This window comes from Marmota monax, unplaced genomic scaffold (assembly GCF_021218885.2).
Source record: "Marmota monax isolate L192 unplaced genomic scaffold, Marmota_monax_Labrador192_F-V1.1 WCK01_AAM20220418_F8-fsc00028, whole genome shotgun sequence".
NCBI classification, from domain to species: Eukaryota; Metazoa; Chordata; class Mammalia; order Rodentia; family Sciuridae; genus Marmota; species Marmota monax.
Genome location: NW_026694779.1, coordinates 6,557,286 through 6,701,464, shown reverse-complemented (window position 1 = coordinate 6,701,464; position 144,179 = coordinate 6,557,286). Strand labels below are relative to the sequence as shown.

General features: G+C 36.3%; 1 long non-coding RNA gene across 1 annotated transcript; it reads left to right on the top strand.

Annotated features, from left to right (window-relative positions):
- The first annotated feature begins 25,231 nt into the window (after positions 1-25,231).
- On the top strand, positions 25,232-115,169 carry LOC131423439 (uncharacterized). Its single transcript, XR_009225032.1, has 3 exons — positions 25,232-25,400; positions 108,442-108,595; positions 114,989-115,169. It is a non-coding gene; the product is annotated as an uncharacterized LOC131423439 (long non-coding RNA).
- The last annotated feature ends 29,010 nt before the right edge of the window (positions 115,170-144,179 follow it).

Genomic DNA, 144,179 nt, shown 5'->3' with positions numbered 1-144,179 from the left:
AAGCAGATGGGCCCATGAGATTTGCTTGCTAGCCATCTCCTAATCCTTTCCTTTTCTTCTTTCACATTTCTGCTATTGCTCCTGTTCTATAAGCCATTTCAAGTGTAGAAGGCAAATCATGATACAGAGGTTAACCTAACTGAGGTCCTCCCCTCAGCCTTTTCTGGAACAATGTTTCTTGGAAAGGGAAGAGGCAATAAAACATAGGTTAGGATCTGAGTTTCAGCACCAGTTGAAACACTATTACCTCTAAAAGCAGAAGCACCAACACTTTGTTGTCTTGACATTTATGAACTAATATTCAAAGCTAGACTTAGTTGGTAATGTACAAAGAACTTGGACTATGGCAAGGGGCAGAGCACAGATGGAGAGGAATTATTATGGGAGATTTTCCTTCCTAAATCAGATTTTTTTCTGATGTAATTAATAGGTCAAATAAGAATAATTAGAGGGGGAAAAGTTTTTTTGGAGCTCAGGGTTTCAGTGTTCTTAGTCCATAGATGACTGGCTCCATTCTTCAGGGCCTGAGGTGGGGCAGAACAACAAGACAGAAGGGAGTGGCAGAGGAAGGCAGCTGGGGACATGGTGATTAGGAAGCACAGAAAGACTCTACTCACAGGGAACAAAAATGTATACCCCCAAGGCATGCCCCCAGGGATCTACTTCCTTCAGCCACACCCTACCTTTATACAGTTAATCCCCATCAGGGGAATCCTGCAGTGATTAAGTTCAGACTCTCATAACCCAATAATTTCAGCTCTAAACTCACTGTTTCACATAAGAGCTTTTGGAGGACACTTAGTATCTAAACCATAACAATCAATTACTTATAAAGAATATAAGTAAATGGATCTGCAGTAGACTTTCAGTTATTTCTGGGAATAGTATTTTGTCATAATAATTAAAAGGATTTCCTTTTATTCAGGATCAACTCCTAAGGTATGGATACCAGTGCAAAATGAAAATTCAAATCCTATTGTTCAAAAAAGCAAGTAAAAAGTGCATTAAAGTCACCAGGATCTAAAGCCCTTTCCTTTCTTTTGTAGTCTCTCTTTAAGCTTGTCATGGTTATTCTTTATTTAAGATCTTTCTAAGTAAAGAAAAATTTTAAATTTAAATTATGAACATGGCTTATACCATTCTTCTTTATCTTGTGCAATGCCTGTTTTAAATGCAAACCTAGAAACATTTAACTCATAGGTGGAGTCATGAAAATTATACAGTCCTGTTTTCTGGCTCATATATGCATTTCCATTTCATTCTTAACATAAGAAAGAATAGAAACAGTGCACAAAACCATCTCAACTGTTCCTACTTCACTTGAGAGGTACACGTTCTGCAAATACTCTCCATAGCTTAGGAATGCTTAAAGAAGGAAAGGAAGAAAAAGAATCTGTGTCGCCCTGTATTTCCCTTTCCTCTGGGGCATCATTTTTGCTGATAGAAGTAATCCTTAGCTGTGTGTGTTTCTTAGAATGTTGTTGTCTTCTTTCTTCCTGTGAAAAGCATGTTCTGGTTTCACCAGAAAGGCTGATCTTCTGGAACTGATAACACCTCTACTTAAAAAGTCATAAGATAACATGCTTACCTTAGTCTCCCTGAAATCCCATGTGTGGTGGTACCAATGAAACTGCACTTTTACGGCACTCTTACCACTACTTGCAAATAGGATAACATGCAGATAATGCATATTGCATTTGTCTCCCTTGCTCAAGTTCTTACTCTGTTATGCTTGAATTCGGGAACCCCAAAGACCACCAGAGACCCAAGATCGATGTAAGCAGCAAAGAGGTGTTTATTGCGAGCTAGCTCGGTCCTCCGCTCACACACACAGCAACTGGTGATGCTGAGAGGCCCCGAGCCCAGGGTTTGCAGCAGTTTTATACATTCTTTGGAGAAGGCAGGGACTTCACATACATCATAGCATCCCTTAGCAAATCATCACACACCACGGGAAAATCAAATAACAACTCTAAAATGTGATTAGCACATTCACTGGCAGGAACAAGTTGGGTAGGGGTGATTGGTCAGTACAAAAGGGGTATTCATTTGAACTGATTGGTTTAAGCCAAGAGGGGTGTACGTGCTGAACTACATGGTTTCCCAATATGTTATCAACCACCATAAACTGGGAGGGTCATCTGGCATCCCAGGTATTTCCCTGTCTCATGCTGATTGGTGGCTGCTAGGAGGTTGCTATGGATTTCCACCTAGCCTGACTGAGTCAGGGACACCTGGCGCAGCAGATCTCTCCTGTTATTTGTAGATAAACAACTTAGCAGGGTGGGAATGTGCTTAGGAGTGCTCTGTGGGTTTTTCCAAGGACTAAGGTCATGTCCCTTCCTTGGACAGGCTTTGCTCTGAGATAGAGGCTGCTTTTTCAACTCCACTCTCCCATTAGACATCATTCATAAAACAGAAGTGTAAAGATACAATTACTAACAATTCCAAGATGGATCCTTAAATCAAGATTGAGGTCCTTCTGTGTGTGATGTGCTCAGTTTGCATACTCATGAAGTCAGCTCTCCCTACATGTTATTCTTGTTTTCTGAAACTATTATAATTTAAGAGTGAGCAGGGGAGAGAGGGAAAAAAAAATACTTGACTCCAGTCCTAGGTTGAGACCTAAATCACAAATACTGACATGAGTATCATTATTTTTTAATAATCTGAATACATTATAATCTGGATTCTACTGCCAGTGATAATTTCATATTTAACTAAAATGCTATTTGGGGGAAAATCTGCCTATTCTTGAGAGGAATAAATAAACAGCAAGAGATACTTGGAAAATACATGGTACATAAACAGATGTTTGCCTAAGTGGGAAGCTTGAAAAAAATCATCACAGAAGGACACCAGGCAGTTTCTAAGTTGTAAACTTGAATTCACATGGCGTTTAATAATTTCATTTCCCTTTCCTCTCTATTAAATTTATGTTTTCTTAAAAATAATAATTATGCATCATAGATCCTGAATCCCACAGCTCCTCCTACCCTAGATGGAAATCATGTTTTCCTTACAGAGATTCACCCATCAAATCAGGAGATGTGGCGCAGATGTCAGAGCAAGCCTGGCTCGTGAAATTGCACCTGCTTATTTGGGACGTCTTTGAGCTAGGATTCTAAAGACGGATAGCAAGGCAGGAGTGGATTTGGACCTTTTACACGTCATTAGCTGACATTCTCCTTGCCTGTCGGGCAAGGCAAAGATTTATGCTTCAGGAAGGCTCTTCCTCACTGCTTCTCTTTCCCACCTTGGGATAGTATATTTATATTCATCTTCCACCTCTGACTGTTGAATTTCACTCAGGGAAGGAGACAGTGACTCTTAGCACTACGTTCGTGTAGCGCTTTGCCTATGTACACTGTTTAAGGGGGTCAGAGGGCAATCTTAAAATCAAATGGCACAGAGCACAACCAGTTCAATGAATCTGAGAGTTTTCTGTTCTTGGTAGTGGTGCATTTTAGAGAATTTGTCTTGCCCATGACATCAGAGCTACTGAAATGGAGGTGCCTAGATGGATAATGGGTTAGGTCTTAAATTTTCAAACATTCAGGAAACTTCCTCATATTTCACTTCAGGGGAAACTGGTTTTCTTAGCTTACTGAAAATGATAAACCGTTCTAAATAACTTCACTTCCTCAATTTTTAAGTGTAACTCAAGGTAAGGGAATTTTTTAAAAAAAATCAAATTTCCATATGAAAAATGCATTAAATGCAGCAAAATTCCTTCTTGTTTTGGCACTGGTTGAATAGTCAAAGGAGTTTGACCCTGATCATTGCTAAACACCTTTTTTTTTTTTTTAGCTGTTATGTAATTGATTATTATACTATGGCCAGCTTTTGGTACCTCAAAGGCTGTGTCTGAAAAATGTCTATAATCTAGACCTTGATTGGAAAAAGCATTGATGAACTTTCAACATTGAAAGAGAAAGAGGCCCTGGCATGTGCAAGGTGTCATTAACATGCAGTTGGAGGTGAGTTAATATAGATGGATCATTAATGCACTTATTAAGTTCCTGTGAGTGGTGAGCACTTTGACACTGTGGAGAATGTAGAGAGTAAGTCTCTGTTTTGAAGGTGGGAGCCCAGTGATGGACATGAAGCAAAAATAAACAGGACAAAGATCAGTGTGTACTATGTTGAACTGTCCTCATGCACTAAGTGTGTCATGTGTATAGACACATTTGGTCCCTACTGAAAGTTAGGCTCAGGGTAAACTTCCATTTTCAATAAATTCTAAAGTACTAAGATGTTTAGAACATTTCTGAAGTTCACACAAATGGGACATTTTGAGTTTGGGTATAACAGATTGACTATTTGACTCCAGAGTCTCCATTCTGCCCTTCATCAAATTTAAAGGTGAACTTTTGTCCTTAATTTTAAATCAGTAATTTGGGATTTAGCCAAATGAAAGAGTACATGGGGATTTGATGTCATTTGCAAAAAAAAAAAAAAAAGATATATATATATATTCTTTCAATAAATGACAGTAAATTAGTTTATGTGCTAAAAATCCACAGATATGATGTTAGAACAATATAAGAAATTAGAATTCCAAATATCACAAAATGCTAATTACAAATAATGTTGGTAGCTGGGAGTGGTGGCACACTTCTATAATCCCATGGCTCAGGAAGCTGAGGCAAGAGGATACAAGTTCAAAGTCATCCTCAGCAGTTTAGCAAGACCCTAAGCAACTTAGTGAGACCCTGTCTCAAAAAAAAAAAAGAAAGAAAGAAAGAAAGAAAAAAGGCTGGGGATGTGACTCAGTGGTTAAGTGCCCCTGGATTCGTTTCCTGGTACAAACACAAAGCAAAACAAATAATGTCAGTAGTAATTATACAATACACAATTATACACTATACAATTATATACTATCTAATGTCAGTAGAAATTGTACATTGAAGATTCTATATACTTCTATGAACAAAATTTTGGTATTTTTATATATATGGTAATATTTTAAAACAACCCTCTCCCTTATACAGACATTCTTGAAAATACACAGACTTAATATTCCAAAATATTTCTCAAATTTAAGTCATTTCATTCACATAGGTGCAAGCCCTCTGAAGACTGTATGAGATAAAAATTTGGCTTTTTCTTTCTTTTTTTTTTTAAATCAGGACTTGGAGTTAGATGGTTAGAAAGGATTGACTTGGTTTGAAAATAGATTTCAGTGAACAGTGTGGTAAAATATCATTTAACTCAAACTAATGTCAAGTAAGATCTGATTTGCCAAATAAGTAACATAAAAACCTTCAGGGGAATTTTCAGTTGTGTTTTATTGAAAGTAAAAGTGTTTACTCATGTTTTGGCATACTTATTTTAGCATAGAAGTACATCAGGCTGCAAGAGAGAGATTGAAAATAAGAAGATTCACTTGATTCTTTACTGTGCTTCTCTATCAGTGTGAATGGAAGAGCATTCACTTAGCAAATTTATAAATATTTGGGGAGTCGTGAGTGTGTCAGACACTATAGTAGACCCTATATTAGAGAAAGACAGGCAGACATGGTCTCAGTCAGTTGGATTCTAGAATAAGCCCCTGGGTGGGCAGCAGTAATAGCTCCCTCAGGTACAAGCAATGATTGAGACATCAATTTCTGTCTGCAGTGTTCTATAGTTTTCATAAAGAGAAACTTTAACAATAGGAACAGGCAGAGGATGGTAGCACTTGCTTGTAATCCTAGAGACTTGGGAGACTGAGACAGGAGGAACATAAATTGGAGGCCAGCCTGGCAACTAAGTGAGACTTTGTCTCAAAATTAAAAAATAAAAAGCACTGAGGGCCAATCATAGTGGTACATGCCTGTAATCCCAGCAGCTCGGGAGGCTGAGGCAGGAGAGTCGTAAATTCACAGACAGCCTCAGCAATGTCAAGGCGCTAAGCAACTCAGTGAGACCCTATCTCTAAATAAAATACAAAATAGGGCTGGGGATGTGTCTTAGTGACAGAGTACCTCTGAGTTCATTCCCTGGTACAAAAAAAAAAAAAAGCACTGGGGAGGTAGATCAGTTATAGAGTACCCTGGCTTCAATCCTTAGTATCAGAAAAAGAAGAAAAGTATGAACAAATATATGAATAAATCTTTTTGTAACTCTGCTCTAGCAATTATAAACAATTTTGTTAAAATAACTCCCCCTCGATGCGGAAAACTTTTCTATGAATCCCTTTCCCTCTTGTAAATAATAATAATAATTTATTAAAAAAACCCATCCAAGTATCAAACAACAGGTAGCTGGATAAACCAACTGTGATACTTTCATACATGGGATACTACTAAGCAATATAAAAGAACAGATATGGTTGTAGCCAACAATATGGATGGACATGAAAAATATAACTAGAAGAAATCTTATGCTATAGTACATTCTTTATGATTCCATTTATGTCATGTTCAATAAGAGAAAACCAGGGTATAGTGGAAAATAGTGAGAACCATGGTTGCTTCTAGAGCAGCATGGAAGGATTTTACTGACCATGGGTGGTAATACTTTCTAGAATGGATCATGTAAATATTTTGGATTGTTTTTGTGACAGAGAAATATGCATTTATCAGTAGGCAATACATAGGTACATGAGCTTTGCACATTTCATTATGTGCAAATTTTATATCAAAAGAAGACTATAAGCCATGTACATGTACGGTGGCGCATGTTTGTAATCTCAGTGGCAGGCTGAGGCAGGAGGATCGTGAGTTCAAAGCCAGCCTCAGAAAATTAGCAAGGCCCTAAGCAACTAAGTGAGAACCAGTCTCTAAATAAAATAGAAAATAGGGCTGTGGATGTGGCTCAGTGGTCAAGTGCCCCTGAGTTCAACCCCCAGCATTCCTCCCCCATCCAAAAAAAAAAAAGACAACTATAGTTGGGCACAATAGTGAATGCCTGTAATCCCAGTGGCTCAGGAGGCTGATGCAAAAGGATCATGATTTCAAACTCAACCTCAGCACCTTAGTGAAGCCCTAAGCAACTTAGTGAGACCCTGGCTCAAAAATTAAAAAATTAAAAGGGCTTGGGGTGTGGCTCAATGGTTAAATGCCCTTTGGTTCAATCCTAGTACTCTCCCCTCCCCAAAAAATTAAAAAAAAAAAAGAAGATTAAAGTACTTAGTTCAATCATATAAATGTGTATTTCTCATATTGAAGTCCATTGAGTTTTAAAATTTACTTTGAAATGCGTCAAAAATAAGATGAATTAATAGATGGCAGAATGGATGCATGAAAAAATTAAATAAATTAAGAAATCAATAGTAGAATCTAGGTAGTAGGTAGACAAGTGTTTGCTTTAAAAACTCTTTCAATTCTGTTGGATGTTTGATAATTTTCATCATTCAGTGAAATGGAATGAGGGCAGGTAAATTGATAAATAGACAAATTAAACATACCTGGCATTCTGACCAGGTGAATGCCCTGTGTGGATAGTGTCAATGACCTTGAATAAGTCACTAGGATGATTTACGCTGAGCTAATTATCACCCATTCCAAAGCTGTGGGTGTTGTTCTGCCTATATCCATTATAGTCCAATTAATTGTTAAAAATATTTTTCATAGTTTGCTTGTAGCAGATTAATGCCTTTGGTAGTAATTCCCACCTCTCTCTACACCCAGGAGAGCTGAAAGGTGGTGCGCTTAGTTATCTTCTAAAGCCAGGAGCTCCACAGGTCTTTAGGTCAGGGTCACAATGTAAGTGAACTCATTCCTATAGTGCTACTTTTCTCTGTCTTGCCTTTAAACTCATTGGAATCAGACAGCTGCTAGGCATGAGAGAAAGAAGCCTTTCTATTTTTTTCCCTGAGTTGTGTGGGTGCCTTCAGAGAGGTACCAGTCAATGATTCTTGATCTTCGCATCTTTTCCTTGCAGCATTTATTGTATGTAGTTCAAGGTCTGAAATGGAAATTCAGCAATCTCCGACTCTCTAATGACCCCTTCCTGGGTTTTGTTAGTTTATAGAAATAAGTTCTGTCATTCAACAAATCACATCTAGCTGGCTGAGCCGGGCAGACCTCAGGATAAATAGGTCTATTTGTTTCCTTGGGATGTCTTTTTGGTAGCACAAATTCTGAAATATATGCCTCAGTTTGTTCTCAGCACCTGAAAGCCAGAACTGCCTTTTGCCAGTTCACAGCAATATTTTAGACTGTTTGTGACATATTTGTTCCACATGTGAAAGCCTTAACTTTACTAAATATAAACTACTTACCAAGAATATACTTTTACTTAGAGAAGACCTTTGGGAAAAATCAAAAGATGAAAGAAAGAAAAATCTAGGTTTTCTATTTTTTTCTTAACCAGAAAGTACTCTCTTCTGTTTGAAGAATCGTCTCCTAATGTAATGAAAATGGAAACATAGTTAAGCTCAAATACTTGTGATAGGCTATGTGTGTATATACACTAGAATCCTACACTCAGCCACATCCTTCCGTGGGCAGGAATGTGGAAACCAGGACAGATGGAAAATCTGACTTGCTATTTGCTTTGGGCACCAAAAGAATTTCAGGGCAGCAAGGTTTCTTTTTTTTTTTTTAATTTTTTTTTTTAGTTGTCAATGGACCTTTATTTTATTTATTTATATGTGGTGCTGAGAATTGAACTCAGGGCCTCATACGTGCTAGGCAAATGCTTTACCACAACCCCAGCCCACAAAGTTTAATTTTCATTCACTTATTTTTGGGGGGTGGGTACCGGGAATTAAACTCAGGGACACTTGACCACTGAGCCACATCTCCAGCCCTATTTTTGTATTTTATTTAGAGACACGGTCTCACTGAGTTGCTTAGCACCTCACCTTTGCTGAGGCTGGCTTTGAACTTTCAATCCTCCTGTCTCAGCCTCCTGGGATTACTGGCCTGTGCCACTGTGCCCAACTCACTTATTTTTTTAACTGGGTAAATCTTGGGAACCTTTGTCATTTTATTACAGACCACTAGGGCGATCTCTACTAGGCTTCCTGGGACAAGAATTTTAAGTAGAGGACCCTGGGGATGAAACAAATGCCCCACTGAGTCTAGAAGACAATCAAACTAAGGAAGATCTTTCTCAAGCCTTAAGTCTAATGGAGACTTTGCTGGGTTTGGGACCTACTTGTAACCCATAAACCCTTTTTTGCTTCTCATTTCTCCATTTTGCAGGTGGAATCCTCTGCTTTTCCCATTGTAATTTGGAAGCCTACCACTTAACTTTTTTAACAGGTTCACAGCTGGAGAGGAATTTTTATCTTGAATTTCATACTTATCTCATTTAGATGATATTTAGATAAGACTCTGGACTTAAGACTTGAGAATTGATAATGGAACTAATTAAGACTTTAGGGCCCATTGGATTGGAATGTTGCACGTGGGAAAGACATGAATTTGGGGAACTCTGGGGCAGAATATTATGAATTGAGTATCTATGTTCACCCCCAAACTCCATATATTTAAAACCTAATCTCCCAGGTGATGAAATTTGGAGGTGGAGCTTTTGGGGGGTAGGTAATTGGATTTACATAAAGTCATGGGGAGGAGTCTACAGAGCTTTTCCTTTCACTGTGTGATGACACAGTGAGAATATGGCCATCTACAAGCCAGGAAGAGGGCCCTTACCAGTCACAAAATCTCCTGGATCTGATCTTGGATTTCCAGGCTCCATAACTGTGAGAAATAAGTATTTATTCTTTAGGTTTGAATAGTAGTATATGGTATTTTTGTTAGATTCACCCAAAATGACTAAGACAGGTGTGTGCAGTAGAATATGATAACAAAGGCAGGGACACTTAGCAGAAGATTCATCTGGACAATTTATTAAAAATGCAAAATTTCAGGTCTCAAAGCCCCATGGGTTTTTGCTTCAGCAGGGCTAAATATGGGTCCTGAATATGAATTTTTAATGAAGAGCTCAGGTTATTTTGATGCAAGTGATTTTAAGGCTCTATTTTGAGGAATGCTGCCTGAGTTCCAGTTCAAACTTAGTGTGACATAAGAATCCATACAAACCTAGGGCACAGTTAGAGGTAGAGAGAGCTAAGCCCAAATTCCAACTTTCTCAGTTATTTTCTGGAACAATGGACAAATTCTAACCCTTCTAAGCCTCAGCTTCTGCAGCTTTATTAAATAAATAATGCTGATAGTTGTCCCACAGGGTTTCTGAAATGACTTCATGGGATTAAACATGTAAAATATAATGCCAGCAAATTTGTACTGTTATTCTGGGGCACAGTGGTTTAAATGGGGGGACACTTGTCTTCAAATTGGGAAAATCTTACCTTCCAGGGCATGGGGGTTGACTTGGGAATGGGCATGGGAAAGAAAGAGAAAGAAAACTATTGGTTATTGGGTACAAAATCACATCTGAGTCATGGTGTGAACACTCCATATAGTTCATTTCATCATCACCATGTGGTCACCAGGTGAGGGAAAAAAGATTCAGAGAAGTTAACTGGTTTGTTCAGGATCTCATATATAGTGAGCAGCAGGGTCTGTTTCTCCCTGTTTATTTGACTTCCAAAACACTTTCAATAATGGGAAGTATTTTCTCTTTTAAGAATGTTCATAATTTTGGAGAGATTATCCTAAGATTGGAATCCTCATGAAGCTGAGGCAGCAATACAGTATAGGAGAATAGAGAAACCCCCACAAAGACAAAGAAGGGGTTGAAAAAACCATTATAATGGAACTCTGTAGAATATTGTGACATTGTGTTTATAGTGATGGTTTGTCCCATCTTTCTTTTTTTCTGGAATTTCCATTTTGTCTAGCCACAGTCACAGAGAGCTTGCACAACGGTAGACTTCATGGATTGATACAGTTCATCAAGGGGGCCCTCGGCAGCTCCCATAAAGCCTGTCTGGGTCTCATTGGAAATCATGAGACTAAATCTAGCAGGACTAAATAGAATAAAGTGCCATATTAAATATGCTTTCTTTAAGTCCATTCTCAACCCATGTTGTTATGAGTGGTAAGGTGAAAGTTAATCATGATTCATTCGGGAGACAAATAGTGAAATTTTCATGTTTCTGAGCTTTCCTTTGGAGCCAATATATTTTGTATACCCACACAAATTGGTGGAAAGTAAAATGTTTGGGTACTTGGCTACTAGGCATTTTTTGTTCAACCTGTGTTTTGTACTGCTAAAGAATATGAAAATACATGGGGCAGTCCCAAACTTTTTTTTTAATGTCAATTTTGCTTGAAGATTTGGAAGATATTATCTTTACGGTCCAACAAGTAGAGAATAAGTATCATGAAGTTGAATATAAAATTGACCTGACTGGTCATATAGTTCAGAAGGCTAACAGAGGGCTCCGTATTAGGTGCTCAGGGCTAGATTAGTTTATTTGAGCACCTAACTTTTGCCCAGCGATGTGACCAGTGCTCCATTTGTCCCATCTCATTTTGCCTTCATAAAACAAGGAGGTGGCTTTTATAATAAAGGATTACTATTTGTAGATGAGAAAACTGAAGTTTGTAGACAAAATTATTGTTCCACAGTTGCTTAGTAAACTACATAGCGTGACCTAAGCTCAGACCTGAGATTGGTGAATTTTGTGTCCTTAACTCCTGAGTGAATATTGATCTTTTCAGTTACCTTTAGAGCTGTGAATAGGCTTCACTGGACATATTTAATAGTGACTAAATTAGGAAATTTTGCTCTAGGAAAGTCTGTGTGGAGCTAATCTTTTAATTTCTAGTTTTAAGCTGATTCATTTCTTCATTTAGGCTTAGTAGATTTTAGGGGGAATGTTAAAAATAAAGAGAAAGAGGTACATTTCTTACCCTTGCTTAAAAATAAACAACCTATTCTTTAAGAGGAAAGATAAATCGTGATTGCTCCATAGAGCCATCTTCTTTTGCAGAAATTGGTACTTACAATGGTTTTTTGTTGATAGTCAATGCATTACCTGTGCACAGAGAATTCTCTGGTATTCATGCAGCATGGGAATTCAGGGTTAAAATGATTCTACTCTTAGCAGTAGAAACTAGTATTTCTGCATTTTTTTCCAAGCTAATTCTTTTTGCCTTTTTGGTTTTGCATTTCATCCCAAATCCTCGAAAGTCAAAGACAAGTAGCTAGCTCCCCTCTGAACTGGACTTACACTATAATTTTCCAAATTATACACATGAGATCAAGGTGGTCAAACTCTCAATTGTCTCTGGAAAGTTCTTTTAGTCTTAATTATCTCTGGGCAACAAAATCACCTCGTTGCACTGTGAGTGCTTCATCATTCATTAGGAAATTTCAGGTAAATTATCTCATTCAGTACTCACAACCACGCAGCAGGTCTGTTATGATTATGCATATTTTATAGATTCAGAGAAATTAGCAGCCAGCTGGGATGTGGTGGAAGCAGTCCCAAACCCAAGCCTTCCAATGCCAAGTCTGATCTTCCTCCTAAATCATCTCTGTCTCCTGTTGCTCCTTCCTGCCTCACAGAAGCAGGCAGGGTGTGCTGTGTGATAAATGTTGTGAATGAATATACCACTTCCTAGTGTAACATTTATAAATGGGCCCGATAGGAGGAAGAGTTTTCCGTGATTTTTCTTTTGTGCTTTTGTGATCTGTCAACCCCTCTTTCCCTTTGACATTCATCCTTACCCTGGAGATCTCATAGAGGACTCTGTGGTACAAAAGTCTCTGGATTGGAGCCTTCTGGTAATGTCTGTCCTTTCTCCTGCTCTAGTCTCTCTTATCGAGAGCTCTGCTTTCTGGTTCTGTTGTACTCAGAGTTGTCAGTACTAAAAAGTCAGATAAAAAATTCCCCAGTAAAATCTTTGCAACTAATGATCTAATCACTAACACTTTTCTGGATTTATTTTAGTTTTGGTCAGAAGATGTTCAAAGACTATATTGACCTGTCCAAAAGGCGTAAATCATTCTGCCTTCCTTCCTTCCTTCCTTCCTTCCTTCCTTCCTTCCTTCCTTCCTTCTTTGAATCTGTTATCCAAGGGAATGGATGTGACCATCTCTATTGAGTCTTAACTAAACAAGAAAATTTTGCTAAATGTATATAGCTGAAGCCCTGTAGAAGAAAGAGAGAGATCTGTATTCATGAGTGCAGAATATAAACACCAATTCTGTATTAGTTTCCATGGCGTGATGATGCAAGAGGGAATGGGAAGGACTAAATGAATTGAAATTCTGAGAGCTCTATTGCATAGCAGTCAGATCTGAGTTTAGCAGTGAAGAAGTGAGATCATCTTCCCTCAGAGAATCAGATGATCTCTGTGAACTTCAAGTCAGTGGATTGCTAACTTACTACTGCACTGCACTCTCTCCGGCTACATAAAACCCTTAAGTGACACAGAGCTCATGCAGCAGGAAAAACCATGGCCATTGAGCACTAAAATGAAAGCCAGGGTTATTCCTTGTTGAGGTAAGAGGACCAATTCAAACCTATTGGAGGCTATATAGTTTAAGATAGCACAAAAAAACCTGTAAAGGTTATAATGAACTCCCCACTGAGAGAAGTTCATTATATAGAGAATTGTGACTACCAAGATTAGTAGCATAATGTTACTGGGTTTTTTTAAAAAAACCGATTTGTGGATTAGTTCAGACAACTATTCTAGTTCTATTTGTGGAGTAGATTTGGGGCCCACCTCATACTTTATATCTCCATGCCAATTATGTCCATCATGGTAACCAGTGACTGTGACCATGGAGGGCAGCAACTGACCTGGGAAGATGTGGAATAGGTGTTCACATTTTCTAACTTGAAATTTTGCAAGGGAAAAATTACATTTCTTTTTACACAAATTGATCCTCTGAAAGGGTGGCATGTATCATGCAGCTAAGGTCTGAAAAGAGCCTAAGGAGTTGAGAACACCTAATCAACCAATTATGATCTATAGCAATTACTTTTAAATGTAAATTCCTATATAAGTGGCTATGACTGGAGATATTCATCTCTGCCATTAGCCCTAATAATATGCGGTAATGAGAAGAAATGTGTGTGCCTACTTTGCTTTCTGACAGGCATTATTTGATTGCCTCATTTCTGGTTTTTATCGGTTTAGGGCATTCAGTCCCAAGATGGATGAAAATGTGCAGTGCCAAAAGGTTCAGAGTGAGAGCTGGACTTGTAATATGCAGGAAGGAATTTAGGCAGTCATCATTCACGATAAATACAAAACGCCTTTCATGTTGGATTTGTCAGATTTCCAAAGAGCAAGTTTTATGCAAAAACAAAACTATAAACTGTTTACCCCCTTCTGATGAAATGGGAAGTGGAAGTGGTTATATTCCCATCAAAGTGTTTGAGAAGAGTGTATCTGATGAAACTGGAGTGTACCAATGTATAACAGAATTGTTAACCATCTCTGAACTGCTGACCCTACCGGAGGGGCATTGGAATAGATGGTATAACCCACCTAATTCGGCATGGTTATAATGGATATGACAATAATGATTTGTTTTGGTATGGATGTTATGTTACCCCCAAACTCACTTTGAAACACTCATCCCCAAGGAAATGGTATTAGGAGGTAGGGTCTCTTGAGAGGGGGTTAGGTTATGAGGATGAGGTCTTCTTGCATAGCATTAGTACCCTTATGAAAGAAGTCTGGTAAACCTGTCTGGTCCTTGTACATAGCAAGAATTCAGCATGATGCCACTCAGAAGAGATCCCTTACCAGAACCCAAGCATGATTGTACCTTGATGTTGGATTTCCCAGACTCCGCAACTGTGAGAAACAAATTTCCATTGCTTACAAACCACTCAGTGTAGGGTGTTTTATTTATTGTAGCTGTCAAAACAGACTATCACCATTAATATATGGATTTGTGCAAATTTCTCTAAACTATTAAGGAAACTTTGTTACTTTGCTAGTTCATTTTTAATTTTTTTTTAGTTGTAGAAGGACACAATACTTTTATTGTACTTATTTATTTATTTTTATGTGGTGCTGAGGACCGAACCCAGTGCTTCACCTGTTCTAGGCAAGTGCTCTACTGCTAAGCTACAGCCACAGCCCTGCTAGCACATTTTCCTCTCATTCATTCTTCAAAAAGAGTCCTTCTTTAATGGACTTGTTCTTTTGAGTTAATGGAAAATTGATGCATATAGGTAGAAAACCAGACCAACTGGATAGTAAGGAAATGGGAAAACTTAGCAAAATAAGTTATTTATTAAGAGTGGGAAGAGAAGATAGGGTATTTAAACCATGAGTGCAGGGGACAGAGAAGGAATGTATCAGTAATCTGAAGATGAAGATGTGTTAGAGCACCTGCAACATGCAAAGTGTAAGGGAGAGAAACTGGGAAATTGTTATGACATAAATCTTATTTTTATACTATTAATTTTTCAAGTTACAAATTCTTTTGAATTTACCTTGTCGTTTCTGAATGGCCTCAATGAATGCAGCATGGCTCTAGGATTGGACCAGGTGCGTGATGTTTTGGGAAAGTTACATGTAATGTATTTTCTTAGGATTGTTAAATTGAAGACAGAACTCTGTAAACTCTAGGGTATAAGACAAACCCTATTGCTTCCTGTTGAGGTAAATGATGTTTTATTGAAATACAGCCATGTTCATGGACTTCCTGTTTTTTTCTTATTGATTTCACGCTGCGTGGACAGAAGGGAGTAGGTTGCAACAGAGACAAAACCTGAAAAGCCAACCATATCTTTGATCTTTTTCTCCTTTAAATTTAACTCTTTAATTAGAAATAATTTTATTTTCACATTCATTTTTAAGGAATGATATAACTCAGCTTTGGTACCATATTTTGACATTGATTTTTTAATATTATCTATTTCAATAAAAGCTTGTGACAGTTGCTTCTTTTGAATAAAGAGACATGTGTATATATCTTTGAGTTCTACATGCACTAAAACATAATGCCATATACAAGGTCTAAGAAAAGAATAAAATACCTATGGGTGAAATAGGGAAAGAGTAAAACTAATGACAGTTTATGTTTCAACTGTTGTGATATCATATTAATATTGACAGGTATTATCAGTGGGGAAAACTGGGTACAGCCTGAATAAGGTAAATATCTCTGAATATAATTTAGAAGACAAGTATGAACTTACACTGGTTTTACATTTTCCTTCTTTATTTACATACATGTACTATACTGTCTTCTTAGGGCTTGCCTCCGGCATTATTTCTTAAAGCATGCAGAACTTAAGGGTAGATATACAATCCCCTTATTATTCAGAAGAAACTCTTGTCACTTCCTTTTTTTAAAAAAGAGAGAGAGAGGAGAGAGAGAGAGAGAGAGAGAGAGAGAGAGAGAGAGAGAGAGAGAGAGTTTTAATATATATATATATTTTTAATTTTCGGCGGACACAACATCTTTGTATGTGGTGCTGAGGATCAAACCCGGGCCGCACGCGTGCCAGGCTAGCGCGCTACCGCTTGAGCCACATCCCCAGCCCTCTTGTCACTTCCTTTATTGAGATAGATAATATTGCAAAAATTAATAAATGCCAAAATGTGGTTACTAAAGCTGACATAATTTAAATGTTTGCAATTAAATTTGTTAATTGCAAAAAGTATAATTTAACAAAAGTATGATTCATGATGACTACGTAATTTGCATGATAGTGATGTAAGTGTTAAGAATAGTTATTAATGTATTACTGAGGCATGGTCCAATATTGAAACACATATTTAAAGACATATGAGGAGAATCTTATACTCTGTCCTGCTAATGTTCCATTCCTCAGGTGTATCTCCAGTGTTTGGAGATAATTTCAGAATTATACCTTTGATACTCTTCATGAAGGCAAGGCCCAAGCAAGACAGCTCTCTCTTCACATATTAAGTGGTTTATCTTGGGTCAGTTCAGCCTCTACAAAGCTGAGGTTTCAAGATGCAATATAAAGTCTATAAGCAACTAAACCTACCAGGATTCTAAGATTAATTGGGGAAATCAAACCCAGTCATAGGTAGGATGCAAAGGTAGGCCCAGAATTCCCAGGAAAATAGACATGAAACTCTTGAATGTATGAGTTTAGTACATTAGCTAGAAGATGCCCAAGCATAAGGGGAGATCGGATGCCTTAGGTATGCTCTCCCTGGATGCTGCATATACATCTGGGAGTAGGTAGATTCTCCATAAGGACCAATTTAGATATTCTAGAAACCTAAATATGTGACTCCTGGGGGATAGCCTGACACGGACCTGTATATCAGCTTGCTCAGTAAGTTCAAAATCAAACTGAGATGGTGTGACTGACCCATGTAGACTATAAGTAGGGTTAGAAGGATGACTTTAGACTTAGATAGACTTGGTTTCATATTCTAGTTGTGAACTAACTCCAAATGTATTTGATATTTTTATGGAAACAAACATTGCCTCTTATGTAAAATGGAGATATTAATATTGCATCATACCTCATAAGGTTTTAGTACAAATTGAATTTGATTCTTTATGGGAAGCACTTAGCACCCGCATGACACAAAATAAATTTCTGACATGTAAATAACAATTATTATTATTACTATTTCACTTGGGGTATTAAAACTTAATAAGATGGTTTTCCCTAAGACACAGATAGGTGTTAAACAGTGGATGATTAAAGCTTGGTAGAAATTTGTAATTCATTGATTGATGAGTGAATTCATATAACAAATACCTGTTTAATATTTATTATATTCAGAAGCTTTATCTATATAAAAGAATAAGTTAAGGTCTTTAAAAGTAATTCTTGATTTTTTTTAGTTTCTTTGCTTTATTTTCTGCAATTTTTATTTTCCTATAAATCTCTATCTTTGCACTTCTGTTAGGTTATAAAAAGCTCACGAATTTAAAATAGTTCAATTTTACTTAAAATGAGTAAGACCTTTTAAAGATCTCCTTTCTAGTGGTCTGTAGAAGTATTTATTGAAGGTAATGTACCATTTCTCCATATTGTAATGCTTCAATTGTGATAATATAATCATGACACAGGTGCTAAAATCAGTTTGTGCCTAGTCACATTCTAGGCACATAGCCAAGCCCCGGCTTTGAGTTACAGGCAGTTTCTGTCTAGTGGAGCACTCTGCTGATGCCTTCGAATCACTCTCATTTTGTTCTGCCAGCCACACGCACCTTGGAGCTGTAGTCTCAGAGGAGGAGGTGAGAATCCATGTGGAAATGTCTCGCCCTGATGAAGCCTAAAGGGTCCTCTCCTAGAAATGCAGGCCTGCCTTCTGCTACTGTTCCTCAAATAGCAGAGGCACAGTGCTGGGCAATTTCCAAATGTGGCACTGCAGAAAATCAGGATGCCTGGAGTTTTCCAAGGACTTGCGTAACATGTATTTGCATGCGGAATTAATTTTCTCAGAGCAACTATGCAAATAGAGCAAGCGGTCCCCAAGAGGACAGGGAGTTCAAGTTTATCTTCTGAGTAGAAAATACCAAGATGTGAAAGAAACTCCTCAGAATGGGTATTGATTGAGTTCTAATGATAAGACAGTCAACATTTAAAAAAAATATTTTTAGTTGTTAATGGACCTTTATTTTATTTATTTGTATGTGGTGCTGAGAATCAAACCCAGTACCTCATGCATGCTAGGCAAGCACTTTACCACTGAGCCACAACCCCAGCCCAAGACAGTCAACATTTTAATGGGTTGAACAATGGTTTTGACAGGTTGTTGCAGGAATTCAGTGTTTAAAGAAACCCTGAAAACAAGAATCTTAAGTGGGAAGCTAGGAGGAAAAAGAGAGCTAGATACAGTCTAGATGGTATGCACAATGATATGTTCATAAATCTGGCAATGATCATATAACTAAACCTGTTTTAAAAATTAGAAGAAACTAATGTTTCTCAACCTCAGCACTGCTGACATTTTGCATCAGATGGTTCTCTGTTGAGAGACTGTTCTGAGCATTGTGGGATGTTTGGTAGTATCCCAGGCCCCTTCCCACTAGGTGCCAGTAGCAACCCCTAGCCCCAAGTCATGACAACCCAAGGATCTTCAGACATTTCCACCTGCTCCTGAGTGACATACAAAAGATATTAAGATATTGTTTAAATATTGTTAAAGACATTATTTAAAACTATTTAAACGAGAGTATTAAAGACATTTAAAAATATTGAAAGAAGGTCTTTTGTTAAAGCCAAGAGTATCTGATAACTTAGGATTTACCTAGATACCAGGCCTGGCTTGGCCTCTTTTCAAATATCTAAGATGTTACATATTTATTTTATAAGAGGGATATAATATATCCCTAGTACATGTTTTTGACAAACTAAATGAGGCAATGTATTACATGGAAAGAATTCTATTTTGCTTGGAATATTTATGTGTGTGCGCATGTGTGTGTTAGTTACCTTTGTATATCCATTTCTTCTTTTATTTCCTTTTTTTTTTTTGGGGGGGGGGGTTACCAGGGATTGAATCCAAGGGCTCTTAACCACTTGAGCCACATCTCAGCCATTTTTTTTTTTGTATTTTATTTAGAGACAGGGTCTCACTGAATTGCTTAGAGCCTCATTAAGTTTCTCTCAGCCTCCCAAACTGATAGGATTACAGGCATGTGGGATCATGCCTTGGGTAAAACCATTTCTTGATTTTGTATTTTATTTTTAAGAATGCCATTTGACTCCAAATCTGCCACCCTACAATGTTCACCCACTTAAACTATATTAGAGTTGACATTGGAAAGTTTCCTTCTTGTCTTGTTGTTAGGTTTTGATTCACATAGGCATTTCACAGACCAACGTGTACTGCTCACATACTTTGTTATATTTAGAAATTGTTCAAAATAGCATGGAGTATATATCATTATGAAAAATAATTTTAAAAAAGACTTAATAATATGTGTGTATCGGATAATGTGTATCCAATATAGGTAGAGTGAGTTTCTTTGTAGATGCTGCTGTATAGTCTGATGTTGTATAGATATTACCACAATTTGATTAGCCTTTCCTCTTAGATGAATATTAATATTTTTTTCAAACTTTTTCTGTTACAAATATTATTGCAGACAATATGTTTCTTTGCATATGTCTCCATATATATTTTTGGAAGAATTTTTCTGCAACAGATAGCAAAATGTAAAGTGGATATTGCCACCATTCACAATGGTGTATTCCTATAATTCCAGACTTGGGGAGGCTGAGATAACCTCACAGATTTTAGGTCAGGCTCAGCATCATAGTGAGACCCTCAGCAACTTAGCAAGACTGTGGCTCAAAATTAAAAAAAATAAAAAGGACGGGGGATATAGCTCAGTGGTAAAGTCTCCCTGGATTCAATGTCTAATACAAAAAAAAAATAAAATAAAAGAAGATGTTGTCAACATGTTCTCTAAAGGATTAATTTTGTAAAGACCTATGTGAGCAGTATTCCCTCATCTTATTCAGCAATTGCTATTATCAGTTTCCTTAAACTTTTTGCCAATCTACTGGGAAGAAAATGTTACCCTTTAAAGTCTGTATTTTCCCTGATTACTACTGAGGTTTAATTAATTAATTTATACTCCTGAGATTTAATTTCTTTGTATATTATGCAAATAGTGTTCTTCATCTTGAAAATGCTTGTTGTTTGCTTATTTGTCTATTAGATTCTTAGTCTTTTTAAAATTAATTTTGAGTTCTTTCACCATAACAGACAATAATCACTCTTCTGAGGCACGGATTATAGATACCTTCTTCCAGGCTGCTACTTGCTTTGGAAGTAGCAATGTTGTCCATTGCTCCACAGAGAAATATTTAATGCATGGAGTTAAAGTTACCAGTCTTTTTGTGTGTGTGTGTGCTGTATTGGCTGCTTTAAAAAAATCTTCTCTAGAGTAATATTATCAGCAATATTTTTCTATATCTCATACCAAGTGTTTTAGAGGATTTTTAAAACATTTCAATGTAAAATCCACTTGGACTTTATTTTTGTTCTTTTTCCCATATTCCATTTTGTTGACTATCTTTCCATAACACTTCATTTCTATTCTTCTGTATTTGGAGGTCAGAACTGTTCAACAATGTCTGTCTGTTAAGATACTGGATCTGCCATGTTTACCTAGATTTTAAAAATTTCTCCAAAATGATGTTGTTTATGGCTCCTGATTTTCATATTTGAGTTCTTTCTTATATTCTTAGTGCCTGTTGCTTCTTGGAATTGCCAGGCTTGGCCATCCCTGTGCAGAGTGGAAATGTAAAAGAGAAAATGTCATGCAAATTTAGTATTGAAGCAATTTCTCCTTCCTTTTCTCTTATTAGCAAGAATACCATAGATCCTATTTTTTTTTTCTCATGGGCAGATGACTAAATGGAAGAATATACATTTATTACCCTCTCACTAAATTGATTCTTGTAACAATCCTCTGAAAGACCTATCACTATTCTCATTGTTTGGTCCATATTTTAAGCCCAATTCCCCATGAATTAGTTGTTAGCATTTTTCTTTTTGTCAAACTCAAGAAAGCAAACCCATGAATAAGAAAAGTACAAAATGCAGTGGATTCCATTTAAAATGAGTTAGAAAAGAAGATGCCTATTTTACTCTTGGGTAAAATCTTTAATGTTCTAAAATATTTGACATCCGTGATAATGCACAGCACTTAAAATTAAAACTCAAAAGAAACTCATTTTTTCCATAAATTATATGAAAATATTAATTTCAAAGACTGGTTTTACAACATAATGAGCAACACAAATGGCTCTGATCTTTAGAAGTTGATAAATATAAACAAATTTCCAAGGAATCAAACATTGAGTAATTGGTTACTCAGTAAATTCATTGTATGAGACAGTCTTTGAAGAAATAGTCGCTGTGGTATTGGTTTTCTTGTGGAGGTTGACTTTGGATAATTGCTTCTGAGGCATTGATGGTGTGACCCATGGGTCAGGTTTCCTCTGCAGGAGACCAGTACTCTCCTATTCCTCTGATCTGCCCGGAGCCACGGTACTCCATTCTCTTACACGCCTTTTCCCTGCTCATGCTTGAATTTGTATTTCTTGTCTTTACGCTATTTGAGATAGTATTGACAAGTCTGGATCTTAAAAAATAGCATGGCCATAATGCATCATTTTGATTCCAGAGCCCTAGCAAAAGGCAGTTAGAGATCCTTCTCTAGTTAAGCCCATTTCATAGTAACACCCAGTCAGTCCAGTGCTTAGCAACCTTCTCTCTGATATAAAAGATACATTGCTCTTTTGTTAGATGTTCCTAAAGAACTCTCCGATTTTTAAATAAAACATACTTTATTGTTGTACAATCTTCAATTCCTAGCCAATTAAGACCAGGGTTTTTTGGTTTGTTTTCTTAGATTGTTACCAAACCACAGGTCTCCTTTACCTTTGATGTTTTACAATAAAATCTATTTCATTTTTACTTCCTTCCTTCCTTCTTCTTCTTTTTTTTTTTTTTTTGGTACTGGGGCTTGAACACAGTGTGCTTGACCACACATCCTAAACCCTTTTTATTTTTTATTTTGAGATAAGTTCTCACTAAGTTGCTGAGGCTGGCTTTGAATTTGTGATCCTCCTGTCTCAGCATCCCCAGTTGCTGGGATTACAGGTATAGGCCACTGTGCCCAGCCTACTTCATTCTGTCTTAAATCACTTATCTGATTAAGATTGTGTCAGTGCTACTATCATGTATAACTAAAAAGAAACAATTCTTTTAAAAAAAAGATTGTGTCAGTGTACTTAAGCTTATCTGTGATTCACTGGAATACAATATTGACAATTTATAATGTATAAAATATTTTATTCATGTACCCAATAATAGAACATTAGGATTCGAAAAAATCTTTTGAGACTGTTTTTCTCAAATTCTTTTTATTTATTTTATTTTTTTTAGAGAGAGAGAGAGAGAGAGAGAGAGAGAGAGAGAGAGAGAGAATTTTTTAATATTTATTTTTTAGTTTTTGGCGGACACAACATCTTTGTTTGTATGTGGTGCTGAGCATCGAACCTGGGCCGCACACATGCCAGGCGAGTGCGCTACCGCTTGAGCCACATCCCCAGGCCCTCAAATTCTTTTTATATAAATATTACCTATAAATTCCTGACAAGTGGTCAGTATCACTTCACTTCATTTAAATTTAGTATCAAAAAAACCCAAAACAAAACAAAAGTTACTTGTTTTAGGGGAATGGCATGGGTTTGGAAATGGGGTAGCCAGCCTAGGTTGAGTGATTCCATTGAGCCTCTTGGCCTAGTTTCTTTATATTTGTAAATGAAAACAATAAAACATACCCAGAGTATTAACGTGACAATTACACCAGATAAGCATACAAATATCGTGCATGTTAATTAGAGATCAATTCATTTTAGATCCTACCTTTATTTCTTGGCCATTTCTGTTTGTGGGATGTGAAAGATCAGCACATGTAGGAGTTGGTGAGCCGGCTCAGATGAAAGGATTCCCCTTAAAAACTGTGTAAGTGTGGGCGTCAGCAATTTCAGATGTTAAAAAAGCACAGCAAAGGAGATTAAGAACAAATGCAAAAATTGCAGGCCCCCTTGTTATCCCCAGTGATGTTCACACAGGAGGCTGTCTTTTAAGGCGCACATTAACTTTGTTGATGGATAATCCGTGATGAAAAGCTGAGAATCGCTGTTGAGAAGCCAACTTGCCCTTGATCACTGTCTAGAAAGGCTTATTGACAGTTTTTTCCCCACTTTGTTGTGATGGGAAGAGAGGTGATACAGGCAGTGCCTGATGAGCATTGCCAAGGAAATAAATTGGGCATCAAAGAGACCTCAGGTGCGTGATGCCTCCCTGGGCTTTCTATGTGTGATGTATTAAGCAGGTAAACTGAAAAGTCATTTTCAAATTGTAAAAATGATGATACTGCTTTTTAAGCCCTTTTCTAATGAGCTCTATTAGCTGAGGCATTCCCCGCTGTGTAGTTTCTCCGTGCTATGGTAGGAAGCTAGTTAGTACTACAGTGGAGCTGTTGGGAGGAATCTGCCAATGGCAGAGTACTTATTCTAGATTATGTAGTAGTGTGCAGACTTTGGAATCTGGTTCCTTCAAGTATGGTCTATGGACCAGAAGCATGCCATCATGTGGGAGCTTTGGGAAGACATAACTCATGCACAATCCCATGCCTCATAAAATGTATTCTTTTTTAGTACCCAGGATTGAACCCAGGGGTGCTTAACCACTGAGCAACTTCCCCAACATTTTTTTTTTTTGGTGCTGGGGATTGAACCCAGGGACACTTGACCACTGAGCCATATCCCCAGCCCTATTTTGTATCTCATTTAGAGACAGGATCTCACTGAGTTGCTTAGCGCCTTGCTTTTGCTAAGGCAGGCTTTGAACTCACAATCCTCCTGCCTCAGCCTCCTGAGCTGCTGTGATTACAGCCATGTGCCACTGCACCCAGCTTCCCCAACCCTTTTTTAAAAACTAATTTTATTTTGAGACAGCGTCTTACTGTGTTGCTTTTGCTTAGGGCCTAGCTAAGCTGCTGAGGCTGGCTTTGAACTTGAGATCTTCCTGTCTCAGCCTCCCTAGCTGTTGGGATTACAGGCTTGCATAAAGATGCATTTTAAACAAGATCCTCAGATGAGTCCTATACATATAAAACATTGAGAGTCTTGCACCTGGCCCCAGCTCTGGAGACTCTGATTCAGTGATTCTGCCATGGTGCTCAGGAATCTATATTTTTATAAGGCATCAATTCTTTTTTTTTTTTTTGTAAGGAATTAACACCTTCCTTTGAATTTAAGATATAGGGCTTCCTTTCAGTCCTATCAACATGTGCTAACACAATGAAAATGTCTATTCTTAATCCACACAGTGTCCTTTTATAACATGAGCATTTCCTCTGGGAAAATCCAGAAGACTGAAACTTAAGGTGTTTATATTCAGTGGTCAGCCCCTCTCTTCTGAGGCTGGACTACCTCAACAGCACCACTGTATGTTTTATATGTGCACTTTAATATCAAACCTTGAAAAACAGTGGAATTTATATACTTGTTTATGTATATGTGTACAAAAAATACATCCCCTTATGTTTTACTTTGTGAATTCTCAAGGTACTAGACAAGAATACACCAGAGAAATAAGAACATGTTTTTTTTTTGTTGTTGTTGTTTGTTTGTTTGTTTGTTTTTGCAGGGAATAGATTTCTGTTAAATGAATGGACACATTTCTCTATGTTTTGGGAGCTCTTCCGGTATCTTTGAGTGCCAATAGAAGCAATGCTTGTCTCTGCAAAGTAAATCAAATGTGCTTTATCAAATTAGTCCAAGGAGATTAACCAGCAGTAGAATGAGTGGGAGGTGACCTTAGGCTGAGTTGTAGTTTGCAAGCTAACACTTTCTTTCTGTTATTTTTTACAGGGGTAAATGGCCAATTGATTTTGGAATATTTATGACAATCTTCATTCCCAACTATGCAGAGCCCTATCAAGTCTGAAAGGGGAAAGAAGTAAGATTGGAGTTAAGGGGGAAGGAGAAGAAATGCATCACCCCAGAGAGAAACCTGAAGGAATTACACTGAGAAAATTACAGAAAGGTATGTTTGCTTGTTGAGAAAAAAATGTTTTATTTTCTCCTTGGAAGGGACAAATGTGTGAGAAGGGATATACTCCAATCCATATGAAGTAAATGCTTACAGATGCAATTTAGAAGTACAGAATGTTAAAAGTGGCAGGGTGCTTAGACATGGTATGGTTTATCTATGCTTAGTAGACAAGGTAACCGAGGTCCTCAGAGAAGTGATCTCAAGAGATAGAGAGAGACAAAAATTGAATCGTCATTTCCTGGATTTATTTTAGAAACCTGGAAATCATCCTTGTTTCCTTTTTCTCCATCAGCAGTATTTTAGTTCATTGGTAAGCTCTGCAATTTGTATTTCCCAACCTACTTGTGGCTCCCACATTCTATCCTAAAGCCTCTCAAGTTCAGAATGCCACCCTACACTCCTCTTTCTCTGTACTCCAGCCATACCAGCCTCTTTTCAATTCCTTAAACCTGCCTGTCTCTGTCTCACCACAGGTCCTTTGCATATGCTGTTTCCTCCACTTCCTTGCTCACTGGCCATACATTCTCTGCTGATTCTCGCACCCAGTGCATCTTAAACGTCTCTTCTCCATAGAGGCTAGCCCTAAAACATTTTATATTTACTTTCCTTATTGGTCCTATCAACATATACTTAATGTTTTTAACTTATTATAACATCCAAGTGTTTCAGTCTGCTCTTCTACAATAGTTTGCTAAATAGCAAAATAATTATTATGACCATATAATTTGTTGTGCAAACCCAGATATGTCAGAGGTAGAAAATGGTACTATTAATAATTATGCCATGACTATAGACTTAAGCTAAAACAAGCTGGTTCTGTAGCTAGGTAGCTGTAATGATACTTTGGTATGGAAGTAGGTTTTTTTCATATTTGATTTGTTTTCTTAGGCAAAGAGAGACAGAATAATCGCAATGGAATTTAAAACTTCATTATAAAGGGAAAAAATTACAAGCTTCTCTGTTGCATAGAAATGCTTCAGTTCTATTTTAGGGCTAAAAGGCTTTAGGGAAAGGTAAAGGCACTAAAAAAAAAATGCCTGCATCTGGTTCTCTTACTGCAAACTGCCAGGTTTGGTGGTGCATACCTGTAATCCTAGCAGGCTGAGGAAGGAGTATCAAGAGGTCAAAGATGGTCTAAGCAAAAGTCTCTAAATAAAAATATAAAATAGGGCTGGAGATGTGGCTTAGTGGTCAGGTGTCCCGAGTTTATTCCCTGGTACCCCCCCCCCCCGCAAATAAAAAAATACTCCAAAGTACCTTGTTTAGGACACCCAAGTTATCAACAAAGTACAAATTATGATTGCTCTTGTTACAAATTTATATAGGGTTTGAGTGATATGCACTAATTTTTTTTATTTTTCTTATAATTCTTGCTATTGTGCTGTCCAGTTTTGTAGGATAAAAGGTTCTTTAGGAAGCAATAAATTGAGCCATAGCAACAATGTGCAAATCATACATAAATACATAATACAGTGCTATAATTTGTATCTGGAATGTCTTGCAAAGGCCCATATGTTAAAGACACGTTCCCTACCCTGGTGCTGTTGAGAAGTAGTGAAAAACTTACGAGGTGAGGCCTAGTGGGTGGCCTGACAATCATGAACTGGAATCACTGTAACTATGAGCCAAATAAACCTTTTCTCTTTATAAGCTGATTATCTTAAGTATTTGTTATATTAACAGAAAGCTTACAAACCCAACATGTAAGATAATTTTACCTATATTTGTTTATCTTTCTGTGAGATTAAGGAATTTTAAAACATTTTTAAGTTCTTAGAATTTGGAGCTCATCTAGTCTAGATTTTTGAGTATTTGGGGGTCACATCTCATAGTAGAAAATGCATTTGTTCATATATATAAACATACATATATATAGTTAGACAGACATGCACATATACAAAATCATATCAATTGGAATCGTTTGACCCCCAAGTTTACCCATTCTATGTATGAGGGCTCTCTAAAGGAGACAAGATGAGCTTTTATTATGTATGTTGAGCTTGATGTTACCAGAGACTATGCTAATGAACATTTCTTGCAGGCAATCAAAGGATTTGAGTTAGGACAATATGCATTACTATCCAATCTAGGAATTAATGAGATCTGAGTGGGGGTGGATCAGAGAAGGGAAAGAGCAGACACATAAGGACTGGTACTAGGGGAATACAACCGTCTAGAGTAGAGGTAGACAGTGAAGCCAGCAAAGAGGCAAGAAGACACAAAGAGGTGGCAGGAAGCCAGGGCAACGTGGCCCATGAGGAAAATATTCTGGATAGGAGAAATGGGCCATATCCAGTGTCTCTTCATCTAGTACCTATGAGTATAGCAGCTTCAGAAAAGCAGGGTCTTTTTTTTGTTGTTATTCACTATTTAATCACTGAAATCAAGAGTATAGCATATAGTACAGACTTCTTCTCTTGTCTCTGCCTTCCTGTCTCTGTCTCTTTCTCATAATGCATGTTTTAATCTTTCTTTTTTTTTTAATGGAAGAAAAAAAATTGAGTGCCACTTTGAATTTGACACCAGGCTAGATACTTAGGAAGTAGGAATGAATAAGAAATGTCGCTGCCTTTAAGGTCTTCTCGATCAAGTGGAAAATGAAAATGTCAAGGAGGGTGTGCAAGTTATTAAGCTACAGCCCTGCAGCTCCAAATGCTTTCTCCTGCTCTCGGCTTTATGATGCCTAGGTTGGAAGTTTGAAAACCACGTTTCTGCCTTTCCTGTAAGGTCATGGCTTTTGGGGTGCCTTAGAAGATGTCCAAGAGGGAAAGAAAAAGAAGGGCTCTTTTAATTTCTTGTCTGCTTCTTGCTCACTTCCAACAGCATCTGTGTCTGTTCCCTACCCCCTGCAGCACACTCCTGTCAACCTTGCTTCTCCTCCCTGCCTCACTCTAGCCTTGCTCCTCCACTCCAGTAGTGGGTAAGTTTATTTTCCCAGCAGCAGGTCAAATCCAAATCATGTTTCTTACAAATTTGCAGATTCAGCTTTCTCCTGCATCTCTCTGCATGAACTAGAGTCCCATCCTCAGGGTCTGGGCTGCAACCTGATGGGACTCATCTTTTCAGCTCAGAGAAGTCAATACAAGCTGAGTGGTGCCTTTTGCTCAGCAGTCTGGGTTGGAGAGTTGGAGCTCCAGAGACCTCTGCTATAAAATTCTAAGAAATTAAATGTCCAAACTCTTTCTTGTTTGCCCAGGTCTCTGGGTGATAGTTGGTTCCTGCAGTTGTGACTGCCAAAATATTTCATTGCTTCTTTTTTTTTCCTGTCTCAGTTATTTAGTAGCAGGTACATCCTTACTTATATCTGCATGTTAAAATAATTGGATTGTGGTCTCTGCCTTGATTGGACCCTGATTACAGAAACTGGTATCCGAAGTGGTCCCAGGAAATAGACAATCACAGATATATTGGAGAGCCCGGGAGTAAAACAGGTCCAAAGCCAAATATAAAATTTATACAAAGGGAAAGGGCAGTGAGTTTTTTCATTTCTGTATGAGTCTCTTTAATTTATGTGTCTGAAAAAGCAGTGCTAATGGTCATTGCTGTAGAGCTATACAGAAGAACAAATTAATCCTACAACAATCACAGTGGCACGATTGCATTATTAGCAATAAGTAATACATATCAGATGATTTTTTGACTAATGAATACATGGTAAATTTTCCACTGCCTAAGTAGAATCTAATTATTGGGTTTAATTAGAATGTAACAATTGTTCCATTTATGTGATATTATTTATAATGCTGTCTATTTCAGCCTCATTATTTGCAGAATCATTATTTTAGAATAGGAATTGTATAATTATTTACACAATTGCACTGTGTGTGTGACATGAAAAGGTCTGACATACAAAGTGATTAGTGATCTCCCTAAGAAGGAGGAATTATAATTTGTCCCTCTATCTATATCCTCGAAAATCTCTCCTCACTTACCAGCTATCCCACCAAGAATTTCTATATCTTCACTATACATAAAGGGATTATTCTGTGGATCTTACCTATAGGTTTTCAAATGCTCATTCAATTTTTGCAGCATCTGCATATGGCACATGTTTTTGGCTTCTGCTATAGTAAACATGATTGGTATCTGGGTAGTCACCTTGGTACTTTGTCTACACAAAGAAAATAGTAATATTCCATAGTGTATTTCCTAGGAAGTACTGAAGAATCAATTTCATATGCAAAGAAATTCTGTTTTCTCTTTCTTCTACTGTGTGTGTGTGTGTGTGTGTGTGTGTGTATGTGTGTGAGTGTATGAGTTCACGCACACTAAAGATCAAATTCAGGGACCTGAACATGCATTTTTTAGTTGTGGATGGACACAATACCTTTATTTTATTTATTTATTTTTATGCAGTGCTGATGATCGAATCCACTGCTTCACACATGCCAGGCAAGTACTCTACCACTGAGCTACACCCCAGCCCCTGTTGCTTCTACTCTTGACTAGTTGCATGACCTTGGACATAAAAATTAACCTCCAGTTTTCAGTGTGGTAATTTCTTCGAATGAGAAATGAACATTACCTCTTGGTTCCCTTGAAGGATGTATTCAGAGCATTAGAATACTATGCATAAAACCTCACCCAGAATACTTGATTATTATGGGATGGTATCTTCACTCATATGACAGAAAAACACAGCATTTTATGTATTCACACATTTCTTCCTGCCTTCATTATGATCTGTGACACTCGGGAAACTTAAATCAAGATAAATATTAGAGCAGAAACATGAGAAATTGAGACTGAAAAGACAGTAGAGAAGATCAGTGAACCCAAAGTGGGTTTCTAGAAAAAAATAGATTAAATTGGCAAATTTTAGTTAGGCTAACCAAGATGAAAAGACAGGGGAGTCCAATAAGTGAAATTAAAATTAAATAATGAATCTCCACTAGGAAAACAGTAGGGAAAATGATTCTTGATGTCCACACAGACAGAATAGAACAATGACAGTAGATTCATTTCCTAGGGCTGTTGTCACAAAGTGCCACAATTGAGATGGCACAAATAAACAGAAATTGTTGTTGTCAAACAACATGTTGGACATCGTTGTCCAACCATCTTGTCCCATGCTTCTGGAGGCTAGAAGTTAGAATTAAAGGTGTTGCCAGGGCCATATTTCCTTTACAATCTCTAGGAGAGGATCCTTCCTTACCTCTCCTGGAGTGGGATGCCGCATTTCATGGATACATCTGCCTGATTTCTCACTTCATTATCTCATGGTAACTCCCTTGTGTCTCTTCTCCTTTTCTCATAAGTCTATCAGTCCTATTGGATTAATGGCCCACTATAATCCAGTATGACTTCACTGGATTAGAAGTGAAGTCTAATTTGCTGTTTCTGCTAAACCCTAAGGGGATTAGAACTTGAAACTATCTTTTTTTTTCTTTTTATGGAGCACAATTTAATCCATAAGAGGTAGTTTCCCTAGGAGGGACAATCTTTGGTAGTCTGAGCTAGATTTTTCAAAGAGTAAAAGCTTTTCTGGATCTACTACAACAGAATATATAATCAAATACCAAGAGGCTATTGTAATCTTCAGATCACTTAGTTTGTATAAGAAAAATATCCAATAGTCTTTGAAGAAAGAGAATATAATCAGCAGCCAAAATCAAAAAAGTTTACATCTGGCATCTAACCAGAGTTATCCAGACAGACAAAAAAAAGAATAAAGTACTGCCTATATGTGGGAAATAATAGAAATAGATCCCTAATAAACATCATGTAATTAATAGGCAAGGTCCTTAGAGAATTTATTATAAACATTACAAATATGTACACAGATAAAAGGAAATCATATATTAAACAAAATGAAGAATTTTTTAAAAGAATGAGAATGAAAATTCTATTATGAAAAAATATCTGCAATGAAGAGAACACTGAAAGAAATAATAGTAGATTAGATGCTGCAGATGAAAGATTGAGAGCAAAAACATAGCAATACTGACTATGTATATGAGGTGCAGAGTGTTTGAAATGCAGTAGCAGTGAGCTGTGGGCCAATATCCAGTGACCCAACATACACAAAATTGAAGTCCCGGAATAAACATTAAAGAAAAAAAAAAGTGGGTTTCCAGAAATAATGGCTAACATTTTTTTTTCCAAAGTTGATGAAAACTATAATAAACTCACTGGTCCAAAGAGCTCATTGGACCTTAAGTAAAACACAAAAAACAGTTCAAAACAATCCAAGTACTATAAACCACTGGTAAACAGCAAATCCTAAAGAGAAGACCAAGAATACATTATGTACAGAGGAGTACTTGTAAGACAAGCAAAGTATTCTCATCTGAATCTGTGCAGTCTCAAGTGGATTGATACTTTAAAAATGCTGAATTAAAAAAAAAACCTGAAAACAACAAAGACAGACAGACAAAGAAGCTATCAACTTAGAGATCATAACCTAAGGCTAGGAGTATAGCTCAGTGGTACAGCACTTGCTTGCCATGCATGCATCCCTAGGTTTAATTCCCTTCACACACACACACACACACACAAAAAAAAAAAAATTAAAAATCAATCATGGAGATAAAATATAATCATAATTATAAAAATTCCAAAGAAAATGGAAATTGAAAGGAAAGTTAGAAAAAGAATACATATAGGAATATGGTAGAGTTAAAACAAAGTGTATCAACAATTAAATTATACATTTTAATTTAATGTGACCATTCTAATTAAGCTGCAGAAATCGTCAGAGTGGATTAAAAACTAAAATAATCAATATATTTAGTAAGAAAAATAAACTAACTGATTAAAACAATAAAAAAAATATAGAACATGCTAACACTTATCAAAGGGAGACTGAAATGGCTACATTAATATCAGATGAAGATGTCAGCATTCAACAGATTTGGTGAAATAATGAACAACACTGGAAGAAGTTGCAACCAAACCAAATGACCCTGCACCCAAGCTTCAGAACACAAAGCAGAAACTAATGCAAGCTAAAAAGACAGACAGACAAATCCATCATTACAGGAATTTTCAAGTGTCATTCCAGAGATGTATAGAACAAGTTAGCTTTTTAAATACTTTTCATTTCATTTTGGATAGTTGAAATGATTGTCTTCAATCTCATATTCTTATTATGTAGAAGGAATGTTGAAGACTGGAACAGCACCATCAGCCAAATGCATCCATTAGTATTTACAGAATACTCCACTACAGGAGAATGTGTGTTTAAAAATCAGCTTTGCTGAGGTCTGCTTTGTCTGACTTTGACACAGCCACCCCCAGCATTCATTTTAAGGGGCCTTTCTTTCTTTCTTTCCTTCCTTTCTTCCTTCTTTCTTTCTTTTCATTTTTATCGACATTCAGTTCTTCATATTTAAAGTGCAATTAGTTAAGATAGCACATATGACATTCTCACTTTTTTTTTCTAGTCTTACAAACGGCATCTCTTTTGGGTTATGTGTATTTCATTTCTACTTATGATTGGCTTTTGTCTAACAGTAATAAGTTTTCTTTGTTCTGTCTGTAATTAGTTTACATATTTCTCTTCTTCCTTTTTTTGATTAATTAGTTTTCAGTATTCTACATAATCCTTTTACTAATTGTTTCACTTTTTTCATATGAATATTATGTGGTCTCAATAGTAATTACAATATGATATAAGATAAAACATAGATATAGGGAAGAAAAAAGGAAGCATCAGAAATGATGTAATATTTTACTGTTCATTTAGATTTAATACAAGATTGAGTCTCATTAAATGGTGGATTTTAATTCTTTATATTCCCCATCTTGTGTGCTATTTTTATCATATATATTACATTTACATACCTGATGTCTCACATATATATACTTTTTGCTTTTATTATCATTTGAATTTCTAAGAAAGAATGCTAAATCATCCTATATTTATACTTATTTAGCATTTCTTTTTTTTAAGAGAGAGAGAGGGATTTTTAAAAATATTTATTTCTTAGTTTTCGGACACAACATCTTTATTTTATTTTTATGTGGTGCTGAGGATCCAACCCAGCGCCCCACGCATGCCAGGCGAGTGTGTTACCGCTTGAGCCACATCCCCAGCCCTTATTTAGCATTTCTGATGCTTTCCTTTTTCTTTTCTTAACCTATATCTACGTTTCACTTTCTGTCATTCCTCTTTACCCTGAAGAATTTTCTTTAGTGTCTATTGCACACAAGTGTGCTGGTGATGGGTTCTTTTAACTTGAATTTGTCTTAAAGTTTTGTTTTGTTCCTTTTTTTTTTTTTTTTTTTGGTACCGGGGTTGAACTCAAGGACACTTGACTACTGAGCCACCTCCCCAGCCCTATTTTGTATCTTATTTAGAGACAGGGTCTCACTGAGTTGCTTACCACCTCAGGTCTCACTGAGGCTGGCTTTGAATTCGAGATCCTCTTGCTTCAGCCTCCCCAGTCTCTGGGATTACAGGTGGGCACCATGTGCTGGGCTTTTGTTCCTATTTTTCAATTATTTTTTTTTCTACACAGAAAGCCCTGGTTGATGGTTTTACATTAAAAACATTCTGTTTCATTGTCTTATTTCTTTCACTATTTATAAGAAGCTACTTAACTCTCATATTGGTTTACTTGTATGTAATAAGTATTTTTTTTTCTCTTGTGGCAACTCACAAAAATTTTTTGTTCCATGTTTTTGTACATATACACATAGACTAGCGATTGAACCCAGGGGTGCTCAACCAATGAGCCCCATCCCCAGCCCTTTTTGTTTTTTATTTTGTGACAGGACTTTCACTAAGTTGCTCAGGGGCTTGCTAACTTGCTGAGGCTGGCTTTGAAGTTGTGATTATTCTTCTTCAGCCTGAGTCACTGGGTGATTTAGGTTTTTATCAGTTTGATGGTTATATACTAAGGAGTACTTCTCATTATATTTATTTTATTTGAACTTTACTAAGCTTCTTAGATTTCCAACTTGACATATTCAAATAAATATGAAAAATTTTTTGTCATTGTTTCTGAAAATCCATTTTCCCCATTTATTTGTCGCTTTAGATATCTCCCATATTTTAGGACTCTTCATAATGTCCTCAAAGCCCTGGATTCACTGTCCCCCCCCCCCCCATTCTTTTCTCTCAGTTACTCACTAATCTCTCTTTTTTTTGACATTCACTATGTTACTTTCTTAATCTCCACTCTGCCTCTAAATCCATTTTTAATCATTGTAGATAATGTATTTTTTCATCTTAGACTTTCCATTTCCCTCTTTTTATATTTCCATTTCTTTGATGAAGTGGGATTCCTTATATGATTCTTTTAATGCCCGAAGCACATTTGTAAGAAGTGTCTTTAAGTTCTTAAGTGATCATTCTAAAATCTGGATAATACCAAGGTCCATTTTGAATGACTTTTGTTCTCAGTGGGTTTCATTTTCTGCTTCTTTACCTGCTTAGTAATTTTGATTGTGTACTGGATGTTTGGTGTGTTGGAGAGACTCTGAATTATATTGTTCTGCTCTGTGTGATGGTGGTGGTAACAGGAATGTTGTGTGGGTGTATGTGCATATTTATTTTCAGGAATTTAAGTTACCAATCACCTAATTAACCTTTATTTTGTATTTTATTATAAGAAAGTCTAAGAGGTGTTTACCAAAACAGTACAAGTTAGCAGAACACAAACTATACTTGCTTCCTGTGGTGGTTGATAGCAGCTGAAATCTGTTTATTCAGTTTTTCATCTGGTATTTCCCATGGAGCACTTGGGAGTATCCCCCACCTTTGAACAGTTCAAGGTTCTACCTAGAATTTGACATTATAGTTGGAACATGGGCTTTGCACCACTGTGATTCTGTCCTTTAAGGATTTCTTCTTATCAGTTTTTAGTTAGGCAGCCACATTTCATCCTCTGATAATCAAATTAAATTAAGACTGTATTTTTCTAGCATATTATCATTTTTTCATTATATGATTATAGCTCATTATTTTATAGGAGTAGGCATGTAAAAACTGTGGGTGTTTTGACCAGCTTGTTTCATTTAACTCGCTACACATAATCATGCTATTTGAAATGGTGTATTAGACCATTTATTTTTGCGTGGGATTAAAGTGCTCTTCACTAAGCACTAAGAGGATGCTATAGGAGAATGACCCCATAGAGATGGAGCTCTTCCAGTGGACTTCACTCTTTGGAAGTATTAAATGCTTTCTAGTTTATGTCTACTGTTGTTCACTCTTCGAGTTACATTTGATATTTTGCCCAGAGTTTATCATTGTTATCTGAAGAATACTCTAACATAAGATACACTGGCACTCATGCAACCAGAAGATGAGGTTAAGTTTTGCCTCCAAATCTGCAATCCTAGCAAGGAGTTTCATAATTAGTAGATTACCAGCAAATGTATTTTGAGCAAATAGATATGTATTAGTTTAAAATGACCCCACCCAGGACAAAAGCCCAGTGTGGAAGACATAGTGGGATTCCCTTTCTTGACAAGCACTGCTTGTGATTCTTAACAGGCCTCATGACAGGATTATAGGTCACAGATACTCTTTATGGTTTTGAATTTCAAGTAGTTCCACCTTGGAGAATTTGTCCTATTCACACTTTTCAGTTATTTGATGAAGTTGTAGATCATCCCTGTCTTCCCCTCTGCTGTCTGTGAAAAGCGAGTCCAGATTTCCAGTAACCCTGAAACAGACAGAAGCTGCTCTCTTATTAGAAGGATCCCAAGTACCTTTAGTTGGCCAGTAGGGCTCTGGACTGTCTTTGCTTTATTTTTCTTGCTTTTTTTCAGTATCAGGAAAATGTTTAACAATTAACTTGTCTGTCCCTGCTTTGGTTAACTGGAAAGGTTTCATGCTATTTTACTTTCTTTAAATGAATTGACACTTTCATGTGAGCTACGATTTTGAATTTTATCCAAACCTACCCTGCTTAGACGTATAATTTATATTTCCATTGCCACAGCCTAATGTCCTTGCTACCTGTCATCCTTTATCATATTTACATTCACTCAGGGCTTGTGAACAACACAAATTTCTGCCATTGGTCTCTATAATTACTTGTTTCCCTGTTTTCAGCCAGTTTTGCCTACAATAGCTTCAAAATTTCCAGAGACCAGAGAACATGTTTATCAGCTTGCTTTGTGGATCAATATACAGTTCAATCAAGACACAAATTTTTTTAAAAAATTGTGATAAGAAATTCTGAGATGTAAAAACACAGACTTAAAACTAATCATTTCTTATCATCTCTCTCCTCCTGAAACCACATGTACCCTGCCAAATGATTGAAATTCCTAAATCAAGTCTTGTATTATAAACTCACTCAAAAACTACCCATAAGGGCTTCTTCTCTGATAAACAGTATTCTAAGTATGGGAGGATCAGTGATGAAAGGTATTTACTCTACTCACATGACTACTCAGTGATAAAAGGCATAGCCTTTCATCTTGAGACCTTCAGGATCAAAGGAAGGCAAGACACCTGGGATAGCAAAGCATGAAGTCAACAGGGGATTTAATATGCTCAACGTAAGGGCCCTCAATTGCTCTCCCTAAGAAGACTCAACATGGTTGAGTTGCAGCTTAAACACAGCTCAGAATCTTGAGTCCAAAGCAATTTGATTCTTGGTCAGTCGATCTGATGAACATAAACTTCTACCATGTTTCTTTTTAGCATCTTCAATTACTGTCTAAAGTATGACTGAGTGATTTGTCGTGGGGCAGTGGATGGGAGATGTCAATGTGGTGTTTGGAAGGATTTTATTGTTCTTAGTTCAGTATCTATAGAAGGAAGAGTGATTGTAAGACTAGGCACAAATGAAAACGTAGTGCAGGGCTATTACTTCCGCCCATTTAAACATCTGTTTACTAATTTCCTGTTGACATTCATCAAGTTTTCCTTTTATTGTTAAGAAGCAGCTTTTTTATAGTTTTAGGTCAAATGCTTCAAGGGAGAGGTGAGATTTTTCCACCCTTCAGTGCCTGAGTAGAACATGATATAGGTCTCTTATCTTTGGTACAAGAATGGGCACATGACACAAAGCAAGTGCTGTGGAAATTATATAGTCAAGAAATTATATGAATGACTTAATATATTCTCCCTTTCTTTCTTTCTTTCTTTCTTTCTTTCTTTTTGTACCAGGGATTGAATCCAGGGGTGCTTAACCACTGAGCCATATTACCAGATTCCTGTGTCCTGCCCCGATGTCTACTGCACACATACCAAATGCTCATTCCCAGGTTTTACATTAGATGCCCAAGATACAAGTAATATGTAAAGGGTCTTAAACTGCTGGGAGCTATCTGTGAACTGTGCATGAACCAAATACACATGGAAGCCATTGGGTAGGAAAGTCTGGTATCTGTGAACTCCCAGCAGCACTCCTGCTGGTTTGAGACCCCCTACTACATGTGACTTCCTTCTTAGCTCTGTCAGGTTCAGCACTGCCCTGGAGATGGGGTGACCCAATGGAGCTGTGCAGCCACACAGCCTCTCAGAGATGGGGGTGGCTTGCCAAGATGCCAATCAACCTGTTTGCAGCAAGACTCCTCCCTGTGAAACCTTATCCCTGCCTTTGATGTACTCTCCCTTAAATAAAGAACCAGAGCCATTTTCTAGTTGTTCAGTTCCAGCTCCTTTGTGGACTGGAAGACCTATCAGGTGCTCCATTTCCCCTTTAAATCTAATTTCTGTCTCTGTCTCTTATTTCTTTACTAATTATTTCAGACTTTCTTCTTCTCCAGTGGCTTGCCCCTTCTGAGCAGGAAACTACCCTGGCGGTGTATTGACCAACCCGTGATATTAAATGTGCTTTCCCTTTTTAGGTTACTATAGGTCAAACTTAGATCTCTACACATGCTTCCTGGGATGTTGGGCAATCTTCAGAAAAAGAAGATCAGCTCTGCCAATCAAGATGGGATGGAACCTGGGAAAAGGATCCTTAATATACCCTGTCTCAGTTGGGAATGAGTGAAAACACTGAGATTATATTTTTAGAAGAGGGTGTATATTAGGTACCTGAGGCTGGCTTTCTTCTTTCTTTAAGAAATACTAATGCTTATATTGTACTCTTTTTAGCATTTTGTTTAACTCAGCCTCCAATATCCATTTTCATATTAAACCTTCCCTCTAATTTTTCTTCTGCCAGACTCATCCCTCTTCTCCTGAACTGGCTGGCATATGGCTTCCTCCCAATTTTGGCTTAAATCCATTCTCTGCACCTATACTGTGCTCCTCCAGCATTGAAACCCATTCCATTCTATCTCATGCTAATGATGAATCACTTTGCATGATAATTTATAAAGTGCATCTATTTTTTCTTATCAAAACAGTGTGTAAGGTCACCAAAGGGCAAAGGAGCAAGCCTATACACTCCTCATTTTCTGCCCAAAAGGACCTGGTACATTTCCCACCGTATGATTTCCAATGAGCAAAAGTTTGATGGTTTGTAGTAAGACCAGAGAATATCAATTCTGGCTTTCTTTCAGCCTCTTATGTTTCTAGCAAATCCTGGGATCAGGCTAAATTCCTGGATATATTTTCTGAAAGAGATTTGGAAGGAGGAACTCTGATCTCCCTCCAGAAAGAGCTTCTTGTACTCCACCATTCCAGAAGATAATGACAAGGCCTCAAAGGCTCTATATTCCCATTCAGTAGCACCAGCTGCAGGTTTTCCAAGAATGACACCTGTCAGAAGAGAGGTCTCATATAGGAAGCTTGTGGCACTATTAGTGACTGTACTGAGCAATAGACTTTCCCAGGAATGGCTATTTTGTTTGTTTGCTTCCACTAACTATAAAGTTATTATTTGCCCTCTAGCAACCTCGGAGTTGACTTAGCTGTGACACCTGCTAATAATACCCAGAGACATCTTCCCCCCGGGGAAGCTGAATTTGGCATGAAACTGGACACTCATGGAAAGAGCAGTTGGTAAGAGAAATGCTGCTCCTTGTATTTTCCTGAGCTCTTGTTACAAGAGGCAGGGGTCATGACTTTGTACTTTTTGGGATTCGAAGGCCAATTTCAGAAATCATGCTTTTCCTTTGAGGAAAAGCCTCCACTGTCCTTTTATATTTTGAATAAGATAAAAACATTTATTATTTACCTGAATTGACACTTTGATGAGTAAGAATAAGGTAGAAGATTATTTCCCAAGGGATTTTCCTTAAGCACCTAGTTCTGCAAGAGGCTAAAAGATATTATGGCTTCTGTAATCCAACAGACTAGGGAATTTCTGAGTTTTATTACTGTAGCTTTCTCAGGGCCTGTGATTTGCTTGTGTGCCTGATAAATCTCCAAATGGTCATTGCAGAGTGTAGCATTGGCCAAACTCACTTAATCATCCAAAGGTTTTCATAAAGCAAGACCAATTCAAACATCCTTGCAATTGACATTTATAAGCAAAGCCATTCCAGACATTCAGGGAAGAACAAGAGAAATTATAGTTCCCTTATTAATGAGTGCTCCTATTCTTAGATTGGCCCCATGGACTACAAGCATATGGTTCTTTGGTGTGTGTGTGTGTGTGTGTGTGTGTGTGTGTTTGTGTGTGTGTGTTTATCTGTATTAATTCTTTTGTTCATTCATTCAATAAAATAAAAATTCATGGTGTCAGATGATAGCTGTACTGGGATTCACTTTTCCTCTAGACCCATTGTAAGTCCCCTGTTTAATATGTACCATGACTTCTCCCTTGGTTCGGTCATCCCCTTCCATGTCTTAGGGGAAGATCTACATCAGAGCTTTAAAGGGTTAAAGTGACAAATTCCATGGATTCCCGGCACAATGATCATTTCCTTGTTATCATCTGTTGGCTGAGACACTAATAACAAGAGACTATAAGTTTATTAAAATATTAAATTTGTTTTCATTCTTAGCAGCATGCTAAAGTTCTACTTCATATCTGTAGGATGCATAGCAACACTTCTTTTTATAGACTGTACTTTCTGCACATGTAAATTAAGGAAACTCTTAAAATATTTCCAGTGTCCCCAAATCTCTCCAACCCTCAGAATGGAAAGCATCACTCTGAATCAGTTTTTCTGAATCAGTGAGACCTGTATTTGGTCTGAACTCGGCCTATGACAAGCTATGGTAATCCAAATAAGTTTGGAAATTTCTCTAGCTCCATTTTTTGAGAATAGCTTGAGGTTTGGATAACTTAACATAAATAGGAACACTGCCTCTAGACAGTAGATTCCTCAGCCTCCTCCTTCATTGAAGTCAGACATAACACTATATTTGGAGAACACATTTTGAGGCAAAAATGTCGCTAGTTATACTAGTAGTCTTTATGTATTTCCAAAGCAAATGTAGGGGAAGTAACTCTCATACTTTTTGAAATAAGTAAATTACATGAAGTTAAATAAATTATGTAGAGTAATGTGTGCTACACATGGTTTTAAGTATTTAACATGGCCTAATTCATTTGATCCTAACAAAAATCTTATAAAGTTGCTTTCATATCCCCAATTTTAAGTAGGAGGAACTAAAGCAAATGGTTTACAAAATCTAGTAGCCACATTTTTGGTTTTGTCTATAGTTTTGTTTTTCATATTTTTGTTTATTTTTTTTCTTTTTCTTTTTCTTCTTTTTTTTTAAAAAATGCATACCATGTAAAGGGCTCATTTGCCATGTTTTACTCAATCATTGCTGTCAAGGACCCCATGGCATTTGAACATTGAGAGACCCACTCTTTACCTGAAGCACTAATACTATCATTGGGATTTTAATATTGATATTTAATTTTGCCAACACAGAGCCCTATCAATGTATAGGAACAGCTCTTTATCATTCTGAAGACTGGTCATTTTGCAGGTATATTAAAACTTACTCCTAATTTTTCCTTTAAACCTGAACTGTATTACTCCAGCAAGACTTAGTGTTTTAATAAACTATTATAAACTTAGTGTTTAAATAGCTATCAGGAGCACTGAGTTTTCTAGTAAACACCTATGTTAATTAGTCACGAAGTTGGGAGATAATCAAAGGTCATCTTGTGTGTTCTCCTGTGTAGAAGTTATAAAACATATTCAATATCTAAGGCTCTGCCTCTGACTATGCTTCTAAGACTGGGCCAGTTACTGGAGATACAAGAAAAAAAACACAAATATCTCTATCTTTCAGGAGCTTAAGATTTAGGAGAAATCGATAGGTGAACAAATTATGATCTGGCCTGGCCAATGGAATCATGTGTAAAGAGCCTATCATAATTAAGGATAGTAATGAAATAGTAGGGAAAAGTTAGCAATTTCATTTGATAACTGACAACAGTTTATAATTGCAACTATAAAGAAATTCATTCATGACTGCAGTCATACTACTTTTTTTTTTTTGAGAGAGAGAGAGAGAGAGAGAGAGAGAGAGAGAGAATTTTCAATATTTATTTTTTAGTTTTCAGCGGACACAACATCTTTGTTTGTATGTGGTGCTGAGGATCGAACCTGGGCCGCAAGCATGCCAGGAGAGCACGCTACCACTTGAGCCACATCCCCAGCCCCTCATACTACTTCTTGATATATCATATGTTGTTTCCAGATTTCTGTTTTCATGAACCTATATAGCCGTTAACTATATGTGCTCTGGCATTTTACAGTATGGGCTTGAGTCTATTTCTAACAGCTAATAACTCTCTGGCCTTGGACCAGATACTTAGCACCTCTAGGGGTTCATATCATCATCTATAAAATCAAATTACATGATGAGATGGATCATAGAAACCTTTGATACATATTACTGACATCTCTTACTATTAGTTCTTGTGAGTAAAATGATCAAATGTGAAATTGATAGCAACATGTTTGTACTCTCAAGTTTAAGGTTTAATTTTTAAAAATTTTATTTGTGTATTACAATTGTATATAATTGTATATAATATTATATATAATTGTATATAATTTTGCGTTAGAAAATGCATTCTAATTAGCCAAGCAGTATCAACAACTGATTTAATCCTTTGCTAAATTATAATTTCATATAATTTTGGGGTTCATTTTGACTAATCATACAAGCATGGCATATAATTTGCTCCACTTCAGTTTTTAAAAATACACAATAACAAAGAAATAGAGTTATTTGGTGATAATTTCTGGCATGCATTTGGACATATCTGGGACACCTCTCCAGCTGATACTGGTCATATTGGTTTGCTTAATGCACCATGCAATTGTGTATCTATCTGCATTGTTCCCTAGTCACTAGTCAGAAACCCTCTGCTAGATAAATGATAGACTGGGTAAAAGAGGAGGCTCATTATTCTGGTGCTCTGTGTGAGTTGGCCTGGAATTAAAACAATTATGAAGAAATCCTGTTCTTTAGATTGCTCTCTTTCCCATGGTCCTACCCAGACCATGAGCAGTCAGATAAGAGGCAACAATTTTTAGCAACTGATTTGCTTGTCCCTGGTGGCTTTGCTGTACATCAAGGTACACAGATTTGGGGTACTGTTTCTCTCTGGATAATTTGGACTTGCATATGTATGCCAGTGCTAGGTCTACTGTAGATGCTCCCCGAAAGTGCCGTTGAAAAATTTGAGACTCTAACAATCCAACTGTGGGAATTAGTTTTCTTTAAAATACAATTGGCAGCTTGAATAATGGAGTCAATCAAATTGACCAGATGTTTTGCACTGGGTTAAATGCATTCTAATTAGCCAATCAGTATCAGCAACTGATTTAATCCTTTGCTAAAGAATTTCCATTGAAGATAGAGGGAGAACAATCACGAAATAGTTTAAACAACTTGATTTTCCCTGACAGAGGAAAATCTGTGAGGGGTAGAACCATGTTAGATATGTTAAAACCACTCCTAGTCCTAATGTAGTGTCCAGTGACTTCAAACATGATCCCAAAATCACTTTTTGAAAATTTTTTTAAGAGAGAGAGAGAGAGAATTTTTAATAAATATTTTTAGTTTTTGGCGGACACAACATCTTTGTTTTTATGTGGTGCTGAGGGTCGAACCCGGGCCGCACGCATGCCAGGCGAGCGCGCTACCGCTTGAGCCTCATCCCCAGCCCTACTTTTTGAAATTTTGATGGAAAAAAGAAAATTTCAAGTGGATGAACATAATATTTAGAAAACTTTGGTAATGACTGCATTTACTTTCTTAACCTTGTGTTATATATGGATGTGAAAAATAGGGAAGCTATATCTTACTTAAACTTGTGTAGAATGTTTTACTTTTTCTACATGTATTCATATGTAATACCTTAGTAAAAATATATTGTAGTAATTGATAACTGTGTTTAAAGCTTTGAACTAAACCTTGTATTTCATCCTCTTGTATTTAACATTCTTGGGCAGTGAAAGGCAGGAATTATCAACCCTTTGTTACAGAAGACAGAGGTGTGGCATTAAAGATGAATGAGCTGCTCATGTCAGCCCTTTTGGTAAAGCTGGAGTTAACTTCAGATCTATCACATCTTAGCAAGTGGCTCTTCCCATTTTTCCATATAACAAATCATCATAAACTGTTGCTCCATTTGGGATTGTAAGTAGATGTAGGATTCTTTAATCCAGAATATCCTTTAATTGCACAAAGTTCATTTACATGGTATGTTCCATAGGTACCTCAAAGATCACCTTTTATATAAAATTTGAATCGTGCAGGAATTCTTTCAAAACTTCTTACCAGACCTTTGTAACTTTGCAGTCTTGAGCCCCTACAATAAAAATTGAGCTTTTTTCCCTTAGTTTAGGCAGGCATATTAATAAGTAACCAGTTCTATTTTTGATGTACATTTCTTCATAATTTCTAAACAAAACAAAAATCTGCTTCTTACAAAAGTAAGTAGAAAACTAATTCAGAAGACAATAGATAATCTGGGAGAAAATATTTACAAATTAAATCACAAGTAGTGTTAATATGCCTAAACAGAAGTAACTCTCAAAACTGAGAAAAAAATAACAGAAAATATTAAAAGTTGAAAAACACATATACTAGCAGAAAATCACTGAAAAATGTATAATTTTTCTTAAACATGAAAATATGCTTAGCTTCATAAGTAAAATACAAATTAAACTGACACTGAGAAGCCTATGGGATTGGCAGCATTTCAGAAGGTACATAATAGGGAAAAGAAATATAATACATTGCTAACACATGAAAGAAAACCAAACTCTGTGTTTCTAAACTTCAACCCAGAAATCTATTTTCCAGGAATTTATCTTGAAGGTAAATCTCCAGAAATACAAACCAAAATATGCATTGATGGTTCAGCTTGTTGAGGTGTTATTTTTAAATTGAAAACTAATGGAGACATTTACAATACTCTCTCGTAGGAGACTCACTGAATAAATCATTGCATATCTCCATGGACTACTGTTCAGCTGTTTAAAAAATGCAAAAGATCTCTATGATTTGATGTGAAATGATTTATAGGATATATTAGAAAGTGAAAATTATATGTTGAAAAAAGTTTATGTAGCAAACTCCCTGATGTGTAAGAAGGACCAAATTAAAAATTACATATGCTTATTTATACAAAAGGAAATGCAGGAAGGATAAATCAGCAACTAGTGAAATTCATTTCTGGTTGTACGAGTATTAGATGAAGAGCATAGGAATGCTAAAGAAATCTCTTATTTCTATCATTATTTATTCATAAGTTAAAGTTTAGTATACACAAAAATAAAATTAAATCAGAATTGGAAAATAATAGCCATGATTCTAGAATGTGAGTTAATAGTTCTGCCACAATTTCAGAATTACTAAGTCTGCTAAGTCTGTCATAATAATGAACATTAGAATCGGAATCTGGTTTATGGGAGTATTTCTCTTACAAAATGCATATCATGAAGTGTATTCACCACATTAAAAATAAGAATAAAAATACATGTGCATAGAATGTAATAGCTTTTCTTTTGGTGGTTGGAATTCATATTATTTTTGTTTAACTATTTTTTATCTTCCTCTATTGTTCACATTTCTATAATAATTGTCCATTAGTTTTATTAATATATATTCAGCAAACTTTGTCTTTATGGAATAATCAAATGCAAACTAAGTACTCTGCTACTTGGCCGTAAATGTATACAACTGTATGGCATATACAGTGTTTATTCATTCCTACCTAAGTCCTTCCCTATTTCCTCCTATGGTGAATTTCCTGCCTTTCAGATCTCAACTTCTTATTTTAACTCATCTTCAAGAGCCTTTACTGATCTGTCTATAGAAGCACTCTGATCAATCACCTCACTATATTTATGCAGAGCATCTCTGAAATCACTATATTAGTCTGATTTTCATGATTATAATGAAATATTTGAGGCAGGAACTTTTTTTATTTATAAAGGTTTTCTTTATAAAAGTTTACAAAGTTTCATAAGGGTTTTTATAAATGTTTATAAAAGTTTTCTTTATAAAGAAAGAAAAGGTTGATCAAGCTTACAGTTTTAGATGCGGAGGGTCCCAATGATTGTGTAAGCTGTGGCACCTCATGGTGGTAGGCAGTGGTGGGAGGAAGACATCACATCCTGAAACAGAAGCTATAGAGAAATTCAGGGATCAGGCTCAGGTGGTGTTTTGGGTTTTTTTTTTTTTTTTTTTTTTTTTGGTTTCCAGGAATTGGAATCAGGGGCACTCAGCCATTGAGAAACATCTCCAGCCCTATTTTGCATTTTATTTAGAGATAGGGTCTCACTGTGTTGCTTATTGCCTCACTTTCGCTGAGTCTGGCTTTGAACTCACTATCCTCCTGCCTCAGCATCCTGAGCCACTGGGATCATGTGCCACCGTGCCCAGTCAGGCTCAGATTTTGTGCCAGCTTGTTCTTGAGAGAACTCACTCCAGCAGACCAATATTCCCTTCTGAGCCCACACCCCCAGTGACCTAAAGACCATCCATTAGGCCACATCTCTTAAAGATTTCATTAGCTCCCACATCAACAGGCTTTCAACAAATGAAACTTTGAGGTATACACTTGAATGATACTGAAACCAAAGTACTGCCTGATATTTATCATTTTGTTTATTTATTAGATTTTTGTCTAACAGAATTTAAACCACATGATAATGGTGAACTTATAACTTTGTGTTTATTACCATATCCCCAGTGCCATATGGCAGTACAAGGTACCTGGTAGAAGCACAATAAGTATTTGGAAGTATTGAGAATTCAATAAGTAAATCAATTAATTGAACTAAAATGGTAATGTAATAAAGTCTCAGGTTATATCTTCTGTCTACCCACCAAAATTTGTATTCAAAGATGATTAGATCATTTCTGTGAGCACCTTTATACTACATATTGACAAATGTTACTTTGCATCATTTGACACCCTTTCCTGTGCTAGAGGGCTTCCTGTGCATTATTATTATTATTTTACTTATTTATTTATTTATTTTTGGACAATGATCCTGAACATCCCAAGTAGCCATGTGCTTGATAATTCATTTTACTCGGAGAAAAAAAATGAAACATTTTACAGCTTATAAATCTATTGGGTTAAAACTGGTAAATGGGGAAGAAAAAAAAAAGACTGCAAACCAGTCTGTTAACCAACTCAACAAATCAACCCAGTGGAACATATTTAGTATAATCATAAGAGATTTTTCTCAAACACAGTTCACAAGAAGGAAAATATGCAAGGCAGCCAATTTTCCACTTCAGGTCCCTTAACAAAGCTTTCAGAACTGATAACTTATACTTTATTAAACAGACTATAAATTAATAAATACACACATACAACCTTGTGACTAATTGTATTTACTAGCATTTCAGGGTCAAATAAGAGAAAATGTCTGTGAGAAAACCTGATTCTTCTCTTTCCTTCTGCATTTTTATATGCCTGATTACTTCTGCAGTCTTTAAAGAATGGAGATTCATTTTTCAGTCAAGAAATGAGTATGAAAAATCGACTGTAAGCCAAGGGCTCTTGCAGGTGGGATACTGCCCTGAAAAAAAAATGTTTCCTGTTTCATGGAATTTACATTGTAATGAATAGAGGGAAAGGAATGAATAATTTAATCAACTAACAACAATATGAGAACAATATGAGTCAGTATTGTATACTCAAAACAAAAATAAAGCAGAGAGGGCAGTTAAGAAGTATCAGGAAAGAGGAGTAAACACAGTGGCCCTGAAGTGAAAACATGTCTAGACATTCAAACCAAGAACAGTCCACCTGGAACAGACGAGGCAAGAAGAAGAGTAGTTAAGGATGAAACAGAGAGGTGTTGGGAGCCAAATCACGGGGAACCCATAGCTTTCAAGATAAGCAGAAATGAGAAATAAGTGATTCAGATATCAAACATTGGCCAAAGGAACCAGATGGGAGGTGTAGCCATTCTGGGGATGAGCAGGTTTTCTGGTAGGACAATGTTTTGGTGGAAGAGGAATATCAGGAGTTTGATTTTTAGATGTACAACTTTTAAAGAAATCTGTAAATAGGCTATATGACTCTGAAACTCAGAGGAATATTTGCTAGAGATGTCACCAAGAGCTATGAGACTGGTGAATGACCACAGAGAAAGCATACAGCTCTATGAAGTAAACCAGAGGCACCCTAAAGTTTAGAGGTCAGAGAGAGAGAGAAAGAGCAAAGGGTAAGCCAGTACAGTAGGAAGAAAATCAGCAGAGAATATAATATCTTAGAAGTTTATTTATTGAAAATGGAATAATGGAGAGATTTACTTTGTTAAATAGATATGTTATGAAAGAAAAAAAGTGAAAGTTGACCATTAAATTTAGCAAGATGGATGCCTTTAGTGACCTCGAGAAGAGAAATTTCATTTGAGTCACAGAGACAAAAATGTGATTGAAATAAATTCAGGAGAGGGCTGGGATTCTGGCTCAGTGATAGGGCACTTGCCTAGCACATGTAAGACACTGGGTTCTATCCTCAGCACCTCATAAAAATAAATAAATAAAATAAAGGTATACGTATAAAGAAGAAGAAAGACCCCTTTTTTTAAAAAAAGAAAGAAATGAATTCAGGAGAGAATATAGAAATGGTGGAAACTCTTTTGAGAAGCTTTACTGAAAAGGAGAACTAGAAAGGAGATAAGTAGCTAAAAATCAAAGAAAGAGATTTTGAAGGCGGGAGAATTTATGGTATATCTGTATGCTCATGAGAATGAGCTAACACACATGAAGAAATGGATAATTCAGTTGGGAAAGTAACAAGGCCAAGTCACACTCTTGAGCAGATGAGGCACTTAGAACAAATGTGACTACACCAGTTTATCTGCAGTCATAAAAGATAAATTATTATTTGAAATCAAATTTTTTATTACATTGACACAGCGCCAAATAGAGGAACGGTGTCAACATATGGGTCTTCTAGGCTTACTGCTTCCTTTTTTTGAAATAAAATAGGAGGCACAGGCATCCCTTCAAAGTGGAAATTGAAGTATTGTTGAAAACTGAGAAGAGAAAGGTGATTTGAAATTGTTTTACAGGAGAATGAGAATAAATAGATAAAATATTAGCAAACTTTTTCTATGAAAGTCAGGTGGCAAATACATTAGGCTTTGTGGACCTCCAAGTCTCTATCACAGCAACTTAATTCTGCAAGATGGCAAAGGAACCATATATAAACAAATGGTGTGGCTGTGCTCCAGTCCAACTTACAGTTTTTAAAATAAAATCAGAGAGTGGGCTTAGTTTGGATTTTGGAGCCATGGTGTACTGACTTTGGGAAAACTCTAAGCAATCATATGTTGCTTTGATCTGAATGTTGTGTCCCCCAGATTTCACATGTTAAAATCTTTACTCTAAGGTGGAAGGTAGTAAGAGGTGAGAGAGTTGGGAGATCGGGTCATGATGGTAGAATATTCATGAGAGGAATTAGTAGGGACCCCTGTGAGCTGGCTAACCCCTCCACCCTGTGAGGACACAGCAGAAAGGAACTGTCCATAAACCCAGAAGGAAACCCTCACCAGATACTGAATGTACTTTGATTTAGGACTTACTAACTTCTAGAACAAATTTTTGATTGTTTATAAGCCACATAGGGTATGGTACTTTGCACTACAAGCTACGGTGATCATGAATAGGTAAGACCATTTAGTATATTATGTGTTTTCCTCAACACATTTCTCTGGGCTGAATAAGTGAAAAATATGGTTTAACCAGGATTGAAGGTATCCAGGTTAAGAATGGCCAATGGAGTGAAGGAGAAGAAAATTCAGCAATTATTATTATTTTTTAATTTCTCTTACCAGGGATTGAACCCGGGGCGCATAACCACTGAACCACATCCCCAGCCCTTTTTATATTTTTTATTGAGAGACAGAGTCTCACTAAGTTGCTGAGGCTGACTTTGAACTTGTGATTTTTCTGCCTTAGCTTACTGAGCCACTGGGATTACAGGCATGAAAAATTGAACATTTATGCAAAGAAGTATTATATAGTGATTAATCATAGAATGTAACTAAGCTCATTACAGGAGAAGAAAGGACGTTAGGAGAGTGAGGAAGAGTATAAAGTGGTAGGCTCAAAGGATTAGAGTTGTAATTGAAGAAATGTTGGACTGGGCCCAGGAGAGGAAGGGAATTTAAAGGACAGGTATTAGTTGTTGAGGCTAAATTTATATTGATGTAAAGGAGAATGCATTTAACTGATTTTAATGTCCAAGAAACATTAGTGAAGGTGAGTCAGCATGCATGAGAAAGACAACATCTCTGGAGAAAGAGTTGAAAAAAACGGAGAGGTCAAAGAATTAGAAGAATCATTCACTGAAAGAAGAAACTTTAAAGAGTAACAGTAAATCAGATGTTAAAATCTCTGAGGAATTTTAATGTAGCATGACCAAAAGTAGTATGGAAAATGGTGGGTGAAGTCTAATGGCTAAAGCTTCCCATGCTGGAGAGGTATTTGGGAAAAGGGAGCAACAGGAATGCATTAGCAAGAACAGGGAGGATTCCTGTGTACCACCAGGTTGAAACAGGGATGTACAGGTGGCTAAAAAGTCACTGACTGAGAGACACAAGTGGAGTCCTCAAAGGAAAATCAGACCTCAGAGCAAGAAGGCAAACATAATATTCAGAAGAGAAGCTGAGAATGTAAGAGCTTCTCTTCATAGCTGACCCTTGCTTCTGGAACACTCTGAGAAAGGTTTTGGGATTAGGAGACTGGCATCATAAGGAAGCAGAAGATGTACAGGAACAAACTGGAAGTGAATCCCAGGGATTCTATGAGATTTCTAGAGATGGCCCCAAGTAAGAATGTAAATCACGATGACATTAATTAGTCCTCATGGGCAGATGGTGGTGAGATGGTGCTTGCTGGAAAGGCAGGAACATGGTAGTCTTGCCTGATGTTCCCAAGCAAGGACAGGAGTACACTTCCCAATCTTCCAACATTTAGTTCCCAGTTCTGATTTGTAGGCTTGCATTACAGGATATTTGCCTTCTGCTCAAGATCTTCAAGAAAATTTAAAATGCTAAGAATTATTTACTTCAGTTCTCAAAATAGATCTGATACTTAAAAGCCAACCTTCCTTGCAGACCAGAGTGGGTCTCATTCCTTTTTCTTTCTGGCTAACCCTTGACTATGATATTGCCATCCCTGTGGAGCTATTGGTAATCTTCAAGTTGAAAGCCACTGCAACTCCACAATGACAATACAGTTCTAAAAGCCATGTTTTTCAAGAATATGGGTTGTGCTGAGCTGCCTTTTCATCCTGTGCCTTTATCTTCAAAGGCTTTGTAGAATTTGTCCTGTTTCACTTTCAAAACATTAAAAGGCACTGGTCTCTGCCCTTCAGGTTTTTCAAAGGTGAGAATACTTTATTTTAACAACAGTTGAATAATAATGCATATTGGGGCAAACTATTTCTAGAGGTGGAAGAATAAATGCAAGATATAATAATACTTCTTGTGTGTTTAGAACTAGTGTGTCATGTCATTTGTTGTCCAATGCAAGCCATCTGAGTATGAAAGAGGAGCAATAATAATTAACCAGGGTTTGGGGGAGCTGGTGTTATGGCTCAGTGATAGAACACTTGCCTAGCACGTGTGGGGCACTAGGTTCAACCCTCAGCCACATAAAAATAAATAAATAAATAAATAGATAGATAAATAAATAAATAAAGGTATGTGTCCATCTATGACTAAAAAAACAGAAAGAAAGAAAGAAAGAAAAAGTTTTTAAAATTAACCACAGCAGCAACTACTGTGTTGTATGCTACTATTCTGCTTTAACCAAGACATTCCAAAATCAGAAGCTTAAACAAGGTAGAAACTTATTTCTCCAATATAGTATTCCAGAGATGAGATGTTTATGCATGCACAGTGGCCCTGAGTTGTTTTATCTTGTTACATCCAAAGGCTGCTCGCTGTCCAAGAAGTAGTGTCCTTTTTAAAATAAAGAACAAACATTTAAATCATAAGACAAAAATGAAAGTGATAATTTATTCACGTAGACAATGGAGCGTTCTACAAATATTTCCTTCTCATTCTCTTGCTCTCTTCCTTAACATTGGTGGGAGTGTATTTCCCATCCTTATTGAATTCAGGCGTGGTCTTGTGATTTCTTTGGCATTGATATGTGAGCAGCTGTGATGGTCATTTGCAGGTGGAAGTTGGAAATTTAAAAACCAATGCATATTTTTCCACAATTATTTTGCCTGTTACCTTTGGTGGTTCCTTGTAATATTTCAGAGGGTGGCTATACTGATATTCTAGGTCTTGGAGTGAGAATAATGATACAGAGAAATTGCCCACCCACCCATCCAAAATAGGTGTAATGTAAGCAAGAAGCAAACCACTGATGTTCAAGGTTGTGTAATTCCATGGCATAACCCAGCCAGTCTCTAGGGAGACAGTCATCCAGCTGGGGAACACAGGGAGGTAAAGACCCCCAAGACTCATCAAGATCAGTAAGGAACATTATCTCTATTGTGGTGATGGTGTCACAGGTTTATGCATATGTTGAAACTTATCAAATTATATATTTTAAATATGTAGTTAATTGTTTCTCAAAAATAAGCAAATAGAACTTTAATAAAAAAAGGGTGGGACATACCCTCCAACTGGAGGATAGCCAGGAATCTGTAGTTTCTGCCAATATGTATACATTACTTTTTGTATATATATATATATACACAATGTCATATTTGCATTGGATTTAAAATCAACAGAATCCTAACACTTTTTTTTTTTTGTACCATGTATTGAACCCAGGGGTGCTTAACCACTGAGTCACATCCCAAGCCCTTTTTATATTTTATTTAGAAATGATCTCACTAAGTTGTTTAGGGCCTCACTAAGTTGCTGAGGCTGCTTTGGACTTGCAATCGTCCTGTCTCAGCCTCCCAAACCACTGGGATTACATGTGCCACTGCACCTGACATTAATACCTATTGTTTGCTCCTTGGAACATTGTATCAATGCCTTAAGGTTAATGGGAACCATGAAATAATCCCCATCTTATCTGTGAATATGCCAAACTTTGAAGAATTATTTTACCTTATCTGGGAACACACACTTACCACAAAGTGCGGCACAAGGGCATTGATACCCCCAAAACTTTTTCTTACAGACAAAATAAATTTCATCATAATTGATTGTGTGCTCATTTTGCTTCCTGGAAAGTGGAAAGACTTACAGGGTTCTAAGGCAGAATGATAATTTAGAGATCTCTTGGTCAATCCTTCTCATTTTATAATTAGAGAAACCGAGGCACAGAAATGTTTAAACCCGACCACAATTTTAAGCTGGTTGGTTCAAGAATCAGAGCAAAACTATCTCAGACAAGGTTGCCTAATCGTTTTGCTTATTTAATTCTTTCTGAAGTTAAAATACTGAGTGAAAAAAAAATCCACAGGGACTTCCAAGTGTCTGGCTGTAACTGGGTTTTTGTTTTTTACCCACAAGTTTCTCAAATTGAATTCATCAAAGAGACCAGGAGGCAGTTGGAGCACTACAAATGAATGAAAGTGCCTTTTTACAAGGTAGTGCAGACTTAAATAGCACACTTACTTCATGACTTTAAGCACTGAAGTGAAGTATACTTCCCACCCTTGAGATTTCTACTATGAGCTTTCCAATGAAAGACAAATCACCTTGTTATTTTGCATGTTTAAAAATAAACAAACACAAATGCACAAATATCAATAGCCATTAGAAACTTCTGGAATATAAAAAAAGTGAGATGTGTTTCTTTATGGTTTGAGACACACATTTCCCATCTGATTTTGTATTCTTTCTTTCCAGCATGGGTTTTCAAAACTCACCCTTTAAATATTTGGATGGTACAAACTAATCAATAACAGTGCTTTGAGCCAAAAGAGCTCATGCAAGGAATCAGCATGGGCCCTTTAAGGAAAAGTGCTATTCACAGGCCCAAGAATAGTACTGTGACTTTCCTAGATAATTTTGAGCTTCCAGGAGGAGTGAACCCCACTTATTATGTATGGTAATGAGGAATCTCTGTTCTCAGATAGAGGCCAGGTCTCTACAACCAGAGCCAAATCAAACACTGGGCATAAATGTGAGCCCCAACCTCAAGTTCCATGGGAATCATTTCTGCAGTTCAAATAAGGGTGTACTAGAGGGTGCTTTGAGATCAGGGTCGTCTGCTTATTGTGGGAAACAGGCTCAGAAAAGAGAATGGTCCCCATCCTTTCAGAGACTGGAGAAAGCTCATGTTGCCTTTTGAAGACCATCTCAAGGAAGAAAGATCAAGAGGAATAAAAGAAATAAAGCAGAAAGGCAAAAATCACATGGTTCATAAGAGCTGTAGAATACAAGCAGTGCCAACCATAGGTGTGGCAGGAAAATGAGAAACAGGTCCAAACTAGGGTGTAAGATTTTAAAGAAACTGAACCAAGATTAAAACAAGCTACAGACATTGGATTCTCTTCAAATCCTATTAAACTTCACCTTTTAAACTGTGCTGTGGATGGTGACCTAATAAGTGATTTTGCTGGGCTCAGTGGTGCGCACCTGTAATCTCAGTGGCTTGGGAGGCTGAGTGAAGCAGGAGGGTTCTGAGTTCAAAGCCAGCCTCAGCAACATAGTGAAACCCTGTCTCTAAATAAAATGTAAAAATGGGCTGGGGATATGGCTCAGTGTTTAAGCAACATTGGGTTCAATCCCTGGTACCAGCAGTAGTAATAGTAGTAGTAGTAATACTAGTAATAATAATAATAGGAAGAAAAAGTGATTTATTTTTCCTTTTCCCCAGGAGATTAAATTTTCTATTTTCTACAGTGTAAATGAATATTTTCATAATATGAAATATAATAAAATTTATTAAATAAAAAGGGACTAAAAGTAAACATACTACTCTGCATCCTATCAGATCATAATGGAATGAAATTAGAAATCAATGATAAAATAAAAAATAAAAGCTACTCCAACACTTGGAGACTAAATAGCTACTGAATGAACAATGGGTTGCAAAAGACATCAAGAAGGAGATTAAAAAATTCTTAGAGGTAAATAAGAACACGGATACAACAAATCCAAATCTCTGGGACACTATGAAGGCAGTACTAAGAGGAAAGTTCATTGCCTGGAGTTCATTCCTTAAAAGAAGAAAGAGAAAACAAATAAATAACTTAACAAAGCCCTAGAAAAAGAAAAACAAATCTATACCAATAGCAGGAGGAGACAGGAAATAATTAAAATCAGAGCTGAAATCAATGAAATTGAAACAAAAGAAATAATTGAAAAAAAGTTGACAAAATAAAAAGTTGGTTCTTTGAAAAAATAAATAGAACCAACAGACATTTAGCCATTCTAATGAAAAGAAGGAGAGAGAAAACTCAAATTACTAACCTACATGATGAAAAAAGGAAATATCGCAACAGACACTACAGAAATACAGAAGATAATTAGAAATTATTTTGAAAACTTGTCCTCCAATAAAATAGAAAATATCAAAGGCATTGACAAATTTCTAGTCATATGATTTGCCCAAATTGAATCAGGATGATATACACAATTTAAACAGATCGATTTCAAGTGATGAAATAGAAGATGCCATCAGAAGCCTACCAACCAAGAAAAGCCCAGGACTGGATGGATACACAGCTGAGTTCTACAAGACCTTTAAAGAAGAACTAATATGAATATTCCTCAATTTATTTCAGGAAATAGAAAAAGAGGGAGCACTTCCAAACTCATTCTATGAGACCAATATCACCCTGATTCCAAAACCAGGCAAAGACACATCAAAGAAAGAAAACTTCAGACCAATATCTATAATGAATACAGATGGAAAAAATTTTGGTAAATCAATACAAAAACATATCAAAAAGATAGTACACCATGATCAAGTGGGGTTCATCCCAGGGATGCAAGGTTGGTTCAGCATACAGAAATCAATAAATGTAATTCATCACATCAATAGACATAAATATAAGAACCATATGATTATCTCAATAGATGCAGAAAAAGCATTTAACAAAATATAGCACCCCTTCATGTTAAAAATACTATAAAAACTAGGGATAACAGGAACATATCTCAACATTGTAAAAGCTATCTATGCTAAGCCCAAGGCCAACATCATTTTAAATGGAGAAAAATTGAAAGCATTTCCTCTAGAAACTGGAACAAGACAAGGATGCTCTCTTCCACTACTATTTAACATAGTTCTTCAAATACTGGCCAGAGCAATTAGACAGACCAAAGAAATTTAAGAGATACAGATAGGTAAAGAAGAACTCAAATTAGCACTATTTGCCAACGATATGATTCTATACCTAGAAGTTCAAAAAAATTCCACCAGAAAAATTTGAACTAGTAAATAAATTCAGTAAAGTAGCAAGATACAAATCAACACTCTTAAATCAAAGTCATTTCTTTATATCAGTGACAAACCCTCAGAAAGGAAAACTACCCCTTTTACAATAGCCTCAGGAAAAAAAATACTTGGAAATCAACTAAACGAAAGAGGTGAAAGACCTCCACAACGAAAGCTACAGAATGCTAAAGGAAGAAATTAAAGAAGACCTTAGACTATGGAAAGCGCTACCTTGTTCTGTGATAGGCAGAATTAATATTGTCAAAATGACCATACTACCAAAAGCACTAGGCAGATTTAATGCATTTCCAGTCAAAATCCCAATGACATTCCTCATAGAAATAGAAAAATCAGTCATGAAATTCATCTGGAAAAATAAGAGACCCAGAATAGCCAAAGTAATCCTTAGCAAGAAGAGTGAAGCAGGTGGCAATCACTATACCAGACCTTAAACTATGCTACAGAGGAATAGTAACAAAAACAGCATGGTATTGGCACCAAAATAGACTTGTTAACCAATAGTACAGAATAGAGGACACAGAGACTAACCCACATAATTACAGTTATCATATATTAGACAAAGGTGCTGAAAACATACATTGGAGAAAAGATAGCCTCTTCATGAGCTGGGGATGTGGCTCAAGCAGAAGCGCGCTCGCCTGGCATGCGTGTGGCCCGTGTTTGATCCTCAGCACCACATACAAACAAAGATGTTGGGTCCACTGATAACTAAAACATAAATATTAAAAAATTCTCTCTCTCTCTCTCTCTCTCTCTCTCTCTCTCTCTCTCTCTTTAAAAAAAAAAGATAGCCTCTTCAACAAATGGTACTGGGAAAACTTGAAATCCTATGCAACAAAATGAAATTAAACCCCTACCCCTCACCATGCACAAAATTCAATTCAAAGTGTATCAAGCACTTAAGAATTAAAACAGAGACACTATGTCAATTGGAAGAAAAAGTAAGCCCAAACTCCATCATGTCAGATTAGGCCACAACTTCCTTATAAGACTCTACAGCATAAGAATTAATATCAAGAATCAATAAATGGAATGGATTTAAACTAAAAAACTTCTCAGCAAAAGAAACTATCAGTGAGGTGAATAGAGAGCCTACAATTTGGGAACAAATTTTTACCACATGCACATCAGATAGAGCACTAATCTCTAGCATATATAAAGAACTCAAAAATTTAACACCAAAAAAATAAATAAATAAAAAACAAATCTATTCAATAAATGGGCCAAGGATCTGAAAAGACACTTCTCAGAAGAAGATAAACAATCTACAAATATATGAAAAAGTGTTCAACATTTCTAGTAATTAGAGAAATGCAAATCAAAACTACTCTAAGACTTTATCTCTAGTCAGAATGGCAGCTATTAAGAATACAAACAACAATAAGTGTTGACAAAGATGTGGGGAAAAAAGCACACTCCTACATTGCTGATAGGGCTGCAAATTGGTGCAGCCCATAGGAAAGCAGTATAGAGAATCCTTGGAAAAACTGGAATGGAACCAACATTTGACCCAGCTATCCCACTCCTCAGTCTATACCCAAAGGACTTAAAAACAGCATACTACAGGGACACAGCCACATTAATGTTTATAGCAGCACAGTTCATAACAGCTAAACTGCCAAACTAGATGATCTTCAGTAGATTAATGGATAAAGAAATACACACACACACACGGAATATTATATATATACATATTTACACACACACACACACTTATATATATACACACACATACACACACATATGCATACACACAATGGAATAATATTCAGCATTAAAAGAGAATAAAATCATGGCATTTGCAGTTAAATAAATGGAGTTGGAGAATATCATGCTAAGCAAAGTTAGCCAATCCCAAAAAACCAAATGCCGAATGTTTTCTCTGATTTAAGGATGCTGATTCATAATGTGATGGTAGTGGGGAGGCAGAGGGCATGGGAGGATTAGAGGAATTCTAGATATGGCAAAGAGAAAAAGGGGAGGGAGGGGAAAGAAGGGGAAATGGGGGTAGGAAAGATGGACATCATTACCCCAAGTACATGTATGAAGACACAAATGGTATGACTCTACTTTTGTACAACCAGAGATATGAAAAATTGTGCTCTATGTGTGTAATATAAATTGCAATGCATTCTGCTGTCATATATAACAATTTTTTAAAAAAAAATAAAAATAAATAAAAAGGAAACTAAAATATGCTGTGGAAAGGTAAAATTTTAATTGAATTCTAAATCTCACTAATGTGAGATTTTGGCAGAAATTAGATTGTAAACCAAAAATGAGATGTGTAAGTTAAAATACTGATGCCATATTTTTCTCTAATTTGACAGGTATTTATTTGAAAAATATTTAGATATTTACAAGTTGAATCCAGTTTAGCTCTACATTAAGGATATTATAGGAAAATTATATGAAAAAAGTCATCCATCCTCGAAAATTTGGTGTAAGTGGTAGCTCTGTAGGTTCTGTCTTCATTTAGCTCACTGATCTCAATGCATTTGAAGTTTATGATCTAGTAATACTGAGAATATGTGGTAGATATTAAGGAATATTGTATTAGGGTAATAGGGTAATAACATCCCTAAGACCAAAAGAAGTTTAGGTTCTTGCCTGCAAGATAAAACAAGTACATATTTGAAAGTGTTGCTACAGGGCACATTGATAGTTTTAAAATACATTACCACTGTTTCTTCAGAGATACTTATTGTTTCAAAAGCTTTGTAAAAAGTACTGTCCAGCAGAAATATTGTATTTATGATAATTTTTAAATAACTACAATATGACCAAAATTTATAGAAAATTTTCTTATAATGTATACATGCAAAATGATTAACACAAATTAAATAAGGCAGGTGTAAAGGACTCTTTATTTTAAACATTTCCATTCTTGCAACTCAACTTCGTTCAGACACATTGACTTCTACCCATTATTTCTTTGAATTAAAAAGGTTAACTGATTTTACTCAAGGTTTTATTTATTTATTTATGTATTTATTTTTGGCACTGGGGATTCAACACCACTAAGCCACATCTCTAGCCCTTTTCTATATTTTATTTAGAGATAGAGTATCTATCTGAGTTGCTTAAGGTCTTGCTAAATGGCTGAGGCTGGTTTTGAATTTGTGGTCCTCCTGCCTCAGCCTCCCAAACCTCTAGGATTACAGATATCTGCCATCGTGCCCAGCTAGGTTTTAAATTCATGAATATGCCCCTTTTTCCCCCTAAGGCCTCAGTCACTACCCTTCCTTACAAAAGGACATTATTAAGTCATCACAATGCATTTTGATCTTGCAGTACCTTAGGGGAATTGAATATTTTATTAACCCATAAAATTATAAGACCTGAATACCTATAACAACACATAATGTTGTTATGTCTTTTAAACTTTCAAATCTGTAAGCACTTAGGTAATTATTAAAGTCACATAGTCACATTAGGTGGGATTATGTTGTGTATCTCTTAAGTCGCTCCTCCCACCATCTTCCCCCAACCTGGCATATACCACAGAGGGATAAAAAGTGCCATTATGCATATCACTGCTCGAGAATACAATGTTTTCTGTTTATGAGATTGCAATATATTTTATTACTTGTGGGTTTTGAAATATAATTCTTAAGCAGAGATATTTTTTTTAAATCACAGCCTTTAATATTAGTGAAATATATAGTTGTAAGAGCCAATATAAAGGAGGCATATAATTTTCTGTTTGTGGGTGATGATGGTAATATAAACAAATACCTTGGATCTGATAAGATTGACATCTCCATAAAGGGACAGAATAACGACTTGATATTATATTATAAAACCCAAAGGGCATTTAATTTTTTGATTACATTGCCTTCTTCATCTAAGATATGCTAGAGAGTTATGGCATGGAGAATTTTAACTTCATTTGAAGAATTTCATCTTGAAATCTGACTAAGCTAACTGAAATATTGAGTCGTAACTAATTTTTAAGAGTTTTATTGAGGTATATGAAGAACTCCATATATTTAGCTTGTACCTTTTGATGATTGAACATAGGCAAACACTCCCTATTGTATTCTCTGATTTTATAAAGCTATTTTAGGTACCTTATATAATGGAAACCTGAAGAAGTTTTCTTTCATAAGTGGCTTATTGTTCTTAGCATATGATGTTCTTCAGGTTCATCCATGTTGTTAGAAATGGCAGGATGTTCTTATTTCCTGAGGCTGAATAATATGGTACGTATATACCAGGTTTTGTTTTGTTTTGTTTTGTTTTGTTTTTAGAGAGAGAGAGAATTTTAATATTTATTTTTTAGTTTTCGGCAGACACAACATCTTTGTTTGTATGTGGTGCTGAGGATGGAACCTGGGCCACACTCATGCCAGGCGAGCGTGCTACCTTGAGCCACATCCCCAGCCCCTATTCCAGGTTTTTGATCCCTCCATTTGTTGTTGTACACGGATTACTTCTCTAACCTTGGCTATTGTGAATAACACTGCTGTAACTTGGGAGTGCATTTATCTCATTGAATGTACTACTGTTCACCCAGCTGTGGGATTGCTGAGTCATACAGGAGCCACACTTTCAATTTTTTGAGGAACCTCAATTCTGTTTCACTGGTTGCTGAACCATTTTGCATTCCTTATAGGGCACAATATTCTAATTTCTCCACATCCTCACCAACACTTTACTTTCATTTCTCTCATAGTATGTATACTAAGAGTTGTGAAGTGATTTCTTGTGGTCTTTACTTATTTGCATATTTCTTTTAATTAATGACATTAAACATCTTCTCATATACCTGTTGACCATTTGGTGTGTCTTTTAGGATAAACGTCTTGTCAAGTAGGTTATTCATTTTTTATTAGGTTATTGGGTTTTACTCTTGAGTTGTATAAGTTTATTACATATTTTCTAACTTAACCTTTTATCTGATATATGGCTTACAAATGTTTTTCTTTTTAATTTCATATGTTGACTTTTTGTTCTGCTGATTTTTCTTTACTGTGCAGGAGTTTTTGACTTTGATGAAGTCCTCCTCTTTTTCTTTTTGCTTCAGTTGTCAATGTTTCAGTGTCAGATCCAGAAAATCATTGCCAAGACCAATATCAGGATTTCCCCCTATATTTTTCTTCTAGGACATTCACACTTTAAGGTCTTCTGTTAAAGCTTTTAATTATCCCGTTTGATTTTGGTATATGGTGTTTGAAATTGTATTTTGGTGTATGAAATTGTAAGGATACAATTTCATTCTTTTACAAGTGGACATCCAGTTTTTCCAGCACCGCTTTCTACAGAGACTGTCTTTTCCCCCTGTGTGTTCTCAGAACCCTTATCAAAGATAGGATATGCCTGTATTTATTTCTGAGCTGTCCACTGTGTTCCATCCATCTGTGTCTATCTTTATGTCGGTACCATGCTTATAACATGACTGAAGCTTGGTTATCTATTATAAAATCAGGAACTGTGATGCCTCTAGTTTTATTTTTGTTTTCCAAGTTTGCTTTGCCTCTTCTGGTTCTTTCACAGTACCATATGGATTTTAGGATTGAATTTTTTTTTTATTTCTGTAAGGAGTGACGTTGGAATTTTGATGTGAAAATCCTTGAATCTGAAGATAGTCATGAGTAGTATGGACATTTGAGCAAGATTAAGCCTTCTAGCCAGGCACGGTGGCACACGCCTGTTATCCCAGTGGCTCTGGAGGCTGAGGCAGGAGGATCTTGAGTTCAAAGTCAGTGTCAGCAAAAGTAAGGCACTAAGCAACTCAGTAAGACCCTGTCTCTAAATAAAATACAAAATAAGACTGGGGATGTGGCTCAGTGGTCAAGGGCCCCTGAGTTCAATTCCTAGTAACCCCTACCACACAAAATAAAAGATGAAGCCTTCCAGATTAAGAAAAGGAAATGTCTTTCATTTATTTGTATCTCTTTAAATTTCTTTCATTAATGTTTTATAGTTTTAGTGTACAGGGCTTTCATCCCCTGGGTTGTTTATTAATAAATGTTGTTATGCTTATTTTAAATGTACTTGTTTTCTTAGTTTCCTTTGCAAATGGTTCATTGCTAGGGTATAGAAGCAAAACCTGACTTTTAAACTTATATACTTGGGGCAATTTCTTCCTATAAGATTAACTGGTATTTAGAAATTATATCAATTCTTGAGATCATTTTATTTAAATGGAAATAATGGAAATATTTTTTCTAACCTTATGAGAAATAGGCACAATTGTCAAGTGGGCTAATGGTACCTACATATCTCCATTTTCCATGGTCAACAGATGATATATATATATCACATATATATATATATATATATATATATATATATATATATATATCACACACAGAGGTTCTTGAAGTGTAGGAATAATATTATCACTATATTGTATTAGCCATTATCATCTGCATCCTCAAATTTAATATCATTGTTATGATGCACAAAAGATATTATTATCAAGATAAGCATGAAAAATTAACTATCACACTTAATATCCTATATTCAAGGGGAAATTTTTAAAAGCATATTTTTATTTTTTAAAAATTAGCAGTTGCCATTGCTTCAAACATCAATCACCTAATAATAGTTTACTTTTATCTAGAATCTAGAATATATTCAAGAAAAATTTTTATTACTTTCTCTTTCCATCTCATTATTCTTATATAATATCAAATATGAGATCAGCATAGCATAGATTTTTACAATGTAAAAATCTTTATATATCACTAGGACAATAATACCCATCACACTATAGTTAATGATTAGTATAGCATATACTGTAGAATATAATTAATATATAGTATACTATAGCATAAGATTAATGTGTGGTCAGTTACATTATTTACAGTATATGTAATTCCCTTTAATAATAACCAGTTGTAGAAAAATATGACAATTTGATCGCATTTATTGTTGCACGTCAAAAGCAGAATTGATGGCATTCTGGCTTTTCATGTAGTATTGTACAGCATGTTTTGTCATAACAATTTTTCCCCAACCCTGAATCTATTCTTATATTTTACACTTTTAATTTGAATGGAAGTAGAAAAATGATCAGTTTCATTATTTTTAGCCTCTTTCACAGTTTTAAGTGATTTTTATAGCATCTTAATTTCTAATTCCTTATTGTATGACTTTTTAAATTGAATCACTTATTTATCTGTTTTCACATTTTTTTTTTTTTAGAGAGAGAGAGAGAGAGAGAGAATTTTTTTTAATATTTTTTTTTTTTAGTTTTTGGCGGACACAACATCTTTGTTTGTATGTGGTGCTGAGGATCGAACCTGGGCCGCACACATGCCAGGCGAGTGCTCTATTGCTTGAGCAACATTCCCAGCCCTTTCCCATGGTTTTATAATGAGGACTTTTATGAAAGTTTTTCAAAGTAAAATGAAGACCTCTGTCCTTTTTAATGAAAGAGCTGATTCACACATGCTCTCTTCTATGTTAATGCTTTTGAATAGGGGGAAGTTGTGTATCTTAACACTTCCCTTTAATTGAAGACATGCTGAAATTGTGACAGTTGTGTAAACTTATCTTCTTCTAATACCTTTTAAAACCACAGCTTGATCTCCAGGAAAAGTAATAATAGGAAGCTCATTTAACACACTCAATAATGTCAGAGGAGTAAGGAATTTTATTAGGTAAATAAGGGTGCTTTGGTTTTTTTAGAGTATTTTTTGTTTCAAAAGGAAAGACTATTAAGGAAGATTTTGTTTCGTTTCTCCACCAACGCTTTCCAGTTATTCTAATTTTCTGTAGATGAAGTTCATTATTCTGATCAATTTCAGAAGTCTTCTTGGCCTTGTTCCTCTACAGGCACCTTGTGTGGCAAAGGTGACCATTATGTGCAGGATACTTCTGGGCAGCCCATACATTCTTCTTTATCTTGCCCAGGCTATATTTTGTATTATGATTTGCTCAATAACTTCTAATCTTAAAGCTGGTTTCTTATATAATGAAATTGCACAAAATTGCTTTCTCTGAGAAATAATGTTATCTTAAACTGAGCACAGGAACATCTTTGTACATGTCTTTGATGTTTTTATGTAGTTCTTTCAAGGGGAACTAATGCCAGCAACTTCCAGAATTTTAGCATCTAACTGGTCTTGTTGCTATGGGGTCATCACTTTTAAAAAATTTTTGCTTTTGTTTTCCTTTTTCTTCCCGCCCCCCACAGTTTTGCATTTGCTTGATAGTTGGAACATTGTTTAGCAGCCCCAGAGATGTTCAGTTGACCCTTGGTAGCAATTCCCACCACACACTTCTTCCCTCTCTTCCTAATTGGCTAATTAATATATATCTATTAGTGCAAGCCAGCTGCTATAGATCATGAAAGGGATGTAGAACATTGTCTGTTCCTTAGAAGAAATGCATAATTCAATTGAAGAGATAAGGTACCAAGGAGCTTAAAGGGATTTTTGGCAAAAAAAAAAAAAAAAAAAAAAACAGGTAAGATTTCCTTATTGTTTTCTGGTCCTAAACCAAATAATACTTCCTTCAGATGAGTCCATGGATGATAGCTGAGACATTCAGAAAGGCTTTTGGCAAAGCTGTGATACATCTCTCAGTGTTCAGATAGTATCCCTTTTTATGGGTGAAGTCTCTCTGTCTCTGGCCATCAAGTATTTACATATACCATGAAAGCAGGGATCCCTGACCCTTTGTGGAAAAAAATTAGATATAATATTTTATTTTGTTTTATTTAGATGGAGATTGTAAAAAAATATGAAATTTATATTTAAAATGTTATTACTCAAAGCATTATATACATCTAAAATAAAACACTTTATTCATAAACCTCCATGTATTCTATAGTAATATGCAGAAAACATAAATAGTCTACATTTATATATAATGATGAATATAATTCATTTTATAGAATAGAGAAATATTTGGAGTTTGTAGACTGTGAATGTCATATATGTACAACCTATAACATTCTATAATATTTATAGTTTATATTGTTCCTCATGTATTATGGAATATAATATTATATTCTATAGTATACATATACAATATATGTACATATATTTGAATTCCCAGTATTTGAAATCCAGCAAATTTTAAAATTTGCTGAAGGTAAAAGTCACTTAAATGCATTGTTTAAAAAAATTACCAGGCTCTAATCCAGACCTATAAATCCCAATTTTCAGAAAGAAATCAAGGTTATCTACATATTTAGTTAATTACCCCATATGATCTTTCTCAGGAAGAATGATGGCTGTGGTGACAGTCTGGTCAGCACAGCTTGCATGGCAGACAAGAGATTTGCAAGACGGCTTTCACCAGCTTTCCCAGCTATCTTCTGTGACTTTCCTTTCTGTGTTATGCTGCAGCACCAGACTCCCACAGTGTCTGTGCTTTCAACTTTCCACATGGTCTTTCCTCTTCTTAGAATGGTCTGCCCTTTCCTATTCTTCTGTAATTGAATTCCTTGCAATCTTTTAGGTCCAACTAAAATATCAGCCTCTCTGGGAGACTTCTGAGTTTCAACTACAAAGTTCATATTAATGACAATGGCCTGTAACTTTTTTTCCCCTAGTTCTTTGAAGAATGGCATTGGCATTTTGATGGGGATTGCATTGACTGGGTGTATTCTTTTGGTATAATGAATTCTGGCTATCCATGAACATGGGAGGTTTGTTCTCAGTTTCTCCACCACGGCACCTGTGTTGCCACATATCTGTTTTTGCTTCCTTCCCTCACACCCTGACCATAATACATCACTTTGCCTGCCCCTCACTCTTATTTCTTATCCTCAAAGCCTAAGTTGTTGGCTTCCTCTTTTCTTTTTTCTTTTTGTATTTTCTGCACCCAAATTGTCATCTAGAGTATAATATTTTTTTAAGAGAGATAGAGAGAGAGAGAGAGAGAGAGAGAATTTTTAATATTTATTTTTTAGTTTTTGGTGGACACAACATCTTTATTTAATTTTATGTGGTGCTGAGGATCGAACCCAGCACCCTGTGCATGCCAGGCAAGCGCGCTACAGCTTGAGCCATAACCCCAGTGGTAGAGCGCTTGCCTAGCATGTGTGAGGCACTGAGTACAATTCTCAGCACCACATATAAATAAGTAAAATAAAGGTCCATTGATTACTAAATAAATAATTAATTAATTAAAAGAAAAGAAAGAAAGAAACACTGTCCCTTATCTTTTCTTACACAAAGATTTGGCCTTTTTATGTCCTAAATATATGGTTCATGCTTATAATATACCAGATCTTGTAAAGAACCTGGTGAAAGATGACTATTTCATGACTCCATTCCAGAAATACTTGCATATTTGTGCATAATGGATATCCAAAGAGCTTGCCAGGCATGAGGATGGGAGAAGACTGAAAGGGAACAATGTTATTTGACTACAATAACCTTCTTCCCTGCGGTGGTATTTTACTCTGGTTCATGATGCTTGACCTCCACTGTGCCCATTCACTCTGCGTCTTAAAAACGTCTCAAGGCAGTGTCTCTCACAACTGTGTGAAGCTGTTCTTTCTTTCTCCCCTCACATTTCCTATGCAACCATGTTCATTTTAAATGTTTATATAGGTGTCTCAAATCTAAAGGAACTTCAGCATCCTTTTGCAATAGACTTTTTTTTTTTTTTTTTGGTACTGGGGATCAAACCCAGAGGCACTTAACCACTGAGCCACATCCCCACTCTTTTTTCTTTTGTATTTTGTTATTTTGTTTAGAGATAGGGTGAGTGGCTTAGGGCCTCGATAAATTGCTGAGACTGGCTTTGAACTCATAATCCACCTGTACCTCAGGCTCCTGAGCCATGCCTTACACTTTTATTACCAGCCTCTGACTTCTCCAATAACTCTGATTCTCCAATTTTACCCCATTTGCAACTCTTATAAACATTCATAAGGACCTCAGTATATTTAAGTTCTTAACTTCCTTAGCCCCAAACCCATTAAAACCTGAAATCCAGGATGGAGGTTGCATCAAAGCTTAGATTTGCACGAAGACAATTGATATCAATGCATCCCATAGCAGCTTACTTAATGTCCCTTATAATTTTAGTTTCCTCCCCTATAAATGGAAACAATAATTGCATCTAGTTCTCATAAGCTGTTATAAGGGTTATATGAAATGTTATTGTCACATAGTCTGCTGTGATGGATGGGCATATTGAAACTAAATCAGAATATTTTTCAATAGATAGACAGAAAGACAGACATAGAGATAGATGTGTGTGTATTTGTGTTTGTGTTCAATACATACTTGTTTGTACTAGAATAAAAGTGTTTGACGTTTTTATTTTTTTGATATTGTTGTTGAAGCCCACCAGCCCTGTTTACTCTATCCTTAAGAGCACACCTTGTAAAGGGTGTTTAGATGTTTCTCCTATAAAGGAAAGTATCTCTATTGTGTTATTGTCAGACTTAATTTGTATCCTCAAGGTAAATGATGTTTGAGCAGTGAGTGAGAAAAATTACTACCTTTAGAAATAAAGCCATAGAATGGAGAAATCACTTCCATCCAGATGTGTGGGGATATGTTCATCATTATGTGAGTTTTGTTTTGAAAAATACTAAGTGTGCCACCTCTGAAATCTTATGTATCTGGACATTTATGGTAAGAAATGAAATCTTCTAAGCTGTTTCAATTCCTTTAAATGAAAAGTTTCAATGGGGTTTTTTAAACATTCTTTAGGTGTTGATGAAACTTTATTTTATTCATTTATTTATATGTGGTTACCTTTCAACTGGTTTGAAAATACAATTGATTGACCTTAAGGGAGATGGAATTAACAAGCCTACTTCTTTAAAAAAAATTCAAACCTTATATTAATTGTGAGTAAGGTTGGAAAATGAGTCCCATGATTTAATGACAGCAATAAACAAAATCCCTCCCAGCGATAGGCCCATATGTCACTGTGAGGCAGTTTTCTGGTCTTTCTGGTCTGACAGTCATTGGGATCAACCATTACAGTGAACAGGATATTAACCAGGGCTTCTCATAGCTTTAGGGCATAGGACTGAAGCAAGACTGTGTGTGTGTGTGTGTGTGTGTGTGTGTGTGTGAGAGAGAGAGAGAGAGAGAGAGAGAGAGAGAGAGAGAGAGAGCGCCTGCATGACATACTATCCAGTTGCTGTCATTGAAAATATTTTTGTTGGTTAACTATACCTTATTCAAAATGCTTGGATTAGAAGTGTTTTAAATACAGTCTTTTCGGGGGGAGACTTTGGATTATTTTCATACACATAATGAGATATCTTGGGAATGAGATCCACGCTGAAGCATTTAACTTGCATTCAATGTTGAAGATTCATTTTTGTTTCATGTACAACATATACTCATAGGGGCTCAGGTGTAACTCAGAGGATAGTCCACTTTCCTAGCACATACCAGGTCCTGGGTTCATCCCCAGAAATCCAAAAAAAAAAAAAAAAAAAAAATCCAACTTATTCACATAGCCTGTAAGTAATTTGACACATTTTTAGTGTACCTGAATTTTTAAAAATTTGTTCTAATTAATTATACATGACAGCAGAATGTATTTCGACTCATTGTACACCAGTGGAGCACAACTTTTAATTTCTATGGTGGTGCACCATGAGAGTCGCACCATTTGTGCAATCACATGTATACATAGGGTAATTATGTCCATCTCATTCCACTATCTTCCCCCCCATCCATTCCCCTCCTCTCATTTCCCTCTGCCCAATCCAAAGTTCCTCAATTCTTCCCTTTATAAATCAGCATCCACTTATCAGAGAAAATATTTAGCCTTTGTTTTTTTGGGATTGGCTTAGTTTGCTTAGCATGATATTCTCCAACTCCATCCATTTACCTACAAATGGCATAATTTCATTACTCTTTAATGCTGAGTAATATCCCATTGTGAATATATACCACAGTTTCTTTTTAAAAAAATATATATATTTTTTTAGGTGTAGATGGACACAACACAATGCCTTTATTTTTATTTTTTATGTGGTGCTGAGGATCGAACCTGGGTCCCACCCATGCTAGGGGAGCCCTCTACCGCTGAGCCACAATCCCAGCCCAACCACAGTTTCTTTATCTGTTCATCTATTGAAGGGCAGCTAGGTTGGTTCCACAGTTTAGCTATCATGAATTGAGCTGCTATAAACATTGATGTGGCTGTGTCACGTAGTATGCTGACTTTACGTCCTTTGGATATAGATGGAGGAGTGGGATAGCAGGTCAGATGGTGGCTCCATTCCAAGTTTTGTAAGGAATCTCCATACTGCTTTCCAGAGTGGTTGCACCCATTTGCAGGCCCATCAGCCATGAATGAGTAGTGTGCCTGCATTTGAAGTATTACCCATTGCATGTTAAGTGTGGAATTTTCCACTTGTGGCTTTATATCAATGTTCGGATTTTGGAACATTTCTGACTTTGAATTTTCATGTTAGGGATGCTCAGCCTGTACTAACAATACATAGTATCAACTTTGTGAGAAACATTATCACTAATAACTATAGGGGTGGTAGTTAAACTGTTCCTTTACTCATCTACTCATTATTAATTACCATTTTGGTTTCATTATACTGATTAATAATTGTTAAGATTATTAGTGCATTATCTATTCTACCTGTAGATAAATATACAAGGATGGCAGGTCTGTACTCAAACAACTTTATGCTCATCAGTGTGAAAAACCAAAAGTGTTCAAAAGCAGCTTGTTGACAGAGTTGCTACTAACTGTTCTGAAGGTGACACTGAGACAGTTTATGACCTCCCTTGCAGGAGAAGTTAATTGTGAGGGAAGGAAAATGGATTTGCATTCTTATGCTTATTGCCCAAGTTTTCACTAAGCTCCCTACCTCTCCCTGTGCATCAGTTCCCTAGAGCTGCTGTAACAAAGCACCATGGACCAGTTGGCTTAAATAACATGAGGGTATCTCTGAACGTTTTGGAGGACAGAGCCATGTTTCCATGAGGGCTCCAGCAAAGCCTCCCTCCTGGTTTCTGGTGGCCCGTAGCAGTCCTCCACCTTCCTTCCTTTCAGCTGCAAGACTCCAGGTCATCATGTGTCCTTCTTACACATGTGTCTCTGAATCCAAATCTCCTCCTTCTTTCTCTTAGAAAGACACCCATCATTAGATATAGGGTCCACCAAAATCTATTGTGACCACATCTTAACTATTACATCTGCAAAGACTTTGTGTCCAAATAAGGTCACATTGAAAGTACTGAGGATCAGGTGTTTAGTGTGTCTTCTGGGGGAAACAGTTCAGCACCATCTCTCTCTCTCCTTTCTCTCTCTCTCTCTCCTCTCTCTCTCTCTCTCTCTCTCTCTCTCTCTCTCTCTCTCTCTCTCTCCTCTCTCTCTCTCTCTCTCCTCTCCCCTCTCTCCTCTCTCTCTCTCTCTCTCTCTCTCCTCTCTCTCTCTCTCTCTCTCTCTCTCTCTCCTTTCTCCTCTCTCTCTCTCCTCTCTCTCTCTCTCTCTCTCTCTCTCTCCTCTCTCCTCTCTCCTCTCTTCTCTCTCTGATTGTTGCCTTATTTTTATCTAGTACCAGAGGGACCCTTGAGTTTTCTGGAACTTCTCTGTTTTCAGACCCCTCTATTGTAGCAAAAGGCTATGGACCAAGTGGTAGGTAAGACTCCATCTGGGAAAGGGCCTGGCCAGAGCTGGGCACAGATGGGTTATATGGTACGATCCAGCCTTCACAACGTGCTCCCTTGTGCTCTGCTATTCTCTGTGCTGTAAAACCTAAGTGATAGCAATTGTCTTTTTTTTTTCTGTCTCACTCTCTTTTTCCTAATGAGCTTCCTGATAGCCATTCTGTGATATTTCCTTTTTCATGATTGCTGTGCCTCCCCCATTGTCAAACATGGTTGTCTTTCTCTGCCCCCCCATACCTCTTATTCATCTCTGTCTATTATATGATATCTCTCTAGCTTAGTACATCATCATTTTATCTCCTCTTTGTTTCCCTCCATTGCCACCCAATCATTGTATGCTTTGTTTCAACTGCTGTGTGAGGCTGGAGCTGTCAGTAATGCTAAATTCATTTGTAGATTATCTTTCCAGGGTAGACTCATGGGAACTTGCTTCTTTGTCCTCATTATCTGTGGTACTACCTTATTATTAATGGCTCTCTTAATAACTGAGCTAAGGGGCCCAAAGAGATAATCTAGAGAACCAGAGTAAATGATGGACATTGGTTTTTTAAAAAACAGATATTTATTTTTCCCTACAAAGGGGAACATGGAGTTCTTTCACTAGAAAATTTGAATGCACTTTTACTTACCTAGTGCTCTGGGACATGTCTGCTACCTGGAAGAGGTGTCAGTCAAGCTGAGACAGTTTCTGCCTCTCATATTATAATTATTGTAGAAATTTTCACAATACTCTTGCTCCTTAACATATATTTTTCTATCTCTTTCATGAGAATCCTGATTTTTTTTTTTTGGTACTGGGATTGAACCCAGAAGTGCTTAACCACTGAGCCACATCCCATCCCTTTTTATTCATTTATTTATTTTAAATTTTGAGATAGGTCCTTGACAAGTTACTTAGGGCTTCCTTAAGTTGCTGAGGCTAGCTTTGAACTTGCAATCCTCCTGCCTCAGCCTCCAGAGCCATTAGGATTATAGGAATGTACCACTGCACCCAGCTGAAAAGCATATATATTTTTTTAAAGATTAGCAGGCATAAGATAAATTTCTTAAAGGCATTTTAAATACATTTTGTTGTATTTTAAAACTCTGAACCAGAGGCTTAAATAATGCTCAGAACTTATTTTGCAAGCTTCCCCCTTCTTTACTTTTTGCTCACTTGTTCCAGGAAAGTGTTACTATTTCCTTTTTCTTAAGAGCCTCAGTTTCTTATTTTTCCTGGCTTTCGTTTTTTTGGGTTTTGTTTGTTTGTTTGTTTGTTTGTTGTTTTTTTAGTACCAGAGGTTGAACCCAGGATTGCTTAACCACTGAGCCACATCCCCAGCCTTGTTTACTTTGAAGCAGGGTGTCACTAAGTTGCTTAGAGCCTCACTAAGTTCCTGAGGCTGGCTTTGAACTTGTGATCCTCCTGCCTCAGCTTCAGGAGCCACTGGAATTAAAGGCGGGTGCCACCACACCTGACGTACCTGGTCTTCTTTTAAGGAGTGATTTTGCTACAGAAATGCTCTTAGCCATCAATAGAGTCTCTTTTTTAAAATTTTTGTTTTAGTTGTGGTTGGACGCAATAACTTTATTCTATTTATTTATTTTCATGTGGTGCTGAGGCTTGAACCCAGCGCTTCTCATGTGCTAGGCAAGCACACTACTGCTGAGCCACAACCCCAGCCCCATCATCAATAGAGTCTTATTCCCCAGCTTACATATTATTCACAGTCTTCTGGGGGCATTCTTCACATTTTTCTGAGATTCTCATGGCTCTTCTCTGCACTTCTTTTATGCCTGTTGGGTGTCCTCTTGTGTGTAACAAAGAAAGATGTGTTTTGTTTTTTTAACCATTGCTCTATTTACCCAATGTAGCCAACTTTTTATTTTTTTAAACAGGAATTAAACCCAATAATGCTTAACCACTGAGCTACATCCCCAGCCCTTTTTATTTAGAGACAGGGTTTCACTTTGGAGCTTAGAGCCTGGCTAAGTTGCTGAGACTGGCTTTGGTTCTCCTTCCTCAGCCTTCCCAGCTGGTGGGATTACAGGTTTGTGCCACTGTGCTGGCTAGCCATTCTTTCAGTGACTCTCTTAAAGCAAGTCTCTGCAAAGGCTTTATAGCTTGACTTCAGCAGCAGGAATGTTTTCCACTACCCTGAATTTTCCAAGTCAACTTGACCACCTTGATCTCACGGACTCTGTAATTTCTTCTGTCTACATAATGACTAGCCATGAATTTGCTTGAGTACTGCTAACTCTATGACCAACAGTGTTGAGTGCAGTGTTTTTATAATAACAAGGGAGTGGTAAATCGAGGTTTTTGGAGTCCCACGGACTTGGGGGTGAATCCCCATATTGTCACTGAATGGCTGTGTCACCTTCCTAAGTTGGTGAACTACTCTGATGTTTAGATCTTCACCTGTGAGATGAAAATAACAGTTCCTCAGTCATTGGGTATCTGAGAGGATTACAAGTCACTCTTTCTGACTGTGTATGAGGAATGTTCTATAATTGCTGGCTATTGTTCTACTTTTCCTGTAGAACACAGTTTCTATTTGTTTAAACAAATAAAAAGGTACTCTTATTGTGTGTCTGTCATTTCTTCTGACCTTTCATAACTCATCTATTTTGACTTCCAAACATCCACAGTTCCTTCTTATCTAAGATCTATGTATATCTGTTCTTTACCTGTATATTTTATATAACAGTTTACCGTTCTTCCTTTATGATACAGTTTTTGAAAACTACAAAATAACAAAATAATTAAGATCACTTATGATTTTATCATCTGTCTGTACCTGTTTAGGGTTATATGTACATGCACATTTTGTGGTATATGTGTGTATAAATAATTATATTTACAATTATATTAATGTAAAATTCTTTCTCTTTACCACCATACAGTCCTGCCTTCTTCATCTCTATAATACTATATTTTTACATAATTTGATATGAATCTGGCTATTCATGTTACTTTATTATTGTCACATTTAATTTTATTTCAAAAATTTTAATATTCGTCTTTTATATGCATAGTCAATGCCTGTTACTTAGGTAGCTTTTCCTTTTTCTTTTTTCTCATATTTATACTACTTTCCTGTAACCCTTAACTAGTTACTATTAGAAAAATCAATCACAAATAGCTGATTTATTTTACTTTAGAATTTTCAGAATATTTCTTTACTCTGTTATCTGGTTCACTGACATGTTGTGAAATTGGTTAAAATAGCCCAGTTTGATGGTTGAAGATGTACAAGTCTCAAGGGTTAAACACTGGGGAAGGTGAATTTTAAGCTACACTGCACGCCACAGGACCCTGTACCAAGCACTGTCCTGTACAGAGGAAGAGCTATGCAAAACTGGGGTTTTATCTTTCTACTATCTCTTGTGCACTGCCATGAGATTGGCATATCATCTTTTTATTATCTCTCACTTTTTTTCAAAATTATATTCATTAAATATTCAAGGCCTTTCCTATTCTTCTTGTTCTTCTCCAAATTAATTTGTCCCGCAAGCAAGACATATTCTGAACACATTCTTGTTTTCCTAAATTCAAGCAACTATGTTTTCTCTTCATAGAGCTTATCTGCATTCTTTTCCAATTTTTTCAGAGGAGTAGGTAGTGAAGCCACCTACTAGTTCACATCTCAAGATTTAGAGGTTTACTGCCTTGTTCAGATCTCAATTATGAGAACCTTAGCTGTGTAACTTTTGTCTGGTCCTCAGTCCCTGGGTGTGTCAAATCAAAGTGGTTAATAATACCTACATCCTGTGATTGTAGAAATGATTAATGGACCCAAGATTTTAAGGTACTTAATAGTTTTAAACATTAATGTTCAAACATTAATAGTGTTTGGGCCATTATGAATGCTGAGGAATGTTAATTAAGATTGCTATTATGATAAGAATAAGGTAGAAGATAATTAGATAGCTTTGTCAGATAATATTGCAAATGATGATAAAGACCATTTCCTGCACAAACTAATGTGCTTTTCACTGATCAGTTTTATACCAGCTAGCTTATAGGGAATAATAATTTTTCTGGATAGCATAAATGTGAATACTTTTATCATATTTTTCTAGTGTTTCTTTAAATGCATCTGAATTGATAATTTAACATGCAGATACAATGAAACATAAGTAATAATAAATATGTTGATATTGTCAATGCATAAGGCATATATCCTACACATACTATTTATATAGCAAAACATTTATTTTGTAATTTTTATCCCTTTATGATGTCTGATAAAACTATTTTTAACAGACAAGTGAAGCTAAAATATTAAAATGTCTAATTGTTTTAGACAATGGAAATGTTTAGAACTGTCATGGGTTTGTTTAAAGAGACGTCTAGTAGATCTTGGCATTTGGGTTGTTTGATCCCTGAAATATGTGATGTGTTTGATATATGGATTTATATATGTTATGTAAGTCTGTTATCTATAAACATGACCAGTCTAGAGTGAGTGATCTCTAAATTTATTTCCAGCTATGACATTTTAGGTACCTTAGAATGAATAATGAATAATAACTCAGAACCTCATATTTACATTGTGGGCAAGTATGATGTGAATTATGGGGTGTTGTCTTCAATTCTGAACCTGGATGGCAGTCTGCTCTTGGGGAAAGCATGAGTCTACCTGATTTTGCACAGTAGCATCTAGCAATTATCATCTTTTCTGTTCCACTTAAAACTCTGCAATAACTCTCTACTATTTTTAGGAATTAAGATCCTTAAAACAACTACCAGACATAGCATAATCTGGCCTCAGTGATATCTCCTCTTTTATCTCTACAGAGTCTCCACATTTTACCTTTGTGTGCTCAGAACTGCTTCTTATTTATTTCAGGTTCCTGCTATCACTGTAACCTTTTACCTGGAATTCTCCTCTTCCCTTCTGACTCACTGTTTCCACTAACTTATTTTTTAAGCATCTACTGTAATATAGGTAACAGACATTCCTTAGCTGAGCACATAGTGTTTTATGTATTAGAGACAAGATTGCACAGAAGGAATCCAGTTTAGACATCTCTTTGAAAGCAAGGACATGTCAACGTCCAGGGTCATGTTTCACCCTGGCATCTGGAACCATGAAAGGATGAATATTCCCAGTAGATGGACCCTGGAGCACTAAAACATGTAAAAATATGACCATACACACTTGGAATCCAGCTTAGTTGGGTATATTGTTTGTTTATTTGTGCAGCATTATTAGTTGCAACTTCTAGCTAAAATTTTACTCCCTTCAAAAATGCCTTTCCCTGAATCCTCAGAATAGTCACCCTTGGCATGTACCTTAAACAATACCCTATAAAGATCCTTCACCATATTTCACATAAAGATAAAAGTCGTCTGCATTTTGCATTCGGGAATATAAAGTTTTAATGCATATGTTCCCTTCTAGATCTGAAGTTTTGGGAGGGTCGACACTTGGTTTTTTTCCTTCACTTAATACCAAACACTTTGCCTGATCTCTGCACCATTCTTCTTTTCTTTTTCCCCAGGTTCTGGGGATTGAACTCAAGGGTACTTACTCAACCACTGTCTACTCCATTGTTGCCAGTAATGTTTAGGTGTGCTGTGTATACCGGACATCAGTCCACTGTCTCCATAGCTGGCTGATAATAAGTGACTGAATAAATTGACAGTGACCTCTGTGTGGCATCTCTAGCAGTAAAGGGACAAACTTGGAATAACGATTTCAAAATAAATCAGCGCCACAGAAGGAATGGTTGATTTCACGAACTAGTGCAGTTTAGCTACTGGAAGGTGTGTTTCTGTGTGGTCTATTTCTGTTAGAGATCTGCCTACAATGCTGTTTCTGGATTGTAGTGTTGAATGGTGGAGAATACAGTATATGCAAGTATCTACACAATCTGGCATTAATCACACATTTTCCTCTAGACTAAATTTAGCACATCTGTATTGAAGAACACACAGTTATGTTAACAGAGATTCCCAAAGGAGCTTGCCCACCTCTAGTACATGATATTTCTGCTTTTAACAGCCTATTCAATCAGCTCTCTGTATCTAATGGTTCCATATTCATGGACTCAACCAACTGCAAATTGAAAATATTTGGAAGAAAAATTGTAAACATGTACAGATTTTTCTTATTATTATGATGATGATTTTAATATTTTTAGTTATAAATGGATATAATATTTTATTTCATTTGTTTTATTTTTTTTATGTGGTGCTGAGGATCAACCCCAATGCCTCACATATCTGTGCAAGCACTCCACCACTAAGCCACAACCCTAGCCCTTTATTATTTTTTAAACAGCAGAGCATAACAAATATAGACACACCATTTTTATTGTATTAGGAATAATAACTAAACTAGAGATGATTTAAAGTATGCAGGAGGCTATGGCTAGGTTATATGCAAATATTTTACCATTTTTTGTATGGGACTTGAGTATCCACAGATCTTGGTATCTGTAAGAGGTCTTGATGGTTCCCCATGGAAGCTGAAGGTCACTCGTACTTCCAGCTCCTTCCTTCCACAAGCTAGATTTCCAAAAGCTATTAGATTTAACAGGATGGGAAAAGAGAAAAGCTGCTGTAATCATATATACAGTCAGAGGGTTCCTTGGTTCATTCTTTTGAAGGAAAATGAAAGAAAGAAGAAAAGGAAATGATGATCAGAAGTGTGTATTGAATAGTGAACAAGTAAAGCCTGCTCATTGGGATTCACAGGTTGAAGATTCAAACGCATGTCACTAGATAGGCACAGTGGCACACACCTGTAATCCCAGCAGCTCTGCAGACCAAGGCAGGAGGATCTCAAGTTCAAGGTCAGTCTCAGCAATTTAGCAAAGCCCTAAACAAGTTAGCAAGACTCTGTATCAAAATTTAAAAAAAAAAAAAACTGCTTGGGCTAGGGATGTGGCTCAGGGTTAAGTGTCCTTGGGTTCAATTCCTGGTACCAAAAAAAAAAAAAAAGAATGCACATTACTATTAACACACCCATGCTTACTACTGGAGGCACTGAATTAACTTTTTTGAGCATCATTTTCTATCTCTTCCTAATAATAATTATTTTTGCTTGTTGGATATTCAGTGTGCTTATCATAGTATAGACGAATCATTAGTATTTAACTGTAGAACTGTGCTCCAAGGACATCAGCATGCCCAGTTTATAGATTAATAAGCCAAGGCTCAGACAAGGTTAACAAACTGGGGTTTGACACCAAGTCTACCTCAAATTCATGCATGTGCCTATTCTATACAGCCTCCCAAATCCATCCTACTGGAGGTACTCAAAATAAAGTAAACAGAGTAGGAAGATAAGTCAATGGTTTATACTCTACCCAATGCCAAATTAAATGCATTACTACAACACTCCCATTAATTTTTAGAATATAAAGTAACTTTTTCTCTCCCTAAGGTGTATAAAGAATACCATTAACATTTTTAGTTTATCCAATACCCAGTTGTATTTCTCTTTTAGTAATATAGCATTTCAAGTATTGAATTTTGTAAATATCTCAAAATCTTTTCTTGTATGGAAGACTCCTATTTTAGAACACAGAATACTTCTATTTTTTTGGGGGGGGGTAGATGGCTATGGACCTACTCCCCCCCAAGTTTCATATGCACACAGATTTCATTTATGTTTTTGGAATGTTGAGTAAATAGAAATGTTTAAAGTAATGAAGAAAACAAAAAAAAATGAAATCTTGCAACATATTGAACATGTAATATGTGCAAGGAGAAGAAACAATCTGTGAGGTGAATAGAGATCCTACATCTTGGGAGCAAATCTTTAGCCCTCACACATCAGATAGAGCATTAATATCTAGGGTAAATAAAGAACTCAAAAAGCTAAACATCAAAAAAAACAAATAACCCAATCAAATAAATGGGCTAAGGACCTGAACAGACACTTCTCAGAAGATGATATATAATCAATCAATCAATATATGAAAAAATGTTCATCATTGCTAGCAATTAGAGAAATAAAAATCAAAACCACTCTAAGATATCATCTCACTCCAGTCAGAATGGCAGCTATTATGAATACAAACAACAATAATTGTTGGAGAGGATGTGGGGAAAAAGGAACACTCATACATTGATGGTGGGACTGCAAATTGGTACAACTAATATGGAAAGCAATATGGAGATTCCTTGGAAAATTGGGAATGAACCACCATTTGACCCAGCTATCTCACTCCTTGGTCTATACCCAAAGGACTTAAAAACAGCATACTATAGGGACATAGCCACATCAATGTTTATAGCAGCACGGTTCACAATAGCTAAACTGTGGAACCAACCTAGATGCCCTTCAGTAGATGAATGGATAAAAAATGTGGCATATATACACAATGGAATATTACTCACCAGTAAAAGAGAATAAAATCATGGCATTTGCAGGTAAATGGATGCAGTTGGAGAAGATAATGCTAAGTGAATTTAGTCAATCCCAAATAACCAAATGCCTAATGTTTTCTCTGATATAAGGAGGCTGATTCATAATGGGATAGGGAGAGGGAGCATGGGAGGAATAGAGGAACTCTAGATAGGGCAGAGCGGTTGGAGGGGAAGGGAGGGGGCATGGGGTTAGAAATGATGATGGAATGTGATGGTCATTATTATCCAAAGTATACGTATGAAGACACGAATTGGTGTGAATTTACTTTGTATACAACTAGAGATATGAAAAGTTGCGCTCTATCTGTGTAATAAGAATTGTAATGCAAAAAAAAAAAGAATAGAATAAATTTGCTGAATTTATTCCTACTGTATCAAAGTTCAGCTTAGGAGTATATGAGATTCCATGTTTTTCTAACTATAAATCAGAAGATTAATAAGGAGTACTCTTTTGACAAGGCTTCTTTACCTAGGACCGATGATCTTCAAGGATCTCTACATCCCAGGAATATTGTTTCATTTTTATATGCTTTTCCATTTTTCAGGCAAGAGGTTCTGTCCCTTTCACCAGATGGTCATATATAGCCACAAAATTGCAAACTAGAAATGAAACAAGAAGAAATGAAATTATTATGTAATTACATTAAAATTTTCACCAAAAACTAATGGCATTGCAGAGTGCTTCCAATACACATGCAAAAAAATGATGAGTGTTGGAAGATAGGGAAATGCTTACCAATCTGATAATTACCTATTATGCACATGTATCACATTATCACACTCGATCACACAGATATGTAAAATTGTGTTAATTAAAAATAAGAAAAATTTGAAGGATGAAAATCCTCACCTCCATAAAATAGAATTTACAGATTTCAAGTGTATCACTATGTTAACAGTGGTACCCATACAGAGGTGATTTTGATTCTTTTTTTGGGGAGGGAGGGTAGGTACTGGGTATTGAAGTCAGGGGCACTTGACAACTGAGGTACATCTTCAGGCCTATTTTGTATTTTATTTAGAGACAGGGTCTCAGTGAGTTGCTTAACGCCTCGCTGTTGCTGAGTCTGGCTTTGAACTCAAGATCCTCCTGCCTCAGCCTCTAGAGTTACTGGGATTATAGGCTTGATTTTAATTCTTTTTATACTTTTTTGTTAAAGTTTTAATTTTTTAATTATTATTTTTAAATTTGTATAAAATAATCCCATTTTAACATTATATTAAAAAATCAGTATCTTCATTTAAAGATGTTTAAATGAATGATATAGAATATATCTAATATGGTAGGTGCCCACCCCCATGCTTTTGTCACCACCAAGTTCCCTTGAGGGTAAGGGACTTTTCATTTTTCTTGGAAATTTTATTCACATTTAAAACATGTCTTCAGATTTATATATTCTGAACAGGTATTTTGCTGCTGTAGGGAATGCAGATATTCATCATAACTTATGGTTTAGATTCAAGTCTGATATTTTCCAGTTGGGGAAAAGTGGTCTTTATATCCTCAAAGCTCTTTGCTGATGGGGAATGTTTATTGTACAACTTTTACAGACAATCTGGTATGTATGATCCAAATTAGATTTCAAAAGCTGTCTCACTTCAAATTGATAGTTATTTAAGGACACTGGGGGCAGAAGATTCTGGTTGCCTGTCGTGTATCATCTCCATGAGATTTTGCACATTTTTATGGGTTTCATTTCATTTAAACCTGTGGGAAATTTTGAGAATAAATTGTATACATACACTGCATCTTCCTAATGTACTACAAATTATTTAACATCTGCCTACTCACTTTTATAACACCAAATTTTGACATTTACTTCATTTTGGAGGGACATTTTAGAGAGATATTACAGAATCGTTATTGGACTGACCATATAGGAAATAATCTTCTTTAATGTCAAAATGAATATTTGATTATAAAGTAATAACTTTATAATAATTGCAACCACAGTTCTTTACAGCTGAATGAGACTTCAGGGTCTCACTGAGTTGATTAACACCTCGCTGTTACTGAGTCTGGCTTTGAACTCAAGATCATCCTGCCTCAGCCTCCCAAGTTACTGGGTTAATAGGCTTGAATTTAATTCTTGTTAAACTTTTTTGTTAAAGTTTTAAAATTTTTTAGTTATTATCTTTAAAGTTTTATAAAATAATCACATTTTAATGTTATATTTAAAAATCAGTGTTTCATTTAAAGGTGTTTAAATGAATGATATTGAATGTACTTCCCTATCTTAAGGCCCAAATTGTCTAAATATTTCAAACATCTCCTTGAACACCATGTGTATCTTGGAACCTATTTTCTTAATTGACAGGGTTTTCCAAATCACATTGGTTATAGTTTAGGCAAACTCCTTTCATGAACATTTCTCTTTTAAAAAGCTAATGGTAAACTTTAAATTTTTAATTTTAACATTTATGTTTACAATATTCAAATTTATTCAATTTATTCATTTTAAATCAACAGATAAAATTGTATGTACTTATTGTACACAGTATGACATTGTGAAGCACATATATATCATGGTATTGATTTTTTTTTTCCCTGACTTCTAGGATCATGTGGGAAATGTCTTCTTCTCTCACTTTACAGATTGAATGGACTTGTGGCAAGCTACAACTAGTTTAAGCAAAAAATATAATTTCCTAACTCAAGGCAGAATTGACCAGGTGAACCTGGGGCCTAAAGTATGTGCCATAGAGTTTGGGCTTTGTACCTGGAAACATCTCTCAGTATAGGTAGGGTCTTTTCTGTGGGAAAATTAGTTATTTTTGACATAATTTTAGCTGTTTAGTATAATACTATCAGACTTAATTTGGCATTGTTCTTCAAAGCTTCCTCTTAGTTATGTCAGCTATAGCTTTTGTTTATAAATTTCATTTTAGAACCAAATTCTAAAATTTATTTTGTTTATGCTTCATTTTATCTGATGTAGACCGTGATAATCTCTGCTTGATACTATCTGGATTTTCATGCTACCATCCAATGAATTAGCCATTCCTCTCTGATTCAGATCACCGGTAAATTTTATGAATATGTCAAATATGTGAATATACAATATTTATATTCACATACATACATATTGATTGGGTACAATGGTATACACCTGTAATTCTAGTGACTCAAGAAGCAGAGGCAGGAGGATCACAAGTTAGAGGCTAGCCTCAGCAGTATTGTTAGATCCTCAGCAACTTAGCAAGATCCTGTCTTAAAATAAAAAAACTAGAGGATGTAGCTCAGCGGTAAAGTGGGTTCAACCTCTAGTACTAAACAAAACAAAAACAAAACATAAACAAATAGTAAAAAAAATATATATATTCAATTATATATATATATATATATATTTTTTAATAGTTTATCTGATGCATATGCACTCGAATACAGTTTGAAGTAAACTGTAGCTTCATTCAAATGATTACTAAGTCAGTGGAATAGAGCATGCAGTAAACTGCCATAAGAATTTCCTCTTGTAACACCAAATGGACTTTAAGGTATTCATTGCAAATCAGCCTTATGTTTTACCCGGGCTTTGTTTTGCCAACCTAGGGTGAAACATAAGATTTGTTTTATCAATTCCTGGCTCATATACATGGGCATACACACACACACACGTGTGTGTACAATTGTACATGTATGTGTTTATGTATGCAATCCAGACATGTAACACTTAACCGTAGCTATCTCTGGTCTTGGACGTGTTTTTTTTTTTTTTTCTATAATTGCTTTATTTTACTTTAAAATTGAAGATATGAAATATTTTATGCTGGGTTTTTACCATAGTTTGTAAGCCTCTCTCTCTCTCTCTCTCTCTCTCTCTCTCTCTCTCTCTCTCTCTCTCTCTGTACTGGGGTTGAACCCAGGGCTTGGGTACCTGCTAGTTAACTGCTCTACCCTTGACCTATATCCCAGCCCTCCAAATTTCTTCTGTGATACAACTTAAGCTACCTGATTTCTTCCAGGATCTGCTGGAAAATGATGTTAGAGCCCTAGTCTATGACTTGGGTAGTCTACCTCCTCTTCTCTTTAGGCATCAGAATCATTCTTCTAGAATCTACTTGACCTTCCATAGAAGTTAAACTAGTGAATGCTGTGCCCAGATCCTACCTTCAGGACTAATGACATTCCCCACAGCTGCTGCACTTGCTGCTGATAAAAACCCTCATTTGTCAGCCCTATCTAGAAAATTCCTCCAGTGGAAGACAGCTGCCTTGCACAAAGCCATGCTTCTTTCCTGGGGTCAGCCTGACCCCAGCAACTACTCCATACAGTAGTGTAAAGACACCTTCTTGGGACAGGACAATAGTGTCGGGGGCCACAGCAGCTTCCGAGCTCTCCATGAAATCACCTGAAGTCTCTGTTGTAAGTGGCTGAAGTTGCATTTCTCTCTTGGACATTCCTGCTTCCTTCTATTTTTCTTTCTATACCTGTGTTGATCCCAGAAGCACTTCTTAATATACTTTCATGTTGCTTTCCATCTCATTCTGCTTCTCAGGAAACTCAATTTGCAGCTGTGACCTTGATCCAAGTTAAGATTTCTCATTTCTGAATTCCTGGCAGTGACTTAATTCATGGGGTCCAGACAACATCAAACCCATTTCCACCTTTTAATCTCTCTAGTCCTAGTTGAAATTTAGTTTTTTTCCTTGTTTTTTCTTTAAGATTTTCTAGATATACCTGTACATACAAAAAAAATATTTTAGATCATGTTTTCTTTTACTGGATAGCCAGAGAGGAATGTTATTGAAAAAATATGAAACGCTTAGGCTTAACATCTCAACCTTCAGAATTTCAGTGAAATGTCACCATACTGCATGGTCAAAATAATGAGAAAGCATAGGAGAGACAGTGTTCTTCCCAGAATGTTTTAGGTTTTAGTAATATTGCTCATGGTTAATACCAGGCTTTCTTTCTCTGAAAATAAATATCATTTATTCAGCTAATAGAAGTATTTTGAAACTATTAATAGTAATAGAAATTCCAATAACTGTTTATAAAATAGAATTATTCTTTTCTTTTTTGTGTTACCAAGGATTGAACCCAGGGGCACTTAACTACCGAGCCAGCCCATTTTATATTTTATTTAGAGACAGGGTCTCACTAAGTTGCTGAGACTGGCTTTGAACTCAGGATCCTCCTCCCTCAGCCTCCCAAGTCACTGGGATTACAGGCATGCGCCACCTTGCCTGGCTATAATTTTCTTAGATAACAGTGCCACTAGAAAGGTAAATGAGAGTAAAAAGATTTTATCCGAAGCAAAGTCCAAATTTAAAAATATATAATACAAAAGTATAAAGATTTATAGCAAAGAAAACTACTATAAAGTTTCACTGAGGCACAAGGAAATGTAATATTTTAGATATAAATATGAATATAAATTCTGAATGAAAGTGCAAAAAAACAACAACAACAAAAAAGGAATGTACTCTCATGTTGATACCCACATAATAAGAAAAGCTCAAAGCCTTTAACCACTGTTGAAAGAATAACTGATATTTTTTGGAAGGGATGATACTAATATATTCTAATAAATAGCCGCTATATAAGAATGTAACCTCTGTGCTGTATTAGACAAAGAATAAAATATGTAGGTATGTTAAAGAGGATTACATAGAAAAATCATGTTTGAACTGCGAAATGGAACCAAGTAGAAAATGATGCCAATGGAAATATATTCGGCACATTAGCTGGAACTTTTCTGTATATTATACAAGGTTATATTATGCTTCTCCATTGCCTGGAAATGTCTGGGAGGTCTTGTCATTTGTTGTAAATCATTAATTCTTTTTTTAATATTTATTTTTTAGTTGTAGTTGAACACAATACCTTTATTTCATTTATTTATTTTTTATGTGGTGCTGAGGATCAAACCCAGGGTCTTGCACATGCGAGGTGAGCACTCTACCGCTGAGCCACAACCCTAGCCCATTTTTTAAAAATATTTATTTTTTAGTTGTAGTATAAATCCTTTTTATTTCCAAGTGTTTTCTTCCCCAGAAGTTTTTCATCTGCTACTTTATTTTTAATACAACTGTGTGAAGTAAAAGTTCCCTGAAACAATACTAATCTCAAAGGAGATCTCCGTCAGTGAAAAGAACATCATATTTTACTAAAGTGCATGGGTGCTTGGTGAGATAATTTGTAGAAATATGGGCATTGGTTGAAAACGTTTCATTTATCTTTTATTTTACTTGTAGGAAAAGACCTTTGCTACATATGGGTATAATGGTTGTGAAAATAATGTAGATAATTTTGTATTTCATCCTCAAGTTAAAAAAAAAGTAGAAAAAAAATGGTAAGTCTCTAAAAATGACTTGAGGCAGGGACATTTTTACCATTGATTATCAGAAAGATAAGTGCACCTGAATGTAGCATAATCTCTGAAATATTAGAGATATGGCTTAGAGAGGAATATTTAGTGGAAATAAAGTGTTTGACTTTCCACTGTTACTGAGGGGTAGGGGCAATGTTCACCTTCTAAAATGCTCATTTTAGACAAATTACCTCCAATTCAGATGTGAAAATTAATGGTAACATGTATTCTAATGATTTTTTTTATCTGTACATATGTATGTCAACAAGTTTTGCAACCCGAAAATAAGAAAACAAACTGCATCTATTATAAAGATAAAGCACATAAAATTAACACACTTGCAAGCCATTTCTGGGGGTTCCTTCAGATTTTGTTTGTTTGTTTTTGTAGTAGGGATTGAACCCAGGTGGACTTTACTATTGAGCCCTGTTCCCAGCTCATTTATTATTACTATTTTTTTTTTTTTGAGATAGGGTCTCATTAAGTTGCGTAGGGCCAGCCTCCAATTTGTGATCTTCCTGCCTCAGTTTCCTGATTTGCCTCATGATCATAGGAGTGCACCACCCTGCCCAGCCCTGGAAATTTTTAAAGTCAGTGTGTCCCTATTAAAATGTTCTTAGCAAGAGAGAAACAAATGGAACAAGAAGAGTGGAGTGAGAAATAGCCCTAATCAATGCTTATCAGAAAGGGAGTTAGAGAGTACAAGCCAGTAATTTCTTCCCTCTGCAGCTTCCAGGACAAGTTTTTCAGTAGTTTCTAAATTCACACTTATGGAAATAGCAGAAACTTCATTATTATAAATTTTGATGTATTCAATTGGATAAATTAGGAAGAAATAAATATAATTGAAGTAGTTTTTCTCTCTACCCCTCAAAACAAGTGTGCATACTTTTTTAGATTCTTTGGTTGCTGTAATTGAATCTCACAGTCTGAGTAATTTATAAAGATATAAGTTTATTCAGGTCACCATTGCAAAGGCTGGAAACTTCAGGTCTGAGGTGCCACTTCTAGTGAGGTCTTTCTTACTGTTTGGGACTCTGCAGAGTCCCAGGGTGGCATAGGAAATCACATGACAAGAGAGAGCAAGCTAGAAAAGGTGGTTTCCTTTTCTTTATATAAAGTTACTAATGCAATCATAGAACCCCACCTTCATGTCCTCATTTAATGTTAATTACTCCCCAAAGACCCTACCTCCAAATAACACATGATGTTAGCATTTACATTTTAACATGAGTTTGCAGGGGGCATACATGTGGATCACAGCTCCTCTTCATACAGAAAAAATTTTTAAAAAATCTCTTCCTTAGAAAAGGACAGGAGTAAATTAATTTTGGGCTTATTACATATTAAAGATCAGTAATTTTAAACCATCATTTTTGCTTATATGTTGAACATATATTAATGTTGTGGAGTGGAATAGATCAGTATACATATAGGAGCATGCAATTTTTCTTGCACTATGTTGATATTTTATGTTTTCATAGGTTTTACTGCAAGGCAAAATTCTTTTGATGATCCATATAGGTGTTCATTATAAAGGAGCAAAGGACATAATTTAGCATATACTATGGAGCTACAAATAGAAATGGAACAAAATTCTTTTGTGTTCATGTGTCTGTGAGAATGAAGAATAAATGAAACAATGATGCTTTGGGCAGACTCATTATCCCTTTTGTCTCAAGCATACCCAAAATGTTTTCAAAAACACAGAATTTACATTGTTTGAGTCAATAAATCATTCAGTATGAATGCCTTGCTCTACTTTTCACACAACATAATTAGCAAACTAAGTAGGATATACAGCAGATCCAGGTGTAGAGATGATGTTTAATTAAAAGTGGGACCACTTCCAGTGATTTGATTTGTTTTGAGTTGTAATTTTGAGCCTTTGCCCTGGTGAGCGTTGATCTGGATTTCCAAAGTGGAATTGCTTTAGGAGGGGTTAATTTTGCTGCTCCGAAAATGAATCACATTAGTCTTCTTTTTTTTTTTTTCCAACAAATGGTCTGTATTTTCTTTATGTTTGTTTTCTGTTTTAGTTTTTTGTTTGTGTGGCCTGAGCAGCATGACTTGCTGTGAATCTTGCATTTTGCTTTGGTTACACGTACTATATCTGTAGGTCATTCCTTCATTAAATAATCATTTATTACTGTATGTGAAGCACTGTGCTAGATATAGGAGACACATGGAAAAAGCATATATGTGGTCCCTTTCTCCATGAAACATATAATGAAATGAGGGAGGGATAAATGACATAAGTAAAGGGATAGTTAAATACAAAACTAATCCACGATAAGTAATACTGGAGTCATTTCAGATAGCATAAAGAGACAATATCTTTGGGGACATTAAGGTGCTACTGACTACAAATGTAACCATGCTAGAGTGGAGGTGGGAGGTTTTTCTGTAGTAAAAGTGCATTATGCTATGAATCAGGAAAGAGTTTGGCATGTTCTGTCAATTTCCAAAGGTCATCGTGGAGAAAAGCCATTGATTGAACCTAGAGAGGATGGCCCTATATTAAATTGGTGATGTCGGTGTTAGTCAGAAGGCCTCTTAGATCATGGTTAGAAGTTGGGATTTTACTCTAAGGGAAAGGGAAAGCATGAACTTTTGTTGTATAACTGTGGGGAGGCATGTGCTGAGTTATGGTTTTGCAGGGAAAAGGTACTAGTTATAGTTCAGGCGGAATATGGGGATGGTTTAGATGGGACAGTTGTTATGGACATAGAGAGGACTGACAGCATTTGAGCTGTCATCAAAGAAGTCATTTCAACTAAACTTGGTCCTAGTTGAGGTCATGATACCCAGCAGGTAGCTGTTGTTCTACACAGCATAGCCTCTCAACAGTAGCACTACTGACATTTCATAAAAGACAGATGATTGATGTGGAGGGTTGTTCTGTGCACTGCGGCATCCTTGGTCTTCAGGCATTAACACTAGATGCCAGTAGGTCGCCCCATCACCTGCAGCACATGCATACACACTCACCTCTACCTAGGCAATCAAAAATGGGTCCAGGCATTGCTAAATGTCCTCTTGAGGGCAAAATCTCCCCTAGCTAAGAACCACTTCTTCATGGCACTAGGTCAGTATTTGCTTTATTGCACAGCAGTAAGCTGAGAATGAAAATAAATATCAAACTGAAACCACAGCAAGCTACAAGGATACTTCAGGCTGAGCAGAGTATGTTCTTATGCCTCTGCAGCCTATGGGGCAATCTTTTCCATGTAGGTTTCAGTGTTAATAGAGTTGAACTATAGATTTTGAACAATGGCACACATAAAAAAATAATCGCCTAATGATCTTGTTTCTTTTATTTATTCAAAAAATACTTATAAAGTTCTCACTCTGTGCCAGCATGTTTTATATATTGAGGAGATGGCAGTAAATATTGACCAAAATATCTGCTGTTCTAGAACGGTATTGGGGAAAAATTGATAAAACAGTTAAATGCTCAGGAAGGATTTAGCCAGAAAAATTCTCCTTTAGTGGAATCGGGGGTTGGAATTACAGGAATTGGAACTTTTAATAAGCACATGAGCTGTAAGTGTTTTTGTAACACAATATTGAGAAAAATTGAGTTTAAATGGAAACCTTTGAAGGATCAGAAAGAGATTCATGAATCATTCTTTCAAATGTATTTCTATCTATTTATACACACACATGTACACATACATATGCCTATACATCTAATATATATATACCTTAATGTATCCATGTAAATCTATTATTTTATTTATTGTATTTTATTTTTTGTGGTGCTGAAGATCAAACCCAAGGCGTCAGAAATGCCAGGCAAGCAGCAAGCACTCTACCACAGAGCTATAGCTCCACCCAGATCTATAATTTTATGATAGACAATTTGCTAGATACCTTGGTTGATGGAAATTTATATAACATAGTATGTCTGTTTCTAATAACTTTTAGCTTATAGAGACATGTAATTGTGTTTGCATCTGTTAGCATATCTGAACATTCTAAAATATAAACTAAGTTTGATTCTATCCGTAATCATTATTTTTAAAATCAGTGTAGGTAATTGCCAAATATAAATCATATGCTCAGGAGAGACCAATGTATTGTATAATATGTACAATATATGAAATTCAATGTGCAGACTTGCAGTTACTCATCTTCCAGTACATTTCCAGAGACTGTGGAACAAAAACTAGTTCTTAGGATCGGCATATATATCTTATGCTTGGAGAAAGTGATCTGGATAGAGGGGAAGAGTAAGAAGAAAGAGAGGTAAAGACAGAGAAATGTGGAACAATTTCAAGTAAGAATGCCATATTCCTTATCCCAAAACCACTAGAAATCTTGTTCTTTCAGTTTTAAGTTGTTTCTTTCCAGGAAATGCTTACTTACTTAGAAGGCATTTTTAAATTATAATATATGAATAAAGAACACCAGCTTCGGTTTTTGAAAATACAGTGTAACCTGGTCTCTCCAACTTTAACAATTTCTACAGTGATTGATTCTCAAGAGAATAGTCAATTCTGTGGGGGCACTGTGCTGGAGCAGAGATGCCCAAGTATGGATATTCCCTAGGAAGTTTAAATAATGGTCACAATCATATGTGGACTTTTTGCTAAATTACTTTGAACATCTCATGGACCCATCTTTCTAGTTATATCAAAAAGAGCCAATTTGGTGGTGTTTGATAATCTCATTTTATTTGAAAGAATTCAGAGGCTTCAGGCTCAGAGCCAAGTGCAGGAACTAGTATTCAACTATAAATCCATCGTCTTTTGTGTTCATTCATTGTTACCTTCTGTTTAGGGTATGTTTTTTTGTTGTTATGGAAAACCTGATGTATTGTTAAAAACCCATTTACTCAAGTAAAAAATTATATCATGTTAATGATAAACCAATAAATTGTAATTATAGATTATGCCTGGACATGACCAAATCATGTTGGTGGTTAAAAAAGAACTTAAAGTTTAGCCTTATATTTACTGTTTGGTAATATGTAGTGAATAGTTGTATTTGTTTTGTTTGTTTTTTCTGCTTTTTTCTTGTTAAGCAACATTGTCTGGGAGGCTCTGAGGAGATAAATGACTCATCCTAGTGATGTAGACTTTTAATCCTCAGTTCAGTTTTCTTTAAAAATATTTTCAATTTCAATAAGGAGGAGGAAGGAGAGAAGGAAGAGGGGAGGAAGAAGAAAAGGAAGAGAAGGAGTAGAAAAGGAAAAAGAGGAAAAATAACAGGAATAAAAAGAATAAATTATGTATTTTATATAGTTAGGTCTAACATTTGATCATGGATAAGATTAAAACAATTCTAAAGTTATTATGAATCCAAGTTTCTCGATTCATAATAACTGGTTGTGCATGTGTGTGTGTGTGTGTGTGTATTTAATACTATCACCTTGTACATGAATTTAATTTTAACTTTTGAATATGTATTAGAATATGGACATTATTCTTATATATTTACTTATTCATTTATTTAATTTGATGTGCTGGGGCTGAACTCAGGGCCTCAGGTATGGTAAGCAAGTACTCTACAACCGAGCTGATTCCTGGTCATAACCTGTTTTGAATGTCAGTGGTCCTGAAGATAAAAACTGTAAGATGACCTTCAATTTGTCAGGACAAGGTTGTAGCTTACATATGTGGGAACTTGTTCATGGTAAGTTAGCTAAGAGCTGGAAGAGGAGCTTGGACCAAAATCAGACAAGTTCTCAGTGCCTATACTTTTAACCTCCACAATTTATGAAGAATTTTCTGATAATTTGTCATCTCACCTGCTCAATTACAACAATGCTGTGAAGTAAGCTGTATCAGAAATGCTTCCCCAGGAGAAAGGTGCTTATGAGATTTGTTCTCAGTCAGTTTCTACCCTAGGAGTGGAGCTACAGTGGTGGCTTTAAATGATGTGGCCTGCAGGTTTTCAATCAGACGTTTTCTGTGTTTAACTCAAGACTCAAAAATTAGATGGCAGATATTAACTGAATCTCTGAGAAATTTGCTACTTGGCTGTTCAGGTCCCAGTTTGAGGTCTCTATTCTTCATCTCCAGCTCAGCCCTTCAGATCTAAGGCCACTCTTGTGAGGCTTTTGCTGGGTTGCAGTGTCCAGGAAGAAAGAAATGGACTTGAGCTTATTTACACTGGTGCCTCTGAGAGTCTGTGCATCTTTCCTCCTTCAACCTAGGAAAATGCCAGGAGGCCTTCACACAATTCCTGTCCATGACCTCCTTTGGTTTAAAATAATATCAATATTTTAAAAATATGATTTATGAACAATTTTTTATTAGTTCTCTCAATATAACCTCAAAAAACAAGTTTTGTGGGGTTTGTTTTGGTTTTGGTACCAGGAATTGAACCCCAGGGCACTTAACCACTGAGTCACATCCCCAGCCCATTTTACATCTTATATTTTATTTTGAGACAGGGTCTTATTAAGTTGTGTAGGGCCTCACTAAGTTGCTGAGACTATCCTCAAACTTGAGATTGTCCTGCCTCAGCCTCCTGAGTCAATGAGATTATAGGCGTGTGCCACTATGCCTGGAAGACAACTATTTTTTATAATTCTTAGAATTGACACAATATAAATAATATTAAAAATGTGTACAATCCCATACCCAGAATTGCCATTCTTTAGCATTTTACTTATTTATTTATATTTTTTACAAATAGAAACTTTGACATAAATCTAAATTCCTCTAAACAAATTTTATTCCCTTCCCCAACATTATTTTCAGAGACAATAATTTTCACAAATTTAAAGACTTTAAAATAACCAATATTGTTTAAAGAATCACTGTATAATACTTAAAAATATGTAGTGATGACTATTAATCTTGTTTTTATAAGTGTTTATATAAACTTTATTGAACTGTACTCACTAGTGTGTATCTTGAATTTTTCATTCAGTGTTATTTTGAAATATTCTCCTAATGAGGATATATAAGAATGTTTTTATATATAAACATAATATATACTTTATGCTACACAAACATGTGAGAATATATTTATGTATCTATATATTTTTATATATAACATATATGGAGAGTCATTTAGTTAGTTCATTCCTTTTAACTGCTAAGTAAAATTCGTATTTCAAATTAACTGTTTTATTTTTTTCATTCATTTTTTGATGGATAGTCAAGTTCTTTTCATTTATTCCTACTTTGCAGTTGAGGATGTTAAGGCTTAATAACATAGTTAATCTAAAATTAATCAACTGGTAAAAAGTGAGATTAGGATTTAAATTCAGATTTCTCTGATTCCAAAGACAAGTACGTCTTACTTCTATATATCTGGATCCCTATATTAATATTTTTTCAGTTATTGATGGGCCTTTATTTATTTTTAATTTATATGGGGTGCTGAGGATAGAACTCAGTGCCTCATAAGTGCTAGGCAAGTGCTCTACCACCGAGCCACAACCCCAGGCCCTTCCCATATCCTCTTAAGTCTTATATCTTAAGGAACAAGATGTAGACACCCAAGCTGGCAATTTAAAAGCAACTGTGTCTATTAGACTTTATGCCATCTCTTACACTTTGAGAATTAGAGCGTAAATGAGGGTAAAGGGAAATCAGGAAAAAATATTTAAAAAATGAGATGTTTTAGAGGATTTCTAAGTGACCAGGAATATTTGATATTGACATAAATATCATGCATATGTATATGTATGTGTGTACACACATGCATACATAAGTATATATTTAAAAGATATAACAGAATTCCCAAACTACCGTTAATGCTAGCCCTTTGCAGATATTATTACTGAATATTATACTAATCCCAAGAGAGAAATAGAGATGCTTGCCACTTTACAGATAAGAAACCAAAGCTGAGGTTGGCCCACACACTAAATAAGTCTAGAAACGGGGATTCTAATCCTGAAAGGCCCCAACCTTTTGTTCTTACCACCATACAGTACTCAGAAGCAAGGAATTAGAATTAAAGTTGCTAAGAACAGAGCTCTGGTAATCCTTTTCATGTGGCTTTGTGATAAATAATATACTAATTGTGTTGATGCATAAAATGTTGCTTTATTTGAACAAAATAATGCATCTTTTCCAACATCCCTTAATTTGCAATTTTGCTTTGTGTTTTTGCTTTTGAAGAATTAACATTTTGAATTATCATATTTATATTTAAAACTAAAACACCACACCATCTACCCTCGACTTGATTTTGGAGTTCTCCAATTCTATGGACTTATTATTTCCTTCTTAACCTGAAAATCACAGTGCATATCTATAAGGAGAGATAAAATCAGTTCCAAGCACCAAACATCTATTTAATAAATGATTTTGGAATGAAATTGCCTACAATACAGTCAAATCCCAAGTAGTTATCACATTTTTATTGCTATTGTGAAAAATGTTTTTATATAAATACCTGAACAATCCCAAAGTATAGGCTTCAATCAATCGTGCAGCTAATAAAAGACAATTATTGGGCTGAAATAGGCATTTTGTTTAGCCCTTCCATGTATTGTGACTTTACAACCAAAGTTAGGAGGGAGTGTGTCCATCTCCTGAAGTGCCTTGTGGATACCTGGTGTTTCTCCGAAGGCCAATGTCTAATGACCTGGAAAATTAGAAAGGAATGGATATACTGGTGTCCTGGGATTGAAGGAGCTGCAGGCCAGAAAAGCAGACAAACTAAAGAACTGATGAATCTATTGAGGAGACCTGGGCCGGCCTCACAGGGTCACTTCCTAGACCTTCCAAAAAGACACAAAATTTAAAAGTAAAAACTGAAAAAGAGCCTCTGGCTTTCTTATTCTACAATATTATATTCAGTTTTTAACTCTGAAACTTCAAAACAGTAACAGATACTTAAAATAGAGGTGTTAGAGTGGGGGAAATTCTAGATTAAGAATTGTCACCAGAAAACCACACTCTGTCTAGCAAATCCCACTGGTCTGTGAGTCATAGGAGATCACTGATGTGCTGATCACACGATTTTGTTCGTCCCTAATGAGGAAAATGTACTTTAGCTTAATTTTTGTGAATTTGTATTTTTTTACTTGTGATTAATTATGAACTCATCTCATTGGCACAGTGGTAGGCCCTATGGTGATCACTGATTGGAAATAGACACAGATACAAAGGCATCTAATTACTGTCCATAATTACTGTGTGTGTGTAACATATTCTTGTTTAAGAGTCCCCTATAGCTGAGAAAGAATATAAGTCAGGGTTCTCCAGAGAAACCAAACCAAGAGGAGGGAGACGGATTGGTTGAAATTGGCTCATGTTATTATGGACGCTGTGAAGTCCCATAGCCTTCCATCTACAAGCTGGGGTACTAGAAAACCCAATAGCGGGACTCACCCTGAGTCCAAAAGCCTGAGAAAAGAGGAGACAGTGGTGTAACTACTAGACCAAGGCTGAGGCCCATGAACCAGGAGCTTTGAGGAATGAGGGCAAAAGAAGATGGAAATCCTACTCTGGGAGAGACCATATTTGTCTTTATTCCTCTTTTTGTTCTATTTGGGTCCTCAACATATTGAATGATGCCCATGTTGGTAAGGATTGATCACCTGTGCTCAGTCAACTGATTCAAATGCTAATCTTTTTCCAGAAATACCCTCATAGTCACAATAATAATGTTTTACGGGGATCTGAGTATCCCTTACTTAACTCAGTCAAGTTGATCCATAGATTAGCCATCACAGAGAGTAAATAATAGGAGTTAAGGGTTAGCTTCTTTTTCAAGTGTTTGAAATATACAGTCAAATTCTAAACTTCAGCTAAAATATATTGTCATTGCTAATAGGTTAGCGAGACAACACAAATCCATCTGCTAAATGTGTGCTACGATGTAAGTGGTCCTTGTTTGGTGAGAAAGCTCCCAGAGTAGAGTTTTGTGGAGGACCTGGATTGGCATAAAGGGTAAGAAGGAGTGGGCAGATGCCGTCAAGTTCAAGATGAGATCCACCCTCTGCCTCTGGTTTCCTTGATTGCTAAGCACCTAGAAAGGTCTTCCTGATCTCTCTAAAAATATGCAGTAATTCTACTAGTAGCTAATGGCTATAAATAGTGGCCTCCTCTGGAGATCCCAATGCTCTGTCCAGCTCTCAACCCTTCCACTTGCAAATTCCCATTAACATTTGCATATGGACCCACCTGGGACCAATCCTGTTCCAATCATCAACTCTGTGCCACTACCCTGATGGTCATACCCATCCAATAATCCTTTCCCAGGGTCTTCTGATCCTTTAACCTATTTTATTCTTTCATATTGCATGTATTCTGGTATTGTGCCAGCATTAGAGCTCTCTCCATTGCTTCCCCAAACCATGTGTGATGTCAGCTTCCAGAAGGGTCAATTTCCATCTTGATTCTAAGATCCAGGACTTCAAATTTAACTTCAACGCCCTTCTTCAAACACTTCTAATCTGCCAACTTCTTAGACCTCAGACAGACTCCCCCAATGTAATATTTGTATTTTGGTTACTGTTCTAAGAGCCTTACAAGATGGCTTCATTTAATTCACAATAGCCTGGTGAAGTTGGAACTCTTCTCAATATTCAAAAATCAGTGGCATTGAGACATGCAGAAGTTAAGTAACTTGCTCCATCATCTTAACTTGCAATGCTAGAAAATGACAGAGTCAGAATTCAAGTCCAAGTAGTGTGGTTGGAGAAACCAAACTCTTGGTCCCCTTACTGTCCTATTCTTCTCTTTGGTTACTGGGTCTCTAGTGAAACTTCACCTAATGTCTTTGATGAAGATGACCTGCCTCTAGTTCTCAGAGCCTCTTGCTTATTCTGCTTCCATCTGCCTTATACTTCTGGTTCTTTTCTGATTTCCCATCCCCTTAGGACAGATTGAGATTTTTCGTTTTTTTTTTTTTTTTTTTCCCTATGGCCCCATATGATTTCACTCAGGTCTCATCCTATCCTGTCCTGTGGCTTTTTTTTTTTTTGATGGTACTGGGGATTAAACCCCGGGGTGCTTAACCACTGAGCCACATCCCCACCCTTTTTATGTTTTATTTAGAGACAAGGTCTCACTGAGTTGCTTAGTGTCTCGCTAAGTTGCTGAGGCTGGCTTTGAACGCAAGATCTTCCTGCCTCCACCTCCCAAGCCACTGGGATTATAGGCATGCACCACTGTTCCCAGCTCTGTGGCTTGGCTTATAGAGATCCACTCTTCCCCCAACCTATCATTACCTCAAATTGACCGAATTAATTTTTATGTAACAATGTACTGCTATAATTTGGATAAGTATCTCCCAAAGGCCCTTGTGTTAAAGGGTTATTGCCAACCCACAGCATTATTAGACGTGGTAAAACCTTTGGGAGAGTAGCCTTGTGGAAGGAAGTTGAACTTGTTGGGATGTGCCTTTAAAGGAGATACTAGGACTCCTGCACCTGCTCTCTTTCTCTGTGCTTCCTGGCTGCCATGTGGTGAGCAGCTTCCTATGCCCTGCACTCTTGCCATGAGGTGTTGCCTTACCACAGATCCAAAAGCAACAGAGCCAACCACTAAGATGGTGAGCTAAAATAAGTCTTTACTCTTTTAAATTAATTATCTGCAACATTTTATTGCTGTAATGAAACTAACACTCATGCACATTGCTTAAATTCTCTTCTGTGATCCCTTTCATTTGACAATGTGTCTTGACATTGCAGGTTTCCATGCACTATATTAATGGTAGCAGACACAAGATAACTGATACATGTTGTGCAGAGCCATATAGGTTGTGAGGAGATTTCAAGTTTGTGAGTCACATATATAGGCAGAGAGAACAAAAATAATAAAACTACATACTCAATGCAATAAGTCCTTTTATAACTTTTTATTAAGTATGCTATTGAGACGGTAAAGATGTGTAAAGAAGCCATAAATTGGCCACATTAGAATGTAAAAAATGAGGGTTTCAGTGAGTATGTGATTCACTTGCCATTACTGTTTTTGAAACATCTGAGTGTCTAATTTCCAAATTTAGACTCTTTGGCCCGCTTCAGTTACAACCTTTAATCTCTAATGCCAAATATCTTATATATGTCAGTTTAGAAGCTGCATGATATTTGTAGCACTCGTTTTGTCACTCACCATGACCTCAAGAGTGAGGACCTGAGATGCCTGCTGTACACACATTTATTATTCCAAGTCGCCCCAATGAAAATATTCTATGTCATCATTTATTTGGGCTTTATATGGAAATGTAATGACCTTTCCAAATTGGCAATTTGCAGTAAGAAGGCATGTTTCATGGGAAGAAATAAAAAGCCAAATTTGGATGATTTTAAATAGCCCTTTTTATATCTGAAACTACATTGTTACTGATTAGCTTACATTATTGAATAATATATACACATTTATTGTCTGTTTCTGTTGAATGGAATATCAGCTTAAAGAGCATCTAAATTACTCCTGAAACTCCCTAGAACATCAAAACAAAAGACAGCACTCAGTATGTATACAATATACACGTCTTGGTTTTAAAAATGGTATATTGTGCAGCTTGGCAGGCTGAGATTGGAGGATCATGAGTTCAAAGCTAGCCTCAGCAAAAGCGAGGTGCTAAGCAACTCAGTGAGACTCTGTCTCTAAATATAAAAATAGGGCTGGAGATGTGGCCCAGTGGTCAAGTACCTCTGAGTTCAATCCTTGGCACCCGCTGCCCAAATACTATATTATACAGTTAAAAGTTCGTTAGAAGTTATCTCACATTAAGTATTTTTACAATAAAATAAATAAGATAAATAAAAAAATAAATACTGTATATAATGAACATGTTAATCTTAAGCAGGGATGTTTCTCTGTGTGTTTGGTATCCTTTCAAATAACACATACTGAAAATGTTTATTCTGAAAACTTCAAAACGTCTCTCATCTTTCCTACGATAAAGGCTGTGCTTCCCAAAAGGGCTTTTTTTATGTTTAATACCTGCCACCCTTCAAAGAAAATAAACAAAAGTATGAATATAAAGAACACATTCAAGCAATAAGTTATTATACCTGGATGTCAGGTTTATTAATGCTAAATTCAAATCAACTACTAGGAATAACACAAGAAAGAAATTCACGTTAAGAAACGTGTGACTGATGGTTGAAAGAAAACAGAAGCTATAATCAAGTTTTTATTCTTTCCTGATCCACACAAAAGTCTATGCAGTGCTGGCTTTGGCTCTATTACACAGTGCCTTAATTCACAAAGTCTGACATCACGCATTATCTTCTTTAAAAGAAAATGTCTTTTGCGGAACTTCAGCTTCCCATGGGCTGAGCTTGGAAAGGGGCAGCTGGAGGACTCTGATTACTCTGAGAACTGTGTTGTTGTCACCCACACCTGTGTCCTAGGTACACAGCTCTGCCACTATAGCTGTCCTCTTGCTCTGGTGGGGAAGATAACGCCACTTCATTAACCTTGAAGTAGCAGTTCAGGGCAGATACCTTCCATCACTCTTGGCCAACAATACTCAACTCCCTTTACATTCAGATTTTTAAACACCTGGATGCTATCCCCTTTGTTACATGTGGCTTCCTTTACATGAGTTCATGCTTTGTTGTCTTCACTTTCTTTCTTTTTTTTTTTTTTAGAAAGAGAGAGAGAGAGACAGAGAGAGAATTTTTTATATATTTATTTTTCAGTTTTTCGGTGGACACAACATCTTTATTTTATTTTATGTGGTGCTGAGGATCAAACCCAGCGCCCCGCACATGCCAGGGAAGCGCGTTGCCGCTTGAGCCACATCTCCAACCCTGTTGTCTTCACTTTCTACTGTTCTTACAAAAAGTACTGAGAACTGGGACATCCAGCTCCTGACCCTACACTTCCCAGCTTTGGAAGGGCTAGTACATTACTGCTATGCTCATTTCTGTGGATGGTTGATGGTAACAAGGTGTTCTTACTGCTTAGAAAATATACAAAGAACTTTACCAAGTGGGCTTCTTCAGGTGGTAGAAAGATGTTCTTACTACTAAGGAAACATGCCACGAATTTTACCAAGCTGACTTCTTCACAATTTGCACCCCAGTTTTTGATTGGAATGGTCACAGTGTTGAGAAGAATCAAAGAATAGCCAGATACTGGTGGCACATGCCTCAGCAATTGAGCAAGTCCCTGTCTCAAAATAAAACATGCAAAGCACTAAGGATGTAGTTCAGTGGTAGAACACCCTTGGTTCAATCCCTAGTACCACAGGGAACATGAAGGGTAAGAAACACAGACTCTGAGGTTTGGTTGGCCTTGGGTACAGGTCCTGACTCTACCATGAAGTAATCATGTATGCTTGAGAAACTAGCTTAATATAATGAGTTTCTTCATCTAGAAAATGGAGAGTAATGTCTACATCACAGGGTTTCTACAAGAAGTAAATCAGACCCCTCTAAAAAGTTTAGACCTGACATAGTATCTACTATCATTTGTGAATAATTAGATAGTTGTCTTTTTATTAATATCAGATAGTATTTATATACAATACCACATACATAAAAAGGTACCCTGGTATAATGAGAGCTGAATGTCTGTCATCCTAATGATGAAGTGTCCAGCATTTAATGTGTGATGTGGGCAGGTTTTAATTTGGGGAAGGAGAGAGGAGAGGAGCAGAGGTTTGGCTGTTGTAAGTAAACAATATAATGAGATTTAAATGTGAGTTTTATTTGAATGGAATTTTTGCCATTTTTACTTCCAAGTAGCATTTGATAATAAACCATATTTATTTTTATGCATTGATTCTTATTTTGTTTTCATCCAGAAAGGATTAATGAGGACTAAAGTGCAACAGTTATTTCTATATCCTGGTATATAGCATTTTCTATTTCAAAGTGTTTAATGCAGAGCTTTAAATTCTGAGTATCAGAGAATAATATAGTACATTCAGCAATGCTCATAATGAATAGATTCCCTGTTTTGGTTTGATTCATCAAAGCCATTTTATTAAGTCCTCTGCATTTGTAATCTATGCAAATCTTATTTATTCCCAGTAAATATATTTCTCTAGTAATATAAACAAATATAATTAAATAGTAAGAATTAGTAAGACTATCTAACATGACTAAGGTGTCTGTTCCTTTGTGGGGAGGCTGATTTCATAAGGAATTAAAGGAGGAACCTTTTCAGAATGGATCTTATTGAAATGTCTCAAGATACTTTTTTTTTTAAAGGAGCTCTTTTTTTGCATAAGTGGTCTTTGCCTTTTTTATTTTTATTTCCATGTCTGATTTTTCTCATTGTCATTAGTGGGGTGGCATCTGGAAAATAAGAAAAACCCAGGAGTAAATGTGAACGGAATGGGTCACATGTGTAGATAGACCACTAAGCCGGAGTCAAGGATTCTAGATTCTTCTCTTGACATTCCAGTAATACCAGTTGATCCTGATTGAGTGTAGCAGAATTGAGCTTTGGTGAGCCCTGTTTATTCATTATCTCATTTAACAGAAACAGTTCAATTCTCCTGTGATCCTTCAGGCAACCTAACTATTGAAAGCCTCCTGCCAGTGGCTGAGCCTATCTGCCCTGACTTTCTTTACATAATGAAATGAGGTCAAATAGCGCTCAGCAAATGCTTATTCTAATACAGGATGAGCATTTCTTACTTGAAATATTTCAGATTATTCAGATTTTAGAATATTAGCATAGTTATAGTGGTCTTATGGATGGGCTCCAAGTCTAAATGTGAAATTCATTTATGTTTCATAAACACTTTACACACATGGCCCAAAGGTAATTTTATACACTATTTCTAGTGTGCCTGTATTTGGAAAATGACCCATCACATGTTGAACCTCAAAAAGTTTTGGATTTTGGAACATTTCAGGTTATAGATATCCAAATTAAGGATGTTGAACCTGTAATTAAATGAGATAATGTACACTAAGCTTCCTTAAAAGCCAGACGTAATTGCTGGCACTTATTAAGTACTTATTTTGTGCCAGAAACAATGTTGTTCCCTTTTATCTCACTTAATACTTCTCAAAGCCCAGTGAGGTTATTATTACAATATTACTGATTCACAGATGCAGAACTAGGTTCAAAGAGTGAGTCACTTGCCTGTGGTTGAGGTCTACAAAGAGGAGGGCAAGCAAGCATGGAGACGCAAATCCACCCACCTTGATCTCAAACTCCTAACTACTACTCTTCATTTCTGTTACAGTTGATAGTAGTAATTAAGGGAGGTTTGTTATGCACACAACCAATTCCTTGAGAATATAGCTTACATATTTAATGAGGCTCCAAGTTTTAGGAGGAAAGCGTTAAGAAACTATCTTCTTAAGCTATACTCTTATTCTTAAGAATAAAAATGCTATGCTCTTTTTCTTAATTCTCCAAAGATATCACAACATCTACTCAGTCTATTAGGAAAGAAGCCAATAAATTCTAAAAACAAATATAGTCAGCTAAATAATTATATTACACATATAATTATTATTATTATTTTAAATGGACACAATATCTTTATTTATTCGTATTTATGTGGTGCTGAGGATCGAACCCAGTGCCTCACACATGTGAGGCAAATGCTCTACCACTGAGCTACAACCCCATCTCATATACATATAATTATATATGTGTTTATTATATATGTATATATGACATTGTAACATTATATTTAATATATAATACACATGTCTGTATTTCACTTTTGGCTATTAGTGCATTGTGTTAATTATGTGCTTCCACATAGCAAGGTACTGCAAAACTAATTGTTTAAAGAAATACACATTTACTCTCTCACCATCTTGGTGGAAAAAGAGCCCAGGCACAGCTTATCTGGATCCTCTGGCCCACTGTGACAAGGTTGCAGTTAAGATGTGGACAGCGGTGGCAGTCTTCTTAAATCTCAGCTGAGGTGAATCTCCTGCTGGGCTTCTTGACATGATTGTTGGTGGGAGCCAGTTCTCTGCCCATTGCTGGCCCTGGGTTCCTTGGCTTATGAGCCTCTTTCTTCATGGACCAGCTCATAACATGGCAGCTCAAGTTAAAAAAAAAGTGAGCACGTGAGAGATCAAGAATGGGTGAACAAGTAAGAACTCACATATCTGTCCTCAGAAGTGACATCCATCTAGTCCCTGGATCCATCATTAGTCCCTGGATCCAGCCCTCACTTGAGCAAAAGGATGAGGTAGAGGTAGGGATCACTAGGAAACATCTCAGAAAGCAACTCACCACCCAGAGTAGCTCAATTGGATATTGGTAGAGTTTTGCTACTTTCTTGACAGAGTTTCAGCTGGCATAAGTTCAGATTCAATAGTGGATCAACTCTTGGATACATTAAATCTCCATTTATGTTTTGTTACCTATGTTGAATATCAGATGATTTTATGTGAATTAGTCTCTGAGTCTTCTATCCTATTCTCTTGGTCCTCATGTTTGTTTTTTAATGCCAATACCAAACAAAACAAAACAAAACAAACAAACAAATAAAAACACACACACACACACAAACCAAACAAACAAAAAAGCCCCTCGGGGCTGGGGTTGTACCTCAGTGGTAGGGTGCTTGCCTAGCATGCACAAGTTCCTGGGTTCAGTCCCCAACACCACACACACACACACACACACACAAAAGTTAAATAACCCAATTAAAAAATGGGCAAGAGAGATAAAACAACTAAACAGACACTTTTTAAAAGAAGAAATACAAAAGGCCAACAATTATATGAAAAAAAAATGTTCATCATCCCTAGTGATCAGGGAAATGCAAATCTCAACTACATTAACATTTCATTTTACTCAGATTTTGTACTATAGCTCTGTAGTATGATTTGAGATCAGGTATTGTGATGCCTTCTGTATTGCTTTTCTTGCTCAGGATTGCTTTGGCTGTTCTGGGTCTCTTATTTTTCCAAGTGAATTATAGTACTGTTTTTCTCACATTCTGTTTTTCTGACATTCTTGAGACATTTCAATAAGATCCATTCTGAAAATGTTTCTCCATGAACATGGGATGTCTTTCCATCTTTTTGTGTCTTCTTCAGTTTCTTTCTTCATTGTTTTGTAGTTGTCATTGTCAAGGTCTTTCACCTCCTTGGTTATATTTATTTCCAATTTGTTTTTCTTTTTTGAAGTTTTTTTTTTGTGTGTGTGTGAAAGGGATAGCATTCCTAATTTCTTTGCTAGTATGTTAATTGTTGGAGTATAGAAAAATAATTGATTTGTAAACATAGATCTTGTATTCTACTAATTTGCTGAATTTGTTTATAAGCTCTTCAAGTTATCTGGTGGAGTTGTTTTGGGTTTTCTAGAGATAGGATCATGTCATCATCAAACAGGGAAATTGTATCCCTGTCTTTTGTCCTGTACAAAAGTCAACTCAAAGTAGATCTGTGACTTAGGTATTAGATCACATACTTTGCAACAGCTAAAAGAAAGTATAGTATCAGTTCTCCTACATATTGGCACAGGCACCAACTTCCTTAAAAAGACTCCCAAAGCACAAGAAACAAAACTGAGAATATAAATGGGATGGTACCAAATTAAAGTTTTTGTACTGCAAAGAAAACAAGAGCATGAAGAGAGTCTACAGAATGGGAGATCTTTTTGAGCCACTTTCTGACAGGGGAATCCAGAATATATAAAGAACTAAAAAAACAAAAAAACCTCATAACAAAACCAAAATAACCCAATTCATAAATGGGCAAAAGAGTTAAACAGACCCTTCAAATATATAGAACAAATATGTAGAAAAAAGAAGTTCAACATCCCTAGCAATAAGGAAAATCAAAACTACATGAAGATTTTTGTCTCACTTCAGTTAGAATGGCAAGCTTCAAGAATACAAATAATAATAAATGCTGGCGAGGAAGGAGAGAAAATGATACCCTCATATGTTATTGGTAGTACTGCAAATTAGCACAAACCCTTTTGAAGGCAGTGTGGAGATTCCTTAAAAAGATTAGCAATGGAACCACCATATAACCCAACTATTCCACTCCTCAAAAGAACTAAAATCAGCATACTATAGTAATAGAGGCACATCAAAGTTCCAGCAGTGCAATTCACAACAGCCACATTATGGAACCCGCCCAGGTGCCCATTAACAGATAAATGGATAAAGAAAATGTGGTATGTATACATAATGGAGTTTTACTCAGCCAAAAAGAAGAGTGAAATTATGTAATTCCCTGGTAATTAGATGAAGCTGAAGAACATCATGCTAAGTGAAATAAGCCAGATCCAGAAAGTCAAGCATCGAATGAATATTTGCTCTGACACATGGGAACTAGACTAAAATAATGAAAGAAAAGGAGGAGGGAATCCCATGAAAATAGAAGGGAGATCAATAGGGGAGAGGAAGGGGATTAAGGGGAAGGAGGAGGATGGGAGGAGGAGGAATGGTGGGATGAAATTGACCAAATTATGCTATGTACATATATGAACATACCACAGTGAACTTTACCTTTTTTGTATATCTATGAAGATCTAATTTTCAGAAAGCAATAAGTATATGCAAGGAAGATCAATAGAGCAGAGGAAGGGGAACAGGGACAGAGAAAAAGGGAGGGAAAGAGGAAGTACTGGGGACTGAAGTGGAGCCAATTATACTTCAAACATGTATGATTATATCAAAATAATCCTAATATTATGTATAATTATAACATACAAATGTTAAGTATAACATTTTTTAAAGATACAGCCATTTTAATTACCTTTAAATAAATATTTGTACAGTGAACTGACAAATCTGATGAAAGAATGAAAAAATGAAAGTACAAAGATTATTGACAACCCTGGTTTATGTTTCAATGTCTCATGGATGAAAACCTCCTCAGGAACTTGTTGAATGACTCTTCCTAAATGAAAAGTAATATGTACACTTATATAATGTTATATGTTTCTACCATGGGCACTGCATTTTAATAGATCTTGTATTCTACTAATTTGCTAAATTTGTTTATAAGCTCTTCAAGTTATCTGGTTAAGTTTTGTGGTGAAACCTTTGGGGTGTAATAAGGAAACATGAACTAGTGGGAGCTACACTTTAAGGTTGATTCTCAACTGGAATAAGTGGGAGTAAAGTAATGTGCAGATACTCATATACCACAGGGAAAAATACATACCTGAGTCTGAATGCCTGGTTGAGGATTCAGTTATATGCACTGAAAATTTAGAAATATTTAAAAAAGGAGAAAAAATGGAATTCAGCATTTTAAAAACACTTAACAAAACTTCTTAACAGAAAGTATCCAAAGCCAGTGTTTGGATTTGGATACTTTTTTTCTTTTTTGGTACTTGGGATTGAATCCAGAGGCACTTAACCACTGAGTCACATACCCAGTCCTACTTTTTGTTGTTGTTGTTTTGAAACAGGATCTTGCTAAGTTGCTTGGGGGCCTCACTAAGTTGCTGAGGCTGACCTTGAACTTGCATTCCTCCTACTTCAGCCTCACAAGCAGCTGGGATTATAGTCATGCACCACCTTGCCTGTCTGGATAGATTTTGATCGCCAAGGTTTACGTCTAGAAGCTTGGTCCCCAGTGTGGTCATGCTGAGGTGGTGGAACCTTTCAAAGGTGGGGCTTATTGGGAGGATAGTGCTATATGAAGGTATTAAGGCAGAGTTTTCAGAGTTAGCTCTCCAAAGAGCAAGTTGTAGTAAAAGAACGAAAATGGTCTTGGCTTTCTGTCTCACCATCTGATCCCTCTTTCAAGTGTTCCTGACATGGTGCCACCTGCTATGTTGTAACCCAGCCTAGAGGGCCTTCTCCAGAGGCTGAACAGATGAGGTTCTGTTATAACAATGAATATAACCAGTAAATATAGAGTTATTGTACGTTCTTTTTTGTAGCTGAGTGCTCTTTCTCTTTTTCTTCCTAACTTTCTATCTTCATGAATGTTAGAAGAAAATGTGAACTGCAGAAAGATTTGGGAGAAAAGACCAAAGTCAGAGCTAGCATGAGACACAGGGGAGGACTTGCTTCCTGATGCCTACTCCTTCCCTTTCTCTGTTCCCTCTTCCTTGGCTAATTTTTCTACCCTCAGCACCTCACCTCCTGTGTTGGATTTCACAGCTGCTGGCCCAAGGAGGATAGTGTTCTGGGAAGACATGTAGCAATGGTGAGCCATGGAGATGCTCCCATGTTACAGTAGAGACCATAGCTGTTGATTACTCTTTCTGTTACAAACAACCAATGCCTTTGATTCTTCATCTCTTAAATACTTGTTTTCATAAATACACTGTCTTGTTTAAATGTAAACCAATTTTTCAGGATTCCTGATGATAAGTTGACTATAGATCATAAGCACCGAGTAAAGGTGGCACATTTGGAAATGCATTTGCCTTGTTACAGTGAAGTGCCAGATTGCATGTATGGACACGTTTTTCTCCATGAAAAGGAGCTTTATAGAATGTTCAGACAGCAAATTCAGACTTCAGTGTAAGATTTAAAAAATATTTTCTCTCCCATTCTGAGTTTAATAGTAGATTCTGTTTCTTGAGTGACAGAGGGTGACATATTTGATAGTCTTAGCTACATTGGTGCCAAGAAGGGAAACATATATTGTGGGTTCCAAAAATATTATCATTTGTCTGATTATTGATCTGTAACTATGCAGTCAAATGAAAGATCACCTATTAAGTATGATGCAGGAAGTAGATGATTTTGTTTGCTTATACAGAAAGGGAATATTAACTGGGAAGTCTGTATCCAAGACAAGGCTTAGAACCTCAGAAGATTCTATATCCTTAGTTTCTAAAGGAAATCCTGTGGAATATGTTTTACAACATATTTAATGTATTTCATTTAGAATGTTTTAGAAAAGCTTAAAAAGAAAGTGTCCTTTTTTGTATAATGAGAAATGACTTTAGGCATGGTAGCACATAAACATTGACACTACTTTATTTTACTAGGATCTCCTTTGCTTTTGCACAGCGTTTGTCCTCTAGCTGGCCCCCTCTGTGGCTTCAAGATGGGTACAATAGTTAAAGATTTCCCATCCAGGCATAGGAAAGTCCACAGGAATAGAGAGTTCAATTCTTACTTGTAATTATTTGTAAGATTAAAGGATATTTCCAAGAAATCCCCAGTCAATATCCATTAACATCTTATTAGATGGAAATATATCACTTGCCCAAGTGAAATCAATCATGGGCATCATCAGGCAGGAACTACACCCAGGACTGGGGATGATGTTGACCTTGTCTGGACAATGTCATGTAGAACATTGTGCATCCCTGAACAAAATTAAGACTAGAAAGAAATCTAATCTAGTGGGAGTGCAAAGAGATGTTGGTTAGATGACTAATAGGGTTTACTGTAAGATCAGTCTTTTAAAAAAAGTAATTCTGGTGCTAAGGATCTAACCCAGTGCCTCACACATACTAAGTAAGCACTCTGCCACTGAGCTACAGCCCCAGCCTCTCTCTGTGTGAATTTTAAGATATTTTTTTATTCTCCTGAGTATTATGATTATTTATGGTAGGACATAATGTATAGCATCCCCCTTCTGTTTAATTTATTTGGAGGTTTTTTTTTTTTTTTGGTCATTTCTGATTGTTATTTCCTTGTGTTATAAGCTCATATGAAAATTAAGATTACTGTTATAAACTCATATAAATATTAGCATTTTAAAAGCAATGAATAGTATCACATACCTGAAGGTTAAGGTGGTATTCATTTTGGTTTCCCAGAATAGGAATCCATATGAGAAATTGCCACTTAGAGCTTGGCAAGGAGGAACGTTTCAGTTGTGATGATAAGAATCAAGAGGACAGGGGCTGTGTCTCAGTGGTAGAGCGCTTGTTTTGCATGTGTGAGGCACTGGGTTCGATTCTCAGCTCCACATACAAATAAGTAAAATAAAGGTCTATTGACAACTTAAAAAAAAAAAGTTAAAAAAAAAGTCAAGAAAGTTGTTTGCCCACTTCCCAGCCTGCCTTGTAGCTAATTCAGAGATATGGGTTTTATTTAAGAGGCATAAGCATTTCCTTCTCTCTCCCTCCACCCTTTCTTCTTCTCCTTTGTTTCCTGCCACTTTCCTCTCCATCTCCTTCCCCTCCTCTTCTTCCTCCTCTTCTTCAGTCCTCTTCCTCCTCTTTATCTCTCTGTCACAATAGCAGTTTTCTCACCAAATATGAACTGATGTATGACCCAGGGTGGTTTCGTGGCTTCTTAATCTTTGCATAGCTGTCTAGATCTCCTACTAGTTCTGTGAGCCAGCCAATGTGTTTTTAAGAAATTGTTCTGCTTATTTCAGGGAGAGCCAGTTGCTACTGATGGCATCTGAGAACCTGGACTAATACAAGTACTGAGGCAGAGAGTGTGGCCAATACACAGCAGAAATCACACTGTAAAATAAGAAGAAAAGATGTTAATAAACATGGCCAAATGGAGGTTCGTGACTATAGAAGGTAAGGATTTATTCCAGAGAATTGGGTCAGCAGGGAAGACAGAGTAGTTCTGAATTGTCAGGGAAATGTTTATATTAATGAGAATCTGTGCTCCAGAGGAGTTCAGGATTTCCCATCAGTTTACATTTTTGCATAATACAGCTCAACAAACAGATATTGCCAAAGTATAACAGGATGACAGGGAGAAATATTTTCACCCAAGTGCTGAGAATGGTGGCTAATGGAAGCTAAAATAACTAAAATTATTATATAGGACATTCATTCCAAAAACAAGATTTGACTCATGAAAATCTGTTTAGGAATGCATACATTTTATACATGTAAAAAAATGGATAAGCTTGAGTAACATATTTAAATAAACACTCAATGCAAATATGTACAATCTTTTTTTCAAAGAAGTTCATATAATTTAACCATGCTATTGTGTTTGCAAAGTTAAGAACTTTTCTTCCCTTTGTAGGAAATATTATTAGCTACCACCATACTTACTTAAATTAAACTTGGGAAATTTTATTCATTTTTTAGGAAAAAAATTTGGAAAAAAGTAAAAATGTACCATGCACATGCCCATATATAAAAATATGAAAGACTTAAGAAGTTTTTAGGAAATGGCAAATAATTCTCAGCATGGAGCCTAATCTGTTATGGTTTAGCTAATTTATAATAGCAAGATAACATCAGATCAAATACACAATTTTTTGTCAATTTACTAAGATTGACCTTATCAAAACAAAGTTTTACTGTTTTTCTAAGCACTTTGCATTGGACAAAAATGAATTTCCTCTCCAGTTCCTCATTAGATGAAATGAAAAATATTCTTCTAAAACATGGGCTTGTGTGTGATTATCCAACAAAATAAAATTATTACTGGTCTGCAGGAGATAATGACTTAGAGATAATAACTGTTCAATCGGATGACTTCTGTGAATATCTCCTCATTGCATTTGAGCCCTATCATGATTCCCTTTCCTGGCCAGCATTACATTCAAAGGAGCTAATTTCTCACAGGCCGCAGTCTGTTTCTTCTTACCAGACTTCAAGTGCTCATCTTACTCTTTACTTATAAATAAATAAATACACACACACACACACACACACACCAGGAAATTAGGTCAGAACATCAGATTTTAACAGAAAGTCAAATTAATTTCAATCAGAGCCATCTTCATGTTTTACCGATCTTCTATAAAAAAAAATCATAGATTTAAAAACTGATTTCTGTAATATATATAGACATATCTCAATGCAAGTAACTCTTACTTCTCCCACTGCATTTCTTAGTTTCTTTTTTCTTTTTCTGGATTGAACTCCCAAGGACATTTAATCACTAAGCCACATCTGCAGCCTTTATTTAGTTTTTATTTTGAGACAGGGTCTCACTAACTTGCTTGGGTCCTTGCTAAGCTGGCATCGAACTTGCAGTCTTCCTACCATAGCCTCTCAAGTTGCTGGGATTACAGGCATATCCCACCACATTCAGCTCTTAGGTTATTTTCAATTTCCACTGTATATTATCATCTCCATATAACCTAAGTCCCCTTCTTCACTAATATCTCCATTTCCATTTATCACTGCAAACATTAATAAATGGGTGAAAAAACTAAACAGATACTTCTGAAGGGAAGAAATGCAAATTGATGACAAAGATATGAACACATGTTCATCATCTCTAAGTATCTGGGAAATGCAAATCAAAACTACAGTGAGATTTCATTTTACTTCAGTCAAAATGACAATGATGAAGAATACAAATAATAATAATTGCTGGTAAGGATGTGGCAAAAATGGATAGTCACACATTGGTTTGACTTCATGTTAGTATAACTACTCTGGAAAGCAGTATGGAGGTTCTTCAAAAAACTAGGAATGGAACCACTGTATGATCCAGTGTGTAGCCCACTCCTTGGTATTTATCCAAAAGAACTAAAAGCAGCATAGTACAGTGATACAGCCACGTAAATGTTTATAGCTGCCCAATTTACAATAGCCAAGTTATGGAACCATCCCAAGTGCCCATCAGTAAATGAATGGGTAAAGAAAATGTGGTATATATACACAACGGAATATTATTCAACCATAACAAAGATGAAATTAAGGCATTTGCTTCTAAATGGATGAATATCATTCTATGTGAAATAAGCCAGACTTACAAAATCAAGGATCAATCTTTTCTCTCATATATGGACATTAGACCTATATAAGGTAGAAAAAATGGTGGGGTTCAGTGAATTTTATGAAAATAGAAGGGATATATATATCAGTGGACTAGAGGAAGGGAATGGGGTGAGGTAGGGGTTAGGAGGAAGGAAAAGAAAAAAGAGAAATGGTGGAATGAAATTGACCACACTGTGTTATGTGCATTTATGAATACATCATGGTGAATTTCACCTTTATGTCTATAAAGCATGGATTTTTAAAAAACTATAAATAAATAGAAAAACAGTAGAATAGAGACAGGTTAATGTGGAGGGAGTAAGGAAGGGAAAGGAGAAGTACTGGGCACTAAAGTAAAGCAAATTATATTCCATGCTTTTATGATTATGTCAAAATGAATCCCAATGTTATGTCTAACTATAATGCACTAATAAAATAGTGGTGTGCTAACACATCATTATCTATTAATACAACCTGCTGCTTGGTATATAGTGAGGGCTCAATCAACATTTATTGAATGTGTCACTCAATAGTTGAGAGCATTAAATATGTTACTATTTTATATTTTCTTCTGTATCCCAAGAAAATAATTCTAGCAGTAGAAGTATTTTCATGGACTCTTCTTGTGACTTTAAATTTTGCTTTTACATGGTAATGTTTCAGGAATTCTAATTTAGAATATTATTTTATGCCACCCACTTAATTTTAGCTTGTTATACTAGGTTTCATGTTCCTTCTCACATGTGGGCCTAAGGAAGCAGGGATTGAACTTTTGTTGGCAGCTCTCTCTTTTTTTGAGTCTGTCTCATTCCCCCACACCCCACCACACACTATTTAGGTACTTGGCCATATTAAATTTCAGGCCTTCCCACCAAAAGCAGGGCATACTTCCCTGTCACTGGCATGGCCACATGGCTTCCTGTAGCCAATGGGATATTAGTAACCGTGCTGCAAGCAGATGTTTGAAATATGCTTGCACAGTTGTGAACACCCTGCTCTCTTTATTGGCCTGGGGGAGGAAAAATGTCTCTATAGCACAGCCATCATAGCTGACTAGGTTGTAAACCAAGGCAACTCCTGCCCCACAATCTGAAGCAGAAATATCTCCTGCAGACTATGTTCTTGTGAGCAAGAAAGAAATGCAAATAGTTGCATGCCAAGGAGATTTTCTAGGCGCTTGTTATGTGGTAATAATGACTAATAGAGAAATGATTGGAGAATACTGAATTGCAGCACTACTAGCTCAGTCTGCTTCCAAGGAAATTGGTGATATAGACAATAATGATGAAAATCCCCACTTATTAGTGCCTGTCAGTTGCCAGCAATAACTGGTTGCTTTGCACATTGTAGTCCCATTTCATCCTCTGAAATCAAAAACTTTATGGAGTGGGTAATATTAGCCCTGTTTCATTCCCAGAAATTTAGGATTCAGAAGTGGTCTTTTATCTTGCCAAAGGTCACAAAGTAAAGACGTTGAAATTCCAAAGTAAAGATGTTGCAATTCAGTACCTTTGTACCATTTACCCCTACATTTTAATGGGACAGAATTTAGGTTGCCTTCCAGATTATGGTAGTAAGGAATGGATAGGAATGAATGGAGTGATTTTCATTTATTGAATAATCACAGCCTAAAATAAATAAATGAATAAAGTTATTAGATTCACTACAATTTTTATTTGGCAAAATATTCACTAAGCTTTATGGTATTGGATTCATGTGCAAAATAATTGAAAAGAAAAGCAGGAATCCTATAACAAACAAAAGTTTCAGAACTATTGTGATGCCTATTTTGAACCTCAGCATTGTAGAATTCTACTATCCTCAGAGTGCAAACCACAGAGCAAGAAGAACCTCTGGAGGATTGTTGGAAAATGCAGATCAGGCTAGCAGGGGATGGTGTCACATGTCTGTAATACTAGAGGCTCAGAAGGCTGAGGCAGGTGGCTAGCAAGTTTAAAGCCAGTGTCAGTAACTTATGGAGGCCCTAAGCCACTTAGCGAGACCCTGTCTCAAAATATAAAATAAAAAGGGCAGGGGATGTGGCTCAGTGGCTAAGTTTCCTTGGGTTCAATTCTAGGTATAACAACAACAACAAAAGTGCAAATCTGTTGATATACCTTACACTTAAGTTGATAGAGATAGAATGACTGTGATCTGAATGTCTGTGACCCACCATCAACAATCCATATGTTAACTCTCATGACTAATGTGATATCTTAGGAGGTAGAGACTTTAAGGAGATGATTAGATTATAAAGCCTGATCCCTTATAAATGGAATCAATTCTCTTATAAAAGAGACCCAAGGGAGCTTCTTAGTCCCTTCCACCCTATTGAGATGACCACCATCTATGAACCAGAAAGGAGGCCCTCCCCAGATATGGAATATGATGGCACCATAATCTTGGACCTCTTAGTTTTCAGAGGTGTGAGAAATGAATCTGTCATTTTAGCCACCCAGTTGAATGGTACTTTACTATAGTAGCCCAAACAGACTAAACTGGTAATAATTTAAAATTAGGAAGGGCTTTAGAATTAGATAAATGTTTGAGGAAATGCTGTATCTCTTTCTAAAAGTGTGTCCCAGGTATAAGGAACATTCTGTGCAAAGGTGTTAAGGCAGGAGTGCATTTGATGTGTTCCAGGAACATCAGGCAAGGCAATAGGGGAAGATCCAGTTGGAGGAGAATGAAAGGAGATGATATCAGAAAGTGAGAAACAGCCTTCTAGGTTATAGTAAGAACTTCAGCTTTATTCTGAATGAAATGGAGAGTTGCAGAATTTTACATGAGAGAAAACTGGGGTGGAGGACACAAAAATAAAAGCTGGGATACAATTGACAAAGCTATTATGAGCATGCAAGTAAGAGATGATGACGGCTCAAGACCAGGAATTTGGCATCGGCAATGAGGTAGTTGAATATTAAAAAAAATAATAATGATAATTAATAAATAAGTATGTTTTAAAGATAACACCAATAATATTTCCAAATAAATTTTTAGTGGAATAAGATGAATAGTTGAAAGTAACTGCAAAATTGTCAGCCTGGGCAATTAGAAGAATGGAGTTATTCTTAAATATGATGGGGAATATGACAGATGGATCAGGGTTTGAGGGGGGATACTGAAAGTTTAGTTTCCATATGTTTATTTTACATTACAATCAGATTCAAGAAAGGCGAATTTAATGGCCTGTAGTTGGAGCAGAATGAAGTTAGGGTTAAAGGTATAGATTTGGTGGTCATTTGCATGCTCATGAATAATCATGAAATGCATAAAGGAGTGAGTATAGAGAGAAAAGATATTCAAGGCATCAGGCCAAGGCACTCACAAGTGAGATTAGAGAAATGTGGGGCTCTGTTGAAACCACAATAATTTCCTCTAAGCAAGAGGACAAAGTCCGAGTTATACACAATGAGTCAAAAATTTGAGCCAGGTCACCCTTTCCTTAAACCTTTTTGGTGACATTTTTTACATAATTGATTGACATGGCAATTAACACCACACGCACGCGCACACACACACCAAGCCACCATACATATGCATACTTGATTTTCGTTCATGTATCTAGAGCTTTGACAAATCCCTATGAACAGAGTTGTGCAAAATTAGGGAGAAATGCAAGCTATACAAAAATTAGTACATCAGATTAGTCCACAATTAGAGCCCCACCTCCTTCTTACAATTTTGTTAAAGAAAAAACAAAACATAAAAAAAAACAACCTGGTATTCTTCCCTGGGAAAAGAATTATCTGGTTAACTGCTCACCCAAATCTCCATTTTAATTTGCTTTTGGTACATATGGTGTGATTTGAGTACTTCCGAAGATAAAAGTGAAAAAAAAAAAAAAGCAAAGTTTTTACTATATTTTCTTCCCCTCTTAAGCACTTCATTTGTTTCCACATGAGTTGCTGAAAGTCATATAATATTTTAAGTATATGAGTTTTCAAATTGGCTCACAGGGGTTCAAACTAGAAAATCTAACATTTATTAAAGACAGATTGATTGTGTTATAAAACTCGTATGACCCAAAACTCAATTAAACTCCATTAAAGTAAGTTTTCCATGTTACTCATCTCGGCATACTATAAATCAATCAATAACTTTCATTTTTTCCCAAATAAACATCTTGCACATGCTTATAAATTTTTTTCCAGGTGTTTTTCCCTAACTATATTTTCTCTCTTTTTTTTCCTTCTTTCTTTTTTTTTTTTTTAAATTTTATTCCTTCCCACCAACAAGGCATTTCTTGGCAGCCAGAAGTACCAGCAGGAAAGAAGGGAGTCTTGGGTGTGGAAAGATTTCTCAGAAGTAGCTGGGATGTCACTAAAGTCTTGACTTCAGGTTCAGCTGACCATGAGCAGCCAAGTCGCCTCTTCAGCCATCCCTTCTTCTCCTGGTAAGAAACTAGAAGGCTGGCCTGCAGGGCACCTTTCTCCAAAAGTGTCATTCACATCAGATGTTGGGGATGCCTGCCACTTGAGTACAAGTACTTGGGGCAGCAAGTGTTTATAGGAGGGATTCAAGTTTATTTGAGTCTGGGTCTGAAAAAGAGAGAGGGGCTAGCACTTCGAAACTCTCTTCCTTAAATAGGGGGTCTTACATAAATGTAGTACCATTAGAGTGTTTGGTTTGTTTTTAAGGAACTAGAAGTTACATGTATCACACACACACACACACACACACACACACACACACACAGCATTTAAAAGTGGCTGTGTCACATAGCTCCTTAAAAGTGAAAACATTCTCTAAATCCAGGAGGTAATGGGTTAGTCAGACAATTCATCTGACTATTCATCTCCCTAGTCCACATCATCCTGAGTAATCAATAATTGGGTTAATTTCCCTTAACAAATTGTTCTTTTAAAGATTTGGCTTTAATCTGGCCAAACACGTATTCAATACTGACAGTTTTGCAGTGGCTGAGAGGCAAATGTATGCTTAATGCCTCTTTCTGATAGAGAAGAACCAAAGAAATCAATGTTCATGAATACGTTCAATGTATGTATCTTCGTAACATTTCTTATTTTTTAATTTTTTTGGTAGTGGTAGATGGAAAGTGGGCCTTTATTTTATTTATTTTATGTGATGCTAAGAATCAAACCCAGTCCCTCAAGCATGTGAGCCAAGGCGCTCTACCACTGAGCTACAGCTACAGCCCCTACATTTATTTCTTTTATATGATTAAAAAAAATCATATTGATTCAGTTGTTTCAGACATATACATAGTGCTGGGCTGCTCTATAAAGCCTTTGTAATTCTGGTTCCAGGATTTGAAATGTAATTTAAATTATTTTAAAGTATTTCAAATGTCTATAAAATTAATTTAAGCTATATATATACTATTTAAATATTAATCTGACATTACTATTTAACATTTGACATTAAATATTATAGTTTAAAGCTATTAAAATATTAATTTAAAATATTTATCAAATTTACAATTAATATTTATTAAAATACTATTTTGGAATTTTGCATCTTATGGTCCTTAGACCAGAAGATAAGTTCTTTATAAAAAGAGTTTTTCTGAATTTTATCACCCAGACACTGTTTATATTCACATTGATTTTTTAAACAAGATTTTAAAACAAGAGAAAAATCTGCATTTAATCCAAAATAGGAAATGATTGGAGTAGATAGTGGTTGATTTTTTTTTTTAATTCTAAAGTTTTTAAAGAGAAACAATTGAAGGTGTACAGGAAGTGGAACCTCCATCATGATATACATGATAGGAATCCCCAACTGGAAGATTTGCTAAAAGTTCAGGTATCATATGTGACATTGATCCATCTATTAATTGTAAATATAACCATACAGCATTCAGAAGAATAAAGATACAGTTTAGCTCTTATTAAGAAACAAGAGCTTAAAGCTTATATTTTCCTTCTAATTGTTTTTATTCTATTACCAACAGATAATTTTGTCAGAAAATAAACAATGGTTCTGTTTTGGAGGCTTTCAGATCTTTGTTTAGATTTTGCACAATCTGCATGACCAAGTCACCTTCCAGTACAGCATAGTTTGTCCCAATGTTTGTTGTGACCCTGGTGACATCTATCAAAGGAAATTGCTTATTTCCTTGGCTTTGTTTTCTTTGCTCCATTGACTCTGTGTGGTACATCCAGTTTCAACAGAACAACCTGAAATAAAGCACAGGAAGTGGCACCTCCATCATGATATACAGCAACAATCACTAACTTTCTTTTGTGCCTTTGGCAAACCATGATTGCTGTTCTGCTCAAAAAATGCAGGTCACTGGCCTTTTGGCAAACTCTCTTCATCGCTAGTCTAAATACTTCCTTTGAACACAAAGAAGGGCAAAAGAAGATGTATGAGTTTGGTTATAAACTGGCAGGTTATTTATTCAGACAATGGGAAAAGAAGCTGGGTAAATTTTGATGAGAACAAAAGAACTTGAAGAAAAAGGGAGTCCCCTGAGGGAGAAAACCTTTGCATTATGAGTTAATGACCATGTCAGAACTGTAATGAAAGGTCAGGGAGTATGAGATCACTTTGTGATCATCACACAATGGAGTCTTAAGATGGTCAATGAGGAGTGCATGTAGTCTCTAGCTTGATCTGATGGACATGAATACTTATCTTGCTTTCTTCATTTTATTTCCCCTTCAAATCATCAGATATTACAGGGCTGGGGCCTTCTAGGAAACTGAGCCTAAATGCCCCCTTCAAACCCCTATTTCAGACAAGCTGCTCAGAGTTACAGGCATGAATGTATTAGAGGGACAGGAAAAGGGAAAGGGGACACTCTCAGGGGAGAGAGTGGGTCCTATCAGAGTGGAGAGGGACAGCATGCCCCTCCTGCCCTCCAGTTTTATTGGGGGTCCCAGCAAAGTTTCCAGAGAATCCCCTATAAGTCCACCTCTTGACATTCAAGTCACCACTGCCATGACAACTTTAGGTCACTTTGGTTCATGCTGACTGGTTCTAATTGGAGCCTGGTCTTATAGATAGTATGGTTAGGAGGAATTATTTTTATCTCCCTGATTGTTCAGGGATCTGGTCTGTGTTAGGGTCACAAAAGTGCTGCCCCCACACACACACTTCAGGGTAACTTGTGTTCATATTGAAATTCTAGGGCCTGCATTTTTTTTTTTTTGCAGACAATTTGATGAGGTAATTTGATGAGAAATGTAATTAACATATCCTGTGGACTTTAGTTGGGCAGGGCTCAAGATAAATTGCTCTTTAAAAGTAAAAGCATGTGGGGCTGGGTTGTGGCTCAGAGGTAGAGCGCTCACCTACCATGTGTGAGACACTGGGTTCCATCCTCAGCACCTCATAAAAATAAAATAAAGATATTGTATCCATCTATAACTAAAAAGTAATTTTTTTTTAAGTGAAAGCCTGCAGGGGTCAGTACAGTGGGCTGTTTATAGAATTATTCCCTTAACCCTGTGTTCACCCTGCTCAGGTCTGTCTGATCAAGCATCATCTCTCATATGTGTTTTCCTCTTACATCTGGCATAAGAACACACATGGAGTGCACTATAAGGCTCAACCTTGACACTAGGACTTGGTGATTCAAATCTGATTCTTGCGTCTGGGATCTTAGTGACCAGGGATCAATTGTTAAATACCTGTTGAGATTGTGGTTTTTCTAATGAGTAAGAGATTGTGATCCCCAATGCATTTCCTTGTAATGCCTAATTTGCATGAACTTCACTGGGAAAATACCAGATTATTGGCTGACTTTTACCAAGTGCTTTGCACATCAAAAGGGCTTAATAAACTGATGTTTGAAGTTGTTGATAATGGATAAGTGGTGTGTTCTCTCTTTCCTCCATATTTATGGCAGTTCATGTAATAAAGTTTTCATATGCTCTTTTATTTTTTAGTTTCAAAAGATAATCTTGGCCAAGAAGTTACAAGTTTTTCTCTCTTTCTCTAACATTTCCAAATGTAAGATGAGTTCTCTGCTTACAAATTTAATTGGAAGTATGACATCCATTAAGTTACATTTCATTGAGTGTGTTAGTGGTTAATATTTACATTTACTCTGCTTATCTACTAGTATTCATTTAGGATTGCCTATCTATGAACTATAGTATTGGGGACCGCAGATCAAGTCAAGATGGCGCCTGGCAGTTTGCCAGGAGGAGTGGTTTGTGAAGCAATGCCACGGAGCCATTAAGTTGGTGGAGATTCCTTATTGGCTGATTGCTGTAACTGGATGATGCTAATTGAGTCAAGCTGTGTGTAATCAGTTAGGTATATATACCTCTGCTGTTTTGCAATAAGGCGGTTCCTGCTACCTTGGGTTCTCTCTCAGTTCCCGCTGAGTTTTCCCTACAATAAAGCAGTTCCTGCTTCAACCTTCAAGTTGCTTGTCACCTCCTGGTTATTTTTCCCAGCCGAACTGCGTCACTATAGAAATTCTCTCACGTCTTCCTTCTTCCTTCATCATGATAAACTTTTCCAGATACTTCCTATGATTTTAGGAATAGTATAGGGAAATAATAATTTCATCATTAAGTTTTCTAGCTTCTGTATGAGGGATAAGCTTAATTCAGAGGTAACATAGTGAATCAGTTAGCCATCACTACATAACAGACTACCCTCCAGTTTAAGCATCTTAAATACCAACCTCTTCTTATTAGTATTTCTTAAACTAGCAACCACATACTATCTGGCAAGTTCCGCTGACCTGAGAAACTGACTAATCTCAGACTCCTTTATATGTCTGTGGTTAACTGGAGGGTTGGATGCTTACTGCGATAACTCATTCTCCTTCGTGTGTGTCTCATGTTCCTGCAGCAAGCAGCCAAAGCATTGTTTTAAAAAATATTTTTTTAGTTGTTGGTGGACCTTTATTTTACTTATTTATATGTGGTGCTGAGATTTAAATCTAGTGCCTCATGCATACTAGGCAAGCGCTCTACCACTGAGCCACAACCCCAGCTTGGCCAAAACATTTTATAATGGTGGTAGCCAGGGTTGCAAAAAGATACACAAAACTGTTGTAGCATTGTTTTTAAGGCTTTTCTTTCACTGATTTCATCAAATCAAGACTGAACTCACACTCATTACAGGAGGGCACTTACCAAGGGCAGACTACAGGGAGGTATAGGAAATTGGGGACATTATAAAGAATTGGATTCACTGGTTAACAGTAACTGCACTTTGGCTATAGGTTGAAGCCATGTTTTCCCATCCAGTGTCATCTGTACCAAACCAGACTTTGGCTCTGTCTCTAGTATCTCCTTCCCACATGATTCAGAACCCTCCTCCAACAGATGATGACCTTGAAGGCATTTTGCATAACAAGAACGAACCATGCTTTGTTTCCTTTTTTGAATTATCTGGCTAGGCTAGCTATGCTGGCACAATTTATAGGGACAGATATCCATCCATCAAATCCATTTTGTTGTGTTGATTAAATTATAGAAAATATAAAGAAACCAAAAAGCTCTGAAAGAGCAGAATTTTCCAAGCACATGGATTTCACTAACTTAAAATACTGAGAAAAAAATATATAGTATAAATTATTAAATTAATTATTATGAACAACTCAAAGGACTGGAATAAAAAATAATGTTGGAGCCTGATTCAGTTACATATTCACAACATATAAGCCACATGATCTCTCAACTCTCATTTGGAAAATTGCAACAATAATCTTTTCTGTAGAAGATTCAAATGGCTTAAAACCCTGTGCCCTCCAAATACATCCCAATTTTATTAGTGTCTTGGAATTTTATTTTAGGATGGAACTTCAGGGAACAGTGTTTTGATACTTAGCACTGTGTGTGGAACCTAACAGCTCCGAGGACATTTGATACCTAGTTTGGTTGATTGTTGTAAATATGATTTATTGGTCACTATTTTAATACTAAGATAATTATCATTTATGTTTTCTTTTCCTGAACATATTCTACAAAATAAAATATTTTGGTGAAGATTCAGAAATTTTCGGACTATAAAAATGTTAGAAGATATTCTTATAGGACAGGAGGGAGTTCAAATCTGTGGTCAGATAAGTACCACCTGTTACTAAGTACCACCTGTTACTAAAATAGAATTGGTTTCTTTTATACATTTTTTTGTTCAAAGATTTTTAATGTGGGCTTCATTAGAATTTTTTGGTGTTACTTTATTTTTTTTTTTAATTTATGGATCCATTTAAGACGTGCAAACTAAGAGGAAATCTTAGCACAACAGTCCTCCTGAGGGTACTAGGTAAGAAACTAACCAGTTTTACCTTAGTGAAGAACAAGATTGGAGTCTGTTGGAATGTTACAAATTCAAAGGCACCTCTACCCTTGGTTGGCTTTGTGTATTTGTGCAAGATATTTAGCTTCCTGTCTGGCAAAAGGAAGTGATTTCCTATGTTTTATGTGCATATTGTATAATTAAATGTAGTCATATACACACAATTTGTAACAGTAATTGTTTCATAGATATTGGACAACCAATGATACATTTGATTGACATTATTTTTGCTATGTTATTGATTTTGGAGGAATACTTTGCCAAATAATTTGCCTTTGGCTCTATGAATTCACTCACAGGATTCAAACAGATTTGATAATTTTCTTCCTTCTATGTATCACTCTGATGAGTTTTATGGGAAGTCAAATGGACATTTTGAGAAATGAAAGAGAAGAGGGGAATAATGCAGGAATCCAAAGCTTTATGAGAAATACACAAAATTTAATACAATATGAGTTTTTTCCTTCTTAAAACATTGAAAGTGATTAATAATTATTTTTGAATGTAGACTATAACAAGCTACTCTCTATCTTTGAAAGGTACTTTCTATGTTCTTGCTTTTTTTAGGCTCAAAAATGGAAAACAGCCCTCTCTGGTTTTGGGGGAATCTTTTCTCTAAACCTTGAATAGTTTCTTTGTATATGGTAACATACTTTGAAATTTAACTTTACCCATTTTCTCCATAAGTCAATATTTTTAGAATGATATGGGTTTTCCTTCCAATTGATAGATTTTTAAAAAATAAATAGGCCTCAGTTTATGACCAGAAACAACTTAAGCGTGAAGTTAATATCAGTAAATGCATAGTTAAAAGGTTTCACAATTAATATGGAAGACTATAAATATAAAATGGAGCCACTGGAGTAATAACTATAAAAGCAGAGAGTAACAGAAAATAACTCTAAAGAAAAATAAATGAATTAAATAGGCAAATGCATATGAAATGTGAAATGGGAATTTTTAATTTGCAGAATTACATCTGTTTGTCTTCTAAAATAAAAGTTAGATTTCGCTGGTGCATGCCTATAATCCCAGGAGCCCAAGGCAGGAGGATTGTGAGTTCAAAGCCAGACTCAGCAACTTAGCAAGGCTGTAAGCCACTTAGCAAGACCCTATATCAAAATAAAATATAAAAAAGATCTGGGGATGTGGCTTGGTGGTTAAGCACCCGTGGGTTCAATACCTGGTAGGAGAAAAAAAAAAAAGGAATGCCGAGGAAAGAGGAAGCAAGGCCAGCAGCTCCTCAGACTTGTAAAGTGGGAAGGCTTCTCTTCAGTGAGGTGAGAACCAAGGAACCTCACTGAAACATAATACAGAAATGTAAAAGGAATTCATAGATCTACAGAAATTCTGAAACCTGAGCATAGAAATAACACCTCAGAGCTGCCAGCCTGGCTGCCAGCAGACTAGTACAGGGAGTTGGGACAAGAGATGGTGGCCATGGGAGGAAAGAAATTAAAACATGGAGGAACATTGGCCTGGGGACCTGGGGTTTACAGAGGAAGACTTATTTTAATGGACACAGAGTTGGTGGGAAGCTCTTGGTGAAAACAAACCTGAAGTGGTCTGTGGAGAAAAAAGCCATCCATGGGAGCCAATGTGGGCATGGCTGGGATCCTTCTGTGAGCAAGAATGTGCTGGCAGGCCAGGAAAAGGGTCCCAGGCAGTTCGCACTGCTTGGACAGAGAAGGGCACTGGGAACTCATAAAGGAAGTTATCAGCAGCCTTGGGAAACATTCCCAGAGGGTTCCCGACCAGAGCGACTAAAACAGGCACAGTACAGTTCACCTGGACCACTAGCCTCTGGATCCAAGGGACAAAAATCCCATAAAAGCACTATCGGAGCTGGTGTGAAGATGCTCACTACAGCCAGGCAAGCGTGTCTGCAGCCCAGGGCAGACACCCAGGTCACAGTTCCTTAACAGTCCCAGTCTGTCCCCTCCTGTATTGAAAGACTGGAAGCTGAGAGCTACTACGCCCAGTTGTCTGCTAGACAAGGAGCACAAGAGCAGTGGCCTAAACAACACAGCCAAAAATAAATATGAAGACTGAAAGTCCATCTCTACCAGGAGATTTGACCAGCACGGTGGAAATAAGCCCTTTACCTCTCATTAGGATTTTTTTTCTTTTTAATTTTTTTCTCCATGTTTCCATATTTTCATGCTTTTTAAATTTTAATTTTTTTAAACATCATTTTATCATTCTTCATTTTTTTGTTTTCAATATACATGATTGTGTGTGTGTGTGTGTGTGTGTGTATGAGTATGTATATGGTTGTATATGCTTTTCCTGCATGGATAGGTTTGGAAACACACACACACACATATAATTTATATATATATATATATATATATATATATATATATATATATATATATATTCATGTAACTTTACTTACACATTAATAGCTCTCTCCTGCATGTATTCATTATTTAGCCTAGGTTAGACTAAGGTTGGGTACAATTACACCAGAGTTTGAGTTCTTTCAAGCTTACATTTTTCATATCCGGGTTCTGGGCCCTCCCATTTCCTTTTCTTTACTCTCTTCCCCCAGTAATAGCAAACATCTCCAATGCCTTCTCCTCTCTTTCCTTTTTTATTACTTCAGTTAACTTATTATGCCTTTTTAACAGCTGACACCTGCTCCCTATTACTTGCCTCTCCTCTGATGACTTTTTCAAACACTTTGAACTTTCTTTTGTCCCCTGACCCTATTATTCTTAAGAAACTGTAATCTGGGCTGGAGTTGTGGCTCAGAGGTAGAGTGCTCACCTAGCATGCATGAGGCACTGTGTTTGATCCTCAGCATCACATAAAAATGAAATAAAGATATTGTGTTCACCTTTAACTAAAAAAATAGACATATAAAAAAAGAAACTGTAATCCCACCAGATAATAGAAATGATATATTTTATGTAATTTCTAACTCATTCAATTGTTGCAATTATTAATAGAGTGACAACATAGTAGACAACTGCTGTTAAACACCTGATCTAGTTCATGGCTTATTATTATTGGTACTGTTGTTAAATGCTGTCTCCACCATTTCTATATAGGTGGCAGTTAGTGTTATAGATGTCAAGGTAGACACCAAACATATATTATAAGGCTGTACATACGTTGCTAGCATTAGTGCCACTTCCGACTCCCTCTTTCTGTAAAAGGGGTGGTAAAGAGATCAGAACACTGCAAGATAACAGATAGAGATCCTGCAGCTGAGAAATTCTCACATCTCCACCAAGCAATGGTGAATCTCACCCTACGCACAATCTCAGCCCACCTGAGCCCTGACATTACTCCAACACAAAGAACTGAGGAGACAAAAACCTCAAACGAACAGCCAGGACTGAAAGAGGAACAATCAGAGAGGGAACTTAGGTCCCACACCTTGACATCAACTGACTTATCAAGAACAGAGAGAAGTCTCAGAACAAATAATATAATTACACACAAAGGACACACATAAAGATGAGGAAGGAGAATTCATCTCAACTGATGTGCAAATCCAAACCTCTGAAAACATGAGGAAAAAGGCAACCAAATCTTTCCCCCAGATTCACAATCCCCCATCAAAAGATCTCACTGATATTGAAGTGGACGAAATCCCAGAGCAAGATTATAAAAAAAAAATTATCATTAAAATGCTCAGTGAACTACAAGAAAATCAATCTAATGGATAAATTAATAGAGTGAATACAGAAGATGAAGGACCACATCAATAAAGAAATAGAAAGAGTCAAAAGAAACCAATCAGAACTCCTAGAAATGAAAGACGCAATCAATCAGATTAAAATTCACTTGAAAGCATCACTAATAGATTAGATAGTGTAGAAAATAGAACTTTAGGCCTTAAAAACAGGGTATATGAACTTGAGCACACAGGATGCAATCAATGGAAAAATATATAGAACATGATCAGAATATACAAGAAATCTGGGACAACATCAGAAGACGAAACCAAATAATCATTGGTAGAAGAAAACATGGAGATACAAGCTAAAAGCTTTAGGAACATTTTCAATTATTTACAGAAAACATTTCTCATATCAGAAATGAGATAAACTTCCACATACAGGAGGCTTTACAGGACCCCAAATAAACTTATTCAAATGAGAAGCTCTCCAAGACACATCATAATCAAATGCCCAACATAGAAAATAAAGAAAGAATCACATGATTTTTTTTAAGAGAGAGAGAGAGAGAGAGAATTTTTTAATATTTATCTTTTAGTTTTCGGTGGATACAACGTCTTTATTTTATTTTTATGTGGTGCTGAGGATCGAACCTAGAGCCCCGCGCATGCCAGGCAAGCACACTACCGCTTGAGCCACATCCCCAGCCCCACATGATTCTCTCAAGAAATGCTGAATAGGCCTTTGATAATGCCAGCCCCCATTCATGTTAAAACCCTGGAGAAGCTAGGGTTTGAAGGAACTTACCTCATTATCATAAAAGCCATTTATGTCAAACCCTAAGCCAATACATACTGAATGGAGGAAAAACTAAAAGAATTTCCTTAAAGATCAGGAACAAGCCAAGTCTGTACACTCTCACCACTCTTATTTATAGTCCTTTAAACATTAGCCAGAGTGATCATCCAAGAAAAGGAAATGAAATGATACCAATAGGAAAAGAAGAAGTCAAATGACTTCTGGAGCTTATAAATGAGTCCAGCAAATAGCAGGATACAGATCAAAACACAAAAGTTAATAGCTTTCCTGTACTCCAACAGTGATTCAGCTGAGGGAGAAATCCAGAAAATCATTCCATGCACAATAACTTAAAAAAACATACTGAGGAATTTATCTATCCAAGGGAGTAAAGGAGTTCTACAATAAAAACTATAGAAAACCAAAGAAAGAAATAGAAAAGACTTTAGAAGATGGAAAGACATCCCCGTTCTTGGATAGACAGAATTAATATTGTCCAAGTGGCCATACTATCAAAAGCAATATACCAGTTTATACAGTCAACATGAAAATACCAATGACATTCTTCCCATAACTAGAAAAAAAAATTAAATTCATTTTGAATAATCAATGACCCAGAATAGCCAAAGAAATACTAGCAAGAAGAACAGAGCAGGAGGTATCATAATACCTGATCTGAAATTTTACTACAGAGTTGTATTAATAAAAACATCTTGGTATTGGGTGCAAAACAGTCATGAAGACCAATGTACCAAAGGCTTAGGAATTAGACCAGAAACCTTGGAACTGCTAGAAGAAAACATAGGGCCAACACTCCATCGTATTAGTGCTGGCATCAATTTCCTTAACAAGACCCCCAAAGTTCAGGAAATAAAATGAAGAATCCATAAGTGGGATGCCATCAAAATAAAAGCTTCTGAATATCAAAGGAAATGATTTTGTGCCAAAATTGCACATCTAGTGTGGCACTTGGCATATATCTTGCCTTCAAACTTGCCTGATTCTCAGTTGTATCAGTACAACTCAAGGTGTATTTCTTTATATTTAATTCCTATGGTTCTGTTAAAAGGAGGTATTAGCACAGTCTATAAGAATAGAATTCTCTCTGGGGCTCTCTGTTGTGGCTCAGCGGTAGAGCGCTCATCTTGCACGTGCGGAGTCCTGGGTTCAATCCTCAGCACCACATAAAAACAAATGAAATAGAGGCATTATGTTCAACTACAACTAAAAAATAAATAAATATTAAAAACAAAAGAATAGAATTATCTGTCTGAGATACACGAGTTGGGTCCAGTTCAAACCCAGATTTGTAATCTGATGCTGAGAAAATTTTAAATTCTCAACCCAAACTTTATCTCCTAAAGAAAGGAGGTATTATTTATTTTATAAAGCCTCTTTGAAGATAAAATCAAAACAGAACATAAAATATTTTCCAAAGTACTGGCAGAAGATAGGTGCTCAATTTAGAGTAGTAGCTAGACTTATTTTTCTGTTTGATGATGAGAAGAAACCATAGTGCTTAGGGAGGGTGTCTGTGTAAGATGAATTCTTAAAATGAGAAGACATTTCTTCTGGGGGGAGCATGGGGCTTGCATGGCAGCTAGAGGAAACAGGCAGCCTACGGACCTCCTGAATTTAGAGAAGGTTGGCTGGAGCAGAAAATGAGAAATGAAGGAGAAACGCATCAGGAGGTGAGAGAGAGAAGCAGAGACTGGCTCTCAAAAATGAAATCAGGCCAAAGAGATGGAACCACATGCCCATACCAGCAGAAAGAGCCATCGAAGGGTGGGTGATCAGACATTGACTTTAGAAAGTTCACTGGAAATTAGAGAGGGAAATCAGGGAGGGAATTCTGACATTTGTTTCAATTATGGCTTCACAGAATCCTGGACTGATGTACTGACAGTTGGTACGCTTCTTGAATTCAAGAAGGCTGAAAAAATGTGGCCCCACTTAGTAAATGAATGTGAAAAGCAATTCACCAAGATTATAATCTGAAAACTCTGTTAAAACCACTCCTCCCGCTGAGTAGCTGACACTGGTTATTTGGCCTTTGATCCTGAATATGTCTTTTCTGTCAACCCAAAGTTGAAAGGAAAGGAAATTAATCTTTTTCAGCCTTTCTCTTCATCTTTGAGTTTCCACATGAAATGAAATATGAATTGGCTCTCTATATAATTTTCACCATTTTCTTCCAGTTAATTTCCATGGATAAGCAAATTAATTCTATACCATTTCTTCATGTCAACCATATTGGCATGGTTCACAGGTAATTGTAGGGTGTCGTTTCTGCCTTACAGCACCACTGGGAATATTGGATTTGTAAATGTTAGCATGTTATTTCACAGAAGGATACAGTTTCCTTTCTTCTTTCTTTTTTTTTCTCCATTTTGAAGAATTCTCACTGACCTAATTTTATTTATTTCCCATTTTCATTGGAAATGTTATTATCTACATGATATCTTGCAACTCTCTGAAGAGGGTTTATAGGATGTAGTGCAGCAAAGCTAATCCAAGCAGCATCTTGCAGACTCCCTGGTAGAGGAGACAGGCTTGAGTGCAGAGGTCATGGTAAACAGAGTTTGCAAGGCAGAGGACTGGAGAGGAAAGCAAGTGAGACCTCAGAGAGTATGCAGAGGATCTCACACTACTATCGCTAAGTGTTTATTGCACATGAAACAACTATATAAGACTAAGGAAAGAACTGCCCAGAAATATTAAAAGGGAATGATGTTTATAGTGGGCTGAAACTCGTTCCTTTTTCTCCCAACTCAAGTGAAGAGTACAAAAATACATGAAATAGTATAAATAACTCCAATAAGTTTTGTCTCAGCAGTAGAAAATAATTAACCAGACAAAATGTTGTTCTAGTCACAACACTATCAACCTGCATTCAAGTAACTTAAAGACTTTCCAGGGCAAAGTTCAAGAACATTTGTAGGAATGCAACCATATCAAGTGCCTTATAAAATCTACATTTTTCTGCTATCCATTAAAACATATTTTGCACATAAAAAGGCAGGAAAATGTAGCCTATAATGAGAAGAAATATCAAGACATATCACGGATGATGGAATTAATATGCAAGAGCACTAGAAGAGCTATTAAAACTGGACTCTATTCAGGAAAGTAAAGAGATCAAACACATTATATAAGGATATGGAAGGTATAAAAAAGTACATTAATATCCAGAGATGAAAATGACAATATTTTATGAAAAAAAACTTGAATGAGATTAAAGGCAAATTATATATTCTAAGAAAAGGTTTTGAAGATGTCATAAAAACCATCTAAAATGAAACATTGATAGAAAATAATAAAACAGCATTAGGAATGTATGCAACAACTTATGTACATTTGGAGTCACCAAATGCAGAGACAGATACAGAATAAATATCTGAAGGAAGAGGGGCTGAAATGGATCCAAAATTGTTGAAATATATTCAAGAATCGCAGTGAACCCCATGTAGCAGAAATGTGAAAGAAACAGCAACAAGGCACATCATAATCAAATTACTTAAAATGATGAAATGAAGTCTTAAGAGCAGCCATTGTAAAAAGGTTTCTCATCACATGCACCATATGCCAGAAGTCAATGGAGCAGCAGTTTTACTCAAGAAAATAAAAAAAGTTAACCCGGAATTCTATATTGAGGAAAATATCTATCAAAGACAAAAATGAAATAGTTATTTTCAGAAATCCAAGAGCCAAAAGCATCCGTCACCAGTGGGCCTACAATACAAGTAATGTTAGAAGAAACCCAGTAGGAAGAAGGCAGATGATCCAGATGGAAATCAGATCTCAGGAAGAGTAATAGGAAGGAGGATCACATGAATAAATATAGACTTTATTGTTGTTGTTGTTGTTAAAGTTTCTTTAAAATGGACTATTTAAAGCAAGAATGATAAGAATGTGTTGTGGACATGTGATGATAACATGTAGAAGTAAAACCCTTGATGGGAATAACAAAACAGGCTTGCAAAGAAGAGATGGAATTCTGCTGCAAAGTTTGTTTTTATTTTATTTTATATTTTTAAATATTTTATGTTGTAGATGACCATGACATCTTTATTTTATTTATTTATCTTATGTGGTGCTGAGGATTGAACCCAGTGCCTCCACACATGCTAGGCAAGATGCTTTACCACTGAGCTGCAGCCCCAGCCCTATTTTTTTTTATGCGAAGTGAGGTAACGTGATTAAAAGTAAACACTGAGCCTCGGTTTTTGAGGCAGTGGATCTATTTTATATATTATTATAATGGTGGATAGGTGGCATTATGCATTGTTTAAAACCTGTAGCACCTCAGGATACAGAGAATGAATTCTAACAAACTGTGGGTTTTGACTAGTAATAATATATGAATACTGGTCCATTGATGGTAACAGCTGTACCCAAATCATGCAAAATAGTAATAGGTGTGACTGTGGTGGGGGGGTAGCAATGAGGGCAGGAGAGAAAATATCTGGGAACTCTGCTTTCTGCATGATATTCCTGTGAACATAAAATTAATCTTAAAATAAAGATTGTTCTAAAAACTTTTCTAAAAATAAATTCTAAAAATAAATTTTTTAAAAGTAGTAGACTATAGGACTGGGGATGTGGCTCAAGCAGTAACGCACTTACCTGGCATGTGAGGGTTGCTAGGTTCGATCCTCAGCACCACATAAAATAAAAATGTTGTGACCACTGAAAATAGAGAAATAAATATTAAAAATCTCTCTCTCTCTGTCTTCTCTCTCTCTCTCTCTAAAAAGAGTAGACTATAATAAAGACAGACCCAAAAACTTTTTACTATGATTTGTGATGGCCAAAATTTAGTACATCCTCAATGTCTATCAGTAGGTACTTGGATTGAGAATGGAAACTGTGTGTGTGTGTGTGTATACGTTTATACATAAATGTATATAGATATAAATACATTCAACATTACTCAGGAAAGAAAAAAACGTTCTGCAGATCCATACAAGTCTATAATGCTCACCTGGGGAGGGGACAGCAAGGAATTTGCTGAGAGGGTGACCAAGGGAGGTTGAGGAACCCTTCTGTGGGTGATGCTTGTATTCATTTTTTTAAAAAAATTGTGATGATAGTCTCACTGCTAAGAAATATGCCAGTATTTCAAATTTTACACTGCAAAGTTCCAACTGCATCCAGAAATAAGAAGATAACACATTATTAACAACTGAGAATTATCATAGGCATGAAAGTTTGGTGCAACATTCGGAAATGACTCAGTATAATATAGCACTTTAACAAGAAAAAAGAAGAAAATCAATTTATCCTAACAGTAGGTTCAGAAAAAGCATTTGACCAATGCTTTTATGATATAAGTAAATAAAACTTTCAACTACCTAGGAATAGAAGTGAATTGCATTGGCCAGGGGGAAAAAGGCAACTATGTAAAATAGAGAGCTAATATACTTAATTTTTTTATTAAACATTTTAGCAGATGCATAAGAACATAAAATTATGTATTAATGGGTTCATGTGATGTTTTGATTCACATAAACATTGATGTTTTAATCAGGTTAAACATATTTACATCCTCAGACATTTATTATGTCTTTAAATGTTAAAACCTTACAAAATCCTTTCCTCCGGCTTTCTGAAGCATACGTTATTATTATCTCTGTGTTGTGCAATAGCACACTGGAGTTTCTTGATTCTAACTGTAACTTGGTACCCACGGATCAACCTTTCCCATTCTTTCCTCCCCCTTACCTTCCCTGGGCTCTTGTAGCCACTATTCTACTCTCATCTACTATGAGACCAGCTGTTTTAGATTCACATGTCCGTGAAATCATGCAGTATTTGTCTTTCTCTCCTAGCTTTTACTTAACCTAGCCATCTCCAGTTCCTTGGTACTCAATTCTGAATGACTGAAAGCCTTGCCCCAATGACTGGGGAAAAGATAACCATATTTGTTCTATTTAGCATTGTGCTGGAGGTCTTAGCCAGTGTAACAATGCAAGAAAAAACAAAGACATACAGATTGAAAGGGGTTAAATATCTTTATTTATAAAAAGTTGTATATACAGGAAATCAAAGCTCTGAGAACAAATGAATTTATACAGATTTAGTTAATGAACAAAATTTTCTTATATATATCTGTGTATTGACAAGAAACAATAAGAAAACAAAATCTCGAATAATGTCATTTAGGATAACTTTGAAACAAAGTTAAATAGAGTAGTTGAATTTGTGTTATAGAAGATAAAAATTTCATGTTTTTTTTAAAGCAGATATTACTTGTTGCCTCCTGGAGGGATATTTTTTATTTCTTCATACATTTAAAATAAATTCATTGTTCTATATGAATTTGAGCAATTTGGATTGAGCTAAATTTACATCTTTTGATATGTTATAAAGATGACTCAGAGTGCTCAAGTATGCCAGCATTTTGACCTTTAACGTGCCGTTTCAATTATCTTTTCCTGTCTCAGTGTTGTAAACTACTTATCTTTTCATTTCTTGCGTTCAACAACATCTAGTACATAGTAGGTTCTTAATCAGTAGTTGAATGGGTTGAATGGCTGTGCATTAGTATTGTGCTAGTTGGTTGCTCAAACTCAGGGGTAACGACTTTGGGTTCAACTCATTGAGAAACAAAAATCACTGAGTTTCAAGTAACAAAGCAGACACCAAAACCACAGACTATATGCCATTTTATTAATATATGGAGAGTACTTCATACAGATCATATTATGACCCTAATGCAAAAAGAGTTTTTAATATTCTTTCTCGGATATTGATGTTCATTTTCAAGTGAGCGACTATTTCATTTTCTTACTTTCAAATGTGCACCTTGTGCAAAAACAGATTATAGAAGAACATGCCACTGGCTTTAGTTACTTCCTCTACATTTTTTAAAAAAATATTGTTTCAGTTGTAGATGAACACAATATCTATATTTATTTATTTGTTTTTATATGGTGCTGAGGATTGAACCCAGTGCCTCACCCATGCAAGGCAAGCTCTCAGCCACTGAGCTACAACCCAGTGCCTTTTCCTTTACATTTCACCAAAATATTTTTCTTGTTTTCTCTTGTCTCCATTTTCCTTTAAAATACTTTCTTTATCACTGAGTATTTGACTCCTCTCGTGTATGGTAATAAAAGTTCTGTTTTTTTTTTTTTTTACTTTATTTTTATTTTTATTTTTTTTTTGTTTTTCTGTGGTTTTATTTTTTATTATTTTTTTTTAAATTTTTTATTGTTGGCTGTTCAAAACATTACATAGTTTTTGATATATCATATTTCACAATTTGATTCAAGTGGGTTATGAGCTCCCATTTTTACCCCATATACAGATTGCAGAATCACATCAGTTACACATCCATTGATTTACATATTGCCATACTAGTGTCTGTTGTGTTCTGCTGCCTTTCCTATCCTCTACAAAAACAAATGCCAAATGTCTTCTTTGATATAAGGAGAGTAACTAAGAACAGAGTAGGGACGAAGAGCATGAGAAGAAGATTAACATTAAACAGGGATGAGAGGTGGGAGGGAAAGGGAGAGAGAAGGGAAATTGCATGGAAATGGAAGGAGACCCTCAGAGTTATACAAAAGTACATACAAGAGGAAGTGAGGGGAAGGGGAAAAATAATACAAGGGGGACAAATGAATGTCAGTAGAGGGAGCAGAGAGAGAAGAGGGGAGGGGAGGGGAGGGGAGGGTAGGGGAGGGGGGATAGTAGAGTTTTTTTTTACTTTAAATGGACTTTTTTAAGGAAGAAGTTTTGATGGTGATTTTGTTATTATTTATCTTTCCAACTCTATAAAAAATGGGGATATTTTTACTACAGCTTCTGGCTACATTTAACATCATTGCCAGCAAAAATTTGTAGTGGGCTGGGGATGTGGCTCAAGCGGCAGCGCGCTCGCCTGGCATGTGTGCGCCCCAGTTCGATCCTCAGCACCACATACAAACAAAGATGTTGTGTCCGCCGAAAACTAAAAAATAAATATTAAAATTCTCTCTTTCTCTTTAAAAAACAATTTGATAGTGCCTTTACTTGTTTTCTTCTGTAAATATGGTTATATCAGATTTATTCTGTATTTTGGGACTTACTACTGGATATAGGCCTTGTTGGGTCGGGGATGTAGCTCAGTGGTAGAGCAGTTGCCTAGAGTGCATGAGGCCCTGGGTTCCATCCCTAGAACCAACACCAGAAAAAAAAAAAAAAGATGTTGGCCCCTTTATTTATATATGATTATTGGAGCTGTGTCAATAAATTAAAAAAGGTAATATAAGAAATGTATCATATAATGATATGATATATATAGTAATAATATATAATATATAGTAATAATAAAGATCAATCTTTATTTTTACATGTGTAGCTTTAGTGAATTATATTACATAAGAATTAAAAAAGAACCTACAGAGATATAAATATAAGTCTGCTGGGTCCCTCCAAACAGAATGTACAATGACACAGTGGCTTCCATCTACCAGCCAAACCACTTGGGAAGAGTATTTCAAATGACTTATTTGTTTTCCTGAACTCTGTATACCCGTCTAGACCTTTATCATTTGAAGAAACAAAATAAAGCTTTTGTCTGGTGTAGAACTTTCAAAAAGCCACATTAGTTTTCACCAAATTTTGAAGACTATGAATGTGGATTTAATTGTTTGCAGTTAATTTTCTGATTTGTTTTTGGTTTTGTTTTTAATGATCTGAGTAAAATATAGGTCATGTAACATGGTGCAAATCAAAGTGTGATTGGTGGCCTGTAGCTAGGAAGCAGACTCTTTGTTCTTGGTCAATGCAGAAATTGAGACATAAGTTTTTAGAATCTGTCATACAAGGTGACTTTGCTGCAATTCCCAAGTAACAGCTTAATTGACTCAAGTTACTGAACAGAGAGTACAGACCCGTTTGAATGATGAGTTGGATGAGATGTTGGTCACATGCACAAGACCACATGTACAAATGTGTGATGATCTGGAAATAAGAAAACACGATCCTGGACCACATATGGTTTGAGAAGCACTGATATTGCTCACAAAGCTCATTTTGTAGAGTCCTGGGCAGAGGAGTATCAAAAGAGATATGTAGCCATCTCCATGGAAACTGCAGCTCAAACACAACTAAAGATCTATGTGACTGCTAAAAAGGAACAATGGAATCATATGAATAGATGACAAGCAGAATAAAGCAGCCAGTGGTTTCAAGCATGCACCATAAATAAAAATTATCTGGGTAAGCACTTGAATTGCAGGTGTTGATTTTTGATCAAGCTGCTTCACACGTGGGCAGCTCCAGGCAGTGAGTTCCAGGGTTAGAAGAGCAGAAGGCACTCTCGATGAACCAGATGTCATATTGTACATATGTTTCCTTTCTGTATAGAATAATTCTGTTTTGTTGTTCTGTAGATGTTACAAGTTTGGCAACAAGATGCTCAGGATAACATTTTCATATTACTACTCTGAAAACTAAATTACCATGTTCTATTTTTGCCTTTAACTATTTCTAATAATAAGATACAGAGGTTCTGAATATAAAAAAAGGAAAGACAGTGACTGACCCATATGCTGCTAATCACAGGCATGTGATGTTGAACTTGAACAGGCAGACCGGCGATGGCCTGCCACTGTGAGCTTTATTTTCCATTCTCTTCCACAGCTATTATTTTTTTCCCAGTAGGAGAGGAGAAGGATCACCCTGCTGAGACCTTGGTTTCATATACGCAGTATTCATTGTTATTGGGCCATTGTGCTTATATAAGGTCAACTGAATACGGCAGAAACACAAGGGACATGATGACAAAATCAATAATGCCGATTTACTCTTTGTCGAATAGTGAAACAATTCTATCATTTTGTTAATAGGATAGTTATTTTTCTTTCCCCCAAATCAATTCAATGCAACTGAAGTGTGTATTTCGTGTTTTACTTAGGAACCAAATTAATCCAATGGTAATTGTTTTGCTCTCTAGGAAATGCACATAGACCAGCACATTTTTTTCTGTTTGTTCTCTTATTTTATTTTATTTTTTTTAGCCAATGCAAGGGACTTCATAACTTCCTAATTAAAAATTTAATTTTCTTAATTTTTCCTTATTTCTCTTGTTTCTCCTCCTTTTATTCAATTATCAGATGCACTCAGATGGGTAAAATTTCTCTTGCACTATTTGCAGTGTGAAACCATGTCATACTGGGAAATTTGGTAAGGTCTCAACTCTGCATGTCTTTTTGAAAGAATAAGCATTTTGATTCTGAATACCTCACATCGCCCATTCTTGATTATTTATAAATAGGTGATCTAACATAAGTCTTGTTTTTTACAACAAGTAAACAATGGGAATGAGTAAGATTTTTGGCTTTATTCCACAAAGTGTGCAAAGAGAAACTTGGAGAATCCAGGAGTTGTAATGAGACTAGTATCTCTCTCTGAGCAGTTTCTCAAATAGGAACTTCATTGAAATACTTTTTAAAAGGAATAACTGAATGTTATTGTTTTAAAGGCTACAATGAAAATATAATTGATGAACTAACAGGAAAGCAAGAGTCTGAGAAACCTGAGAAAGGTGGACATGTTACAATCCCTTTTCTGTCTGCTCAGTCACTCTGCAGAAATGATGGAAACCCCACTGTACTGTTAATCCTGATCTGAGTCAATTCTGTGTAGAACTTGCCTGAATCTCAACCTGGGTAAGTTGGAAGAATTACTCAAATATTTATGCTGTTTGCCCCACTGTATATTTAAATCAATATAATTATTACTTCTTTGTTATGAGGAAAGTGTCAGTCACAAAGTTCAATGAGACAATCTATCCATATTTCATACTGGCATTGGGAATATTTTGATGCATGTCCAACATGGACAAAGGATCTAGGAAGCAGGAAAGGGGTTGGATAGTATAAAAAGCAAGATAAGATCTTCTTCTATTTCTCTCTTTAGGGTTCTGTAGTTTTCATTGTATAAGTCTTTCACCTCTTTTGTTAGGTTGATTCCCAAGTATTTTATTTTTTTTGAAGATATTTTGAATGGAGTGGTTGTCCTCATTTCCAGTTCAGAGGATTTGTCGCTGATATACAGGAATGCCTTTGATTTATGCGTGTTGATTTTATATCCTGCCACTTTGCTGAATTCATTTATTAGCTCTAATAGTTTCTTTGTAGAGCCTTTTGGGTCTGCTAGGTATAGAATCATATCATCTGCAAATAGTGATAATTTAAGTTCTTCTTTTCCTATTTTTATGCCTTTAATTTCTTTCGTCTGTCTAATTGCTCTGGCCAGTGTTTCGAGAACTATGTTGAACAGAAGTGGAGAGAGAGGGCATCCCTGTCTTGTTCCAGATTTTAGAGGGAATGCCTTCAGTTTTTCTCCATTCAGAATGATGCTAGCCTGAGGCTTAGCATAGATTGCTTTTACAATATTGAGGTACGTTCCTGTTATCCCTAGTTTTTCTAGAGTTTTGAACATAAAGGGATGCTGTACTTTGTCGAATGCTTTTTCCGCATCTATTGAGATGATCATATGGTTCTTATTTTTAAGTCTATTGATGTGGTGAATAACATTTATTGATTTCCGTATATTGAACCAGCCTTGCATCCCAGGGATGAATCCTACTTGATCATGGTGTACAATTTTTTAAGTTGGCTACGATCTACAGTCGGTGGGGTCGGGCTCCAAATTCCTCAATAGGACACCCATAGCACAAAAGTTAATAACTAGAATCAACAAATGGGACTTACTCAAACTAAAAAGTTTTTTCTCAGCAAAAGAAACAATAAGAGAGGTAAATCGGGAGCCTACACCCTGGGAACAAATCTTTACTCCTCACACTTCAGATAGAGCCCTAATATCCAGAGTATACAAAGAACTCAAAAAATTAGACAATAAGAGAACAAACAACCCATTCAACAAATGGGCCAAGGACCTGAACAGACACTTCTCAGAGGAGGACATACAGTCAATCAACAAGTACATGAAAAAATGCTCAACATCTCTAGCTGTCAGAGAAATGCAAATCAAAACCACCCTAAGATACCATCTCACTCCAGTAAGATTGGCAGCCATTATGAAGTCAAACAACAACAAGTGCTGGCGAGGATGTGGGGAAAAGGGTACACTTGTACATTGCTGGTGGGACTGCAGATTGGTGCAGCCAATTTGGAAAGCAGTATGGAGATTTCTTGGAAAGCTGGGAATGGAGCCACCATTTGACCCAGCTATTCCCCTTCTTGGTCTATTCCCTAAAGACCTAAAAAGAGCATGCTACAGGGACACTGCTACATCGATGTTCATAGCAGCACAGTTCACAATAGCAAGACTGTGGAACCAACCTAGATGCCCTTCAATAGACGAATGGATAAAAAAAATGTGGCATTTATACACAATGGAGTATTACTCTGCATTAAAAAATGACAAAATCATAGAATTTACATGGAAATGGATGGCATTAGAGCAGATTATGATAAGTGAAGCTAGCCAATCCCTAAAAAACAAATGCCAAATGTCTTCTTTGATATAAGGAGAGTAACTAAGAACAGAGTAGGGACGAAGAGCAGGAGAAGAAGATTAACATTTAACAGGGATGAGAGGTGGGAGGGAAAGGGAGAGAGAAGGGAAATTGCATGGTAATGGAAGGAGACCCTCAGGGTTATACAGTGGAGGAGGTAGATAGAGAGGAGGGGAGGGGAGGGGAGAGGTGGGGAGGGGGGAGGGGGGAGGATGGGAAAGGCAGCAGAGCACAACAGACACTAGTATGGCAATTTGTAAATCAATGGATGTGTAACTGATGTGATTCTGCAATCTGTGTATGCGGTGAAGGTGGGAGTTCATAACCCACTTGAATCAAAGTGTGGAATATGATACGTCAAGAAATTTGTAATGTTTTGAACAACCCACAATATAAAATTTAAAAAAAAAAAAAATAAATAAATAAATAAAAAGCAAGATAACATAGTCTCCTTCAAGATTGTGCTAATGTTGCAACAGAAAGAATATAAACTTTCTGTGGCTTAAAACCCGTGAGATTAGATTAACTTCCTACTTGTGCAAAGTCTGAGGGACATGATGGTGGGGCACAGAGATGTTCAGGCCCCACAGAATGTTCAGGGGCTCAGGTGTTCTGTTATCTTTAATATGTTACTTTGAAGATCACCCTGGACAGCAACATCCAACCTTAAAATGAAGGAATGGGAAAAGCTGAGAAGGCACTTTTTTTTTTCCGATTATCATATTGGCCCTGACATATATCACTTTCCTCATAGTCCATTGATAAGAATAAGTCACATGACTGCAACAGAAAGCAAGAATTTTGTAAATGTGAGTGACTGTGTCAAGTTGAGGGTTTAAATTAGTTGCCAGATGAACTATAGAAAAAAATCAATCGCATCATTCTGAATTATGCCTGGACAGAAATGGCAAACTCTGAGATGATCACTAGTGAACTGGCAAAAGCCAGCACCTGCTCAGTCTGGCTTGATTGCATTTCTATGGTCTTTATTTTATTTTAATATATACCTATTGGATAATACTATTGAGCCAAATACACTGAGATGCTCAGCAGTATAACTGATATACTGGCACAGTTTTATTTGAGCATAGATGAGGTTTGACATCCCAGCTTGCAGAGGGCGAGAAAGTTCTTTATGTTTCTGGTATGAAAGGATATATCCAAACACTTTAATCTGATGGAGCTATGGTGATTATTTTGGAAGATGCATTGGATATTGAGATTACCAAAACTTCTGCCCTGTATTTTGAGGAGCTTTAGTCTGTAGGACTATAATAACATGCTAGAAGTTTGTTTTTAATTGTTTTAATCTTTTAAAGATTCTTTTGGTTTTGTTCTGTAATCTTTAAAGTTCTGTGGTCCTTTCCCTCTGTTTTTAGCTAACTGATCTATGAAAACATCTGCAAGAAACACACTTCTAAGAAATTTATATTAAGTTTTTAAGTTTTTTTAATTTTAAACATTTTTAAAAAATGTTTTAATACATAAAAACCTCAAAATTGTGCCTGTTGATGGGGCGTTATGTAATGTTTCAAAACAAGTATTCATTGCATAATGTGAAAGTCTAGTTAGACATGTTTGTCTCCTCAAACATTTATCATTGCTGTATGGTGAAAACTTTTAGGATCCTTTTCTTCTAGCTTTTTGAGGTACTCAGTACATCATTGTTATCAGTAGTCACCCTACTGTGCAGTAGCACACCTGAGCTTGTTGCTGCTATCTAACTGTAGCTTAGTACCCATCAATCAACCTCTCCCCATCCCCTCCCTCTGATCCCCACAGGGTGTCCTGAACAATCAGGTGGAGTGTTTGTAGAGGCAGTTCTTCCCCTCAGTGCTGAAATTCCTGAGGATAAAGTGGCTTTGTAGGAGTTTTGGTAATGTGAGGTTAGACAAAGCAAACATGAGCTGTAATTATGCTCTGTATCTGGAGAAATAGTTTTGTAAATGATATTTTATCAACATAAATTTTGTACTCATTACCTTCCGAAGGTAATTGTTTCTCACTGTAGTGTGTAACTAGATATGAAATTTATGTTAAGAATAAACATTAATTACCCATGAAATAACCTGGGAAAGCCAATGCATTTAAAATAGTTGAAAGAGAATAAAAAGTACTAAAGAAAAACACAAATAATTTTTATGTATGTCAAAGTGAGGCAGGTTGTTGGTCATAATTTGGGTTAACTTACTCCTAAACCATCAGGAGCCCATTGAGTGCTTCACAAAGTCTCAATAGTGGTAATTGTGTTTCCCTAAGCAATGATCCTGTTGTTACCTGATCCATGTCCGGCTGCTCAGGACAACAGATCAATAAAGTAGAGGAGTAGGTATTGAAGCAAGAAAGCTGACCAAGAAGATGGAGGAAGTTATTTAAAGTCCATCTTTCTCCTTGGAACCAGAGAGTGGTTTTTAAAGGGAAGATTGAAGAAAGAACAAAGGGATGAAAATAGGATAGGGGGGCTGGGGATGTGGCTTGGTAGCACACTTGCCTGGCATACGTGGGGCACTGGGTTCGATCCTCAGCACCATATAAAAATAAAATAAAGACGTTGTGTCTACCGAAAACTAAAAAATAAATATTAAAAAATTCTCTCTCTCTCTCTCTCTCTCTCTCTCTCTCTCTCTCTCTCTCTCTCCTTCCCTCCCTCCTCTCTCTTAAAAAAAAAGAAAAGAAAATAGGATAGGGAAATTATTTTTGATTTGGAGGCCACAGGTGTCATAAGGGTAGGCTTTCTCCAGGTGACACTATTCAGAGCTCCTGAGTTCCTGTAACTGTTTCTCAGTAGTATAGTTGGCCTTCTGAAGCTTGACATTAACAGACCATAGGCTTCCTGCTGCTGGGAGCAAGAATGTACGTGGCTTAAAGGTTGTTTGTGTCCATTCTGTGTTCTGTGATATTACTGGTGAGCCATTTAGTTTTAGCAAACCGCCATCATCTAGGGCTCACAAACTTTTTCAAGATGGAATAAATGCTGCCAGAGCATTGCTTGAGGAAATAGAAACATAAACTCAATTCTACATTTGCAAATGCAATCTTACATTTGTATGTGGTGGGGGAAAGGCACGGGATCAAAACCAGGGCTGCTTTCATGCCAGGCAATTGCTCTACCAGAGAAATATACCACTACCCCCTCAATCAGACTTCATACAAAACTGTTCTCAGTGAACATAGAGTTTGTGTGAAGGACTGGGTTAAAGGGATGCTTGTAGCACGGTGCATGTGGTGGGTCATGTGGATATTGGGAACTGTAAGAACACTTGAAATTTCCTTGATTTACCTCTTTTCATTTTTAAGTGTTAAAAGGTAACTTGTTGAAGAATTTTTACTTGTTAATCAGTACTTTTAAAATTCTTTCTTTAAAAGAAGAAAGTGAGTGACATAGTTTATCCAAAGTGGCTGATTTTGCAACTCTTAAAAGATTTACTCTAAGAGGAGTAATTCATATATGTTGGAATAATCTATCTGAAATACTGAGATTTCAGAAATTATGTGAATTTAAAATGAAAGGTATTTGATTCCCCCTCCCCTGCCCTCTCATAATGAGAACCCTTTTCTGTCTCACATAGAGTAAATGATACATCAGCAAGAGCTGTAGAGTTTTTTCACTTAATATCATAGCCCTTTAGTTTCATTTTAGCCTCTGAGCAACAAAGTATCCCTGGTACTCCAGGAACCTGGACAATTTCTTCCCATTGATCAGTATCTGAAATTAAAAGGTTTTTTTTAATTTAAAGAAACTTTAATTAAAAGTTTCTTTAATTCTTATTAAGGGCTTATATACGTTTTCTTTTTTGTCCATGAGTAGTAACATGGAATATCCTCCATCAATGGAATTAATAGTTTACATTGCATAAAAGAAAAAGAAATGTTTGGAAAGGTGGAACAGCTATTTCAGAGATTAAGGGAAAAAATGATGAGCACCATCTCTATGCTTTGGCGGTGATGTCATTTTAAGTGGGTGAATTTTTTGCTGTGGGGAGCTATCTTGCACCTGCATTGGATATTTAGCAATGACCTTGGCCTCTACCAAATAGATTCCAATAGTACTGTCCCCTAATTGTGGCAACCAAAAATGTATACTCCGACCCCCACTATGAGCCATTGAAGTAAAACAACAAACATCATAAGTAATAACTATTGGAGACTCTGGAGCCAGTTAAATCCAAAAGTAATGGGACTCTTAGATTTTTTCTGATCAAAAAAGTCTGTAATTCTCTTCTGTAACTCAAGTAATGCAAGTTTTCAAATCATGGTAGGAGACTACCTGTTTATAGGTAGGTTCAATAGATTTTGGTCTAATATGTCTCTCCAAGCATGGCTCTCCTCAATGCCACCCTACTTTTCCAGGCATATGATGGACTTTTTGTCATTCATAGAAGCCTGTTTTGTACACTTGTGTTGTGCAATGCCACTTGTATTACATTTAGTGGTTGGGGTTGTGGAATCATGAGTCCTTCACAAAAGGGGGAATTTTGTAGTATTATAAGGATTTGATTAGCCCATATAATGCTGTATGGCTTATTCCCTGATTGGAAGTCTCACTACTAAATCTGTAGTGTCCATGGGGATTCATGCTAGGCCAAAATTACTTAGAAGAGGTTCTAGTAGTGTCACTCCCACCCTCTGTTTTTCCTGCTCCTAAGCTGCCAGGAAGGGAGGCAGGAGCTTCAGAATAGGAGGATAAAAACCTAGGTTGTGAAACCTTGAAGGATTCTTTCAGATAATTGTATAGCTCATTCTGCCTTGTGAGCAACCCTTTATATAGAGCACTCCCTTTCTTCTATAAATCACATTCTCATCACTCACAGTCAATATGTCGAGCAGAACCTTGCTCTTTCCATTTGGAGTAACAGATAGGAAGAAGAGCCTTAGAGTACTTGATCATCCTGACTAGAGAGCTTGGGGTAGCAATGGCTCAATACTCAAGGAATCCATGGAGAAGCAATCTCACGTCTTTTGGGGGAACAAATTGGAAACAGAAGCTATCTTTCACTGGGGTTGGGAAGATAATAGTATGATGCTCAGAAGGACTTGGAACTAAGGCAGAAAGATGGATCAGATTCTATATGAAATTGAGACTCTGGAGCCAGATGAGTCTAAAAGTTAAGTGAAGTTATCCAATCAAAAAAAAAAAAAAGCCAAATGTTTTCTCTGATATAAGGAGGCTGACTCATAGTGGAGTAAAGAGGGGAAGCATGGGAGGAATAGATGAATTCTAGATAGGACAGAGGGGTGGGAGGGAAAGGTAGGGGTTAGGGGATTAGCAAGGATGGTTGAATGTGATAGACATAATTATCGAAAGTGCATGTATGAAGACACAAATTGATGTCAACATACTTTATATACAACCAGAGATATGAAAAATTATGCTGTATATGTGTAATAAGAATTGTAATGCATTCTGCTGTCATTTTTTAAAATCAATAAAAAAAGTTTATAATTCTCTTTTATAACTCAAGCAATGCAAGTTTGATTGATTACTTGGTTTCCAACCCAGAGTCCCTACCAATAAAGATATAACTTGTCTCATACCCACCATTTCCTTGTGCAGATGGTGAGACTGAGTCCTAACAAGTGTAAATGATTTATACAAGATTATACTTAGCAAATAAGACCTTCTATAATTCAAGCTGAATCTGTAGTCTACTTTGGCTTTTTTATCCTTAAATGTCCTGCCGTAAAGTAAAACAATATTTTATTGTTTGTTTACATAAGAATCAAATACTGGGGCTGGGGCTGGGGCTCAGTGGCAGAGCATTTGCCTAGCATTTATGAGGCACTGGGTTCAAACCTCAGCACCACATAAAAATGAACAAATAAAATTCTGTCCATCTACAACTACAAAAATAAAAAAAGAGACAAACTTTAAAAAAAAGAAAGACTCAAATACTGGTGTTAATTATTTTTTATTTACTAATTATCTAAACTGATTTGAAGTACAGGCCCTTTTAAAACTCTGGCCTGCAATATTTGTCAATCACCTCATTCAGATTTAAATTTTTATGTTTAGATATAAATATGCAAAGTAGTGGTATAACTAAAGTATAAATTATTTATCCCACTGCTTCTTATTGATTCATGATCTTAAATTTGATGCTGACTTTCCTATTTATTGAGCTATTTAAATGGTTATTGTATTTTTAAAATTTTTCTGTCAGAGGATAGATTCACAGTCATAATTTTGCTTTTGATTAGAGTAAAAAAACTGAATTTTTTAAAGACATAATTGCTCTTTCCTTTATATTTGCCATGAACTCTATAAATTATAGTTCACATGACACTTGTATCA